The 136,673-nt window shown below is 40.0% G+C and overlaps 7 protein-coding genes and 1 long non-coding RNA gene across 12 annotated transcripts; 4 read left to right on the top strand and 4 right to left on the bottom strand.

Moving 5' to 3' along the window:
* Nucleotides 1–31,413: 31,413 nt before the first annotated feature.
* On the bottom strand, nt 31,414–43,032 carry scn3b (sodium channel, voltage-gated, type III, beta). 2 transcript variants are annotated; one of them, XM_085380875.1, is made up of 7 exons: nt 42,863–43,032; nt 42,277–42,505; nt 40,073–40,248; nt 39,742–39,970; nt 37,061–37,199; nt 34,345–34,428; nt 31,414–32,424 (listed from the first exon to the last, which is right to left on the bottom strand). In XM_085380875.1, the coding sequence occupies exons 2-6, from the start codon at nt 42,329–42,331 to the stop codon at nt 34,365–34,367; spliced, it is 663 nt and encodes a 220-aa protein (XP_085237001.1). In that variant the 5' UTR covers nt 42,332–42,505; nt 42,863–43,032; the 3' UTR covers nt 31,414–32,424; nt 34,345–34,364. The 2 variants fall into 2 exon arrangements, with proteins under 2 accessions (XP_085237001.1, XP_085237002.1); XM_085380876.1 differs by lacking the exon at nt 34,345–34,428 and having other exon boundaries at nt 42,277–43,032.
* Nucleotides 43,033–47,500: 4,468 nt separating this feature from the next.
* LOC146654051 (uncharacterized) lies at nt 47,501–63,410 on the bottom strand. Its single transcript, XM_085429434.1, has 25 exons — nt 63,097–63,410; nt 62,840–62,966; nt 62,471–62,670; nt 62,165–62,377; nt 61,906–62,051; nt 61,143–61,270; nt 60,826–60,970; nt 58,312–58,444; nt 58,021–58,152; nt 57,791–57,917; nt 57,481–57,692; nt 57,229–57,391; nt 57,039–57,127; nt 56,124–56,284; nt 54,265–54,379; nt 53,707–53,903; nt 53,579–53,627; nt 52,592–52,738; nt 52,156–52,491; nt 51,883–51,980; nt 51,691–51,797; nt 51,507–51,586; nt 48,943–48,971; nt 48,744–48,875; nt 47,501–48,325 (listed from the first exon to the last, which is right to left on the bottom strand). The coding sequence occupies exons 1-25, from the start codon at nt 63,335–63,337 to the stop codon at nt 47,843–47,845; spliced, it is 3,990 nt and encodes a 1,329-aa protein (XP_085285560.1). The 5' UTR covers nt 63,338–63,410; the 3' UTR covers nt 47,501–47,842.
* LOC146654052 (uncharacterized) lies at nt 49,957–51,399 on the top strand. The gene is made up of 3 exons (XM_085429436.1): nt 49,957–50,144; nt 50,231–50,348; nt 50,480–51,399. Exons 1-3 carry the CDS (start codon nt 49,995–49,997, stop codon nt 50,650–50,652), a joined length of 441 nt encoding a protein of 146 aa, XP_085285562.1. The 5' UTR covers nt 49,957–49,994; the 3' UTR covers nt 50,653–51,399.
* Nucleotides 63,411–66,508: 3,098 nt separating the features above from the next.
* LOC146654050 (uncharacterized) lies at nt 66,509–102,205 on the bottom strand. The gene is made up of 67 exons (XM_085429282.1): nt 102,193–102,205; nt 101,910–102,102; nt 101,543–101,679; nt 100,830–101,054; nt 100,479–100,620; nt 100,236–100,359; nt 99,663–99,854; nt 99,408–99,545; nt 98,992–99,174; nt 98,666–98,860; nt 98,348–98,496; nt 98,097–98,265; nt 97,852–97,986; nt 97,537–97,689; nt 96,415–96,616; nt 96,119–96,259; nt 95,841–96,026; nt 95,497–95,568; nt 95,275–95,401; nt 95,098–95,186; nt 94,555–94,752; nt 94,196–94,345; nt 92,920–93,099; nt 92,250–92,366; nt 91,551–91,700; nt 91,314–91,466; nt 90,887–91,102; nt 88,847–88,951; nt 88,133–88,277; nt 87,787–87,998; nt 87,374–87,592; nt 87,146–87,252; nt 85,374–85,527; nt 84,914–85,013; nt 84,552–84,724; nt 82,973–83,263; nt 82,717–82,892; nt 82,302–82,422; nt 81,870–82,020; nt 81,516–81,655; nt 81,179–81,331; nt 80,687–80,815; nt 80,074–80,229; nt 79,216–79,332; nt 78,942–79,103; nt 78,531–78,749; nt 78,163–78,321; nt 77,694–77,828; nt 76,719–76,934; nt 75,760–75,938; nt 75,400–75,502; nt 75,124–75,282; nt 74,830–74,992; nt 74,533–74,636; nt 74,267–74,446; nt 73,972–74,196; nt 73,203–73,382; nt 72,160–72,351; nt 71,275–71,424; nt 71,073–71,176; nt 70,375–70,577; nt 69,688–69,908; nt 69,415–69,561; nt 69,126–69,290; nt 68,820–68,971; nt 66,873–67,041; nt 66,509–66,672 (listed from the first exon to the last, which is right to left on the bottom strand). The coding sequence occupies exons 1-67, from the start codon at nt 102,203–102,205 to the stop codon at nt 66,509–66,511; spliced, it is 10,629 nt and encodes a 3,542-aa protein (XP_085285408.1).
* Nucleotides 102,206–102,836: 631 nt separating this feature from the next.
* LOC146654049 (uncharacterized) lies at nt 102,837–103,615 on the bottom strand. The gene is made up of 3 exons (XR_014914772.1): nt 103,441–103,615; nt 103,247–103,348; nt 102,837–103,017 (listed from the first exon to the last, which is right to left on the bottom strand). It is a non-coding gene; the product is annotated as an uncharacterized LOC146654049 (long non-coding RNA).
* Nucleotides 103,616–105,576: 1,961 nt separating this feature from the next.
* On the top strand, nt 105,577–108,749 carry LOC146654048 (uncharacterized). The gene is made up of 10 exons (XM_085379946.1): nt 105,577–105,729; nt 105,842–106,147; nt 106,238–106,288; nt 106,391–106,423; nt 106,575–106,691; nt 106,813–106,837; nt 106,949–106,989; nt 107,080–107,124; nt 107,228–107,340; nt 108,196–108,749. The coding sequence occupies exons 1-10, from the start codon at nt 105,681–105,683 to the stop codon at nt 108,325–108,327; spliced, it is 912 nt and encodes a 303-aa protein (XP_085236072.1). The 5' UTR covers nt 105,577–105,680; the 3' UTR covers nt 108,328–108,749.
* On the top strand, nt 108,722–122,571 carry nrgnb (neurogranin (protein kinase C substrate, RC3) b). 3 transcript variants are annotated; one of them, XM_085379943.1, is made up of 9 exons: nt 108,722–108,881; nt 109,095–109,177; nt 110,165–110,326; nt 112,061–112,213; nt 113,251–113,415; nt 113,930–113,973; nt 114,702–116,343; nt 119,812–119,967; nt 121,565–122,571. In XM_085379943.1, exons 1-9 carry the CDS (start codon nt 108,728–108,730, stop codon nt 121,586–121,588), a joined length of 2,583 nt encoding a protein of 860 aa, XP_085236069.1. In that variant the 5' UTR covers nt 108,722–108,727; the 3' UTR covers nt 121,589–122,571. The 3 variants fall into 3 exon arrangements, with proteins under 3 accessions (XP_085236069.1, XP_085236070.1, XP_085236071.1); XM_085379944.1 differs by having other exon boundaries at nt 109,095–109,174; nt 121,565–122,570; XM_085379945.1 differs by lacking the exons at nt 119,812–119,967; nt 121,565–122,571 and adding an exon at nt 116,614–118,507.
* Nucleotides 122,572–123,731: 1,160 nt separating this feature from the next.
* Nucleotides 123,732–135,612, top strand: hepacama (hepatic and glial cell adhesion molecule a). Of its 2 annotated transcripts, XM_085380823.1 has the most exons (7): nt 123,732–125,617; nt 128,338–128,685; nt 128,880–129,161; nt 133,968–134,058; nt 134,336–134,403; nt 134,579–134,649; nt 134,854–135,612. In XM_085380823.1, the coding sequence occupies exons 1-7, from the start codon at nt 125,521–125,523 to the stop codon at nt 135,214–135,216; spliced, it is 1,320 nt and encodes a 439-aa protein (XP_085236949.1). In that variant the 5' UTR covers nt 123,732–125,520; the 3' UTR covers nt 135,217–135,612. The 2 variants fall into 2 exon arrangements, with proteins under 2 accessions (XP_085236949.1, XP_085236948.1); XM_085380822.1 differs by lacking the exon at nt 123,732–125,617 and having other exon boundaries at nt 126,657–128,685.
* The last annotated feature ends 1,061 nt before the right edge of the window (nt 135,613–136,673 follow it).

The following is a 136,673-nucleotide window of genomic DNA, read 5'->3' as shown; positions in this document are numbered from 1 at the left end:
GGACATCTTTTGATCACTAAATAAACAGTTGGTTAATAAGTGGGCACATGCTAGGATGTGAGTTGGTGGATCAGCACAAGCAGTGAAAAATGGTAATGAAAGAAATGAGCGAACACATGGACTTACAAATCCATCCCACGCATTCCTCATTATCATTTTCTTAGATAATGATCTTTATTATTTATATATGTATTTTTTTTTTTTCATCTATTGCCAAACTTTGTCATTATTGTTAATTGCTGGCATTTCTTAGGACTCTGTTGGCTTTCATCCCAGCAATATTACACAGTGAATTCTACCAAGTAAAAGGACAGGAAGCAAACTGTTTTGTTTGTCCTTGGGACAAGTAATAAGGAAAGAATGTACAATTTCATATTACACCACTGAGATTTATTTGCACCTGCTGGTTCCATTCAGTACAAATGACACAAACCACCTTCCATCAGTGTGTGCATATATAGGGAAGTCCAAACCAGAAATATAAATGTTACATTGTTAAATTCTCCCAATTCTTTTTGATCTTTGGGCTGAAGGAAGGACAATACTCGGTGTATAAATGCTCAATCAACAATCTTTTATTCCATACAATTCAACACTTTATGAGCATAAACCATCCGGAGGGGAGATTAGCGCGGGAGGGTGTCCGCCTGATCTCGAAGTGTCTGAGCATTCCACACATTCTTATAGCTTAAGCTCCCCCTCCACTTAGTCATAAAACCTAAACATCCACATTCTTTCTCTCTCTCAGTGAGCCTAAGTTATGACCTTGGCTTCTGTGCAGTATGTTCTGTTCTTTGCTAATCAGACAAATAAGGCCATGACTCTCTGAAAACAGTATTTCTTATAACTCAGCAGCATAATGCATCATAAAACAATATCATTCATTCACAATGAATCAGCAGTCTAATGTAATAGAAATCAGTTTAACAAATGTAATAGTTATCACCTTCTAATTCAGGAGAATAATCCAAACTAAAACTACATAATAATTTCACAATCTTTAATTAGGGGTCTAACATGACATAAGATAATTAAAATAATCTCACAACATCAGGATCAATTTTTGACTCTTTGTAAGTGGCATTGGACTGTCGCTCTCTTTTAATGACTGCGTGTGTGTGTTAGACAAAACCTCCTAGAAAGAAACATAGTTGTTGATGATCCATTGATGATCCATTTATTCATTATTTTACAACTAGAAATGCAATGTTTTGGCACTTTAGGAAGTACATGAATAGTTATATTAAGTGCAGTCGTGCCCAACTGCAGCACTTAAAATCTAGCTTTTATATCATCTTGCTCTCCTTTACACATGTGACTTAAATAAGAACTTCCATTTAAGCCAGACCTGGATAATATATTCATATCACATTTGACATCGAAATAAAATATTAATTACAGCCGGTAGGCACAGAAATACATTAAAAAAGGAGGAAGTAGAATAAGTCCAACAGTATGTTATACTTGGTGGCAGACGAATCACCTACAGTTTTTAAATATGTTTTTCTAAATGAATTCCTCATTATGCATGCTTTGACTTGGGAATTCTCACGTGCAGTGGCCTTCTTCACTATTAACACTGTTTGAATGCACAAATTTTATCTTTAATGAAGCTTGCCTCGTTTTTTCACAGGGTGACATTTCTTTGCATTGATTAGCAAACCTGACATTTTGCAAATATATTTCAAGTGCACCAAGAAGATACATTTAATGTTTAACATCAAGCTTTATGAATGCTTTCACATGGTTCCAAAAGTAATCACTTTGCAAGTGTGTGCATATTTCACACACATTCAAGAGAAAAAGGAAATGGCAAACCACTACCAGATAGATGTTTTCCCTTTACTGCGAATGTAATTAAAATAATGTTTTGGTTGTATTGCTTCTGTGGGCAGTTAAGCTGAGTGAAAAGTTTAGAAACGTCATCTACATACTCAGTTATAAGAAATAAGTAAATGAAGTGTGACTAAAACATGGCAACATGGCTGAAAGAACACAGACAAAGCAACAAAAAAAGCTAGATTACAACACCCCAAATCTTCACAGCGGATGAAATGTCACATATTAGTGACACAACCAGAGCATTAAAATTCTCCTCTGTTGGAGGCAGCTCTCACAAGGAGCAGCTTTTTTTTTGCTTTTGCACTCTTGTGGGGACGTCTGTACCGAGGCAGATAGCCATTTTTGGATTTATGTCTGAATCACACATAAACACAGACACAAACAGGCACATAAACTCATACTGTGCACACAAAATATGCACACCCCCCAGGCTATCTGTGGGAGGCGCAAACACATCTAACTGCTAACTGCCATAAGGTAACGCTGGAGCCTGATGGTGCCTGATACGGTCTCTATTAATTTGTGACGATGAGTGGATGTCAGCAGATCGCAAAAATAAATGACAACAACTTTGACGCCCCCCAAATCAGAGTAATTTACAAACCAGTTTCACCCACATGTTACGCTAATGAACATCTCACAACCCACAAAAGGATTTCTTCCAGATAAGAGAACCACAAAGCACAATCTTAATGTCATGGGGCTAAGTTCTCGTCTCCAACTAGCACGCATTTTCAGCCTTGAATGGAGCTTGGAGAAATATTGTACATTCTAGACACATGCACGCCTTTCTAAGCCTGGCCAAGCACAGAGCCACCGCCAGTGAGCAGATGCTGGCTTTAGGTGAGCTGTGGAAAAAAATGCATTGACCTGGCATGAAGGAGGGCCCTACTGTGACAGAAAAGACGTTCAGTCCCTATTTAACTCACATGAGCACAAAAAGTATGCACATATTTCCCATTCACTAGTCCTTAAAATGAATCATATTTTACACACCGGCAGTCAATGCTTTAAACTTGAACTCATCCTATAAAGAATTTATATGGTGTGACACTGGTGTGACATTGTGTGCTTGTTTCTGAGCTCTTTCCCTGGTTTAACACTTGCACTATACCCTGTCACACTGTATGCTGAGTGAGACAGAGTGACAAAGAGGGAGACAGTGTTGGCATGACTATCTGTTTGGGAGATAATAGCGACAGCAATTGCTCTGCAGAAAGGACTTAAGGCATGATGAGGAAGCATGAGATTAGAGATATCCAGATATAGGAAATGTGCTCGCAGCAGTAGGGTTGAGGCATGTAAATTACAGAAGTTAATATTCTGTTTTCAACATATCCCACAGTATGACTGAAAGCAATAATACCTTCATGCAATCCACTGCCAGACATAACTGAAAACACAAACTTTGGATTTGCATTGTGTATTTCTTTATGATGATGAAGACCGATAATGCAATTATGTTCATTAACAAGCGCATCAAATATGCATTAACTTGCAGCCGTAATGAATCCAAAACATGGACATTGCCACTTCCGTCTAGGTAACATTTGCTCAGCAGAGTCAAGTTGTTGAAGATTTAATCTTTTTAGTCATGCAAGTAGTCTAACACCAGAAATGAGGATGTTACATGGTGCACATCTTTGCCCCAGACTAAAATGTATAACAACAAGCATCACTTAAAGATGATTTCTTTTGATGATCACTTCATCTTCAGTATTGCAACATGTCAAAATGCAAAATTCATAAACTCTGATATTTTTGTTTTAGAGCCTAATAGTGTTGTAGAAAAGTCCAGGGCACCCCTCATGTGGAAACATAAATGGAAACACATTTAATTTTAACTAGCTTGAAAGTCAGTGTGATCCCAAACTGCTTCAGTAATGTTGAGGTCCAAGCTCTGGGGAGGCCAATCCATGAGTGATGATGTTCAACTGCGTGTTTTTTTTTCCAGGTATAGTGCATGACTGTCTGTTTGTGGTTATTCTCATGTTGAAAAATGAAGCGGTTGTCAATGTAATGCTTTCCAGATTGTATTGCATGGTGGATCAAAATCTGATAGCACTTTATTTTGCTCATAATTCCATCAGTTTTGACAAAATCCACAGCATCACTGGTGGAAATGCAGCCCCAAACCACGACAACCATGTTTTACAGATGGCTGCAGACACTCGCTGTTGTACCACTCTCCTGACCTCATTCATATCACTCAATAGGACCACTGATTCTCGGTGCAGTTCTTGTTTTATCTGGCATAACTCAACTTCTTTCTCCTGGTTTATTGACAGCAAGCTTTCCAATGAGATCATTTCTGGTGATCTTCAGTGAACAGTAAGATGAATCGACTGAAGGGCCAGATGCAAAGCCAACATTTTGTCTCCTGTTTCTCAAGGGCAAAACTTTCAGATGTTATTCATCTGTTGTAGACATTTTTTTAGGCCCAGATATTCATCTTTTGTCCTCCCACTTGTCCAGTTTCTTTAAAACTCTTAAGTACACTCTTCACAAGAAACTGAGTTATGCAATTTTTTTTTTTTTTTGGCTAATAGCTCTTTGAAAACCACCATGCTGCTGCAGAAAATATTATAATATGCCTGTTACACCATGTTATCTTTGGCATTTTTTATGAATGCAGCTAAAGAATTGTGTGTTTTTGTCACAGGCTGCTGGTAATAAAGTCCCTAATAATACAATGTAAAACTAATACTTTGCTTAATCGCACAAAACCAGTTCATTCCTTGAGTTGGGTGTTTTTTTTTCATGCTTGAATGATTAATAGGTCAGTGGTGGTTTAATAAAACATTCCTTTGAAAATGGTCAGGTACAAAACTGAAAGGTGGCTCCATAGTGTAGCTTAATGCATTCACCTAACAAATGAAGGGTTGCTGGTTCAACACCAGCTGAAGGCACAAATCCTATTTGGGGTACTTTAGCAAGTACATACATGTGGTGCTACCTGCTGCAGCAACCCCTTGTGACAAGGGAGCAAAGTAGCTTTAAAGGCAGTAGACTGAAAGTGAGTGTGGAAGCAGCCAGTGTGTCAACATGCTAAGTTTGTACGTATACATTTCACTTTCAGAAGCTTCATGGGCAGTACAATCATGCCACCAAATTCATTTTCAAAATCAGCTAAAACAATGTGGGCCTCACAAAGTCAGATTTGCTTGAGTCCTGTTTAAAAAAAAAAGAATCTGTAAAAAATAAATTAAACGCTTATAGTCTAATTATAAAGGCTCACTCAGGAAGTGAGCAAATAAACTCGGGATCCTGTCTGAAGTTCTTATGTAAAAGGATGTAGTCAGTGTCTGTCGCATTCTCTTCACTAGAAATGCTCAGTTTAGTTTACATGAGGTTGCTGCCTGGGCAGAGAAGGCAGGAGGCAGGACACAACACAACCACTCGCTAACTGTGACTTCTATTTCCTGCACTACTCTTAGATTGACACGCATCAGCAGCAGCAGCAGCAGCAGCAACCGTTTAATGTCTCATCCAACAGCATCAAACACTTGCACTCATCCATGCACTTCCAGTGCTACTAATCAACGCATTGTTGGTTATGGGTTTTTTTAATTCCTTGACAACTATCAAAATATTGATAATAAATCCCTGTAAAAGATAAACTAAGCCAATAGTTAGATGGCTCACTAATTCCTTGTAATACAGTGTTAGAACTGCATAATGTACCACAATCTGGTGGTCGAAAGAAATAAAAACATAAAGGGGTGAAAGAATTAAAAAAGGAGAACAAAATAATAGTGAATGAAATGATGGAATGGTAATAGTCAGTTAAATGCATTAATGAGGAAAGCACTGTTAACTTCTGAAAACTGAATGCAAAGCTGTTTAGCAACATGAAACCCAGAAGTATTCATAAGACACAAAAACAATGTAGAAAAAGGCTTTAAGTGAATTTAAATAAGAAAAAAATTAAATTAATGTGAAGGCAAGCCATAGCTTGCCCTAGAAACGAACTGCAGAGCTGCTTAAGTTTGTCTCCTCCTCACTGATACTGATTCAACTTGTACTCTCAGGCAAAGTAATTATGCATTTTAGAGGACAATATGGGGAAGGATGTAGCCATAAACGAAAACAAGAAGCCACTTTCTGCACGCAGGATTTGTGTTTATTTCACATCCATGTTCAATTGCACCATTTCCTGTGGAATGTGGAATTGAACTTTCCTCGCTACATTGGAATTGCGCTATACAGCAAACACGGCATCATTGTTACATTTTATTGGACGGTACGCTAGAGCGTACAGGAAACTACGGATGAGAGAGGAAGTGATGTGCTGAAGGTAGTGGGAGAAACAGCAATGTTAATGATTATTTCCAGAAATCTAAAAAACATCTAATGAACCATACTTTGCTTTATGATGACTGAGTTATACATGTTTCCCCAAAGTAAACGCAGATTCACACTGTGATTGGTAGAACAGAGAGAGAGACAGGGGCAGGGTGAACAGAAAACAGTCTGGTAATTTAAAGCTCAAGGTCAATAGCCGCTGTAGCTGCCAAGCCAAGCAGCATGTGGACAGTCTGATGGGGCACAGTGGAGTTGCCTCTGCATTCACAAACAAGTTTGTTAGCCTTATGTCCAACTATGAGTAAGTGCAAGGAAGTGACTTGAGTGTTTGCCTGCAAAGAACTTGATGAGATGCTTTTATTTATCCCGTTCCAGCTGCTGGGAACTGATTGCACAGTGATTTCAAATTGAAAGGGCTTTTGCTTCAAAGTAGCTGTTACAGTTTTTCTCAGTCGCTTTGGTGCGTTTCTCAGAACACCATTAACATTTGCACAGCAGTTAGTGCATTTCCCAAAACAATTAGTGCAAACTGCAAAACCTAGTGGATAGCCTGCAAAAGCACGTCACATGCACAGAATTGATTATCCATACCTCAAAAGCAAGTATCCATGTCAATGAAACTGTCAGTGCCATCAAAATGAAAAGTCTTGACACCATCTTTATGAACAAGATAGTCAAATGGCATTGTCATGTTTCCACTATGACAGTTTATAATTTCAGTGTTTCCCATTGCAAAAACAATTGGTGACACCTGAAAATGCTGACGACAGCACTATGGCCTACCTGTACAGCCATCTGAAATGTGCAGTAAAGTCACTGTAGATGTTATGGGAGTCTTGGGAGTAACTGAGACACTGAATACGTACGTTTCACATTTCCATTGTGTAGAAGTGTTTGTAATCCTACAGAATTGTGCAAAAGAAAAATATGCTACAGTCACTTGTTCACTGTAGAATACATGTAAACATAAAATCACCAATTTGGTAGAGCCTCCTCATGAGTGACAGCTGTAATTCACCTGAGATCAATCGTTCAATTTCGGAGACATTTCCAGGAAAAATGATACAGAAAGGTATAGGATTTGCTTGACAGATGGCCAATATTTGGCATGTGATAACTAGTTCAACAATTTTGTGTGTGATGACTTAAGCAATGGATGTATGACTATTAGTTTTATTGGGAATGACTATTCAGCATCCATAGGTATGATTACTTTTGACTGACATGACATAAGCAAATGGAAATGTCAGAAAGCAGCAGGGAAATGTATGGAAGCAACTGATTCATGTCCAAAATCATTTGCAGTTTGTTCAGAGAGAGGAGAAATTGCTACTATGATGTGCACAAATGACTGAGTGTTGTGGAGGTTGAACTAATAGTTATGGGAATTTCAATTCTGATCTGAGAAACGCACCAAAGCGACTGAGAAAAACTGTAACAGTTTGATTCAATCCAAAATCGATTTACATTTTTGTCTTTGTTTTTCACTTTCCTGTAGCTCGTACACATTCAGCATTGCTTATTTTGTTTCTGTACTATTATATATTTCTGTATTTTTGTATAGATTTATTTCACTTCCAGTATAGTTTGGTATTTTTTAAATGATGGGACACAGTAAGAAAGTAAGATAGATAGATAGATAGATAGATAGATAGATAGATAGATAGATAGATAGATAGATAGATAGATAGATAGATAGATAGATAGATAGATAGATAGATAGATAGATAGATAGATAGATAGATAGATAGATAGATAGATAGATAGATAGATAGATAGATAGATAGATAGATAGATAGATAGATGACCAGGAGGTATAATTCAATCTGGATTAAACCTGCAGCAGACAGCTGCTAAATAAACAGCAGATAAAAAGAAAAGCATAAAAAGGCTTTAGAAAATAAACAAGCCAATGCTGCGCACCATATCAGCATTAATGGCAGCTGTGCTGTGGCATGTGACTGCATGTATTGGCTCTTTTGTGTGCCTCAGAGTTGAGCACTGATTCCTCCAGTGGCTTTACTGCTAGTTTAATCAGCTCTATGTGGGCTCAGAGCCACAGAGGGATGCATGTGATGTTTCTTAGCTCTGTCATTAACAGCTTCTTCTACATAACCGGGAGGGAGGGTAAGATGAATTACCTGATTAAATGTTGTGAATATTAATTACATTTGTAAGTAAATTATCCCCATTTGGAAATATTCCTGTTGCAAGTATTGAAAAACCTTCCTGCATCAATGGTCAAAGGAGCTTGCAAAGAAAAGCGTCTGGACTTCTTTAAGTTACTTGAAGACGTTTCACCTCTCATCCGAGAAGCTTCTTCAGTTCTAAGGTCAACCTGGATGACTGAGAACCTTCACAGACCTTCCTGCATCAATAAATCTCACTCATGTGTTCCTGATGTTTTCTTCAGCATGGCCTGAGATTAATAACGAATCCAACATTTCAGTTAAATGGTCAAGTTTACTAACTCCTTCACCAGTAAAGCAAAGGACAACTGGCCAGAACCCTGTGTTCACTAAACAGCTTAATCATTCCGAGAAACTCTCTGAACACTACTATAGCTATATTGCATAGTCACATGATTTTTTTCTGTCTATTATTGAGCATTATTTTAACCCTAATGAGTATGTATCTATGTGCAATGAGCCAAAAGTATGGATGCTAACACGATTTCAATAAGGAAAGATTATTTTGATAAATCACGATTTATTGAAATAGAGAAATGATTCAGTGTATTTGGAGATTACCCATCCGATGGCAGATTGAAATCACAGTGGTGATAGGATTTAGGACAGGATCCCCTGGAGTCTGCATGCTGGTGGTGGTGAAGGTGAAGACTGTGGCTTGGATGGAGCTCTGAGTGACTTGGGTGATGTGGAGATGGTTCGGAAGTTGGTTGCAAGAGTGAGCGTCTGAAAGGTTGAGTGACCGAGAGTATAGATTTAAACCATGCACTGATTGGTCACTGATTGGCATTAGTATAGAGATTGACAGCATGGGAAAGTGGTAGTGATGGTAGTGGTAGGGTAATGAATAGAATAGCAGCCTAACACCCATGAAAGCAGGCCAATGAGTGATTACAGATCTTCCTTATTGAACTTCCACATGAGTTTCATTACTTAGCACTCCACACTTTGGTACAAATATGGGCACTACCCACTATGAGTCGGCATCAATTTTAGCCTTGACGCTAAAACCCAGGGAACAACAGAGGATTTCCAATAGCTGCATTAATCTTTCATGCAAAGTCTGAGATTTTAATGTCTTTAAAACTTCACAAAATGAGAAGAAACAAACAAAACCAATGTCAGTTTACAATATTTAATGGTAAAAAACACACATATAGAATGGATCCCTATATTTCTGTGACTTCTCCTTTTCTATAAGAAGCCTAATCAAGCTAATCTGTTGTTACAAAGAATAAGACTGCACCTGAGAAATAGTTTGATGACGGAGCCACTGCCCAACCCTCTAAAAAAGCACAAGCCAATTCTTTTCACTAAGATTTAAGTGCAGCACATTAAGCAGGCTCAACTCATCGCATCCAAAACATGTTTTTCTACCAAAACATGTTTTGCACCATTCGGTTTTTAAAAGGCGTTCATTGTTGAAAAAAGTTTGAGAAACGCTGCTATAAATTGCCAGTGTGGGCTTGTGTTTGAGCATGTGTTTTACAGCCTGTGTACTACCAGTATAGCTGCTGATGCTTCTGCTATTACCAAGATAAGGCGAATCGCATTCAGTCACCATCTATGGTCTCACCTTCCCGCTGAGACCAACTGTCATTTGTTAAGATGAGAAAACAACCAGCAGTTTTGTTTTCCCAGAATCCCAGAGATTGGCCTACGGCCTTTATAGACTGCCGCAACTAAAAACCCAGCGTCTGCACGACTGGAGAGGACAGATGAAAGGACGTAAAGCAACACAATGTGAGAGGAAGATTTTTCAAATTCCGTTTTGCCTCTGTTTTTCTTCAACCTTCATTCCACCACTTTTTTTTGTTGCAGAAACACCGCTTCTGCATTCATTTTTCACTAACGTCAAGTCAAATCTTGAACACTTGCGCTTTACTTTAAAATCTGAAATGCACCTTGTGCTACTTCTGTAGTCTTTTGGAGCCTAATGGCCAGGGTGAGTTGGAGCAGCATTTGGAATGTAGCTCGCCGTGTGTCTTCGTTTAGTTTGAGAAAACCTTGTCATTTTTTAAAAACAAATAAATAAATAATGTATGCATACATCGTTTCTCCTGAATATTTAATTTGAACATTTTAACCCCAGTAGTGCAAAGCTTGCGACTGCCCTCTATTTCCATGCTAATGCCCAGATTGGCTCATTATATTCAAAGTTTGCCTGAAAGACACTCATTTTCTTTTATAGCTGCAGGGCCTGGCGGGAATATTCCGGAGGCTCTTTCGCACAGTCTACACAATATAATGCAGTTAAATAGATTGTGCCGAAAGAAATTATTAAATTGAAAAGTTTGTCAATTCTTTCTGATTTCCACAGCTCCCAGCTGTGAGCCTGCTTATTCCCATTTGCATTCTGTACATCATTTCAAAGGACTGTGTGATGAAATCCTTTTCTATTAGGTGAACTATCAATCTTGCTGGTAAAAATTACAGCTATGTACAAAAGAAGACATTTTTCTTCTGTTCGGAATGAAGCATTATTTCCATTACAGCTGACTACATCGACAAAAGCCGGGTATTTTCTTTGCTCAGCATCGCTCGATGAAAAGGGCAAAGTTTTGAACAAGACTTTTTGAGTTCTTAGGAAAACTTTGGCTCATTATAAGGAAACAGATAAACAAACAGTAGAAGATTGGGAGGGGGGAGAAAAAAATCACAAACAGAAGGGCAGATGGATGAGAGATGGCAGGGCTGCAAAGATTGCCGGACAAGTAGAGAAACACAAAGCCTCAGGTAATAAAGGCGTAAAGAGTTCAAATGCCCTCAGTAGCAGGAGGATAAGGATCTTCATTTTAAAGAACCCAACTCTTGACTATAATTGGAAGCTAGTGAGTGCTGAGAAGTGAATCTATGATGTGATCATTAGGCTAAGTGTGGAGGGCTCCTGTGTAGTGAGTGAGGGGAGAGGAAGGACGATGAACAGAGATAGAGAGACTAGTAAAGCCAAAGGGGGGGAAGGTTTCTTTTGGGTTTTTTGTTGTTTTTTTAGAACAGAAAACATGCACCAAAGTGCAAAACCACAAGTGTCTTGATGGAGAGATGGAGGAGGAAGGACCTGACAGAGGTTGAAAATACCCAAGAATAATCACACTCATTCAGGACATCCGCTGACACTTCATCCACCAACCTGCGAGGACTGAACACAGAGTAAAACAATACATCTGTGTCAGAAAAAGGCAGCAGGGAGCAGCTTCTTGTGCTTAGACTGTGTGGCAACAAGAAAAATGGGAACTTTGGTGCTCCTTTGTAATACCTGGCATTGGTTTGGTAAAGGTAACGGAGAGCGTGCGGATTAAGGCATTCGCTTTTGCAGTGTGACAACACTGGTATTAGCGTTAAGGCCACTACACCAATGATTGTAGTAAATGAGTCATTATCACCTGTTTTAAATGGACATGTAAAACCTTAGGTACTAACCTTGCAGTTATGGGCCTGAGAAAGGATGCTTTAGCTGCTATTATATTTTATGGCATGAAACATCTTGATTTGTTTTGATCTTTGTAATCATTAATATATTGTGCCTAAATACAGCTGACCACAGAATTACTGTATAAGAAATGCCCTTTCTATTTAGCTTGATTCATTGCTATCTGTCACTCACTTAAAGTGCATCTCCCATCCTTTAACGCTGCACCGAGCTATAGATTGTCCTGCTCTTGCCGACTGACTCAAGCTCCCTCCTCTAATTAGCTTCAAGTAGAACCACCGCTCAAGCTAAATATTTTATCTTGCAGTGAAGGTCACGTTGAAGCCCCGTATAGGATGTGATTTAAGAAAACGCCTTAATTTATGCAATTATCAAAGCCAGGCAGCGTGACCAAAACAGGAATCATTTTGCATTACTCTAAGAAAAATAATGAAGAGAATGGTCCAGGAGCACAGACCTCTGTAGATGTGTCAGCAAACAACAAATGCATTAAAGATGGACAAATGAACCATGTCTAAAGGATGGTGCCTTGGAGACGTGGGGTTTGCAAGTGAGGCATGCAGTCTGAGTCAAAGGCCACACATGAATTTTCATGATTTTCATGTAATATCTGCACACACTGGTTTAGCCTCACCTGTTTCCATTGGAGCATTGCTCTTTTCAGACTCTCTCTTTTCATGTCCAGGAAGGGACAGTGTTATTCATCACCTTACAGCAGCGAAGATGGGGGGAGGGGGGGGGGGGGATTACAGTGCAAAAACTGTCCTCATCTGCATCTTTACAATTATTCATGAGCCCCAAACACTGAGAAGCTGTGATCTGTATTTACATAAGGAGTCTGGACCAGGCAAGAGGTCTCCTTGCCCTGGGTGTGTTGTGTGCCCGAGTGCCGTCTCCTCTGACTCTAGACATGCATCCTCAGGCAACCTATGTACTTCCTGTGTTGATCCATGGAGTGTGTCAACTTCAAAACTGTCATGCTGTCTCTCTCTTCCTCACTCTTTTGTTTTAATCTCTCTTTCCGTCTTCTCTCACTTCACTGAGTGCACTTTACACTGTCGCTGTCATCTCGGAGCTGGAAGTCAATGTTTTGTGTCTGCCTTTTCTGTTCTCTCTCTTCCTCCTGCTTGCATTTTGTGTTGGACTGAATTCACAGCATCTGTTGGGGGAACTTACAGAGGAGCTATTCTGCTCATTGATTGCTTGTCTCAGAAAATTCCTCTTTGCCATAAACCTGTATGCATATGGCAGCAGGTTGTCTATTAATTATCCTTTAGTGTTCTGATTGATTGGGGTACAGAAGCCATTGCTTTGCTGCTGCTGCCGTGCTGTGAGGCAGGAGAGGATAGGACAAGGATGCAGAAAGAGGATTCAGAGAGATAGGAGGAGAAGCAAAAGAGAAAGATAAGAAGATGGGATGGGCAAGGAACCAATAGAGGCTGGGGGGAGTCCATGAATAATATGAAATGACATCACAAAGGAAAGATCAGAAGTACCCTGCTGTTTCGAAAGCCACGAGGCATGTGGTTTCAAAAATTTCAACATAAACATTTAAACATCATTTTGATTCAGGCATTTATTCAGTTGTATTCAAGTACCACGATAGTCCACAGGTATTTCATCCTGTAAGCATTGCAGCACAAACTCTACTGGTTATGGGCATTAACAAACTTTCTTTTCCTTTTTTTAGCAGCAGGTTTGAATGAATGGCTCTGGGCAACGAGAACCTTTGAAATATTTAGTGATGCAGTCTTAAAAGGGAGACTTACTGTACAGGATACTGCAGCCTCAAAGGTCTACAGGGAACGACATGATTTGGAGCGTTTGTGGCATTGCCTGTTCACGCTGTCCCTCTGTGATAGTGCCACTTGATTGGCATGGGTGCGTGTGAGTGACTGTGTTTGTATATGTTTGTGTGTTTGAGAGTGGCCTTTATCTGGTGGAATGACTGCTGACAGAAGTCCTCGCTACGCAATGTGTTATTGACTGTCACTCACCGGGACCTTCATGACCATCACAATCAATTAACGTCTTATCATATAGCCAAGAAGTGAGTAGAAATGTCTCTATGGTGGGTTGATTTCAAGGGCAACAGATGAGCTGAGTAATCCACTCGCGCGGTTTGTCAAGGAGGCCGGCCAAAGACAGAAAGTCCATTTAAAACAAAATAAGACTTGGAGAAAAACAAGGGAGTAACGGGGATCAATTTCACGTACAGAAGAAAAAGAAGTATTTAACGATATTCAATCTGCTGCTTATGCTGTATGTGTCCACTTTCAGCAGTCAATGCTCATTAGTAATCTGTCTTTCCTTCCTCATCCTTAATCACCAGGTAGTACAAAGAAAAGGCTATATGGCTAAAACAAAAAGAGCAGCTGAGATGTGTAGGTGCATTTTGGAGCGGTAGTTTTCTTTTGAAACCGCTCAGTTAGATAAACTTTGTCAGCCTGTTGTTTTGCTTTTGCTGCTTTGTTAGTAACACCATGCCTATGGACTGTGGGAGGAAGCCTGGATTCAAACTCAGAACCTTCTGGATGTGAGGCAATGATGCTAACTACCACACCGGTGCTGGTGTTAGAACCAAGCTCCAGCTCTGTAATGCACAATATTTTTTCAAAACCTATGTATAGTTATTGGGTTTTTTTCTTAAAAAGATTAAAACAAACAAAAATGACAAAGGGCCAGTCCAGTATTGTGTGCTATAGTCCTTTTCCACAAGTACCTACTTGGTTTGACTCAACTCACTTTCCATTACAGTTGAGGACTCTCTAAAGTGTGCAGGGCCATTAACGCAATGTGGCTGAAAGTCCTGTGACATCATTTGATTGCGACACAAGCACAACAGTGGAAGAAGTCAAGGGGATGACATACCTGCAGCTCGGTGTGTGGCTTTTGTCAGACTCAGGCACCACAGTGTTGTTTTTAGAGCTGCGGTTTCCAAAGATGCCAGGTTTCAAATATGGCACTTTTGATTTTCGTGAAGGAGTCACTCTCATAACTCTTACATTTTTAGATCGCCTCAGATCACTTGGAATCCCAGCCTGAGCACAAAAAAATTACATGGTACCTAATGGATAACCCTAAAAACTGAAGGAGTCATTTTTTATCATGAGCATATGTAATTGTATTTATTTTAACACCTGCATTAAGTTTAGTTTGCATGGATTTCATTTGGGAAATATTGACACAGAAGGGGAGACAATTTCAAAGACGAACAGATTAAAAGTGCAAGCTTGATTTAAAATGTGGTAAAATGATGGTCTGAGGTCATTAGTTTGCCAGTCATGAGACTACAGTTTGTATCCTGTTTAGGAGTTTTGTCGTTTGTTATTTGTTATGCTTTCATTTCAGTCATCCACTTGCTCCTTCATGGTCTCTTTTTTTAAAACTTTCACTCATACATCATTTTTCTTGGTTTCGTGGGAGTATGAAGTATAAAACAGACCCTTTAACAACATGAATCCTGCACTTTGAAAACTGGGCCAATAACAATCACCCACCTGTGACAAGTTGGTGAGAGACTGTTGATAACTTTAGCCAAAGTGAGTCTTAGAACAGATGCCAAAGGCCACCTTGTCTATACTTTTGACATGCCCAGGGAGCACAAATAGAACTGGCTGATCTATCAGGACACATAAAAATGAAGTTCAAAAAACACTGTGGAAGTGACATATACTAAGACATATTGTAAAGTCAGCATTTGATGTTGCCTCTCGGCTGCTTGGTTAACACATAATATGAATAAGTTGACCACATGTTGAGGTTTCTGTTAAATTTCACTCTTTTGTTTTGTTTTCTAGTAGATTTCTCAATTTCAACACACAATTATAATTGTGAGTGTTATTAGTTGTGTGTGTTATTTCCTCTTTTATGGATGTTCGTACAGAGGCTATATTAATATTGTTTTACTGCAACTACTTCAGGTTTACGTCTCACAGCCAGCAGTACAAACATCACCTTCTGAACGAGCTGCTCATGAGTTGCTATGTGTACACAGACAGGCATGTGGCAAGTGGAAATAGATACTGTACAAACACTGTTATGTGTGTGGCACTCGAGCATCGCAGTGCTGTGCAGGTAAGATCTGTCTATAAATCAAAAGAAAGAGACACAGATAGGAAAATAAGTGATAGGCATGTTTTTGTTTATGCTCTTTTTAGCACAAATTCAGCATGAGCGGCTCCATTAGTAGCTGGAGATAGATGCTTTGCTCATAGGCACATGGATATTTGTTGCTTGGCGACAGGAGAATGATAAGAATCACCCCTTCACATTAATTTCTCTTGTGCATCAGTGATTTTGAACCCATGCGCAGCTCCCCTGCTGCTCAGTCTTGTTTTCCAGCAATGAAAGCCTCCACCAACCCCCACTGTTGGTTCTGCAGAGCCGTTACCAATCAAGTAGATCTATTAGGAGCACGGTCAAAAAGCTTTGCACTTTCTCACCAAGCTTTACCCGCTTTATTTCCAGCAGTTCCTGTTGGAAAACCTGGATACCTCAAGGCTGTAGATTGGAATATTTTGTGCATAAATCTATATATGCACTCTGGCGTTAGTTTATTTCAAGCTACGCAGAATGTCCACGATCATGTATTTGCACAAACTATTAGAAGACAAATAACCATGGACACTGGCTATTTTCTATATTGGAAAACCAAATATTAAAAAAAGTGTTTAAGGAATGTAAAAAGCATGTTTACCTGTGTCATCAATAACACATGTCAGGAGTTATGGCGAGAGCTTTTGTAAGGACGAAAACTTCACAGAGCGCCGATGAACGTTGACATCACTGCATAAATATGAAGAGGAGTAAAAAGCCAAGAGATAAACTTGATGTTTTGTCTAATCCCAAACAGCGAAAAAGTGGCGGCACGTCGTTTTATTGTTGTCCCCCCCCCCCCCCCCCCCCCCCCCCCCCATTCTTTTAAATGTATTCGGTTCAGTGACACATACTGCATCAAAGCCTAGTCATTTTTACTTTGAAATATTTCGTTTATCCTCTGGCTTTTGCGGTGAACAGGAAAGGTACACAGTATAATTCATTGTGTGACTGTGGAGACTAATATATTCAGTCTAGCTTTTACAACAAGATTGAAACAAGAAAAGCGCTTGCATAACTCATTTTTTCCCCCAGGAAACAAATTTACTGCAGGACAAATATGTGCCGTGAAATGTCTGTTTGTGTGTGTGTGTGTGTGTGTGTGTGTGTGTGTGTGTGTGTGTGTGTGTGTGTGTGTGTGTGTGTTTCTGCATGATCCCTGCACACTCAGTTAAGGTGGCTTTTTACAGGGAAGCAGTTCTGCTTCAAGAAAAATGAATAAGACACCAGAAATGCACTTCTAGGAAACTCAATTGTTTTAAGTCCCCTGTTCAGACTGATACACTCTGTGTGGAACCGTCAGTTTTCTGTCCGGATATTGTGACATAAGAGAACTTTTAGGACATGACTTACCATTTTAAAATAAAAGCAAATCTTACACACTCTGTTTCTGTAGTGCTTTTGTACCTAGTCAAGCTCAGGAGGCATTAAACCATTTTACAATTCCACTCATGATTCAAGTTTGAGTTTTTACTTATTTAGCTTACTTGCATACATACATTACATCTGCTGAGTCAGTGTTTTTCCTCCAATTGATTCTAAATTGCTGTTTTTTTAGCAATAATGAGCAGAACAATGTGAAAAGGCTCTCTTCTAATGGTTTATGGCAGCATAGCTAGCCAGCACTCATGATTATGTGATGTAAATAAAGATTGTTTTCACACTTGGAGATCTGGATGGTGTTCGAATATGTTTAAGCCAAAAGTCCAGCAAATTTGGTAAGTGTGAACACTGCGTACTGCCAGCCAATTGTCAGCGTCTGCTTTTGCTCCAGTGTTCTTCTATCCTTCTCATAAGTGTTCTCGCTGTGCCTGCCATCACCGTCCTCAGCCATGGTTCCAGAAATCTGGGCACTTGTACAACAGAAAGATGAATAATTAAACTATGCTTTGGTGGATGAGGACAATATATTAATGGAGGGCTAATTTATATTTCCTGTAGTAATTGGACTTCTATCTTGCTATAACTACAAAACAATGTTTAAAAGAAAGCCTCAGAGAGTTACTGGGTTTCAAGTCACAACATATTCATACTTTTATGAATATGTTTTATGAATATGTTTACAAGAGCAGATTATAAATTAATGAAAAGTATTGATATTTATATTTATATAAGAATGCATCAATCCATGCATTTTCTCAACTAATTATCCAATTCAGGTCCACAGCAGGGCTGGAGCCAATCATAGCTTACTTTGGGGTAGATGCAAGGTGCACCCCGGTCCAGTTACACGTCTATCACAGGGCCAGTACAATGCAATTATTTATAAAATAATTTTTTGTGCTTTTATTGACATTTCACATGTTTTCGCAGCTTTTTCGGACAAGGTTTGAGTAATCAAATGAAAGTTAATGTTCTTCCACAGGGTAGTTAAAATGAGAAAACTGAGAGGGCCAATTTCCTCGGTAAATACTGTAAAAGATTATCTACTAGGCGCTCTTTAAAACTTCACTGCTTCTGTATTTACTTCACTCTCCCTTTGAAGGGCAGAGCTTCTAAAAAAGATCACTGGGGTCAGATTGGTTACGAGCACACAACAGCAGCACTACAATTTCTTCGTATTATTACTCGGACTACATTATTAAATAGATTCATGGTTCTGTAGGAAATTACAGCCCACAAAAAAAAGACTGAAGCTGAAAATAAATAAATAAACACACAAAATATAATGTGACTTTTGTAAACAGCTGCCTTCCCTGTATAACACCAAAATACTTTAATCATTCATCCTATTTTATTCGAAGTGGCTTGTTTTGTTTTTGAGGTTTTGCCTACAAAACTGCTTCAGCATCTGCTTTTTTCCTCTCCTTCCTGCATCTCACAATTTTTCCTGATTTCGGGCCTTTGACCTAAGTCGAGGCAGATAACGTCAGCTGTTTTCACTGGCAGTAAACCTCTGCAGGGATTTAAGAGCATGGATACCTCAGTAACCGGCTATGCTATGTGGTTTCCTATTGATCCAAAGCGTTCATTAGTTGCTGTCCCAAAATTATTAGTTGAGTCACAGAGGATGCACACATTCATCTCTGCCAGGGAAGCTTGAAGGCTCAATTAAAGTACAGAGGGCATATTGCAAATTATGTAAAAACAAAAACAACTGAAATATGATTAAAGATGTGGAGGAAATTTCCTGTTTACGTGCACCCTGTGTTAAGTAATCCCAGAGGATGGTCTCCCACATCGCATGAAATAGCAGTAAAAAAAGAGCAACTGTTATTTCTCGCTGCTGTATAACGTTATCCCCACAGATTAAACCTGTACTGGTGAGAAGCAAGCGAGTTTAATTATCTGGATTTTATCTGTGGAATAGTGAGTCAAGTCTTGGGTTGTGAGATGTATATATATATATATATATATATATATATGTATATATATGTAGACTGAGTGTGAGGTTTCTCGCGTGTGTTTGCACTCATAGCCATGGGGCCAAAATACCATTTATCAGACATATTGGGGCTCTCTCTAACTAGTAGTGGTGGGAAGGATATCAGTCAGCTGCTTCTTTGGCTGCACCACATAAGTAGTAAATCAGCGGGTTTGTCAGATGCTCGGTTGTGTTTTAAAACCTTCTTTTTTTCTCTCCCCATATTAACTTTAGTCCTCGTAGCATAATTCCAAATCTTTACAAATCCAGTGGATTAATTACCCTGCCAACTGTGTGTTTATAATCAGGTTTGGTTCAGTGCTAAATCTAATTGACAGACCAGCAGATGATTGATTAAATAATAAAATACACTCTGCATCTCGTGCTCATTACCTTTGAATTCAACCATCCTGCAATGTAATGTTCTGCTTTGTGCCCCTCTGTGCAGCAAACCTCAGGTGTGGCTAAACACAGCAGTGATTTAGCACTTCTCTGGCAGCCAGGTGTTCATTTCACTAACAATGGCGCTGCAACGTCATTGTACTATGGGCCAGCTCCATCCTCTCATCACGAATGAAAGAGCAGGGCCCAGTCACTGCCTCGCTTCCCAGTCTGACTTGTAAATGGTCTTTTTATTTAAGGCATCCCCTTTGTTTTGCTAATCAAAGATGCCACTTGTTTAAAAAGCGGGTGAATGAAATGAAGAATGGGATGATGGATAGGAGCGATGGATGGGAGAGAGGAAAGGTTAAGGTACACGGTGAAAGGCCTTCTGTTTAATTCATGGATTCAGGTCTGTTTAGAAGTTTTAAACAGCTGGGGTTTTTGATATGTTTTCTCTTTTTTCCCCCCTACCCAGTATCAGCCCGCTGTGACAATCGTGTAATGACTAACAAAGACAATGGAAAGGCTTGAGCTCAGTGATTTATTTGGGAACATGCACTAAAGACAAAGAAAACAACCAATATCGGCTACTCCATAAGATTAATGCCACTGAGAAAGTAAACACAGCACCTGCTTCCTCTAATACACACAACAGATGAGAGGGTGACAATGTGTCTCTCAAGAATAATTTTCCATGTGGTTTATTGCTGATTTTGCATCTGCTTTTTTCCCTGTGTGTTGGATTTAAGGAAACAAATAATCCACAAGCTCTTTGTGGTTATATAATATACTTTATTTATACCAAAGCTGAAAAAGTTCCTTAACTCCTATATTAAAAAAGGCATGCAGGGCTGAGGAATATTGCCATAGAAATATCATGCATCTGTGTGAAATTGCAAGGAGATCAAAGTGATATATGCATGACAGAAATCTGCTACTAAAGCCAGATTTCAGGAAAATAACATACCCAGTGGGGGACTTCTGCTAAAAAGCAGCTTTGATGAATTGCATGACAGTAAATGAATATTCCTGAGAAGACCGGCTGCTCATTGAGTAGTCCAGAGCAGCCTTCTGTTTGTTAAAAACCTCCACCTCCATGCTCCCCTTTATGCCAATGACACCTCAAGGTGATGATAAGAACCCTGTAACTGCAAGAAAGATATAATTATACGGGCACTCAGGTTTCATTCATGGGCACTGTGTACATTGTCCAAAGTTAGATTATGCTAAACTTAAGTGAAAAGATTCGCCAAAGGTGCTTCAAAGTTGTTCAGGTAATATAATTGCTGTCAAAGAGGCGATAAACTGTTGAATGATGTGTTGTGCCAGCAGCTTTCTGTTTCCATAATGGGCATTAACTTTGAAGAATATATGAGTCAGGGGACAAAGTTAAACCTCTAATCACATGTTGACCAAATAATAGTGTGCCTATATAGCCCATTAACACAGCCAGGTAGTGTGACTGATGACAAAGCATCACATTTAGAAGCAAAAATTGAGTTTTGTTTGTTTATTTTTGTAATTATTCCTCTGGCTTACAACAAAATGTGTATCAGCAAAATCAGCGAAAATAACTAAGTGAGCAGCTGTTGAGCTTTTCCTCTCAAGAACAGAAGTCTATAATCAATTACTCTTATAAGAGTAATTGATTTTTTTTTCATTTTATTTAAATTTTTAATATTTTCAGATTGATTTTTAATTTCAGTCATTAATAATTGGGGATTTGCTAATTTTTATTATTCTGAGCATGGGTTCGATTAGAAGTTTGCAAGCTGAGAGCACTAATCTCTCTCAGGATCACGGAGAGCCATATGTTCCCGTATGTGTCGCTTTGCATTCGTTTTGCTGTAATGCACATTTTGTACACTAGGGTGCAGTCACAGGTAGTGTGAATGTGTGCAAGGGTTAATACATGAGATAAATAATTTTATTGACCAAGATGCGAACAGTTATGATAGCAACAGTGGTTAAGTCTGTGTAATGAATTAATTTATAAGAACCAGCAAAGTGATGTCTAATGGTAGGGAAAGGAATGAAAACAGCGACACGCAACAAGGACTAAAACATTGTGCAGAGTTGCCCATCTGATCACCTTTGAAATGCTCGCTTTGAAGACAGAGACCAGGCCTGCGGCAACTCGCAGTCTGTTGCAATTTTGAAGTGACTTTGGTGCCTCAAGAAGATGGAGTTAGTCCTGCTATCAGTTTGTCACTGAATGGCAATAACGTGCAAGCCATTTGTGAATAACTGTAATAAATCAGTGAACATCGCAAATCTATTTCTGTCTTTTGCAAATCTGTTGTAATCTACATTTGCAGAAATTCCACTTAACAAATTGTGTTCGGAGTCCAGCCAGAACACAGTAAAAAAGAGAAATTCCTCAAAAAATAGTAATTTTTTTGCTGCAGCACAGTAGTTTAAGAAATAGCATGGCACATGGCAGCCTTGCTTTTATATAGGAATGCAACCAGAAATTTGATTCCCCTATTGCAAAGACAGACGTCAAAGACGACTCCCCATTTCCACCTTAGACTCCCCAGCCAGAGCTCTATTCAAGCCTTAGTCTTCATCTTCACCACCACCATCATCATCACCATCTAGACATGTTCAACTCTTAAAAGTGATCTCTCCTTATATAACTACAGTAAGCTATGGTACCAGCAGCTGCCAATATTTTATTTCAAGCCAAGAGGAAAACAAAGGTTTAAATAGATACTACTACATGCAACTTAAGCAAATCAAAGCGTGAGAATCACACAGTGGACCAGTGTGTCTATTGCATGCTTTGCCATGAAACCAGGGTGGACTACAATATGTCTGCAAGTGGCTGCACTCAGTCCAAGCTGGACTGCAATTGTTGGGAGAAGGGTTGCACCCCTGCACCAGGCAATTTGTGCAATTACCTTGTCACTGAAAGTCATCATCCAAAAGTTGAAGGAACACTCAGTTCCAGGCAACAAAAAACTTTAAAACAATCACTGGGTAACCCCTTATTTTTCAAAGTTGCAGAGTAGTTGCCTCCTATTTTCACTCTTGTGACTAAGCCTTACAACATACATCATACGTTAGTCAAAATGACCAAGTGACATACTGGTAAGCCATTACAACCACTAAATCACAAATGAACATGTTAGAGCTTGATTTTTGATTGGTTGGTTGAATATTACTTTTACAAAGAGCTAAGTTTCTTCTTCTTTTTATATTAGGCTCATCAAAATGACTGTGGCCTCTCCATGTTCTCACAATAAATATGGGCATTTTTTGAAAATGTCTGGCTTTTACTCCATATTTGGTTTAAAGCTGTACATTCCAGTTTTTTACTTTATGTCTGCTAAAATAGACCAACAAATTATGTTCTTTGGCTAGAAGTCAATCAAGCTGTACACTCTAGAAATGGCTTAATAACTGTGCACTTTTTATGTGTGGAAAAGTCAACACTAGTGCCTTGTCTGACTATACAGCATGAAATGTGTGAAGATTTAATTATAAGTGGATTGCTGGTGATAATCTTTGGAAAGCTTCTTTGGGAAAAATTCAATTTCTTTCCCTCCATTTGAAATGTTTGCATTCCTCTTCGACAGCTACAAGAAATCAGTAGGCTGTGGAATTAGTGGTAACACCTTTCTTACTTTAGCCTGTGACACAATGGTTTGAAATCCTTTTAGATGATTCTGCAGTGTGGACTTTTCAGGAGAGGAGGAGAACTTGACCTTTAACTGTTATGGAGCAGCACACATTACCATATAATTCAGAACAATCTCTCTTAGCATTTAAAACTGTGGTCCTTCAACAGACGGGTAGAGAGGTGTGGTCTTGAATGTGTCCAAACCAGTCAGCTCCAGCATAAACAGATGTTTTTCACAGCCTAGATTGTGACTTTATGCATGAACACAGAAGCTGTTTCAGTCTAGATCTGCATTTATTAACAAAACAAATGCTCATCAGAAAATATAGGTTCAGGTGTTTTTGCTCTCCAACTTCAGATGCTGGGCAGGGCAATGAGCCAGCTATTATTCACAAACACCCCCTCCAATAGGAAAAAGGTCCATCTGGCCCAGTGCACCATTTCGAAAGCTCATGGCCAACATGCTGTATTTTCTAATGAATCAAAGACACCATTCCAGTTAAAGTTTGTGCACAAGTGAATTAGCTTGTGTTTTCCTTTTTTTCCTCAACAAAAATCATATTCATTCATTTTAATTTCACTCCATGTTTTCCCTCGGTCATCCACACCTCACTCTCAGCTGATATATGAGCACTGAGTTTACCAACTGTCGCATTCCCAGTTTTTCCCAGTTAATCGTCCCTATAAAAAGACAGTCAATGATAATAAAATGGCTCACAAAATACAACTCCTGTGCATGGCCTGCTTAATTTGTGTGCACATTCTGATTAATTTGTGTCCACGTAATGATTTTTTTCTGGGTATTAGATAAACGTATATACATGGATGCATCATGGGGGACCAGCTGCATCCATGTATTTTGCACCAAATGCCATGGTGCAAAATACCAGTGAAAACCTCACAAATTTATTTAAAACCTGTGACAATATTAATCCAAACACAAACACCATTAATTTATTCATTTATGTATGCTTAATTTAGTAAAGATGTGCTTCAAAATGTTTCTTTTTTATAGTTTTTTTTTTCTTACTGATATCGTTCACTAGAAACACTCATCCCTCTCTGCTCCATTGCAGCACAGCTGGAACTTTTGCCTGCTGTTTTATTTTTACAGCCTACTAACAGTATGTCCTTACACTTTATCCAACACTTGCAGAGGATACATGCTTTCATATTTTTCCATTTATTGCTCGGGTCTGTTAATATCAGTTTTGGCTGGTAACAAACGCTGTAACATTAGCAGCATAAGCAGACGAGCTGGTATCTGCTGCAAAGTTCACCTCATGAGATCCTTTCTAGGTATCTTTAGTTTATAATTAGAAGTATCTTTCTCTTATAGCCTGCTGGGTGAAAGCTCGAAAATTGGTGCTCTTGTAGTAGGTGTGTGCTCAGACTTTTGCAGACAGCCTTTCTTGCTCCTCCTGATGAGGACATTTGCGCAACTTAGACTGTCTCCCTCGCTTACTTACAAATGCATAAAGTGGAGTTAACTACACCTTCCTCATGTCGTCAAAGCGATTCCGGTGTTTTTAGCAAAACAAATTAACCCATGAACTGACCTTATTTTACATAGTCAAATGCTTCAAGTCTCCTAAACAAAAACACACGATCAACCCGACTGAAATCTTTCATTTGAGCTACTGACAAGTGTCACATCCAGACAGCTCTTTTGACAAAGCCACTGATGTCACAAAATCACAATATGCAATACATAAGTTTTCCATACTTGTGTGTACAGGAATTCGATGTGAAAATGAGCTGAAATGTACTCAAATTTTAAATAGTTCTTTTCCTTTTTTTCTTTTTTTTTGAAACAGCATGAGAAGAGCAGCTTTCTTTACAGCACAATGTCATCGTCCCAGAGTCTAAAAAGTCTTTGAAAACTCTGTACAGGTTGTCTCCCAGCTCAATCTTCTTTAGAGATCTGCAGGAAGTCCTTAGGTTTTTGAAACACAGTCACAGATGAGCTGCAGAAAGAAGACAGGGGGGCGAGAGAACCCCATAAGAGAGCTGCCACACTCAACTTAGACAGACCCTTCAGTATCGTATCTACTGTATAGTTAGCAGTTTCTTTTAGAACTGCTCAGGCAGCATAATTATTTCCACTACATTAGCTCTTGATGATCCTGTTCTTTAGCAGATAATCTGTCATTTTAGCTCCATAAAACAGTTTCGCTCTGTCGCTGACATTCATTTGTAATGTATTGGAAGCCTCCAAGCAGAGGCCAAGTCACACACGCACACATTCCTCCAGTTAAAAGAGACTGAGTGTGCTACAATCAGGACTTAATCGCCAAGAAAACCAATTTCTGAAACAGGATTGTTTTCAGTGAACTCATTTAGAATAAATGTCAGTGATACAAACACATGGAGGACAAACAGGCCTTATCTTCTCTCACGAAAGCTACTTTGGGCTTGTTTATTCGAGAGCCCCGAGTAATATTTTTACCTTTTCTTTTATCTGTTCCCAAAGTAATATTTTTATCTTTTCTTCGATAGCCAAAATGCATCAAACCATGTCTAAAAGAGAGGGTAACTGAGGACCCAAAAGAAGCTCTATAATGAGTTTATAAACAGCAGTTAAAGGGGGAAAGGTTAAATCTCTCCCAGAAACAAGCAGCATGCTGTTCAGAGAAGAAATGAGAAATTGGGGGGGAATTGTATCCTGTTTAAAAACCAGAATATCAAAGCATAATAATTGCTCACTTTACTCACTCAGCATGTTCCCATCTATCATGACAATGTAATGCTAAAACAGATAGGAGCTCACATCCACCAAAGTGACTATTGATCGGCAATCAATAGGCTTTGTTTCTGGGTGACTGTAATGTCTGGTAGCCTACAGCCTGCTGCTGTATCAATAGAGAGTCCACAGCCAAGCCTTTCTGATCAGCCTTCCAAATTAGAAAGTGTGAATAAATTAATTAAATGTCTGAATTCATTGTGAAATATTACAATATTCTTGAGGTGTCCAACAAATGTTGCTTTAGGTGTTGTAATCTTTCTTGACAGAGGAACAGAAAGCTCTAAATTCATTACGCTGATTTTTTTTACTACATAATATGCTTCACACTAGAGGGAGACAAAGACCCTTCACAAATGACAGGCACTCAGCTACTTGCATGATTAATGATTTATGGTCACATTGTATGATGGTTGTTTAGATGAAAAAAAGTCTTTGAATCCACTGACATCCACTTTATATGTTTAAAATGCCATGTGTTTCATCCGTGGACTTTTAAGTTTCAAGATCCCTCTCCACTATTAGCGATGCTTTATGTGATTTTAAAGGAAATTACCTCCAAATTAAGAGTGTTTGTTGCCACAGCTTGTCCTGCCTACCTATGCAACTTGAAATGCTTACTGGAGCACTGAGGCAGTCGGGGCATGGCAGTTTAATTGAAACATATTTTAGTAGAATGTGGGCCGTATTACTGGGTTGTATCCTCAGGGAGGCACATTGTAACAAAAGAGCAGGCGAAGGTAGAGACACGGTGAGGCGAGGAGAGAGGGAGACAGAGTGAGGAGGGGTGGTGCGAGGAGGAGGCAGAATTGCACTTTCACAATGTATCTCAAATCCATAATGGCACATTGTTACAGAGTTTATGGGATGTGTCCCACAATCAATAACCAATTTATGTGAACTTGATGGATGGATAAAGGCCACACTGGTTACGTTACCTGTTTCCCATTCGGACAGTATAGCTGACCTTGGTTTGTGTTCACTTATATTCTGGGATAATCTGCCAAGGCTTTTTACTTCCACCTGGAGCAGATGTTATGTGACCGGTGGCGTCTTTATACTTTGCCTATAACAAGCACTCCAGATTTTCTCTAGTGCAAAATTTAATGTGTCTCAACTATCACTTGGTAATATCTTTTCCAGGCAATCTGCCTTGCTTCAGGCATGCCTGGGTTGCTATAACAACAGCTGCTGCTATATCTGTCACTGCTGTGGGTCACGGCTAGCTAAAAGAGCAACATACATCACATCCCTCTTAAGTGCTGGTTTTCATCTATTTCTCCCTGCCAGTACCTTCGCCTTTTGCTGTCTTTTTGTCTTCATCAGCCCCTCTGACTTTGCATATCTGAAGGAGCTCTCTTCCCACGGAATAAAACCCCTCTGTACGTATGTGTTTAAGCTCTGTGAAGACAGACAATTAAAATACACCGAGTTTACTTAAAGTCGAAACTAATCGAAAGGCGTTTTGTTAGCTGCTTTTCTGCTGAGTTAATAAGAGCTGTGAATGCCAGTGGGGCTTATTGTGGTTGATTTAAAGTCAACTTCTTTCTTTTCATCACCATTGCAGTCACAGATAATAAGGAGAACATGAGTTAAGAGTTGCTGAGGGTCAATATTGCATTTTCTTCTCAGTGTCCTGGTAGAGTTAAAGTAACAGAGGACTCATTATACAGTTTGCATGGCACCGAAAGACGGATGTAGCCACATGAACTCCTGCTTTACAGCCTCCTTTTTACATTGCAACCCCAACACTACTTTTATAGGAGTCAGAAGTTAACAAATTTAGGCGAGCAGTGGGAGTGCTACGTTATCAGCTAATACTAGCTAGCTTGGCAAACAGGCCATTCTATATAAAGATACCTGTGAATTAGTGCTGAGTAACATACTTCTTTCAGCTGCTTTCTTTAGAGGTCACCATAGCGGATCATCTTCCCCCAATTTCACTCTATCCCTTCTTCTGTCACACTAACCATGCTCTCTGAGGTTTTCCTCTTTTTCTCCTGCCTGGCAGCTCAATCTTCTATATCCTTTGTCCAATATATCCACTATCCCTCTTCTCAACATGTCCAAACCATTTCAGCCTTGCCTCTATAAGTTTGTCTCCAAACCACTCAACTCGAGCTGTCCCTCCAGTATACGAATTTCTAATCCTGTCCATTCTGGTCACTCCCAGTGAAAATTTTTCACTCTGCCACGTTCAGGTTGACAGGAGGAGGCAGAGGTAGCAGGAATCACTACCATCTTATAAACCTTTCCTTTAACTCTTTTAGATAAGGATGAGAGTCACATTGGTGGTTTAGCTTCTTATTGTTACCTAATGGCAAGGAACCTTGGTGTGATTTTTTTTGACTGTGCTTTAAAATTAGATAAACAGATTAACTCTGTTAAGATGAGTTTTGTTTTTAAACTAAGGCTCCTCAAGTCAAGGCCTGCTTCCTGTAACATAACTTTGAGAGATCAGTTCACTCTTTTATTACCTCTCACTTAGACTGTTGCAGTCATTTCTATTTTGGCTCTGTTAGTCGTTACTTTGTCGCCTGCTTGCTTTTTGGCGAGAAAGAAATGGTGTGATCACAGTACTTTTTTAGGCTCCTTACCCTGGCTTCCAGTGCATTTCTGGATCCAGGTTAAAATTTTATTACTTGGTTTTAAGAGTCTCAGTAGTTTGCTGCCACCATAGTTAACTGAACTTTTGTAACCTTACACTCCTGCCAGAGCACTGGGGTTTAGAACCAAATGAAGCTTATGCACGAGTTCCCTTTCCTTGGGCCAATCAGCTGCCACTTCAGAGCCCCAGCCAAGACTCACTCTTCATCTTCACCACCACCATTGTCTAGGTCAGGGGTCGGCAACCCGCGGCTCCGGAGCCGCATGCGGCTCTTTAGTCTTTATTTTGCGGCTCCGGGTGGTTTGGGAAAATACATTAGAAGTAATTAGCTAAAGTGTATTTTATTTGTGTTTAGTTCTTTTTTTTTTAACATGTAGTTCTAAATTGGAAGATTATTGTGATTTTGAAATATAAAAATAAAATTATATCTTATTATTTTTTCATCGCTCAAAATAAGCGTCACACTCGCGGAAGCCAGTGTACCCGCTGAAACGCTGTGCATTTATCGAGACTTTCGACCCCAGGTAGGCCAATTATGGATCTTCGGATCCACATTATGTCGGCAGCTGTTGTCCACCGTGAACTAAGTTAAAAACAAACACAGCTCACGCCCCACAGATGACAGCTTACAGTCCTGCGTAAAGATGAAAGCCCCGATTTGCAGACGCTGTGCGCAGAGGTTCGGGACCATATTGTAAACATATCACGACAGACCCGACGATGTTTGCATGAACATGCTTTTCAGCATCTCTTTATTGATCGCGTTTCACACACGGTTGCTGTACGCAGCCCGACACATACCAACACAACAGCAGAGAGAGCACAGACTTTAAGGCGGCAAGGCGTGATTGCGGGTGCCGCTCAGGTGCGTCCGACTCCCATACAGCGGCACTGCAGACCACGCCCCGCCACACACATTAACCAGGTAAAATACATATTTAGGCAGAATTTTGCAAATATCTTTTTTTTGTTAGCAGTATAGTGCTTTTTTTCCAATTACTTTTTAGAAGTCAGGTCAAGCGTCCAAAAGCCCAAAGGCGATATAAGGGTGGCGGCTCACAACAATTTTTGTTTGCTACATGGATCATTTTAGTTCAGCTGGGCGTCTTTCCTTTTGTTGTATTTCTTTAAGAGTTCAAAACATAAATAAAATGTAATTTTCTCGGTAGAACTTCATGGATTTCATAAGCAACACACCTTAGTTGCTCTATGGATTCTTTTAAAAAGCAGTTAAAACTTTTCTGTTCAAACAAGCCTTTTGTTGATCTACGTATTTTATATTCTTTACATTATTTACATTTAATCTTTTACATTGTGTATAATGTCTATTGATTGTATTGTTTATTTTAATATTTGTGTACAGCGCTTTGTGACTGCCTGTCTGTGAAAAGCGCTTAATAAATAAACTTTACTTACTTACTTTAGTTGTTCACACAAAGCATAAAGGTAAAAAAAAAAAAAAAAAACACAATATATACAGTGTTATCTTCATTTTAGATTTCAAAAAGTATTTGCGGCTCCCAGTGTTTTCTTTTGCGTGGAAACCGGGTCCAAGTGTGAAAGGTTGCAGACCCCTGGCCTAGACTCTGGGGGTTCCTGTCCTATATCCTATCTCCGTTGGTATTTTGTTCAGCCACAATGGTTCATCGGAGTCTAATCGCCAAATGCATTAATTTCACCATTCCATGCATCATTTTCACGCAAGAGTCTCTCAATCATTTTAAAACAGATTTAAATAATACTTATTCTCAGGTGCTTTCCATTCTAGTTGAACAAACACAGTATTATTTAGGGTTGTTGTTTGTTTAGTGTTTTTGTTTTTTATGTGCTTTAGAAATAAACTTTGACTTATCTCTAGCTGCTATCTTTCTGTCACAAATAACCCCTAACACGTGTCTCCACCCACTCTACCACTCTTCCTTTTTCTTGTGCTCCGTTTGTTCTTTGAATGGTTGACCCCAGGTATTTAAACTCATCTACCCTCACTGCGGCTGCACTACGCACCTTCAGCTTTCCAGCCTTCTCCCTCTCATTTACACACATATATTCTGTCTTGCTTGAACTGGCTATCTTTCCTCTTCTCTCCAGAGCACACCTCCACCTCTATAGGCTCTCTTGCACCTGCACCAGATCAGGTTTGCCAGAGGTGGCCCACACATGGGCCAGTTGCAGACACACTGGTGGTCCTATGCTGGCCCATGTAATAATCAAGCCATGTAAAAACAACATGTGCCGGAACATAATAGTGCAAAAGTAACATGACTGGACTGAGTCTTATATAGCGCTTCTTTATTCTCTACATTTGCCTAATCACACATTTTCTCTAAACTGAGTGGTTCCTAATTACATTCATAGTCTTGACATGGAAACTGGGGGAGCCAGGGATCGAACCACTAACCTTCCAATCAGTAGGTGATCTGCTCTAATGCCTGAGCTACAGCCACTCAGTGGTAAACATGAGTAAACCCTCACTAGGTTTTGGATAAAGTGGACACTCACAAACCTGTTAATTTGAAACGTTGGCCATAGCAGTATAGTATTGCAACATCGTATTTGGGTCTTCTAACTAAAATAGGAAAATAGGAACATAAATAGTGCCATCATTGCCAGACCTGGCAGTCAGAAGTGTCAGCTTGATGCCGGATCCGGGCCAGACCTGTTTTCTGTACTTACTACAGCCCTGCACATCCCCCTTATTCTGGAAATTGGGTACCAGTCAAAGTAGTCCGGCCCCTGAATATGAATAACTTTAAATGTCACAGTATTAGTAAAGGTTTTCAGTCAGCAACAACAGAAAAGCTTTAACACAGATTGTGGAATCCATTGTATTTGATATTTAAAAGCAGCTCACTGAAACATGGCATATTTTATATGTGTAACAGACAAAACCAACATGGTGGAATGAATCACAAAGTATATAAAGTTCTACAGTGCTGTATTATAGAAAGAGGCACACATTTAGTCTCAATAGCAATGCTACTGTAGAACAGCAACAGTCAAAGCATTGAGTACAAACTTCAGATTAACTGTATGAAGCAAGACTTGACCTATAGAATGTACTTCAAGACCAGAGCTCAGTGTGGCTATGAGATTTTTACAGAGGAGAGTATAAGAAATTTATCAGTTCAGACCAGCTAAAAGTGTGTGATTTGAAACAGTATTTTATGCATATTTACACTCCATTTTTGTATTACACTTCATTTTGTTACAGCAAAAAAAAAAAAAAAAAAAAAAAAGACAAATGCAGGCCCCATACAATATAAAAGCTGCACATTTTAGTTTCCTTAAAAAGACTTTTGGCCAATACAAATAAAACTGTGACCCAAAAATCTCAGCATGGTATAAAATTGTAAGAAAACTTAAAAAAAAAGAACTGAAAAAGTAGTATATATTCAGTATACAAGATGTACATAACAGACTAGGACATTTTCTGGGATCATATCTGTTTATAGGTCATATAAATCACAGACGCACTACTAACTACCAAGAAATTCTTTAGTTAGTCCGCTCACTGCTCTGTCCAAATGAAGAATGGCTTGTAATTCTCTGATAAAAAGTGCAGTACAATGACATTTGTGTTCTTTAACCTGATGTAACTGTGAAAGCACTTGATTTTTAGAGACGCCTTGCACAAAGGTTAAAAAAAAACACTGGAGAGGAAAGGCAGGAGAAAAACTGAGCACTTGGACATTTTTGACTGGCTCCTCACAAGACACAGTCGATACACAGGGGCAGTCAGTTGGCAGGATTCCCATCGCTGCCTGGGAGTAATCATATCTTCATAGTGACACAGATAGGGTTGATGAAACCGATGTCCCACTGTTATTGGTCAATACCTAAGGAGAACAGAAAACATGCTTATCCTTATCCAGTTTTACAACACCACACATTACTGTGCAAAAGCTTTGAGCTTCCCCTCATTTCTTTATATTTTTTTCCTCCAAGGTGCCAGACTTTCCTTGGTAAAGAAGGCTCGGCAGCGCCTGCACTTTTTCCATGTCCTGAACCAGAAGCTGCTGCTGTCCTTCTACCGCTCCTCAGTGGACAGCGTGCCCTCTTCCTGGTGTTTGGAACGCAGGGGCTACTAAGAACAGGAAGGCTGCACAGAGGGTAATTAACACCACTCAAAAATAATTGGCTGCCCTCCGCCACCTCTGGAGGTCAGGTCTTTTGCACTACTTCCAAGCACTTTGTTCTCTTCTATCATTTTGTATATTGTACATTCCTCTTGATTGTATAAATTTCTCCTGTTTGTAATTTATTCCTGCTGTCTTACTTATAATATTATTCCTTCTCAGTTGGCGTGGAGCACCCATAATTTTGTTGTACATGTACAATGACAATAAAGGGGTATTCTATTCTATTCTATTTTTAATTCGGTCCTTGAACATCAACATTTTCAGAGGAATGTTTTCTTAAGCCACTTAACAATGACATTTGAATCATTCATAAAAAAGACCCCTAGTTCAAGGGATGGACCAGTCTGTGTTTTGTCTACATATAACATGACACGAAGAAATCCAGCAAAGACCTGACACAGGAAGTGAGATCAGAATTCAGTTGATCCATCTACTGTTCACTGAAACCTCATCAGAAGAGGTCTCAGTGGAAGGGTTGTTGTCAAGGATGGGGAGAAAAGGTTGAGGTCTGCCAAATTACAAAAGAACTGTACTGAACTGGCAACAAGGCAATGTCAGTAGGCATGGAGGAGGTCAAGAGAAACAATGAGTGATTGCAGCTAAAGCACAGTGGAGGCTCTGTCATTGTTTGGGGAGGCATTTTAGCAAGCGGTATCTTGTCAAACTTGATGGTATTACAAATGCAAAAAAATACCATCAGAGTTTGATCCAACATGCAATACTATCAAGAAATTGTCATGAAAATGATACCAGACATGCTACTAAAAAAAGCATACGTGAATAGGAAAACACACAATGACACACTTTTAGTCATGAATTCGCCTCCCCAGAGCCTGGACCTCCAAATTATTAAAGTGTGTGTGTGTGTGTGTGTGTGTGTGTGTGTGTGTGTGTGTGTGTGTGTGTGTGTGTGTGTGTGTGTGTGTGAGGGGGGGAGGATCATCTTGACAACAAACAGAACAAAAGGCACCCAATGTCCAAAGAACAGCTTTGAAAGTCCTTCAAGAAGCCTGGAGAACTATTCCTAAAGTTGCTTAAATAAATGACAAGAAAGCTTGTTTAAGAGTTCAGGCTGTTAAAGAGTAAAGATCAAGTTGGTCAAGTAAAGGTAAAGTAAATACCTGCATCCATTTTCCAATTTCCTTGCAAAATGCAAATAAATGGTTCAAGACTTTTGCACAGTACTGTGACACCTACATCCTAAACATGCAACTGTGCATAACATTCAATGTGCTAGAAATCAATATATCTAAAATGAACATGCTTACATTCCCCACACTTTCAGATACTTCATTCAACACTGCTTGCATTAATTATGTGCAATCGTTCCTAATGGAAAATCATTGAAAGTGGGACAGATTGGACACTGAATGGTGACTGAATAAAAATGGAGGATTCGTGATTAAGTGAGGCCGTTTTTTTGTTGTTTTTTTTAAATGTCAGAAATGAAAGCCCCTTTGAAGGGGATGAGAAAGAAGGGCACAAGGGGTGTTGAAGCAGCAGACTCCTCCACAGAGCTGCACAATTATGAGTGATAAAGGTACAAACACATGAATTGAAAGACAAGGGATGATTTCAGTGATTAGAATTGGGATGAGAGAATCACATATAAAATACCGTGTCATTGAAAACCACTGTTATTCTGTAACAGGAGCGGCTGGATTGTCTTTCTGCTCAGAGGGAATGGCTAGGTAGTTTGTCCTGTGGGCAGATTGGCAGAAAAACAGAGGAGTGTCTAAGACCTGGTGCTATGGGCCTCTCTAGCACCACACACCACAGCTACTTAGTGCTCATGACAGTGCAACAATTCTGAATTTCCGTTTTGTTTATTGAAGCGTGAAAATGTGACTCTATTTCACAGAAATTAAGGAATGAGTTTTACCAGATAAAAAATATCTAATCCGAGCAGTGCCCTAGGGACTGCGTGGAAGGCACATCAAGATGTGCAAGATGTGACATCCTAATTCAGCATTTTACAGCCAACCATCAGCATGTTTAAAAAAACAAAACACAGTACTTGCACTGAATATGCTCCCAATTCAAAAGAGCTGCACTGAAAGTGTGTAGATGAAGAACACTTTATACAAGTGAAACGAGTTTTGTGACTGTAAGCACATTTCAGAAATAGCCTAATTTAACTCTTTGACAGATCACATCGTTGCCTCCTATCTTCTCCTTTAGGGACATGACTAATACGTTCTCAACCACTAATGCATCACAAAAGGTAATCTCAAAATGTCCTACTTGTGCTACATATGGCATTCTTTGAGTGGGTAGACCTTCTGTGTTGTCATAAGGGTCACTAATGGCTAATGGCCAAAGCCTATGCAGTCTTTCAGCTACAGGTAGTGACAAGGCTACAGTATTACAGCTGAGAAAACTCAGATCTAATAGTTTTTTGAGATTTCTGAGCTTTTTGACTGTTGCGGTTGACTTTAAATTAAAAAGCTTCTTTCTTTTGCTTTACAACTTTTCGTTTTTGGGGGTGTGGCACTGTTACTTGATAATGAGAAGGTCCTTTCTGTGTCTATGTGTTTCCTCCCACAGTCCAGCGACTTGTAGTTCATGGCATTAGGTTAACTGGTTATTTTAAATTGCCCAGTGTGCGAATGGTTGTATGTCTTTCTTTGGTTCAGCGTGTCCCATTTCCTCTCGCCCTACGACACCTGGGCCGGAAGGAAATGGTTGGATGGAACTTTTGGTTTCTCCTATATTTCCGATGGTTCACCAGAATCAGTGGAGCCACTTGTATTTAATTCATGGGGGCAATTCATTTTCCAAACAAAATTAAAAAAGTAAAATTGTTTAAATTGGAAATTAAAAGTGTGATTGAGACACAAAAGGTCCCCAATTCACAACTAGGAGAAAACACAATGCACACCGCAAAAGAAGAAGAAAATTCAAGCTGCTGAGGACATCGAAATGCATAAATCTTAGAATATCAACAGATAAGAAAACTCAGAAAGCCTTTGAATCAGGTTGCCTTGATATTTTGAATTTTTGGAGCATTTTATTTTTTGATAATTGGACTATTAATTTATCTGTCAATTTGTCTACTGTTCATAAAATTGAACCTAAATGCTTCAGGAAAACACAGATTGTAATACCTACTTTGTAAAACTCAGCGACCAAGAAGTGTCAGAGTGATTTACTGCTATTTAAATTAAACCATATTAAAAAACAATACTGATTACAAAATAGCCCCAAAGTCCGTCTATCTGTCTGTGTGTCTGTCTATCTGACAACACTGAAACATTGGCCTCACTGGCCAATAATGCTGTAATTTTTAATTTTGTGCTTGATTACATTTGTCACTACACAAATATGAGATAGTACATGACTGTTTTCTAAAGTTTGAAAACTGTGAGAAAAGTTCTGCATTTTAATTCTGCCACTTCCAATAACTCTTAATTACCTGTTAGTGCTAATAGTAAAATAGAAAGCCAATGAATAACCGAATATTTTTAGAGAAGTTTAGTTTCAAATTTAGTTGAAAATATAGTTCTTTGAAATATATTAGCTCACAGAAACACTTCACTATTTATTATGTTGTAATATGTCTAAACCCTGGATATTGGGTCTTGTGAATATTCAGCAATGTTGTGCATATTGTGCAGTACGTGGACTTAATCTGTCACTGAAGGAAGCAGATATGTAGTGTAGCAGATTCAGTAAGTGTTTGCAAAATAAAAATAACCGGATCAGCACATGCATGATTGCTCTCTTCAGGACATAAGGTCCCTGTACAAAAGTTGTAACTGTGGGTTGTGAAGCACCACTAAAATTCAGTGGGAGCTGACTATAAAGGTGCATTTGGGTCTTTGACATTACTGACAAGGCGATGCAAAATGCCCGTCACTGATGGAGCTGAAAATCCATCACGGATGTTAAAAGGTTGTTTAGAAAAAAAGAGCAGTCAGCAGTTTAGGTAAAAGACAGATTAGTGTTGCAGGAGGGTTACAAACTGATGGACTGAATTACTTCTCTGTCTGTGTGTTTGCCCCCCTGCCTCATTCCTTCACTCTCAGTCCCTTTCTTCCCCGATTGACTCTTAAATCTCATTTCCCTACCCACCATATTTTTTAGATTTTAAATTACAATTATGTAACCAGAAGTCCTAAGCAAATACACACTTACAGCTATTTGTGCACTTCCTTGGTGACTTCAGACTTTCAAATTAATGTAAACCCACTGCTGAGTTTTGACTCATAACGCATAAATATCTGAAAATGTGACGTCATGGTTGTGTTCAGGACACACGCTGTTTAAATTCGCTGTTCAGTCACATCCCTGCTAACATTTATCTGTCTGTGCATCTGTACATGAGACTCACGCTGTGTCCTGGGCCTGCTCATCAGACTTGGAGATCTTCCTGTAGCAGTAGACCATTTCTACCAACAGCCAGAAGGTCAAGAACACCAGCAACACATACATCATGATCTCAGAGTAGATTGCAGTGGTGTCGTCACTGGCTGCAGAGTTAAAACAGTGGCAAAGCACATGTATTATTCATTATGCATGCTTCCTTGGAATACCGCGAGCAGAAAAAAGCAGAAGAGACCTGATCTTGTACAACACTGCTGATCCACAATCATTTGTCATACATAATTTTTTAATGCATTGTCTTATGTCTTTCACTGAAGAACAAATCCAATTAAACAAATAATAAATATGGTTATGCAGCTACAACAATAAAGCAAACAAAGGTGTTTTATTCAGGAGCATCCTGACTGTAGATACTCTTAAAAAGTGATGCAGAAACTACTTCATGTTGCATTCATAATATTATGGCCATACCTGTAATATAATGAAAAAGACCCTACAGAGTTAAAGGTGCCCAGTGGAGATTTTGCAAGGCTGCTTTTATACCAAACATTTCCTAACAGTGTTCACTGTTTTGTTGCAGAGCTTATCTTGTTGTTACATATGTGTATGCAAACATCTCTATCGAACATTCGACCTAAATCTGCATATAAAAACACTAAATCTCCACAGGGTATCTTTAAGTATGAAAATAGGATGAATATGCAATGTCACAGAGGTTCTCAGAGCGTGAAACATACTCTAACTTTAGAATCTGTCATAAAAATAATTGCATGCTGTTTTTGACACCAGAACGGCTTTTGTTCCTTGTAAACAATCCTCTTCTGCTCATTAGCCATTCTGAGATGCTTCTGGAATAAGTAATAGCACATAAATCATCCAGTCCTATTCTAAATATTACATACTTAATATACACTGAGATTAGCTGCAACATTAAAACCATTCACAATGCCTGCTGGGATTAAATTCTGCGAGTCTTGTATACAACTATGACGCTCTTCACCAGCATAGACATTATAGAACATATGGCTACACAATAAAACTAATTAAGAACGAGCCCAAGGCACTGCCTCCAAACTCCCTCCAGATTAACCATGCAGGTGAAGAATGAGAACAAGCCCCACCTATGGAGGCACCATCCTGCAGGTACTAAGGAATCTGCTGCTTATTTATTATCGTGAGACAAAGGCACCCCCAGAGCAGGCATACAAAGTACTCGACAGGTGGTTTTAATGTCACTGCGGTTCAACAGATAGTTTATTTTACTGATAATTCAATATCCAGTCAGTGAAATCAAACAAATATCTTGTTTGATATCTTGTCAACATCCTATTGAAAATGCTTTCTCATTTATTGCTTTCTGTCCATTGTTTACAATGGAAGACCATTAGAACAGCATCCCATTAACAACCCATTAAGAGCAAGAAGAGGGATTACAAGCAAGCGGAAGCTGTTTCAAAGTGCACATGGGCACCTTCGGCTGTTAAAGAAAGTTTTCCTTTTATTGTCCTTCATTTGTTTTCATAACGAGTGACTGTGAACCACTGTGTCACTTAGTGTATAACAAATTCCAGAAAGCCTGCTGACCAGACAGCTGACAGCTTTTTCTGATTTGATTCAGCAGCCCCAGCAAAAGGAGAATATTAGTGAAATATAATCCCTTTGATGGGAAAGCATGGATATGTCAGCCACGAAGTAATCCATTCTACCACTATGGATGCCATTACTGCAACATTAATGTAACCATGGTCTAGTGTACAGTGCACTAGCTGCAGGCTTTTTGAAATCTGAAACAACTGTTCTGTGAAATATGGAGGACAGGCTGTGAATATAATAAAAACAATCTAACTGTACTCTATTCTTCAGTCTTCTTTTTATGGGTGCAAACTCTTTAAATCAAACTAGCCTATCGCCTGATAGCTCACAATATGTTATGTGCAAGCATATATAGAAAATGTAAGGTTAGAGAAATGGGGAGAGTTGAGTAATTTCAAATATACGTAGGGTATATTCGATTAAGGTGGAACATGACACATTCAGCAAGCCAAGCATTCAGGAAGCAGAATACATTACCCCTTATTATAGATAGCAAAGTAGCTGGTTTGAATTAACACCTTCACTGACAACAGAAGAAAGCTTTGATGGACAATAAAGGCAGACAAAACAACACACAGTTATTCCTTTTAAACCAGTGCAGTCACAAGAAAGGGGGAAAGGGGGAAAGGGGGAAAGAAGGAAAGCGGTGCAGTTAGTGGCAGACTGCGTTCACACACACAATATTAGATGTACTATTTTTTTATCTACTGTTGGTGATTTGTGCAACATAAATAAACATAAAACACAGACTAGTCTTTCTCTCATCTCAGTGTTAAATGTGCAGGTCTACAGTGGAATCGTCACTTAAGGTGTACTGCATTTGCAAACTCTTTTCATTAAGTGAGTTTGGAGAATACTCGTTAACAAAAACAAATCTGCCCTGTTAATATTAGAGCATGTGGGGAAAATGGAACATACACAAACTAATGCTGGGAAGATATTTGAGAGAGAGATTTTTCATCATATCAGTCATTACTAGCTTTTTAGTTTCCATTTATATTTGACTTATTTCGTGTTACTGATGTGGAAAAAAGAGCTAAAGTTGAGCACAGGACACAGGTGGATAGCGTGCAAGAATTTTACATTTAGGCATACCTTTCTCCTTCACAGTCAGGTTGATGGTCTTGTTTACTTCGAAGACTGGAGTGTATAGTTCAAAGTCAAACAAACGACGAATTTCACAGGTATACAAACCACTGTCATTATGGGTGACATTACGGATTTCAATGGAGACCTCTTGTAAGTCCTTGCTTCCGTTCCAGTTTAGACGGTCCTTAAATGGATTATCGTCCACATTGGAATTGTTAGTGTTATATTCGTATATCTAGGAGAAAGGAAAAGTGTGCAGGCATTAATTAAATACACATACAGTGTGAGCAAAATCACAATGTGCTAGATCATTTACAATAACGTAGAAACAACTTACAAGATATGAAATATTTTTGCCTTTTGTTGGACTTGGGGTGTAAAGCCATTTTACAAATGTCTTTACGGTGACCTCCTCCCTCTTCAAACAGGAGATGCAGGTCAACTTCATGGCTTTTCCCACAATTGCTTCTGTGTCTGACTGGACATCGACACATACCGGCATGCACAGGTGGACTTGAGAAGCATGGAAAGGTTACATATATTTAGTTTACCGCAATGTAATTGTAAAAAAAAAAAAAGAAGAGAGAAAAAGAGTAGAAAAAAAGAAAGCACACCCTCTTTGGTTTCACACATAAGAATATAATTAAAAATAATCTCATCCTTAGCAGGTCTTTAAATTCAACAAATACAACCAAGATAAACTAGAAAACATGACATCCTACACTGTGTCATTATTTCCTTACAAAAACTAATCCAAAATGCAGAAGCTACGTGTGAAAAACAACATACACTCTTACTGCCTCCATATGAGTTAAAAGGCCAGGTGCTGCAAATCAAACATACTCGATTAATTGATCATCTGGAGCATTCAGGCGTGAGTTAACACAAAGCCAAGGAAGAAAGACATCGGCAATGGAGAAGCAACTGTTACTGTCCATCAATCTGGGCAGGGTTATTAGGTCTTTTCTTAACAGTCTGAAGTCAATCATTAAATGTTAAGATTATTTTAAGACTACAATGGCACAGAGTTTCTTTCCCACTGTCAGGTGCATGCTCAAAGGGGGGTTGTCTGATTGTTGGGGATTTCTCTGTATTATTGTAAGGTCTTTACCTTACAATATAAAGCACCCCGAGGCAGCTGAAGTTATGATTTGCTGCTATATAAATAAAAGTGAACTGAAAGGAAAGTGAATTAATTGGTTCTATAAGCTACCGACTGCTTCTTTTAGCTTAGTTTTTGGCAAATCAATAACAGTCTAACATGTACTGCTGTACATGTTAGGTTCTATTTACCTAATTTTAAGACCTGGTAAAGACTAGATACACTTTTGCTATATTCTGTTATCTAAAACCTTAGAATTGGGTTCATTTTCAGAGGGTTCACCTTCTTTTTACCATGACCATATTTTTTTATACATGAATGATGTGACAAGCTGAACCCACTAAACATTAAGAATGTGCTTTCCAAAGGTTTAAAATAAAACAAATACTTATGTATTCGATTTTGTAAAAATGTACTTTCTTAAAACTGACCAACACAATGGAAAGAGGAAACAAAATATATAGTGTATTTGTTTTTAGGTGTCAAATGTCCCTTTAAAGATGCACTTATTACTGATCAAATTCCAAGCATTCTGTAGAATCTGCCGCGATGCATCATTTTTTAGTTATTCATAAACACATGCTAGAACAGTTTTAATGCTTTGTAATAACTTAATGACCCACTGATGTGTGGTGGTCATCGGGTCTCACACTGAACCCAATGTTGAACCAGATGCAAAGTCAGTGAGCATTAAAAAGATAAACTGGTTTATAAAGCTCTGTGGGCCATTGGAGACACTTAAGTCACAATATTGATAGCAAATTCAAGCCCTAATGATGGCCTCTGCCCATTAGTATTTACTAGCAGTGGGAGGAATAAATGGATAGAGGGAGTGCAGAAACTGTGGGTAGTGTAGGAAGAGGGAAATAATACAAAAGGGAGGAGCTAATTGAAATATAAATGCATTAGTGGTAGAAGAATATTGGGAGAGGCGTAGGAAGTGAGTAAACATATGCAAGAAAAAAAATTCAGTGGATTATAATCACAAAGACACATTACTTGTGTTTATGTGACTGGGCCCAGTGCTCTTATATAACCCAAAGCCCGCTGGGCTGACAGTGACAAACATTGATTCTATCCTCTCTCTCTTTTTTTTTAAGCTGAGGGCTCACACAAACACATGGAAACAGAGCAGAGAAATAGAGAGGAAGGCATGAAGGGGACAGAGGAAATGGGGAAAGTGAAGAAACTTAACCCCAGTGGCCTCTCTTCAATGATTCTATTCATTTCCCTTAAATGCTGACAACATTAAGCAGTGAAGGGCTCTGCAGACCAATGGGACTGCTCTGAAACTGGGTTTTGAGTTCACAGCTTCCTGTGTGGTTCGCAAGCCACTGCCAAGGCCCCTGATTACTCATTGTTGTATAAAAACGTACGATAGAAAATGATAAGTCCACAGTCAAACAGGATATTTTGACATCTTGCAGAATTATACTTACCAAGATAAATCAAAAGTACCAAAGTTTGCCGATGAAGCTTATATTGCGTTACCATATTCAGCTCTTTGTGGAGCTGCTGGAGGACAGTATCGCTTTAACTTGGTCTTTTTCTCAAGTAGTCTTCACACGAGGTCTGGTGTGAGACAGAGGAGTTGTTGAAAAGACTTCAGGACCACGGACAGCGCCTCTTCTCGGCCGATAAGAGCGCAGGTAACTTTCCTCTTCGTGTCTGAAAATCCACGCCAAGAACTCTTAGAAAAGACGCGTTTCTGATTTACACATTCAAAAAGGGTTCTTCTTGGATTTTAATCGTTATTTTGAGGCGCTCATCTAATAACCGAAGCGTTCATATAGCCCTTAATGCGCAATTCTCATTTACACAGTAAGAACTAAGTTCATCATTTCCTCGACTCGGGGAAATAAACAAGTCCGTGATGTGAGACGACTACATGAGTGATCCCACAGTTTCTTCGCGCATAACTGCTGTCACTGAGTACGGACCCATCCAGAAACACCGCGGAAATCTTTCTAGAAACGGGCGGATAGCATCTGGAACCTGTGGATTCTCAAAAGCCGGCGTACTCACTTATTGTTGCGAGATCTGAAGTCCTGATTACACACATGCAGAAAAAAGCATCGAGGCCAGTTCTCTCATTTCACCCCTCAAAGAATAAGCCTACTGACTGTCAGAAATCTGTTTCCTCCATTAGAGATGACTGATGACATTTCCCAGCCGCGGCTCAATGTCTTTGTTTTTCAGCAGTCACTTAGCGCTGGCAGGGGCAGAGGGTTTGATACGCATGCGTGAGTCACTCCCTCCTACGCTACAGTGTGCAGGACCACATTATTGTCACTTGGGTAGGCCTAACCAACTCAGCCGGTAAGCTTGTTTGCATTTGCTTAAATATTGACTAAACAAAGCTCAGCGTGCAGAAACACCGCGTGCACACGTAGAAACCAAAAAATGCAAATCAGTCCTAAGAATGAACATTATATGAAGGAATAAGATGACACAAGGCTGTCTTTGTCATGTGTTACATAAGCTTGTTTAGAAGCTGGAAGTAGAGTTTCTTCTTAAGACATTTAATTAGTTACACATCAGTACCTGCATTTCCTGCCCCCGCCCAACCAGTGAAGAAGTCTCACAAAGATTTTTATATGTCCTGATACTGTGTCATTGTTTTTTTGTTTTTTGTCTTTTAAAGTGAAAGATCTTGGATCAAAACAATGCTGATTTCTTGGTCAGTGTTCCAGAGTGAAAGATTTTGTTCCAAAGTGTACAGAAGCACCTAACAAACAGCTTAACCAACGTCAAGGTGATAAATGTGTACCTATTATATAAATATAAGTCTATGTAGGTCTGTCACCACATCAAACTTTATTTTCATGGCTTTTTATTCTAAAGAAAATGTAGTGATTTTCAAGACTGACAATGCTAAAAAATGAAGTTTAAAACCGAGTCAGTAGGATGCAGTGATTCACTCGATTCAGGCAGGGAAAAAACAGTCCATCACACCACCTGCACCAGAGAGAGTACGCAAGTACCTGCTTAAAAATTGTACTTTTTTCTATCAATAAAAACCAGCAGGGATTTGACTCAACTGTAAAAACTAAAAGAGGTGACAAGGAGACAAGGATAAATATGTTTTCCCGCTCTGCAGACCTGAATAACATCTAATATTAATACCAACAGACTTGCCTGATGGATGTATAAAGTGCTTTCTGTTGGGCAACCTATTGCAAACTTTAATATACTGCACATGTATTATCTTAAGCATAAAAGTGCCAACAGCTGGTTAATACTTACCAAAAAAACCTCTTACAAATCGCATTACTAATCCAGCCATTGTAATTAGAATTAGAAAAAGATTTATACATCTTGTTTATTCTTTATTTCTTTCAGGGACTATGTAAAAAAATACATTAACATATTTGCATAAAGGGAAAACATTTTTGTACCAGATTTAGATTAGTAGCTAATTTCCATCTGCAGTCCCTGGGCAGTAAAAAAAAAAAACCTGTAAGATACAATTAAAAATCAATCAGCAAAGATGCACACAAACACACTCAGTTACTCACATATATGGACACACACACACACACACACACACACACCATAACAAATGGTAAACAAGTATCAAAATTGGCAGTCACTGAAATCACCAGACATGCTTCCTCTGTGCTTTGGTACACACGAAGGAAACCAAATCCTCTGAAGCACTGACCGAGACAACGGGGTTGCTATGACGTTAAAAGAAAAGCACTGAGATAAATCTATGATACAGCACAGTCTGAAAGAGCCATAATAATCTCACTGTGACATCACAGTATTTAATTTTGCAGCCACTGCATCTGGAACAATAAGAAGATTACCGCCAAAGGAAAATAGAAATCAAGGGCTTGAGAATGTTGACGCCATTATAATGTTGTACTTTATTCTTTTTTAGATTTATGTTAACAGCCACGGTATTAAATAACTACACCTTTAGTCGAACTCTGAAACAGTCAGGGAGTGAATCAGCCGCTGTGGGGCTGTGATTCTCACTGGTAAAGATTTTAATGTAGAAAGCAGAGAGGCAGCTGAGTGTACTCCTGTGTTGCTGTCAGCATTAACAGTAGGCTGGCTCATTGAGGAGCAGACTTAATATGGCAGGCCCGGTTGAACCATATCCTGCAGACAGGGAAACCATAGCAACAGTAATGCACTGCCATGGCGACTACAGGAGGTTCGCTTAGACAGCCTCAGAGTCAGGATGACAATAGAAAGCCTAAAAGGGAACTCTCTTTTATTTAATTATTTTCTTACAAAAAGCATTTGAAAGATGGGGGCAAATAAGGCAAGTGAGTATGTTTAGGCAGGGGCTTGATGTGGAATCAACAAAAAGATTTAAGGAAATTCTCCCACATTGTTCCCTACAATGGCACAGAGTTAGGAGGAAATAATTGCAGCGTTAATAGCCCTAATTGAAACGCCAGGTCTGTAAAAGTCACTTTGTTTCGCTGCTCTGAAAACCTTCTGATAATTTGCCCACGACTTGTTTAACAATTCAAAGCATGCCTGATTGTTTTTTCCTCTTTTTGCTGGGGCCTTCTGAGAGCTTTCATCATTTAAAGGCTGAGCTTCAGGTGTGAGGTGCTAAGCTTATAAGAGTAGTTACAGAATTGGAAAAAAGCAGGTGGAGTTGTGCAGAGTGAGTAAGTGGTCGGGAGTCAAGTGCGGAGGAGGTCTGTCCAGAGACTGAGCAAAAGCAGAAGAAAAATGTCCAGCAGTAGCCCAGGTAACCGTGTGCAGCCACATGAGGTATGACAGACTGACAGAGGAGAAATCTTGATTATAACAATGGATTTTGCAATCAGAAGGGTTTTGCAGAAAAATGTCAGCCATAGAGAGGAAACATGTTTTCATAATGAAAGAATACATAATGAGTCTTTTTTTCTCTATGTTCAGACCAAAGACGAGGCAGTACCAGCTCCAAATCAATAACTCAAAAAGACAGTCATGTACGTGCACTGACATCATTAACCAACAGCCTGCACAAGGGAATGAACGTGCAAATGAGTGGGTTTGAGAGTACATGTGCATGCTCATGTTTGTACGATAATTATGCCTCTTTGTGCATGTGTGTGCGTGCAGGCATCCTCGACGATTCACTGTACAGAGCAGATTTCTAGGGATTTGGAAGGATTTCAAGATTATACCGTGATTACAGCAGACAGCCATGGATCACACATGCCAGAAATTCTGATGTATATCTAATGTGCTCCTTGCTAGAAAAGCCTCTTAATACTGCAGTTTGAAATCACTCATGTGTCATTTCTATTCATTCTCAGTGTGTGACTATATCTTTATATTTCACATGCTATCACTGTGTTGAAAATTACCTTTAGTTTATTCTGACAATTATTCTGGCCAGTGAAACGAAGAAAGGTGTAACAATCCTCACAGTACACTCAGTATGAAGTAATCTAAACACTTAGCATTTGGTTTTTAAACAGACATGCAAAGTTATGTACTTCTCTTCATCTACACAATGTATTCCACACATTTACTCCTGACACTGTAAGCCTGTGATATTTTACATCATTCCTCACTGCTGGCTTGCTAAACATTAGGCTTCCTCTCAGGTCATGATGATTTGGTCTTATTTGGAACAAGTTTTGAATGTTGTTTGTTTGCTGCTTTATACATTATTTGTGGACGTTTGAAGTCAACCTATTTCAATTTGAATTTTATGGTTCTTTTGAAGTGGGCGCATGTATGATCCTTGTTGTTCTTTTTTGCAGAATGTATTGGATTTTCTAGAAAAATACAAAACTAAAAGGAAAAAAATCCAAGTTGCATAAATTTGTGTGCATTTTGGTAGTTTTTTACCAAATCGTTGTGGGAAGATGGGATAAAATAACAATTTTGAGATCAGACACATTACTCTATGCATATGGGCACACAGATACTTACACAATCATCACACAAAGCCATTCATCCTAAAAATAACCCATGTTTTCATCTAACCAACTAGAGCAAGCCTAATGTAGTAAATAACCACAAAGATTTACACACTCAGAGCTGCCCAGTAAGTTGTTTTATGTTGCCATGTCCCACTGCGAGGTACTCTAGACACAAATGCAAAATCAGTGGCACCAGAGCCAATCTAATTGATAAGGCATGAAATGTCATTGAGTCACTGAACTACACCTCACATGTGTACACACACATACACAGAGCCACAGGGCAATGCCAGATTCAACCAGGGGGACTTGGCACAGACCTCTAAGCTAACACTGATAGTAAGTGAAGACTTGTTCCATCTGACCTTCTGATTTGGCTCACAGCCCCCTGTAGGAATACTGACTTTCTATTATAAGACCCAGAACGCTATGCGTCAAATAAATCATTGAACCAGAAGAAGACAGCAGTTGTGCAACATAGACTTCTCTTTTTGGAGCAAAATCAAATCGGTGCCTTTCGAATTGTGCAGCTACGTTTAGTTCCACTCGGTTAATCTGCTGGTTACAGAGAAATCTCACTAGAACGACAGCTCGGGGCATAAAGTTCAGAACCTGTAAGTGTGCAAGAGAGAGAAGAGTTATTGTAGTTTAATATTACATATTCATGAAAAACACGCGGGTTGTCACCTCGACACGGCGGAGAAGCTGCTGTGATCAGGAAGTAGAACAGAAGCACCGGTGTCACCTTGTGTTAAATCAGCTGAGCTTTATTGTCTTAACTAGAATATGATAATGAGCACAATCTGTCTTAGAGACCAGTATTAACTCCTGACTAAGAAATTCTTTGGACAAGCTGACAGACTGTGTCATGCCACTCCTTGCAGCTGCAAATTACTTTTGTCTGGATCCACACATAATTGAAAGGAACTACGATGAATTGTTTTTACGAAGTGCACCAAAATGAAGACAGAGGTCACTTGTATCGTTACTCGAATAAAACAACAATATTGTACAGAAATAGCCACTCGAGGTCTAACATGAAGGAGCACAAAAAAGGAAAAAACCTTGATCATTTGTCCACATTCAGATTGTTGTGCACTCAAATGTCATCAGTATCTGTTTAGCTTGTTGTATTTTCTATTGCAGGCTGCCTTTTTAGCTCTTGCTCTCCTGGAACATTAAGATCTTGAGTGCCTGGCATCTGGCAGCCCAATAATGTGTCAGGGTTGTTGCTTTGGACAGTGTTACTCTTCTGGTCAGAAATATGACTCTCCAGTTTATAGCTATCAAGACCTCTGCTCTCTTCGGCTTGTTGGCTGTGACTGTGGCTAGCTGAAATACTGTCCCGCCGCTGGCCATCGTTGGGGCTCAAGCCATCTGTACTTCCATAATTCTCACTTTCTCCCTGCTGTGTAGTGCTGCTGTCTGTTTGTGTGCAGCCTCTTGTCCCATCTTTCGACTTGCTGTCATGCTGCTGGCATCGTGTGATCTGGCCTAATGTGATTTGGAGCTCATTGAGGCGCTGTAATACATAGCGTCTCTTCAGTTCCAGCAGGATTGTTCCATTACGACTCAGGCTTGGCATGTCTGTTGGAGTTGCCCTCTGCAGAAGAATAGATCACAGAGCATGTATTGTAAATGATGTGCCGTAAAGATATGACTGAGTTCATGCACATAGTCTCGAGCAATAATGCAAATTCAGACACAGATCACGTTCATGCATACTGATTTACGCATTTCTCTTTTAAGTCAAGGCTGAACATCATCATGAATATCGTAGATTAAAACGAGTTATCACCATTCAATCACTGCAATGTGCCATTTATATGTATGAAATGCAGTAATAGCAGATACTGCAAAATCAAACGAGATCATTTCACAACGCTGAAGTGAAACTTGGATGAAATCAAAACACAAAGACATCATTTAAAAGCCCTTCACAACACAATTAAATTAACACAGAGATTCATGTTTTGGATTATGTAATTATATGTGCAGTGTATAATGTTCCAGCTAATTACTGCAGAATGGTTTCCAGCGCTGTTCTCTCTTTCCTTTAGCCATGTGCTCACATTAGCTCTCTTCTGTAGTTGCGTGCTCAGCAGCAAGAACGACTCATTCATGCGATCAATTTCTTCCTCTATACATGACATCTGGAAGAGAAATAATGGTTGACGGTTCACTTAAATTAAAATTCTGTTTCATTTTTTATATTTTTACCTGCACTGGTGTCCCCTTTGGTGGTAAACCTGAAAAAAAAGAATAAAAGTTTGTGTCTGGGATTTGTAGAATGGAAAATACAACAAAAGAAACACCAAACAATATGTGAATATATGAAGCACAAAAACCACCCAATGCACTTCAGCCCTCAATATCATGGTTTTATGGAAACCTTGAACTCTGTGCACCAGGACACTGAAACAAAAGTCTTTTAGGTGCTTAACAGCGTAAAAACAAAACAAAAACAAAACAGAAAATCTCTCCAAGACTTCATATGATACTTTAATGATGTTTTATGTTTTAAGTGGCAAAAATGAAATGAACAACATCTGCATGAAATCACAGATGGGCTTGTTCATCAACTTTTAGGGCTGGAATATTATTATGGTCATTGTTTCGCAAGACCGCTTGCTGATGTCACTGAGGCTTCATGGTCAAAAGCAGAAGTTTAAATCATCAAATCAGTCCATGCATAAGAAAATAGTACAAGACTGCAACAAATGTCCACAGAATTTCAGCTGATCAACACATGATGATGTTTTGTTCGCAGCTCCTTATACATTTTCCTATACTGACAACAAATGCCACAACTGTTTTTTTAAATAAATTAATTTTGCAACCTTTAGCATATGAACTATTTTATTTATGAAGCTGGTGAAGGTCTATTTTCCCTTTACTTTTAGATAGTAGCTTTGCAAAGACCCCTTAATGTGATATTTATTGTTTTACAGTGTGATGGCCAAACCCGTGGCCACACTCTAAAGTCGGTAACTTTAGTATTTTCATTCTTCATTTGAACATAGTAATACATTTTAGTTGCCGATAACTAGTGATGTGACGTTCTGTATCGAGGCTTCGAAGCGTGTGTCGAGTAATGGAGGGGGCGTTTCCGCGATGCGCTTATCGAGGCTTGCTTCATTTATGGGAGGAGCTGAAAATGATGACGTCCGAAGCCTCGCTGCCCGGCTGTACCACGTGACTGGTTCAGGAAGTGGTTCGAACTTTGCCGCGAGCTATGACAGCGATATAAACCCCTCAGACTTCATTCAAAAATGTGGGTGTTTGATGGAGAGTTGCGGTTAGTGAGAGTTTGGAGGTTTATGAGAGTGAGGAGAGAAAGTCAGGAGAGAATGGAGCCAGCTAAGAAGAGGAGGATGCCCTCCCCTGTGTGGGAACATTTTGATTTTATTCCTCCCAACAAGGTATGTAAATTTCTACAGAAGATGTATTTTCATAACACTGATGGTGCAATACAATTTATGTTAAGCTGTCTTTACTTTTGTACAAGGTGAAGTGTTTGCTGTGTGCCAGGGAGCTGGGATATAACAACAACACCTCATCCATGCTTAGGCACTACAGAGCTTTGCATGAGAATAAGGGGGACACCGATTGTGGAGCAAGACCAGGTGAGCCATCAAATGCCATCATAATACAGCATGCAGTAATGTTACTAAATGATATAACAATATTATACAGCTGTAATAAGTTACGTGTGTGATATTTATATTTGTGCTTTGTCTTTATTGTCTTTCCTCAGGAGAACAATCTCAAATAGATGAAGACCTGGTTAGCATGGTGATTGAGGACTCCCAGCCATTTAGCATTGTGGAGGACAAAGGATTCAAAAGATTTGTTAAATCATTAAATCCTAGCTATGTTCTCCCCACTAAAGGTTATAAAAGCAGTGAATATTTAGTTTTTACTGAATAAAATATGGGCAGGACTGAGGCCTCAGTGTGTAGCTGTCCATACCTCAACGTTAAAGAGCACAACCACTGTCCACACCCAACCACACCTCACCTCACAGTATATGATCATTTCCATTTTAAGATACATTTGTTCTATTTGTAAGCGCGCACATTTAGTTTACTTATGTATTCATACTTCTTCATTTCTTTGCTTTCTGACTAACTTTTGTCTTTTTATTTCTTACCTGCCATCATCCCTGGGAGTTGCTGGACAAAAGATGGTAGCCAGGGTTTGAAACCATTAAATATGAAGGAAGATAATTGGACCACACCACCACTTCCTGCTGAAGGGGGGAATGTGTGTTTTCTTTACTTTAAAAACAAAGTATTTGTATTTAATTAAATATTTGAGTTTAGGGTTTAATGGGGTTTTTGATTTTCTTCTTTGGTGTTTAGTTTATTAACAAACTAGATTGTACTGCATCGTTTGTGATTTATGATTGTGTTTGTTTGTTACCCCTCATGTGTCACAATGGTCTGATCAGCCATTATATATACCCTTGTATGTCATTTCATGTTTAGGTCAATTATGTATGTTTGGGCAGTCATTTGGTTTGTTAAGTTTGCAGTCTTTGCCTGAGTTCAGTTTTGTTTCTTTGACCTCTTTTATGAGCTCAACATTTATTAGTCTTGTAAATATAATTTTTGGGGGTTAAATAAATGGAAACTATATTTTTCTAATAATTCCTGGGACTCCTCCTGTTTTTTCAACTCGGTCCATCACATACAGCAATAAATGCACCGTGAAAATCCTTTGAGTATTTTATGTAATAGTAATTCTTTTTGAATTACTATTACAATCAATAGTTGTCATACCTTTGTCTGTGGTCTGAGCTGGAGTATGTTTGAGTTCAGAAATGAGCTGCTCCAGCTGGAAAAATTTGTATTTCGTGAGTCTGAATTGGCAAAAAGGGAGAAATATTACATATTGTAATATAAATATTTTGCTGAAATGACAAACCTCATTTATTCTGCTGTAATCGTTATCTGTCTCACCAACCTGCTAGCTAATAGGTGCTCAGTGAAGCGGGCTTCAGTGGGAACTCTAATGTTGAGAAATTCCTCAACTAATGTGTTATTCCGCCCCTTCAAAGCATCAAAATTGGACTGTTAAAAGAAGGCATAAAATGTTATCTGCCTCCATTTTTATACTATGAGAATGATGAGTGAGGTTTAAAGAGCACTTACACACCTCTGCTGTGCTCCATTTGAAAGAAACATTGAACAACTGAAGGCTTAGAGCTGAAATGGCCTCATGGAGTGCTTGCATAAAGCTCTGGGCTTTGGATCCTGGATTAAAAAATACATATACAAATCTATATATCAGTGTTTTTAAAGAAGATTACATACTTTGTGCTTTCAAAGTTAATTGCCAGGGATATTACTCTGTACTATATGACAGTTGCCAAACGAGGACACGAGACTGTCCTTCAGAACTGTCTTCTATTGGTTTTTCTCTGATTACCAGATGCTATGTGGGCCATTGACTGCAGGATGACAGAGATGAAATGTCCCACGTGCTGAAGCTTTGCCTCTGACAGATACAGGATTTGATTGGTCGCATCAAAATAAAAGTCCCTGGAGCAGTGTGACAGTAGACCCCCATTAGAGGAAGATGGAGCGAATGGAATCGACTTGGCCAGCAGGAGAAGAGCACTGGGGAACATGGGGCAGTTTTCAAGCAATTGCATCACCTGACAACCAAACAAAAAAATGGCAGAGTCCTGTGGGGAGAGGTTGTCCAGTGCAGTCGGGATGAGCTGCCCATCATAATTCCCCTTTGCAGAATTATCTGCAACTCCTAAAAAGGGGGAAAAAAGAGATAATTTTAGAACTTGGTATATGTTACATTGATCAAATATTATGTGTGTTTTAGAGATCTCGTTATAATGTTTCTGTACCATTGCTAAAATATTGTTTTGACTCATCCATGGTGAGATTTTGTAAAGATTGTTGGATCTCCTGCAGGGTCTTGAATAGAGGTGATATCATGATAAGCTTGGACAGGTCATGATCACTTAAAGAAGGAGCTGTGCTCTGTATATGGTCTAGGACACAGAGAAATAACATTAGCAGAACACACTATAAACTGACCAGGCATAGGATTATGGACACCTGGTATCTGGATCAGATGTTAGTAACACATCTGTTATGTCCTGTAAGTTGTTTGTCCAACACAACCCAAAGATGCTTGATGCCGCTGTTGACTTGCCTCCCATAGTGCATCCTGCTGCCAGGTGTTCCCCTGGTAAGTGATGCACATATACGCGGCCATCATGTTAAAGAAAATATGATTAATCAGACCAGGCCACCTTCTTCCATTGATCGTGGTCCAGTTCTGATACTCGCGTGCCCATCGTTGGAGCTTTCAGTAGTGACAGAGGCATGGGTACCCTGACTGGTCTGCAACTGTGCAGCCCCACACAAAACAAACTGCGACGCCTGTGTAGTCTGACACCCTTCTGTCAGCATAAACTATCTTGACAATCTGAGCTACAGTAGCTAATCTCTTTTGTGATAACATGGGCCAGCCTTCCCTCCCCTTGTGCATCAGCGAGCCTTGGCTGCCCATGACCTTGTCACTGGTTCACCACAGTTCCTTCCTTCCCCCACAAGATCTGCAGTTTTGGAGATGCTCCAGAGAACGCATTCGTCTAGCCATCACAATCTGACACTTGACAGACTTGCTCAAATCCTTTTGCCTGCCCATTTTCCTGCTTCAAACACATCAACAAAATGTTCATTTGCTCCCATATCCCACCCACTAACAGGTGACATGATAAAGAGAAATAATCCCTTCACCTCTTGGTGTTCATAATATTATGCCTGATCAGTGTAATATTCTGATATTATTGTACATGCATACAAAGTAGTGATTTATTCCTTACCGGGCTCGTGTGGAAGAGCTCCTGCTTTGGTCACATTCACTGAGGAAAACTGTGGATCATTGAGTGAGGAATTTACTCTCTACTTTATATCATAAATACACAATACAGAGAGAATGCCACTGCAGTACCTGCATCAAACACATGTTAGTGTCATTGGGTTGCATGTATCCAGCTTGCGCCTCACACTCTCTGGTATCGTGATGACCTGTGTGACAGTACAGGGGACCAGACAAATCCTGGTTCTGCCAAGCGTCTCCTGTCAGCCTGCATAAGAGAGTTTCCACTGACCTGACCAGAGCTCCCAGCAATGACATGCAGGCCTCAACTTGAATGATGGAGATGTTCAGTTACATACAAAAAAAAAATTAAATTGTGACATAAATTTCCATTTCTCTTAATGCACAACAAGAAACAGCCAGCATGCTTCTGTGTGATGGTCCACAAAACACAACACAAACCACATATTATCATCTTTACACTTTGGTGTTTTATGCTAAGCTAAAGTAATTGTCTGTAACTTTACAGCTATGATGCGTGCATGTGGTTCTCAACAAGAAATGAAGAATTCACATTTCCCAGACTGACTAAATATCCCTTTAATGATCTATCTTATTATAAGAGACGGTCATTCATCTTCAGTAGAAGACATTACTCTCATCCTCATGATCATCATCATTTATTTTTACCTTGTGTATGTCTCTCCCCCACACTGCTGCCTGATGGTTCATCCTTCATTGTTTTATGAACTAATATCTCTTTAAGGAGGCTCATTTTTTTATGATCCATATTCTCCAAGGCATTCTGAAAGAAGGATAAAGAATTTTTATTCTGTTTCCTTGAGGGGAACAAGATTGCATTATTATGTATGTGTTATGTATGGACAAGCAAGTCCATAAGTTGTTCTTATTAATGGTTCATAACTGACCTATAAAGTGTGGTAAGTGATTTACTCATCATTAATAAACAAAACAAAACAACAACAAAAAACATTAACTGAAACTTTAAATAAATGACTTCAACTGTTTATGAGAAGGAGCACTTCTTGGATTCAAACCGCTTCTCTTTGAGGTGCTGGTTTGATGGTAAACAAATAATAAAAAGTAGTTGGGGTATCAGTGAGAGCAGCAATGCAATGAGGCACCATTAATCAGTGTAAGGGGGTCTCACATGCTAGAGGATAAAATGGGACACAGCCAGACTCCCAGCAAACATGGTTGCCTAGAGCATGGGTATGAAGTGTAAGGGCCAGAATATAAAATTAGTTTGACATTCCAGGTGTAAAGGATCCTATAAGAGTAGTCATTGTAAACATTGCTCAAATGTACTGCAGATGTTAATTTGATTTCACCTCTTAAAAGGAGTTTGCTATTAATCATTTTATTAATAAAAAACGTATTTGCCATCTGCAGGCTGTAGTGTCCCAGCTGCAAAGTTGTTTTTTTTATTTTATTTTATTAATGGTAGAACGAAAAGACTATTTAACTACTCTCTGAACTGTGTGAGGAGACAACCACACAGATATGGAGAGAACATGGAAAATATGGAAACTCCAGATGTCATGAGTCGCTGTGTGGCAGGCAGGAGTTGGACCCAAAATGCAGGCACTCAGGCATGAGGTTTAAACACAAAAAACTCAGCTTTATTTGCTGGCAGGGGAAAGTCATTAAAAAAGCAAACTAAACTGGAAACTCATAAACAAAACTCACAGTGAGACAAAGGGAGATCCACACAGCATGAGGGACGACGCGACAGTGACCAAGAGAAACACAGGGTTTAAATACACTGGGAAGTAACGAGGGGAATGAGACACAGAAGGAGAGCACAGCTGGGAGAAATCAGAACTGACGAGACAAGGAAGCGTAAACTGAACACACTGAGATAAGACAGAGACTTTCAAAGTAAAACAGGAAACACATAGCACAGACTGAACAAAAGACACAGACTCACATGCAGGCACTACAACAGAGGGAACAGAGACGTGGGACCAGGGCAGACACAGACGCTGACTGGACACGGGGATATAGCGGACAGGGGAGACAGCAACTAAGGATTACACAGAGTCAAACCATAAGACATGACTCTAACAAAGAAACCAAAGCATAGAAATGATAAATAATATATAAACTCAAAACCCTGGCTCAACGACCCAGGCATCCTAACACCGGATGGTGGATTTAAACCCAGTACTTTCTCCCTGTGAGCCAACAGTGCTAACCACTACATCGCCCCTTTGTCCTGTTTCTAAGCGCTTCCTATCGAACATTCACTGTTCGATGAATGAATTGGCAATGACTTGGGGTCAGTTATTTGTCCAAGGATGCTTTGGCATGCAGACTGAAGCAACCAGAGACCAATCCACCAGTAAAGCAATACATCAATCAACCGATCAATATATGACCTGCCCTACCCTCAGGGCAACAGGCATCCCCACCTGATGGATGTCTTTTAGGTTTTGTACTAAACATGAACTGTGGTGGCAAGATAATTTATCCAACAGCTTTACTGGATTATTCCATGCATTATTTATTACAATATTAAAACTCACCTTGAATGATTCAGTGTGTTGACAGATGTTTCTATAAAACTCCTGTATGTCTTTGCGGTGCCGGGCCAGCTGTGAGGCTATATGGAGGTTCTGATCCTCCAGCTTGTCGTAAAGAGTCTTCACATTAAACTCCTCCAAATCACAGCACCCTGGCACTCCTCCTAAACAAGGCCAGTAAATGTCAACAATGGGAAAGATTGAAATGGCTTGAAAAAATAACAGAAGGGCCTCATCATGACATCTTTAAGATCTGAGGAGATGATCTTGTGAAGCATGAACGCACATTGAAATTATAAGCTCAGTTTGACTCCATAGTAATTTAGTGGAGTCGGTCTAGCTTTCTTTAGTGGTAACAGCACAAGCCATTACAGTATGATATAAGCCATTATTTTCTTTATCGTCAATCAGATGTGGAATAGGCTGTTAACTGCTAGCTGGTCATGCGTGATGGTTTCATAATGGCTAGGCCAATTGGCATTTAAACGCCCATGAATAATGTAATAAGCGTCAACTGAGAAACATTACCGTCACCTCCACTATCAGAGATTAGAAAGAAACAAGGCAAATGTAGTGAAAAGTCGACGAAAGGGAGCTGCCAAAGTTTGTTTTAGTGAAAGTTTTCTGGAAAACTTTTAGTCTTTGGTTATTGGCCAAGTCGTCCAAGAGGTACAGAAAATTTCTTTAGTGAATTTGATAAAACATAGTTGCAGTAAGTCATAAAAGTAAACTTTAAATGCATTTCAGACTTAAGTTTCATATACTGTGATACCATATTTAATTGAATACAAATTAGAGCATGTTTAGGCCAAAAAATTACTCTCCATCACAGTTACACATTTATTGCAATTGCTTGAAAACCCATAGATAGATAAAAAAAACAAAAAGCACTGGCACAGTATTAAACAAGGGGCTTACCTCCTTTTGAAATAGCAGGCTCCTCAGCTTCTGCTCCTTCTCCAACACCTCTACTACCAAGGAAATCACCTTGGTTTGGGACCACTAAGCTGAAAAACAAAGACTCGAATTTTGTTTATTTTCACTTGTTTAAAAGTGTTTTATGTATTTTTTAGAACACAACGTCAGCACTGCTGTCACACCAGTATACCTTTCTCTGCTGCATGCACACTCCACCGGACAGAAAGGCTCCCCGAGGCTGCGCCACTTTGGCTTTATCCTCCACTGGGAGACAAGCTTTGCTTTGCTAGGTCGCAAAACTAGTACTGTAGTGGTCAGAATTACGACCACAACCAAGAGCAGACTAAGGATCCCTGCACACAGTCAGCATTGTGTCATGGTGAAAGCTAATTCATTACAATAATACCCCTGTAAACAGTTAGTCAGCAATACAAATACCCACCAGCAATCACTCCCCAGTCGGGCAGAAGGTTTAGTTTGTGTTTCTTGACAATCCCGTGCTTGACCAATTGTGCTGGGGTCATGGGTTGAAACACAGCAGCCCTGGGGCCACACTCTGTCCCCTCCTCACTGACTACCACTACCAGACTCCACTGTGGGACAACACTGTCAACAAACACGTACTTCCCCGTTTCAGAAAAAACATGGGCAAACCTGGCAATGGAAAGATGACGAAGAGGAATACAAATTAGAACATGAGATGACGATACTGTGTGACCACAGTTATGTGAGGATTGTTACCTATATGTTACCTTGAGGAGTTAAAGTTTGTTTGCTTCATGAGTATCTGTAGATGCCTAAAGGCACCAAAGTCCCAGCTGGGGTTGCTGTTAAACAGGTGGTCTTTTTGATAAACTGGAAAGTGGCTGAGATGGCGGTCTAAGAGAATTCAAAGTTAGAAGTAAGAGGACAGTGGTTTAAAAAAAAAGAAAAAAAATCACACACTGTGATAAAACCATGGTAAAAGTAAAAACAGCTGTACCTGTGTGGTTGATGGTGAGATGAAAAATAAGCATGTCACCAGAGGAAAGACAGGCAATGGGGTTGGGGATTCGAGGTAAGACAGCCAGATCTGCTGTGTCTCTTCTATTTCTGGGTCTTGTTTTTAGGACTTCTATTGGCTCAGTGAAGAGATAGCATTGTGTCACAGATTGCACAGTTTTGTCAACCAATTAAAGCCAAAATGTTTACAGTTAATTGGTGGTAGATACAGAAAACAAACGGATTGCATGGCAAAAGAAAATATATCAATCAACATGTCAGCTCTAATCACCTGACAGAAACTGATTGATGACATCTTTTTGTGTGGGAATCCAACCAAACACTCCTTCAGAGTCAAACTGGACCAAGTGTGTTTTCCCAATATTCTTTAAATGGATATCTGGTCCTAAAATATTTGTTATTCTCTGAAAATAAAAGGAAATAACACAAACTACAACACTAGAAAAGCGCATGTTATTTTGTATCTATTATGTTGGAGAGAAAACATAATGTAAGGAACAATTGTGCCATACTGTGTTTCTATTTTAACTATAGTTTTTCCAGTTGCTGATATTTGTCAGTTTTTATTTATATGTAGTGTTAAGTATGTGTTCCAATACACATTCACAGTAATGCCATGCTACACCTTGGTCACAATAATAAAAAAAATATCCTTAACTTGAGAAAAAGATATTTTTGTTGTTAGACAAATAACATGCACACTTACAGTACTGTGCAAAAGTCTTGAGACACCTTATTTCTTTATGTTTTATTAGGAAAATAGGTGCAGAGATTCAATTAAATTTTCAATTCAACTCAATTTTATATGCATGGCACCAAATCATAACATCAGTCACCTCAGTGGTAAGAAAGTTAAAGACCCTACAATAACAGTGTGAAAAACCTCAACAATCAAACAACACCCTATGAGCAATCATTCAGGAAGGAAAAACTCCCTTTTAACAGGAGGAAACCTCCAGTTCAGGCAGGAGCATCCATCTGCTGCGATTGGTTGGGGGTGAAACATGTACAAACATTAATGGAAATACAGTATAAAGCTGCTTTTGGCTGCACCCTTGTTGCAAGTGGGGTAGCTCTGCAAATTGCTTGATTTGGCACAGTTTTATGCTTTTCCTGACCCAACCACAAAGCCAGCTACCTTTCACTTGCCACTACACTACACTACATTACAGTAGATGGAACTTATATATACATTATTTAAGGCAAAAACGCAGTTTGTAGAATTCTAATGAACTTAAGTTAATGTTTGGCATGGCCACCTTTATTATTTTAGAACCTGAACTCTCTTCGGCAAGATTTCCTCTTATTAAGAGTTGTTCTCCAGGCTTCTTGAAGGACATTCAAAGCGTGTCTTTGAATGTCTTTTGTTCTTTTCTCTGTCAAAATTGTCCCACACTGCCTCAGTAATGTTGAGGTCCAAGCTCTGGGAAGGAACGACACTGTGCCATTGTGTGGTTTTCCATCCGCTTTACCTGTTATGCTTTTACTGCATTGGCAGTGTGTTTGGGATCATTGTCATGCTGAAAAGTGAAGCCGCTGCCAAACACACACTTTCCAGGTGGTACTGCATGGTGGATCAAAATGTGACAGTACTTTTCTGCATGGTTCCATCAATTTTGACAAGATTCCAAGAGCACAGGCTGTAATGCAGTCCCAAACCATGACACAGCCTCCAACATATGGGACCTGCTTTATACAGTTTGACAAATATTTGACGACAGCTCCAGTTCTTGTACAGTTTGGCATGTGCTTTTTCTTGCCGTTCCCTTCTTTGACTATGGTTTCTTGACAGACACCCTTCTGCTGAGACCATGTCTCATGAGACTTCGGTGAACAGCACATGGATCAACTGAAGTGCCACATGCATTTCTCGGGTCCTGTGTCAGAACTTTGTTGGATTTTTTCCTATTTCTAAAGGAAATGACTTGAAGATACTTCATATATGCTACAGAAAGTTGTTAGGCTTAGCCCTTCTTTGTTGGTCATCCACTTGGTTCAGTTTCCTCATTTTTAAGGACACAGTGCATACCCTGCTGTCATATGTCATGTTTTCAGCCAATAACTCCTTGGGAATTGGCATGTGGGTGCAAAAATTACTGTTTTATGCCTGTTAAACTGTTATCGTTGGGATCTTTCATAGTTTCAACCAAAGAAATAGGAAAACAATATATGTGATTTTGTGACAGCCTGCGAATAACAAAGTGCCTAAAGATACAAATAAAAAGGCAATGTTAAAATAAAACCCTGGAAAAACAGAAAACCTGGAGAACTCAAGCCAACTTTTAAAAATCACAAATCTGGCAAAATATAAAGAAACGAGGGGTGGCTCAAGACTTTTGCACAACACTGTATATATGATGAAACTCACAGAAAATGAAAAAACCTCTTGCTGGAATAACTTGGAATAACGAAATACTTTTTCTTTGATGGTGAGCAGACTTCACTATTTATCACTGTCACTTCATCATATGCAATGATATCACAAAATCTGCAGTTGCAACATTTTTTCACATCATGCTGAAACCTTGTCAAATGCTGTGCCAAGCTTTCTGCCTACTAATTGATGTAGTTAAACCCTACAGTGTGAGGAGTCGCTTGGCTGCGTCAGTACAGTTCTAATGTTGTATTTGTACTTGTTTTTCAAGTATCCCTCCTCTCATTCCCGCACACATTTAGAGTAACTGATCACTAATTATAAGAGAAATAATTGAATTGGATAGCTGGATATCCTTGCAAGGTGTAGCTGATCAACAGTTGTCAGTGGCCCATGTTAACCTTCCATCACCTTTGCCCAGACCATGCTATGGCTTTCTTTGATGCTGAGCAGCAGGTGTCCATCTGGTGAAAGCTGAGCAGAGAGCTGAGGCAGTCTGGAAAGGCAGGATGTATTGCAAAGCTCCTCAGCAGACACGTATCGCTCACACTGGCAGCTGGGGTGCAGATAAGGCAAGAGACAGAAAGGCAACATATCAGGCTGTATACCAGCTAGAATCCTAATTCACTTCTTTATTAGATGTAGCTTTAGTAGTTTTTACAGAGCAACAGTAAATCGGACTCGGCTTACATGATTTGGTAAAGGAAAAAGGTGATAAGGTGACTCACATGCCCATCTCCGCATCCAGAGTTCCTCCATGTGGTCCACAGGTGATACTGCAGGAGTGGAGGGACGGTGACACACACTCTCTGGATGCTGCCAAGCGCACCTCTCCTGTGGCACATCGTCTGTTCACCTGAAACAAACAAAAACTCAGACTTCCGAAAGGGCATACAAGGTTTTTGCAATATGTTGCATCATGTGTGACTGAACCTTCATTTACACCATAGTATAGTCTTCTATAGTCTTCTAGGCAAAACGTATTGCAAAGGGAGTGAGTCAAACTTCAAATCTTGACTGGGTTTTTTTTTTTTTTTTTTTGGTTTAAAAAGTGGAAAGCTTTTCATGTGATTCATGAAAAGCTCTTTTTAACGTTAGACACATGAATGGTGTTTTGCAGGTGAGTCTACAGAGTTGCGCAGGAACAAAAAGAAAATTAGAAAATTTCACACTGTCAATATGTCTTTGAAGGTTCTCAGTCATCCAGGTCATCGTAGTCTAAGGAGCTTGGAAAGAAAAGCGTCTGGACTTCTTTGAGTTGCTTGAAGACGTTTCACCTCTCATCTGAGAACATTCAGAACTGAAGAAGAAGCTTCTCGGATGAGAGGTGAAACGTCTTCAAGCAACTCAAAGAAGTCCAGACGCTTTTCTTTCCAAGCTCCTTAGACTTCACACTGTCAAGTTGAAGTGTAAGTTTTTTGAGTCAACAAACGCATTATTGAGGAAAAAAATGCATAGATTAAACCAAATACCTTAATGGTTTTAACTGACCTCAGGCTGACAGTCCAATTCACTATCGGCAGTAGATATTTTAAAATCCAGCTCGTTATAGAAGATAAAGCCAGTTCTGCACAAACATGAACCATCTGAATACTGGAAAGCACGGTTCTTGCCAATGCAGGTACAGGAAAAAGAACCTGAGAAAGCAAGCGACACACGGCATGGCAGTTTGTGGTCCTGATTTCCAACTCCTCGCAACAAAGTTTACTATAAAAACTTTTTAAATCAGTCTGTTATTTACTGCTCTAACCAGCTTGTGAGGTGGAGGAGCTACCACAGGGGAAGCAGGCCTTCTGGGCAGGCAGGTGGTTGAAGGTGTTTTCCAGACACAGGCGACAGTCATCCATTTTCTCAGCACGAGTGAGGTTGCCGAATGAGCCAGGTGGGCAGGATATCGGCTGAGTGGATCCCAAAGGGCAAACATAGCCAAGAGGGCAAGGGTTTTTCTTGTAGTTGTCTGCACCTGTTGCATTAAATGTGTATGAAATGAGAAATACTGTACAATTGAGATCATTTAGGATGATGAAAAATTCCTGCCAAAACGTATATAAAGTACCTGGGGGGCAGAAGTATCCTGGTGGACAAGGAAGGCATTGCAGAATGGAGGCTAGAGATGGACGATAGGTGCCCCCCTCACACACAATACAGCAGCTGTTTTTGGACCCTCTGAGCCCACTAGTGTTGGCAGGCATAGAGCCGCCTTCGCAGGACTTCATGGAAGAGCTGTTGGCTGGGCAATAGTATGGAAATGGACAGCTGTGGAGCATGGTAACAGGGTTATTTATAAAGCTTTAAACCACATGAAGTAGAATCAGTCAAAACCTATCAAGCTTTCATCATTTAAAGCCTCTCATTTTTTATATCACACAGAGTGGACACTTGCCTTTGTGCCAGATTTAGCTTGTTAGAGCTGTCGTGTACTCACAGTTGTTTGGGGCTGTTGTAGGAATGAGATCCTTCAGGGCAAAAATAACCTTCTGGACAGGCTTCAGGCTCAGCAGTTTGGGGTCCACAGTACGATCCAGCTCTGCATGGCCTCTCTGAAACCGCACCTAGATTATGATCAAACACTTGTTACAACACTCACTGCTATGTTTGGAAAGGAAGGAATTTAAAATGGTTCAGACATCGCATCCAGAGGCTAAAATGAGCTTTCACATAAAACTATTCTGAGAAACCCACCAACAGGACACTGATAGGAAGCCCGACAGGGTATCCCTTCAACGTTGGGTTTTCCTGTATCCTGGGGGTGTGGGCAGAAGGTTCCCCCTGCACAGAGTTCACACTGGCTGGGTGCAGCAGCTCCCGGAAGCTGCCTCATGGTGCCTGCGGGGCAGAGGATGGGAGGCCCAGTCCCACTACACCAGAAGCCAGGTGGGCAGGGATGTTTGGAGTAGTCTGTCAGCCCTACAACAACAACCATTTTCTAAAAACAACAAATCACTATATAGTGTGACAGATATATGAACCACAAAGCTTGCTAAAATTATTAAAGTTTTTTTAATAAGCCTTCCCACAAAGGCAGCAAAGGCAGCAAAAGAAAGGACCGTAACAACCTGCTGCACATTATCCACTAGCTAAGGCAACAATATGATTTAGTGTCAACCATAAACTTTTGTGAGAGGACCAGAAACAAGGTTGTTGTTTTTTTATTTGAAAATTCAGTGCACGTGGCCTCATGTGAAGAGTTAAAATTCAATGCCTTCCCTCACATCATATTTCTTTCATTCATAGTTTAGGCACAACTATGATAATGTGCACCATATACTGTATACGGACATTAATGCAGTCTTGAAAGGAGCTGGCTTTGAATTGCCCTTGCAGATGTGCATTAAAACCCAACAGAGAAAAAAAGATTACAGATGTATTTTAAAATGTATTACAGTGCACCATACTGTAGGCACGGGGTATAATCAGAACTGAATAACAGAATGGAATAATGTGTAGCTTTTACAGGGAAGGAAAAGGAATCTGTTACATTTATAGATTAAATTTGAGTTCATCTTTTAAAACATGAGGATATGGCGTATCAGACCTGTGCTGTTACAGTGTGAACCAGGTGGGCATGGCAGGCAGTCACCCTTGCTGTGTGCTCCAGGAGAAGCTCGATAAGTGTAGAGAGGGCATGGCCTGGCACCAGTCCCTCCAACAAAGTCGCCACCAGGCAGACCATCACAGTAATGACCAGCAGGACACAGATGAGCAACTGGGTCTCCTGCAAGCAAACATCACAAAAAGTTGTTTAGGAGGAAAACAGGTTTCTGATACTTGGTATATACACGAACAATTTTTATGCTACAAGAAGAGATCAGCCTCTCCTATTCTCTTTCATCAGATCAGAAAATTTAAGTATCTTGATTAAAATTTTGTATTTTTACCCTTAATACTTGATTAAAATGGCTACAAAACTTCACTCAGTTCATACCAGATTTGCACCAATACTGGGGTGGGCAAGGTAAGCAATCCTGTAGGCTGGCACCACCTGGGGAGCTTCTGATGGTATTTGCAGGACACAACCGAGCCTGTTTTGTGCCTTCGGGGCAATAGAAACCTAGAATAAAGGAAACATTTGGTATTTAACAATTTATTTAGCTAAACTACAGAGAATAAAAGCATTAACATTGATTTGTTGGTAGTTTCTTCTACATTGTTAGTTTTTAAAATTATATATCTTTCTCTCTATATATGCATATTGCACCTGGTGGACACGGTCCAGCACACTGCACACCCCACTGGCACTGGGTTAAGTTAAACACTGGTCCCTGAGGGGTGAAATCTGTGCTTCCAGAAACGCAGATATACCCTGCAGCACAAACACCTTGGATCTTGCCACCCCTAAGGAAACATACAGTTAGTTAGTCAGTACATAAAACCACAAGATTCACTCCATGCAGCCAGAAATATATGCCTATGCACACATAATTAATTTAGAAGAATCTGAAACGTATGCTCCATTTAACAAATACAAAGATAATAACATCATCTCTTCTTGTTTAATGTTTACTCTGAGTTGATTATGATCATGCACATGAAGGCAGTCATTTAGTTTTGGCAGTGAACCGTGGCTACTGATCATGACATACTTGTGCATTCTGATGTGATAACAGTGAGTGTTTGTCTTTGAGCACTGTAACTGATGATTACAGTGTTCAAAGAGTTGATCATGACAGGAAGGGCAGTGGAGATACAATGTATGTTAAATGTTAAACGCATCATCCGCTGTAATTTGTGATGCTTTGCAAAATCTTAATTACTTGGAAGTAATTAAAAATGGCTAAGAGAACAATTTATGAATAATTTATAAGTTATTAAAATTAAATCTGTAAATTTATGTTACTAGGTCTCATTCTTTGAAAATCTTAAGAACCAGCAATTTTATATGAGCTATGCATTGGTCATATAGAGTTAATATAATGCATGATGTTTAGCCTGCATGCCAACATTTTTGACATAATGACAATTAACATAATGGACGCTATTATAAAGCAATATAGGATTTCTAGGAGAGATGATCGATGAACAAGTTTTAAGAAAGAAATGTCCAACTCCGATCTGAAAATCCAAATCACAGCACTACATAAGATCCATTTAAAACCGCAATAACCTTTCTGAATTATTGAAAGAGATAAAGTTGCTGTCGTGCTCCATGTTTTAATAAACTCAGTTAAAATTATCAGTAAAGCTGATATTGCTGGGTATCTTAATGAACATTTTCTATCAGCTAGTTCTGTTTTTAATGAAAATGTGGTCTCAGAGTTCTAATTTGAATCCCATGTCTTTTTCATCTATTACCTCCATATCAAAAGAACCCATTTGTCTTTAGATCAATTTCTTCAAAAGGTTTGAAATCCATTCATCCAAAAAAGTCATCTGGACCTGCCAATCTGATTCCCCGTCATCTAAAGCTAACAGCTGATGCAACTGCTGAGCCTGTTCCTCATATTATTATTTCTCCAGATTTTAGGGTGATTTAGTGTCCAGACTAATATTGCTCTAAAATCTGTAAAGCAGCCTATGTTCTCCCCTTCTAAAAAGTTTCATTTTAAAGAATTATAGCTAAACTTTCCACTCTTGTTAAAACTCTGGTATTTGCAATAAGCTCTTTGATGGCTTTAGATCAGTTCATAGTACCATAATATGTGTGGGTTACAAATTATGTTGTTAATGCATTTTTCTGCCTTGTTTGTTGATCTATCCAAGGCATTATATTCTCTTAGTCAGACTCGGTTCTCTGGGCCAAATCTTATTTAGAAGCTGAACTGGGGCAAAATGGAAAGGTACTGAAGGCATATACAACTTTTAGAGCAACATATGGTACCATCCAGATTTTGCTTTTTGTTTTTGGAACTGGGGTTTAGGGTATCTGGTTCGATAGTGTATGTATGCTGTTATGTTCCTTTATTTATTTATCAATAAATATTTTTAATTTGTAAATTTATAATTTTGTATTGGTGTGTCTTCTTGGCGTGGTCTCCCTTAAAAAGAGATTTTATTCTCAAGGGACTTACTGTTAAATAAAGCATAAATAAATAAAATAAATAAATATGTCTGTATACACAAGTTGTGCATGGGCCTAGCTGTATGTTTATCTAAGTCAGTGCACGGTTTCTGAATATTTGAGGGTGCAAGATGTGCATGGGACTGTGTACCTGCAGAACTTTCCTGGAGGGCAGGGTGAACACTCTCTCTCTTCCTGTAAACCTCCCAGATCTGAAAGGGTGTATGTCCCATTAGGACAGGGCTGAGGTACCATTGTTCCTAGAAGAAAAACAAAAGGTGGGATAAAACAAAAGCCTTTATTGGTCATCTCATCTTGATTTTGAAATAAACCAAGTGGATTAACATTCTTGTCAAAAGAAAGACATGAGACTAATATTGGTCTCATGTCAATGAATATGTCAGTGAGCTATAAATAAAAGTTTAAATCTTTTATTGTCCAGAGCTTCTTTTCAGCATACCTGCAGGGCAGAATGAATGTGGTGGGCAGGGTAGTGGATCTCCCACTATGGCCTCCTCACAGTAGAAACCAGGTCTGCAGGGAATGCAGCTGTCTGATCCCTGGTTAGGCTGGTACTCTCCTGTGGGACAAGGCAAGGCCATGGAAGAACCTTGCAGACAGTGGTGGCCCTTAGTTGGAATGAAAAAGGTGAAGGAACATCAGAGAAGTGGCACCCAATTTAGCAGAAAATTGATATTAAACTACGTGGCACAACCATTTACAGTGGGGCAAAAAAGTATTTAGTCAGCCACCGATTGTGCAAGTTCCCCCACTTAAAATGATGACAGAGGTCAGTAATTTGCACCAGAGGTACACTTCAACTGTGAGAGACAGAATGTGAAAAAAAAATCCATGAATTCACATGGTAGGATTTGTAAAGAATTTATTCGTAAATTAGGGTGGAAAATAAGTATTTGGTCACCTCAAACAAGGAAAATCTCTGGCTCTCACAGACCTGTAACGTCTTCTGTAAGAAGCTTTTCTGTCCCCCACTCGTTACCTGTATGAATGGCACCTGTTTGAACTCATCATCTGTATAAAAGACACCTGTCCACAGCCTCAAACAGTCAGACTCCAAACTCCGCCATGGCCAAGACCAAAGAGCTTTCGAAGGACACCAGGAAAAGTATTGTAGACCTGCACCAGACTGGGAAGAGTGAATCTACAATAGGCAAGCAGCTTGGTGTGAAAAAATCAACTGTGGGAGCAATCATCAGAAAATGGAAGACATACAAGACCACTGATAATCTCCCTCGATCTGGGGCTCCACGCAAGATCTCATCCCGTGGGGTCAAAATGATCATGAGAACGGTGAGCAAAGCTCCCAGAACCACACGGGGGGACCTGGTGAATGACCTGCAGAGAGCTGGGACCAAAGTAACAAAGGTCACCATCAGTAACACACTACAACGGCAGGGAATCAAATCCCGCAGTGCCAGACGTGTTCCGCTGCTGAAGCCAGTGCATGTCCAGGCCCGTCTGAAGTTTGCCAGAGAGCACATGGATGATACAGCAGAGGATTGGGAGAATGTCATGTGGTCAGATGAAACCAAAGTAGAACTTTTTGGTATAAACTCAACTCGTCGTGTTTGGAGGAAGAAGAATACTGAGTTGCATCCCAAGAACACCATACCTACTGTGAAGCATGGGGGTGGAAACATCATGCTATGGGGCTGTTTTTCTGCCAAGGGGACAGGACGACTGATCCGTGTTAAGGACAGAATGAATGGGGCCATGTATGGTGAGATTTTGAGCCAAAACCTCCTTCCATCAGTGAGAACTTTGAAGATGAAACGAGGCTGGGTCTTCCAACATGACAATGATCCAAAACACACCGCCCGGGCAACAAAGGAGTGGCTCCGTAAGAAGCATTTGAAAGTCCTGGAGTGGCCTAGCCAGTCTCCAGACCTCAACCCCATAGAAAATCTGTGGCGGGAGTTGAAAGTCCGTGTTGCTCGGCGACAGCCCCAAAACATCACTGCTCTCGAGAAGATCTGCATGGAGGAATGGGCCAAAATACCAGCTACTGTGTGTGCAAACCTGGTAAAGACCTATAGTAAATGTTTGACCTCTGTTATTGCCAACAAAGGTTATGTTACAAAGTATTGAGTTGTATTTTTGTTATTGACCAAATACTTATTTTCCACCCTGATTTACGAATAAATTCTTTACAAATCCTACCATGTGGATTCATGGATTTTTTTTTCACATTCTGTCTCTCACAGTTGAAGTGTACCTCTGGTGCAAATTACTGACCTCTGTCATCATTTTAGGTGGGGGACCTTGCACAATCGGTGGCTGACTAAATACTTTTTTGCCCCACTGTATTACACATATGTCTGGAAAATAATAGAGAAGACATGGGGAAGTAATTCAGTTGGAGAGAAGTCTATATGTTCAACCTTACCTTGGGACAGAGGAATGCATATGGGGTAGTTGAAGAGAAGTCAAAAGGGCAGTAGAAACCAGCAGCGCAAGGACCACTGGGGCTAGCCAGACCGTCTGTAGAGCAGTAGTGGCCAGCAGGACAGGAAGAACAACTCTCCATGGACACACCTCCTATGATGGGTGCACAATAGATAACAGTCAGAGAATATTGTGAAGGAGATAATGGGAAGCAGACAGCATGAGATCAGAAGTGGATCTCTTTTAAATTCAAATCCAGCAGCATGGAAATGCCTTTTCATGACATGTGCAAACATTACTGAAGTACCCGTGGAGTTGCGAATGCTGCCAAGAGGGCATGGAATTGGAGAGAGGCACCCTGCTGGACAGTAGTGGCCCACAGGGCAAGGGCCATTCCTGGGGAAGTTTTCAGAGCTGTGAGGGGCTGGTTCCATAGCTCCACCATGACAGAAATAACCCTGCAAACATAAACCTGGATGGAAAAAAAGAAAAGAAAAAGGTGACACTACCAGTTTGATGCCATGTGAGGATGCAGATGTGAGTATTTTGCTAAAAAGCCAAAGTTTTGTTAAATCAAAATTTTAATCTCTGTTCACCTTGTGGTATGGAGGCTCCATATGCGGCACAGTACAGTCCAGAGGGGCAGGGTGTGCAGGCAGAGAGTGTGTGGGCACCTGTCTGATTGTTGAAAGTACCTGAAGGGCAGGGCTGAGGCAGGGCTGTCCCAGCAGGACAGAAATGACCTAAAGAGAAAGCAGTTACTTTATGTTACTGCAGAAATACAAATTTGGACAATACTGTTGCTATACCTAAAAGTTTAAAAATATTTAATTTGTGACTGACTTAACGTTTATTTTTACCATCCTCACCAGAGGGGCAGGCGGAGGGCTCTTTAGTGGCTGACGATGGACACGTGGTTCCTTTGGGGCATAATAAGCAACGGGCTGCTCCCGGGGCAGGACTGTAAGTGCCAGGCTCACAGGGCTCCTCATGTGCTGAGCCAATAGGACAGCTGTGGCCAGCAGGACAGAGGTAGCCATGGGGACCATTGGATGGAGTGGGACTGGAGCTGCCGCCCAAGCACACATACCTGTAGGCACAAACAGAGGAAAACAAACTGCGTATAGATTTTGGCACAAGCTGCCACTAGCAAAACTGTAAGTGAGGGGAAATCATTCAGCCACAATTTCAAATTATGTTTTGTGTGTGTGTGTTTCTTGTTTTGCAGTACGGCAGAGTGCAGCTCATGGCACAAAGTCTGGCTTTATTAATTCACTCAGGTTAAACTGAATGAAACAACAGAAGCCCTTAATAGCTAGCAGCAGCCAAGAAAAACGTATCTGAATTGTTCTGTGTTTTAATTTTCCTCCACAATATGCCTAAATGTTCCAGTCTTCTTATTTACAGTCTAATACCAGAAGAGAAAGAAACCAAACTATTGGCAGACACTGAAGTGATTGGAAGACATTAAAAGGCCTTTAAAAAAAAAGTCACTATCCACTCTGAGAAAGAGTGGATTTGAAATTGAAAAGTAGAAGAGTAATAGTAGTGTTTACCCAGCCTGACACGGGAGCGCTTGTGAAAGCTCTGCTATTGCAGGACTGTCACAAAACAGTCCAGGGGGGCAGGGTGTGCATTCATCAACTCCCTTTAGTCCTTGAGCGATGGAGAAAGAACCAACAGGGCAGGGGAGTGGATAGCCAGTGCCTGCAGGGCAGTACAGGCCAGGTGGACAAAGATGACTTCCAGACGAATTTCCCTGAAAAAAGTAAGAAAAAGTTTTAATTATCTAAATAAAAGAAATTTAAAAAAAAAAGTGTATCATATGTGATACATGACTTTTTTACACCTGTACATCATCTGTGTGATTTTTGTTTTTCCATACATACAATCAGACACATGCCGTCCTACTGTGAGCAATAAATTGCACATTGTTGCATTATTTAATTTGTCACTAGATTAAAAAACACTTCAGTTTCCAAAAAAAATGAATTTTATGACAATTTATTGTGGTTTAGGCTTTACAGGGTTAGAGTAGAAGAATGTATTTCACTGCAGAAGGTATCCTGGAAATGTGGCTCTTTTTCTTATAGTGTCTATCACACCTGATGGTACCACTGGAAGACCATTTATGACGTGCCAAAAAAGAGTTTTTTCTTCACAAATAAGACTGTAATACTAAGTTAAAGGTTGAAGGTCCCCTAAAATCATTAGGTAAATTTTACTGGCCAGCATCACAGAGGACAAGCATCACCTGATACTCAGTAGAGTTTGGACTGGTTGATCCAGCAGGACAGTAGTATCCTGCTTCACAGAGACCTGTCGGCTGGGATTGCCCAGACTGAGAGCAAAACATTCCTGCAGGCAACATAAATAAAATAAAGTCATCATAACAATAATTAGAAATAAAATAAGCTGTCATACTGGTTATGGTGAAGCAAAATGTTTTTATGTACCAGCAGGGCAGGAGAGACAGGTTTCAGGACTGGATGCTCCGAGGTGGTTCTGCACAGTCCCAGGTGGGCAAGGGAACTCCAGTCCTAGAGTCAGACCTGCAGGGCAGTAGTGACCAATAGGACACAGCACAGGCTGGACAGTAGCTTCACCTGAGCCACATTAAGAAAAAGAATAAGTACACACATTATAGTTTCTTTTTCTTCTTCTTCTTCATTTTGCTGCTAACATATTTCCTCTATTCCTCCTTTGCACAACCCAAACCAACTCTCAGCCTTGCCTCTCTAACCTCGTCTCCAAACTACTGCACCTGAGCTGACTCTCTGATGTACTAATTTCTAATCCTGTCCTCCCTCCCAGTAAAATCTTAGCATCTCTAGCTCTGCCACCTCTGCCTCCTGACTTTTTGTCAGTGCCACCATCTCCACATCATACATCATGGCAGGTTTCACTACCATCTTGTAAATCTTCCCTTTTACTCTTGCCTCTGTCACAAATCCCCTGACATGCATTTCCACCCACTCGACCCTGTCTCTTCTCTCCTTCACTTCTCTCGGGCACAGAGATGCAATTAACAAAGAAATTTAGCAACTTTGGAAAGTCCGTGTTGTGTAGTTTTAAATGTCTTAAGACATCAATAATTAAAACAATTTTGTGATACTGTGAAACAATGTCTCAGTTAGTTTGGCTGAGACAAAGAGACTTTGGATAAGCTCCTCATAATTATAAAGCTTGCTCTGATTATTATAATCATCCAAGAAGGACTTTAAAGAATCACCAGTGAACACAAGTGAATTTGATCTTGCAAATATTTTGGTAGCAAAGTATGGTAATGGATTCCTCTCTGGATTACTGCTGATCCCTGCAGGTAAATCCATGTTTCCCACCTTGACAGTAGTATCCAGGGGTACAGATGGTGCAGTTGTATTGATGCGTGTTGCCCGTTTGAGAGCTAAATGTTCCTGCAGGACAAGGCACCGGTGCTGGTGTTCCACTGGGGCAGAAGAAACCAGCTGGACACACAGCCTGATCTGCTTTGCTGGAGCCCCAGTCACAATAAAAGCCCACCCAGCAATCACCTAGAAGACAAGAGAGTAAAAGAAAAACAAACTTCTATACAGAAATTTACAAGTTACAATGTGTTGTTCAAAGATTTATGCACATAAAAGTTAAATTATTACAGCTGACATTTTGGGGGGCCTTTTTACAGCTTTATTTGAAAGGATAGAGTGAAGAGTGACAGGAAAATAGAGGGAGACAGAAAGGGGAAGACATGCAGCATATGGTCACCTGCTCATCCCAGTTAGCTAAACCGGCGCCCTGACAGTGCCATTCTGGGATTTTCCTACAGCATGATATGTGCTACCATAGAATATTAATATTTTAATAAAGATTAAATAGAGTTCAAATGAATAGATTGAAGTAGCAGAGATATTGCTGATCTTTCTCTCTGACTCTAACAGACCACTAGAGGTACTGCAAAGGAAAAAGGCTGTGATCCACAGTTGAAGTGAATAGTCCCAGTAACATGTGAATATGTGCTGTTGTCTCAGTTTAAGTACAGTGCCACTGGGGGTGTGGTTCCCCTATAGGAACATGTAAAGTGTCATTACAGGATATTAAACAGATCCTTTGCACATCAAAGTAGCCATCTGGCCATTTAGAAGATTTAGCTGTACAGACAGAGACTCTTAGTAAGATCACTTCATTGCTTGTGACGATAAGAATAGAAGAATAGAATAGAATCATCTTTAATTGTCCCACAAGGGGAAATTTGGTTGTAACAGCAAGAAGAAAAACACATATACAAACAAACAGGATACAGAAACATACACAATTTTCTTACATATTTACATCAAGGACAATAGTTATCAACTAATTTAGTCAAAACACTCTCACTGTATCTAATTCTATTATCCAATAAATCTACCTGCTCTGAGACCTTGCTGGCAGAAAATCCCAGGTGGACAGAGAGATCCAGTTCTGTTGTCAGTGGGGTTTGGCACTTTGGCACCCGTCAGACAAAGAAACCCAGCAGCACACGATCCTGAAGGCTCAACCAGACCTTCAGAGCCACAAAACTGCCCTGCCGGGCATACTAAGCACTGACCTGCAAACACAGACAATGACAGATTTCACTTCACTTCTAACAGCAAAACAAGCTCAAGATCAATCAGCACAGCTCTGAGGGTGCTGCATGTGGCTAAAGGTATCAATGTGTGAAGTAAACTATATTAGAGGGCACTAGAATAACACAGCAGAAAGACCGAAGTAACAAAATGCATGTAAACATTCACTCAATGACTCAATATAGTCTTTGATTTTTGTTTTTAAACTATGAAAGGAAGAACAGCAATACTATTGTGCATCAACACAACTCAGACCTGTTTTTGTATTTTTCATATGATAAATAAGCTAAAACTAGAATATCCTATTTGTTTCTGTATATTTTTGTATCTAATATATAATAATTCCTTTCATATTAATTTCTTTAACAAATGCATTTCCAGATATGCAAATTATCAAAAGAACCTCAGGTCTGAATAATAGTTGATTAAATTACCATAAATCATGTGTCTGAATCAAGCATTCATTGCCATATTTAGACTTCAATCTAAATTAAATAAATACAACAACTAGCCATGAATGCAACATAACTGCACTTGTCTCTATTTCCTATAAAAGTTCTGTTATTTTACCTGCACTAGTGAGACCCTGCAAGGGGCTGTAGCTGCCTTTGGGGCACGGGAGTGGCTGATTGTGTGGACTCTCCTCCTTTGGACAGAAATAACCAGCTGGGCAGGGCAGAGGGCTGGAGACTCCGGCAGAGCTCCCTCTGGTGGGGCTGGGATTCAGAGGCTGGCAGTGGAACCCAGGGGGACAGGGATTACACTCGTTCTGCCCTGGCAAATCCTGGAACCAGCCTGGCAAAGACATTCAGACAGTGAGGATATCGTCAGAAATGTCAGTTTTGTGTATTAACATTTTGATTACCAAGAGGGCATGGTTTGCAGTCATGTTTGCTTTTTCCTCCAGTCTTATTTTGGTAAAAACCAGGCGGGCAAGGTGAGGGGGCACTGCTGCCCTCTGCACAGTAGTGGCCTGCCGGACAAACACCTCCCGATACACTTGACATTGGAGTAGCAGACTGGGATCCCTCTAAGCAGTAAAAACCTAGCAGTAGAAACATTTAAATGTGTTCAAGTCAAGCAGGATAATAAATCATTTGACATAACATAATAATGAGCATCACTTTTTACCTGGCGAGCAGGGTCCAGACACTTCAGAAAGGCCAGGCTGTGAACAGTAAAAGCCAGGTGTGCAGCCTCGACACAAAGAATGATCAACAATGCCGATCTGCTCACTGAAAGCAGAGGTGGAATTTGAATTGATCATAGGTCATCTTGACTGTAAATGGATTTGATTACATATGAAATAATTCAAATAATACTAAAAGGCACACAATGGGCACTATTTAGCCACCAATATTGGACTATTTGTGTTGTTTTACATCTTCAGATCATTCGATGTTAATTGAGGTACTGAAAGATGTCCACCTGAATGTTCCTTTTGGGCATGGTTGTGGTACAGATGTGCCTGCAGGGCAAAAGAACCCAGGCGGGCAAGGGAATCCTGTCACATTGTCTAACGGTGAAGGTTCACTGGCTCCCTCGGCACAAACAAACCCTGCAGCACATTGCCCAGTGGGGGTAGTCCTCCCTTCAAGCAAATATAAATTAACAGAGTAGAAAAGTACATATATTTTTCCAACAATACATCAATACATTTAAACAGCAGTTGTCTGCAAGAAAGATCTGTTGAACGAAACAAACATGGCCAGAGAAATGTACCTGTTCCTCTGCAGTACATCCCGGGGTCACACTGTAAACACTGCCATTCCTCAACCAGTCCTGATATGTTTCCATAGGTCCCGGATGGACAGGGATGCTGATATGCTGATCCACTGGGGCAATAAAACCCTCTCTCACATGGAAGTGGAAGAGTCGTTCCTGACAAGCACATTTCAAATAGGAACATTTGCAATCATTTCTTAGAAAACTCGCCCCAGTTAAAAGGTTACATCTGGGCTCCAGCAGCTAAATGCTTTGTCGTTCCATCAGCTTTACCTTGCTCTTTACAATAGAAACCAGCAGGACACGTCTCGCAGCCGGCTTGACCTCGTCTGAACTGGTAGGTGCCAGGAAGGCAGGCTGTCTGTCTGGCGCTACCCTGAGGAAACCATCAGAATCATTTTATTAGATGTTATATGCGGAGAACAACATGTATCATCAGTTGTAATCGTAGTGCAACAATATCAGTGGACAGAGTCACAGCACAGGGACTCGGATGAAACACCAACCTGCTATATTAATGCACTAGTCATGAAAAAATAACAGAGCTGAGGAGGGGGGGGTTATGTAAAGACATCACATGCAATATTTATTGATGACTGACAGTAGCTTGAAGCCTGACACTACACGGCTGACCTTCTCACAGTAATGACCAACTGAGCAGGCATGTTGCTGTGGTCTTTCAGAGATCTGTCCCTCAGGACAGTAGTAGCCTTCTGCACAGGGGCCACTTGGCTCAGCCATTCCTTGCTGGTGACAGTATTGACCTGGAGGACACAGCTGGCAAGCCTCAACAGTGGATCCACCAAGGGAACCTGGTGGATAATGTGCACATTGTAGTTAAACTGTTTATCTAGGAGTGATGGTGACGCATTCGTGCGCGTAAGGGTGTGATAAATTAAGAAATCTGAATTTTAATGAAATGAGCAACATAAATTGATTAAGAAGACAAAACTGTTGTTTTGCACACCCACGTGCACAGGGCATTTGCTCACTCAAAAGAAAAAGACTTTAAAAAAAATCACCATATCACTTTGTAATTAAAGCCTTAAATAGATTACAATGTTATTTCAATGCAAAGTGCATCCCAAGTCCCTCATCAGTTTCTAATTCATAACTGTACAAAGGAGCTACAACATATAATAATAGGATTCTAGTTGTCTGCCGCAAGACAAGAATACAATTACACAATTAAGCCACTTTGTGACTGCAATTATTCATAGGCGCCCAAGGGGGAAAAAATGCTTCAGTGGAAGTTTTCATATTTTTCCACATGACTGAGCTGCAAAGGTATACACCAGTTCAAACAAGGACGTCAGTGGGAAAACTGATGATGTTCGGAGCAAAGGGGATTAGGTTTTGTTTTTCTCAGTTTTACTATTTTGATTGCGTACTCATTCATCATCAATTCATGGCCTGGGTACAAGCCAGGGATTACTGATTTGTCCTCAGTTGCTTCTCCTTTTTGATGGAAGAGAAATCACAATGCACAAGCTTCTCTTTTGTTAATGAAATCAATAAATGTACTCAAAGAACAATGTATTTGTTATATTACTCACAGATTACAGCTACATAACAAAAGTGCAACAGCTCACTTTTTACAGTTCCCAGAGGGCAGGGCAGAGGAAGCTGGATTCCAAGGGGGCAATAGTGTCCTGTGGGACAAGGGTTGGCGTGGGGTTCAGAAGAGCCTCTAGGGCAGTAATATCCAGCTGCACAGGGTCCTGCTGGAGCCTCTAGGCCAGTCTGGTTGCAGTAAGAACCAGCCTCACAGGAGTGAGGGTAAGCAGAGCCCATAAGACAATAGAAACCTGAAAAAAAATCAGCCAGACATTGTCCCTGAAATGATAACACTTCAACAAGAGAAAGTTTCCAATTAACTAAGTGATCCCTCCAGGGACAGAGGGTTTTCTCACTCTCAAACTTTTATTCTCTGCTTCTTCTGTTTCACACAACTACCCTCACAGCTTTTCCTTTACGTTTGAAGGAATGTTATTACTTGCAAATCTGTTCTTTTAGGCTCGTATATCAACAGTGTTACTTTTATGTGCCTCACCACCCAGCCATCTGCAGCTCTTTATCGCCCATTCGCTCTACTGTATTGTAAAGTCACCTTGTTATGTAAAGTGACGGGAGATGGAAATGAAGTCTATTTAAATAAAATCGAATGCCCTTGCCATTGGTTTAAGGTGGGGAATTTGAACCTTTCAGAGTGAGATTTATTTGGGGGGTTTTGTGCTGCCACTAATGTTTTTTTTAGTGCGCTTATTTGACAAACTATATTTCTCTCCTTATTTATAGAGCAAGCCATTAAACACTAAAACTAAGCATTCATCATTCAAACCACTTTAATGTGATTTAACATTTCAGCCATAATTTTCTGACCGAATCGCTAAATAAACCGAGACTAAGCGGGAATCAAACCAAATTACATCACACAACCTGCACCAATCAGATGAAGTAAGTTGTGTGTCTTACCATTTTCAAAAAATTAGGCTATCATGTCTGAGCAATGAAGATAACTAAAGTATCACATTAAGTGCATAAGTTCACTGCCAGGATTTACCCACCCCTAGGGCATATATCTCCTCTGTAGGTGGAACACGCATACTGTGGCGTCTTGAGACTCGGCGGTGAATCAGTCACAGTCTGATCTAAATCTTCCCGTGACACTGCTGCTGCTTTGATCCCACTAGCATCTCTCCCTGTAACACAACATGGCAGATAAAGCATGAAAAATAGTTGAGTTATAATCTTTGTCTACCAGACAGGACGCCAAAGAGGAGCCTCATTTTTTTTCTCTACAATGCCTAATAAACCATTTTGTCAGGGGCGGACAATGTAACATTGTATGGCAATGATTAATTGCAGAATACTTAAGGTCAACCATGAAAAGCCACTGTCTTGTGGGATATTTATCACTACTTCTAAAGCTCTGCACTGTGGTAGACCAGTTTGAGCAAAGTGATGTACTGCCCTTATAAACGACGCATATGGTGTCTTTACAAACAGGAGAACACTATATTTTATCAGAATTACCTGAGTTATTAAAGCAGGGCAGGTTTTGCATCCAGGTGGCGTTCGTCCTTATGGTGGAACCCTCTAGTATTTTCAGAAGACAGCTGGACAAAGATGAGTTAGCTCGAGGTGTGGGACTATCTGCACCTCCAGAACAGAAGAACCCCGCAAAACACAGACCTAACACAGAGAGGAATTAGAAAAGACTCTAAAGCAGCTGCTTATGAGACCCCAAAAAGTTGTTATGGGCAGAAATTCAGCAGACATGACTAATGGGAGCTGTGCAACTCCTGAATCTGCACTTAGGGTACTTGAGGTAAAGCTGAATAATAAAATATTGTATTCAATAGACAATTTATAACAGTCTCATGACTGGTCTAATTCTCCACCTGTGGGCTGTGAGGCTCCAGGATTCAGGCAGTATTTCCCTGGGGGACAAGGACGGCATTGGGAGAGAGAGAGTGCGCCGAGCTCGGGAAAGAAGCTGCCAACAGGACAGGGTGTGGGAGACCCACTTCCCTGAGGGCAGAAATGTCCCATGGGACAAACATCTCCATAAGTCTGGGAGACAGGAGAAGGCTCAGTGGATCCCGGGGAACAAAAATGTCCTGTAGTAAACAATGTGGTTAGACAACTCACAGAGGACGCTGAAACATTTACAGTTTAAAACATTGTAGGAAAACTGAGTTATTCAGTGGAAGCCACAGCTTAACATAGCACAGGCATACAGCAAAGATATAGAAAATCCAATCTTTCAGTTGTCTGACAAGAATTCCCAAGGTGATTATGGGCTGTCAGACCTGGGCTGCAGGGTCCAGACGGCTCTGTCAGAGCGCTGCTGTTACAAAAAGAGCCAGAGGGGCAGGGGGAGCAGTCACTTAGGGACGTCCTGCCAGCTGATGGACTGACGTGGCCGATTGGACATGGAGATGGCACGGAGGAACCTTTCAGACAGTAAAAACCTAGACAAGGTAGCATGTCTCATTTAATAATTAACATCAGTTTAAACATCATCTGTTTGTCTCTTTATAAAAAAATGATATAAAAATAACATATGTGTCATTTTTGCATTACCCGCTGGACAGCTGTTACAAGCCGGATGTCCAGACAAGGACTGAAATGTGCCAGGAGTACAGCCAGTCGGCTCCGCGCTACCACGCGGGCACGCATAGCCAGGTGGGCACTGGTGACCTGCCAAGCACATAATGAAAAATCCAAACTGTCATTGTTTACAATGAAAACAAAATTTGAAAAAAAAAACAAAACAGAAAATGATAGTGCTGCCATGACACATCCTCTTAATTTCTTTTATGTACCAATTATGCATGAAATAAGCACATCTCGTGTATTTTCCCAGGCTCAGTGTCCATGGAAACAAAGCAATGAAAAGGACAGTGGCTCTTATCAGTATTACCGCTGTACAACAATCCTGTGGGAGGAAAGGAGAGCAGAAAGCGGGCTCAGCAGCAGGTGCTTTGTCTTGACAGACATGAGCTTGTGGCTATTTATAGGTTCTGCCCCATTTCATGCTCAAATTAGCAAAACATCTTTATAATAAAAGGTAAAAAGGCAACAAAGAATCTCTAGGTGCACGTGTAATATAACAGGAGAAGGATAGTTTATGGGCGGGATAAAAACCGAGCATCTTTTACTATGTAGATTATTACAGAAGCAAGCCTCAAAGTAGAACGTTATAGTTAAAATGACAGACAAAAGAGCTGATTCTAGTTAAATGGCAAATTTAAACGTGTAAAATGAAAACAATCTGGTTATTCTAGTTAAGACAACATATGTTGTCTCAAAAAATGAAGGGATAAGTTGAAAGTGAGCAAAAGAGATAAAGTTGGCCTATACTGTATGTGATCACATGCTACATGAAAGTGCAAAGACCACTGTTAAGCCTGAGTTGACCCGCAGTGATGTGTACTCCACCTGGCTGATGTCCAGACGCTGATCCTGCTGGACAGAACCACCCAGGGGGACAGAGGAGGTCAGCAGAAGTCTGAGCCCATGAAGGGCAGTAAGAGCCTGGGTAACAAGCTTCACAGTCCGCCTCGGACTCAGCCGCAGACCTCGCAGAGAAGGTGCCTGAATGGAGAAAACAAATGATCATGGAAGTACATAGACACAGACAAAGAAAGACAAAAATACAAAAGACACAGCTTGGAATAACTGTCATTTTTCACACTGAAGTAGAAAAAATGACAGTAGTAAAAATGCCAGTAGCAGGCTCCATTAATTCACCTGGTTAAGTAGCTAGCTGCTCATCATGACCGCTTTATTGGACTGCTGTTGAGTTTTATGACCTTCTCTAAAGTTCTGGATAAATAAGCCATTATACTTTACCTCTGAGAGCTTTATGTCATTGTATACCACCTTTGGAGACAGTGTAATAAAAACCAAGCGTATTTGTAAAACGCTATAGCTGATGCTGTTGATGAACATATTCATCATACAGCTTTATCACAAAACTTTCAGAGTAATCGAAATAATTTTGTCCTTATTTTTTCCAAGGTCTTTCTTGACTGTCTCTTGTTTTCTTTACCTGGAGGACATGGGCTGGGCTTTGCACTCCCTCTAGGACAATAGTAGCCTTCAGGACACACATCTCCATGGAACTGACCCAGGGTTGATTCACCAGGAAGTGGGGATGGAGTTAGGATATCTCCTGTAACTGAGACAATAGACCTTTATTGGATGTCATTACTCATTAGGTAGGTGAATGACCTAAAAGGCCAGAGCCATTTTCTGCAATCACAGAAAGAAAAATAATAAGTGATGTAGTGGGGACTGGTAAATGTTTCGTGAAGACCTTCTCAGCTGTGCTGAGTCAAAGGGCATGAAAATGTTAAATAAAACCTGGAGTGCACCGAAAGAAAATTCTGCACAGAAAGATATTTTTCAAGCTGTGTCAGATGACCTTAACTTTTTTGTTGTTGTTGTTGTTGTTGTATTTCAAATACCATTACTAAAAAAAACTAGTTTTGCATGTTTTATGCATTTATTAACACTATGTAAAGGGCAAGAAGAAGAAAACTGTCACCTGTGGTATTACCCCAAGGCATGGCAGATCTGGATCCTTCTCTGCAGTAGAAGCCGGGGTTGCAAAGCCCAGATGGGAAGGAGAGACCATCCTTGGCACAGAAGTGGCCTGGCAAACAAGGCTGACATGCTTCCAAGGAAACCGCTCCTGGCAAACCAAGTTCATACATTTATTATAAAATGGAAAACTAAAAATAAAAGTTAAACATTTCAACTCCACATGGTAGTTATCTTAGGAGACACTTAACAGTTTGTAACTTAAGCTACTGTAAGTCTGGGTATAATGTTCCAGTGTCAAAAACACTGAGTAATTAGTCAGTATTACATGTCACCTTCTATGGAGCTGAAAGTGCCTGCAGGGCAGGGAATCATGTAGCTGGTACCCTGTGGGCAATAGGACCCAGCAGAGCAGCGGCCTCCTGTTGGGTGATCCTCTGGTTGGGGAGAAACAGAACCCTGGATACAAAGGTAACTAAGTGCAGAGAGATGATGAGGATAGAGGTGATTGCAAGGGGTATGTGGGATTAAGGAAGTAATAGATAACAGAAGGACAGACAGGACGAGATGGAACATATAAGGAGATTTAATTACAGAAGGGGACGGTATAAAAATATAGGGAACGAAAATTTCTTTCTTAATCTGGCTGACCGCTTAATGAAGTGTGCGTTTAGTTAGCCTGTGTTTACCCAGCAGAGCAGACCCCAGTAGGAGCAGCCAATCCAGAGGAACTGCAGTATCTCCCTGGAGGGCAGAGCTCACAGTCTGACTTATTGGACAACCCCATCTGCCTGCTGAGGGTGCCAGCTGGGCACGGGAATGCTACACCATCCTGCGTTCCTGTAGATAAATACGTATAATAACTACAGATTGCCCCTGAATACACATCACTGAACAGTTTGTAAAGACCCCTCTTATCTTGATTATGCTCTATAATGGTCATTTACATAATTAAAAAGCCATTTTGTGTTAGTCTTCTATTAGTGTGCGCACAAAACAAGAGCAACACTATATTTAGTATTTGGCACTCATGTCACACATATCTTTATTTTATTATGCAAATGATAACCTTGTACATTTCTCATGAATGTATTACAGCAGTGATACTAATCTTCACCTACCTGATGGGCAGTAATGTCCTTTAGGACACAGCATGGGAGTGTGAGTCCCTGACACATGCCCAGTGTCAACATCCACTAAGCCAACACAGAAAAATCCTGCAGGACACTTAACACAGTCTGGCTGTAAAGAAACAAATGATGCAGAGTTTTCTACACATTACATACAAAATGATAACTACACTAATATCAGCAGATGTTAGAATTGGATGCCAGCCTCACAATAAATAAAAACCCACCTTCTGTTGCTCATATATAGTTAGTTATTAACCTTATTCCAGATTTACTTTTTTAAATATTTTTCAAAACAGCATATCAGCCTATATATGGCTTGTACACGATCACAGTCATGACAGCTGTATAGTATGTGCACTTTGCCTATTAAAAATAAGCAACCATTCATCTTCATGTTTCTCACCTGTCCTGGTAAATTTTGGTAGGTCCCTGGCAAGCAGGGTACCTGTCTATCAGAACCAGGTGGGCATCTGCTTCCAGGTGAGCAGGTTTTTGAATTTTTTTTTCCGCCTGGACAATAAGAGCCAGCTGGGCACATATGAGAAGGGAAAGAGAGCCCTCTGGTGTCACACATGAAACCTAAAAACATAAGCAACACTGTTAAGCAGATACAGATGTAATATGAAGGTATTATTACCCTATAATTACCCTTCACTTACATTCAAAGAATGTAAGTGAAGCTTTATCTTCTTGAAAATGCAACCATTTCCAACCTGGAGGACAATGCAGGCAGTCACTAAGATGACTGTTTCTGGTTTGGTTGCTGTAATGACCTGGTGGACAGGGAACTGGTGCTGATGAGCCCTGGGCACAGTAATGACCTTTAGGACATCTGTCACCTGTGACCCCACCATCCTCCGGTGTGCGTGACCAGGCCCCAGAGACACAGTAATACCCTGCGCCACACTGACCTGATGGAGCACCTTTCCCATGATGTGCACAGAAAAAGCCTGGTTTGAGAAGAAATAATGTTGATATCAACTCGAAGGGAATATTACCACCAACAACACCAGGAAATGAAAATGAATAAAAAGTACTGTATATGGTATCAGTTTTAATGGAGAGAGACAGAATATCAACCAAAAATCCAGAAAAAAAACCCTGCATTGCATAAAAGCTATAACATTACGTGCATGATATTGAGTGAAATGGGCATTTCATCCTCAAGCAAAACATGGCTATTTTTGGTAAGAGGTTTCCTCTTTAGGTTTCTTGGCTGCTTTTACCTTGGTGGTATATTTTGTGTCACTGCTGGATGACCCATCCACAAATCATCTTAAATGTTATGGCTGAGAAAAGGAGGTTCCTGTGCAAAATGTTGTGGTACATGTCCCTGCTAAGTTGCCCTGTACCCTTAGAAGAACATGAACCCAAAGCATAATGTTTCTACTTCCATGCTTCACTATGGGGATGATGTTCTTTGTGTCATAGTCAGCATTTCTCTTCCTCCAAACACAGCAGTTTGAGTTGAGGCGAAGAGCTCAATTTCGGTTTCTTCTGACCTCAGCACTTTCTCCCTAAGCCTTCTCTGAAACATTTAGATGCGCACTGGCAAACTTAAGATGGGTCTGTAAATGTGCCTTCTTGAGCAGGAGACACCGTAATATATTACCAGTGTTGTTCTTGGTGATTGTGGTCCCAACTATCTTCTGATCATTAATACACTCCTCTCATGCAGTTTTGGTCTGATCCACCATCTTTCTCATGATCATCCTCACCCCATGAGGCAGGATCTTGCATGGACTCCATCTGACATGCATTTTATATTTTTTTTTTCATTTCTGAAACAGTTATCACCTCCTCACGAAGCTTCTTGATGATGATCTTGTACATCTTGTCCCTGACCTCCTTTGAAACCCTCTTTGGCTGAGATCAAGAGTTTCTGTTTCTGATTGATTGATTGATTGATTGATTGATTGATTGATTGATTGATTGATTGATTGATTGATTGATTGATTGATTGATTGATCTGTGACAGCCAGAATTCTGGCTGTGTTGTATGGGATCTAATATCTATTTCCCTCAATAACATGCAATTCATATGTGTTTTATACAGTTTTATACAAATACTTTTTTATAATGTATTGTGTCTCTCTCCATTTAAATGAAACTACCATAACAATTATACACTGTTCATCTTATTTTAAGTGAGCAAAATATACAATGTTAAATTACACCCTGGGCCAACTACTTAACCTTTAATACAGTGACATTTAATTGCCATAAATGATGTGTGACCTGGAGGGCAGGGAAGACAGTCCTGGGGTTTTGCCATCTGAGTGTGGGGATTGATAGTTCCAACTGGACAGGGGTACTGGTGTTCGGCCCAGGTCCCAGATGGACAGTAATGACCCACTGGACACTCATAACTCTCTGTCAGAGAGCCATTAATTGTGCCAGGACAATAAAAGCTATGCAGACAAAAACAGGATTGAATAATTTATCTTGTAGCAACAAAACTTGAATGTAATTGTGTATACATGTATATACAGTATAAAAATCACTCATGCACTACTCTATGTACAGTTACAGGTCTTGGTTATTTTTCTGTATCTGTTTACAGTCTCAAGTGACTGTGCAAGGCTGATAAGTGAGTTTACCCCTGAGGACAGGCACTGCAGCTGGCTTGGCCATCTTCTGTGCTGATGGTTCCCAAGGGGCAGTGCTGAGGAGCCACAGAGCCCTCAGAGCAGTAATAACCTGGTTGTGTGAAGACAAGAGTCATGAAATAGATGCACACTGAAGCACAAACTAAGACATGCACAATCCACAGGAGAGAGGCTTTGATTTCCAGTGTGAGTCGAGTAGCTGCTTATGTGTAGCTCTATTATAATGAAAGAGTTTTGCTTACCTTTTCATTAAACTTGCTTATGTGAACTTTAAACCTCCCAATCCATTCGCACTTCCAACAGTGTTAACGCTGCCTGATTAAATCATCCAGACATTTCTTTTTGTTTTGTTTTTTATATTTGTTTTTAATCTGTCCTGGTATATTTTATTTTGACCAGGTTCTGCTGGGTTTTTGAATAGTAAGCTACAGATGCAAGGGGATCTGATCACCTTTTGGGCACGGCCCTCCGTGGCTGTCTCTCAAAGGAGGTTCAGGACGCTCTGCACCCCCAGAGCAGAAGAAACCTTGCCAGCATTTTCCTGAAGGTGCCGAGAGCCCCGCAGCATCACAGTAGTAACCTGGGAAACATGGCTGACAGTCCTCCTGAGAGGAATAATGATAAAAACAAAGAGGGAGAGGGATTAGGGAAAGAGAAAGACAGCCGATAAGAAAAAGAAAAACGTGCTTTGTTGCAATATTAATATTGAACTACACATCTACTTGCTATTACAGTGAATGACAGAAATAATCATGTAAGTTACTGTGTAAACAGTTTTTCACAATTGCTAAGATCCATTCCTTAAACCCTTAACGACGTATCTCAAAATTGTAAACAAAAAACCGCAATGAAACAATCAAATCATCCACACAATCATCAAAACAAAAACACTGCTCAGTATTCATTATGCACCAGAGCAAAACACATTGTTCAGGACACGGAGTTCTCATGTCTCATGTTGTTTTTAAGTCTTGCAAACTTTATGCGGCTAATTTATAAATGCATAAAAATGATTCAAATATTAAATAAAAGCCATAATGAACAAAATGTTGAGCTTCCTTTAAGATAACACGGTAAAGAATCAAGACGACAGATTATGGTGGCAGAGAGGATGTGCTAAGATTAGGTTGTTCACTTTGTTCTACATCCAGTAATCACACAATGTATTCTATATGAAGTGTTACATATTGTGCTATTTGTCTTCTACTTTTAATTGCTCATATCAACCTTCAACTTACCTTTGCTTGCTGTATATTCTGAACAGGCTTACATCAGTTTCATCACATCTGTGCTGTAGTTGTCTTTTCAACTTCAGTGTGAATCACTGTGGACCATCTAGTTTGGTAATGTTTTTAGGTTTTACAAAATGAGATCAAAGTGTGTCTAAAAAAGTGAAAACTGTTCAAATTTTGATTGACTCAATAAACTGGATTTGGATATTGAGAATTTACTTCAGAGAATAGGAGTCAGTGTGGAGGATTGAGTGAACCGATGTATCTCTCAGGTCCTGTCTCGGGGCTTTGCTGGATTTTTCCCTTATTTTTAGGACATGATTTTCATCTGCTTTACTTTTTTAGGTCTGACACTTATTCCTTTGTCCTGCACCTGTTTTTCATGGACACACGGCACACCATGTCAAGATATGCCAGGTTTTCAGCTAATAGCACTTTGGAAATCACCTTGTTGGTTCAAAAACACTATTTTATGCCTGCCATACTGTGTTATCTTTGGCATTTTTCATAGATTTCCTAAAGCAATGGGAAAAAATGATGTGTTTCGTGACAGGCTGCTAATAACAAAGTGCCTAAAGATAGAATTTAAAATGGGCTCTTTGCTAAGGTCACTATTATGTATAAATACAGCACTGTTAAGTGCCTTTTTATGCTTGAATGATTCCAAAGTCTGTGAATTAACAAAAAGAAAAACATTCATCTGAAAATGGTCTGGATAGAAAATGAGTGGGGGGGAAAAGTAGACAATGTCTAAACAAAAACTTTGAAAGGCCTTCAGAAATTTAGGAAAACTAGTGTCATTCCTTCAAAGCAAAACATACAGAAATGAGGGGTGATGTCAGATTTTAATTCTAAACTAAATAAATTAGCAACTTTTCAAAACATCAAGTAAAGAATTATGAGAATATTTCCACTTTTTCATCTTAGTTTTGATAGGAAAGCCAGGACAGCCTTTGAGTGTAATAATTTGAGTATGTTGAGTTAAAGCTACCTCTGAGACTAATTTGGTCTGGTTAGAAAATGTTCCTCGTGGACACGGCAGAGGCTTAACCGTGGCCTGGGGACAGTAATGACCAGCAGGACATGGCCCTCCTTCTTCTGGTGAGAGACACAGCATCAGCAATCAAATGTTGCCACATATAAGTAAGACAACACATAGTATTACCAGAATGTAATTTGCTTTATTGCAGTTCTTGCAGTTCTAAAGAAGCATGTTCACCTGCAGCCACTGAGAAAGGCTGTGGAGAGATGTTTCCATATGAGCAGTAATATCCTTTCTGACACGGCCCAGTGACAGCTGTGCCATTTCTGGAAGAGCAGTAATGGCCGGCGTCACACTGCCTGCACTGCAAGACAGACTCATAGCCGGGGTCAGGACCATAAGTTCCCTCTGGACAGCTTCTCAAGTCAAATCCAGTTCCTTGGGGGCAGTAAAAGCCTGCAGGTCATAAAACAAACAAAGGGAAATTTGGAAATAAAGGATTAAGGATAAAAAAAATATCAAATTTCTTTGTTGTTGTTTTTTTTGGGGGGGGGGGGGGGGATTTAGCAGAATTTCTCTTGATAATTTAATTAAAATAGCTTACAAATGCCACTGTATTATAAGGACATCCAAAACAGCAAATCACAAACCTGCAGGACAAAGGTACAACGAGCCAGACACACAATACCAGCCTGGCAGACAAGGTTCACACTGAGTAGCATGTGTAACAGCCACATATGTCCCTGGTTCACAGGGCACAGGTTGAACAGTTCCCTCAGGGCAGTAGTAACCCTCAGGACAGGGTCCCCCTGTATTTCCATCAGTGGGAGTAGATCTGACAGCTCCCTCTATGCAGTAGTATCTGCATAAGGAAAAGACAGCATGAAAATTCTGGGGATAAAAATGATATTTACATTATTTGCTATATGGATATATATATAACAAAGACGATGATGATGTGATGGTTATTTCTTTAATCATCACAATCTGGTGTACCCTGCACGACAGGACCCACTGGGTTTTGTAAGGCCAGCAGAGTTGCAATAAAAACCCCCAGGACAGGGTTTGCAATCCTCCTGGCTATGCAGTCCTGAGCTGTTTGACCAGCTCCCTTCAGGGCACGCTTCAGGACCTGTGGTGCCTGCAAAGATGGCACAAGCACAAAAACACATCTTGATTCCAAGAAGCAGAATGACTGCCACACTACAATAAAGACAGCAGTTATTAAACGTAGCAAAAAATTTAATTTAAGACACTGTACTCAAAATTCAGCTACAACTAAATAACTGACATGCACCCACTGTTGGGTCCAGGGTTGAGGAATTTAGGGCAAGATGTAGCTGCAGGCTAAACAAGAAGTTTACCTTACAGCTGCATTTTTAAGATATGTGTCAATGACTTAAGTTGAAGAGAACAAGCACACAAATTAATTTAATGAGAACTATATCAAAAGTTGCAAGAAAACATGTTTTTGAACTTCCTTTAGCGCTCTAAATGCTAATTAGTGTGACTAAAACTTGGCAGCCACAGACTATAAAAGAGCAGAATGTTAATATCCTCACACAGTATAAATTTGGTTACATTAGCTTAAAAAGCAAGCTGCATCAGCACTGTGTTACAAAAAAAAGTGATGTGTATCTCTGAAACTTGCATCATCAGTACAGCAGCAACTGTGGGCGACTGCTTGTTCGGGGAAGACGGATGAGGTACCTGAGGGGCAGTAGTGACCAGGTGGACACAGGGAACCTGAGAGTCCATCCAGTGGCCTGGGAGAGGAGGCACCCTTTCTGCACCAATATCCAGCATGGCATGGTCCTGTGGGTAAAAGAATGTCACAACACATTTCATCGTACAGTCACATAAATATATCTGCAGTCCTGCAGTACACACTAGACGCTGCACCTTCTGGGTTTTACAACTGGATCACCAAACTAGGTCACCAAGATTAGCTTTTGATATATGATTTTGACTTACATACCCCAGGCCAAATACAGTAAATCCAAAGCTATTTTCACTAAAGTTGAGAAAACAATGTTTATTTTTGCATTTTGGGTGAAGAGACACGTGGGATCATTGTTTTGAACTTTGCAAAAGCACTTCAAATAGCTTATCTAACAAGACATAATGAACAGCATGAGTTTTGTGGGATTTACTGTGAAGTATTTTCAGTAAGACATAGTAGAGAAGAGAAGAGAAGAGAAGAGAAGAGAAGAGAAGAGAAGAGAAGAGAAGAGAAGAGAAGAGAAGAGAAGAGAAGAGAAGAGAAGATGAAACAATTCCAACAGTTACATAAAGAAAAACAGAAACATATACTCACAAACACACCCCACAAAAACAGAAAAATGTACAATTTTCAAAAACTAAGAACAAGCAAATCATTGTTCACTGTACACAAGACATTGAAATGAAAATATCAAAATCTGCCATCATTTTATAATGAGTCAATTCTATCTTGATATGTGCAGACACCACACCTTGAAGATAAGGTCAACATCTGTAGACCCTGTTCCTTTCATTTTGTTTCTCCTGGTTAGCCAGATTCCCATTTTTGCCTGACTTATGAGAAAGTTGGAAAGACAAATCTGCTTCCTCTGTGCTGATCTGTATTTGGGACCACAAATGAACATTGTATTGTCCGGCACCTGTCCATATCCAGCCAATCACTCTTCCAGCAATTTAAAGAGGGAAACTAGGACATTCAACCCACAAATGTTGCAGGTTCTTCTTAGATTGAAAAAAAAACAAAAAACACAGTTACCCTCTACTCTTTGATCTGTATGTGTTAAATGTCTGTCTGCGGCCACTGCCCCATACACCACCCTTCACTGGAGAGCCACGCTACGTTTCATTGGATCGGTTTGTACATAGACCTCCAGCTGTCTCTAGGATAAGAACCTCTTACACTTCAAAAACTCCAAATCTAACCAAGTATATTTGTCTTATTGCTAGTCGAAATATCTCATTACACTTAAAATAAGACACATTCAGCTACAGAGTAACATTTCAGTGAGATTTAGGAACTCGTTTTTAGACAGTACATCTTGAAACTGGAGAATTTTCACTTGTTCCACTGGCATTTTTCACTTATTTCAAGCAAAAATATATTGTATTAAGTGAGAAAACTGAATGAGAAGCCACTTCCAATACAAAGACACCCTTTGCGTATCACCCTGTCAATATCTTTTCTTCAACCAAAATCTTTTCTGTTTACTGAGTTGCTTATACCCTACCATCCTAATTATTTTCAATACTGAGTTTATGAACATCAGACACGGTAATCCACGTTGATGGCACAAATAAAGGTGAACTGATGCTCCTTTCAACCAACAGGTGAACTAACTGTTCCTCATGGAGAAAGACAACCACAGCCTTGTTCATCCAAGAGCCGTAACTAATGTTCTTGTGATCTACCGGTTCACCAGCAGCTAGGAGAACCTGCTCCACAGTATACTGCTGGGGAGCCACAACACTGGCCCCTTTTATAACTGACAGAAGAGGTGAGCCCTTATTAGGGAACAGCCAGTTAACTTAACCTTGTTCACTCTACATCAAACAATGAAAAAAAAACAACGTATCTTTCCTGTTAAACAACCAAAGGGCGTGAAGAAAATGTATCTGAAATGTCAGTCTAAACTTCCAAAATCCATTTAGCAGCTCCACCCTCTCACCAACCACCTTCACACTCAGTCAGTCACACTCCCAGCATGCAGTGCAAGGAGAGGAGAAGAGAGAAGACTTTCAGATTCTCACCTGCTGGCTCTGACAGTCCAAGAGAAGGACAGTAACGTCCAGATGCACAAGGCATGCAGCCAGCTGAGCTGTCTATATGCTCTCTTGGGTTAAAGGAGCCTATGGGGCAAGGGTGTTGGTTGGGCAGAGCTGTACCTGGAGGACAGTAATGTCCCTTAGGGCAGGGCCTCAGCAAGGACACATTAGCTGCACCCAATCTTGAATCACAGTAGTAACCTTAAAAGAGAGATTTTTTTAAATTAACAATATCAATGTGGGAAAAGGGTAAAAAAAATTACACATTTATATTGGTGGCATTGGGGAAAGTCAACAATCTTGCAAGGATTTAAAAAAAAAAAAGCAATCAACTTCAATAAACACTTCTTCAACCACTTATGAAAAGGCTAAATAACAGTGTTGAAAAAGTCAAAGGATTTAGGTGTCCTACCTGCCCCACAGATGGCACAGGATGCCTGTTTGTCTCTATCCTGATAGGTTCCTGATGGGCACGGCTCTGGGGATGAACTACCCTCTAAGCAGAAGTGACCAGGAGGACATGGCAGAGCCATAGCCACAGTCTGACCAGGAGGACACCAGTATCCTATGGAGTTTTACAGAAATACAGTAGTGTAAAAAGACAGGACACAGGTGTTCATCGAACATGTGATCAAATTTATGAACTAACCATCGCTGCAGAGTCCAGTTGGAGCCCTGAGGCCTGTTGTTCTGCAGAAGAAGCCTGATGTACAAGGCTGACAGCCCTTCACACTGGTCAGGCCTGACACTGGGGAAAAAGTACCAGCAGGACAAAACTCTGGCTCCCCAGACCCCTCAACTGCAGAGAAAAATAAATGTAGTTTAGGCCACCATTCATTCCTTCTATTCATTCATCCTTTCTGAGTTCCAGTGCCTACACAGGGTTGAGGGGTGTTGGAAATTATAGCCATCCACCACGCAGAATGTATAAGGGAACACTCTACACAGGTCAACAAAAAAACAGAAACATGCTGAGTCATACGTAAACCTGTGGGTAATTCAGGGTGTCCAATCCACCTGACTCATAGTTATAGCTACTTTGGCATCTCCAGTGTACTTAATATGCATGCCAAGGAAGAATGCAGACATAGTGCCACTTTAGAAACTTGGCATTTCAGCCATAGAAACAATTCAAAACTGTTTCTAACACATATCGAGTGTATACTGGGTGTTGGCAAATGTACGTAAACATAGTTTTCCCCATTAAACTTGTGTCTACAGTGTTAACACTGCTGTTGACTCCGTGTATCGTACTTTCCTTTTCACCAAGCCTTTTACTTTGCACTTTGGCTTAAAAAGTTGGCAAGATGTCGATACAATCCTTCCAAGGAAGTAAAGCTGGGCTTACCACAGTATGTCCCAGGTGGACAGATGTTGCCTGTTTCTCCATCTGTTGGTCTGGCCTCAGTGGCTCCTCCTACACAATAATACCCAGGAGAGCAGGGGCCCATTGGCAGAGCTAAACCTTTTGAGCAAAATGACTAAATTGGTTATTTTGATTGTGCACAGCCAAAAAAATATTATCTATAAGTTGGCTAGAGATTGGCATCCCCTCAAGTGGAACAACAAGAATATTTCAGAAACCTCCTGGAACTGAACTGTCCAATTTACTTATTTACTTTTTTAAATACATTATACAGCAATGAAATCACATGCCACAGATTTGTCATAACTGTAACATCGATATACATAGAGGCAGAACACACAACACACAATCTATAGCTGCATAGGCCAAATGGAGAGCCAAACCCATTCTGCACATTGTGTTTATGTGCTGAAAGAAAAATGATTTCCTTGCTACTAAAATTGATCCTTAAGTATGATTTCACTGATTCATCTACACAAGGCATTTTGTAGAAGGTATAGCAGCAACTTTCAACTTCATTCTCAAAGTATTATTTTGATGATATTATTTTATATAATATACATATAATTTTATTTCTTTTTCACAAATTTAGCTGAGAACCTATATGTAACAATATGCCTATTGTAGCCTAGAAAACAGTGTGTTTGTGCACCTGAGACATTACAGAAGGTTCCGGGTGGGCAAGGTAGGGGCTCTGAGCTGCCTAAGGGGCAATAAAATCCTGCCTGGCAGCGCCCCCCTGTGGATGTAGCTGGACAAAGACAGTTGGCATTTGTATAATTGTCAAGGTCAAAGGGCTGGGAGTTCCACGCTGCAGAGACACAGAACCAACCTGAGAGGAACAAACAGCAAGAAACAAAGCAAGATATCACAAACTCTGTGTGATATAGAAAAGATCCTGCAGCTGACACGTCTAAGCATTAGTGAAACATGATTTTCTCAACATATAAAGATATATATATATATATATATATATATATACACACACATATATATATATATATATATATATATATATATATATATATATATATACATATACATATACATATATACATATATATATGTATATGTATATGTATATATGTATATATATGTATGTATATATGTGTATATATATATATATATATATATATATACATATACATATATATATACATATATATATGTGTGTATATATATATATATATATATATATATATATATATATATACATATACATATATACATATATATATGTGTGTATATATATATATATATATATATATATATATATATATATATATATATATATATATATATATATATATATATACACACATATATATATGTATATATATATGTATATGTATATATATATATATATATATATACACATATATACATACATATATATACATATATACATATACATATATATATATATACACATATACATATATACATATACATATACATATATACATATACATATATACATATACATATACATATATACATATATACATATACATATACATATATATATGTATACTCAACAGATGGCGATACAGAGCAAGGTGGCAGAGATGAGACATTGTTAAGAAAAGTCTTAATAAACCAGTTACTCAGGCTTCCACATCAGTCTATCACGTGTGCATTATGTGTCTGATGTGTTGAAGTTCATTTGCATCTTTGCACATAAATAAATAATACACAGAGAATTATTTAAAAGCCGTTGTTGTTGCTGAAGTGTGACTGGTGTTGAGCTGTGATGTTTCGTGTTTCATGTGCACTCTTTGTTCCCTACTCTAAAATCTTCCAGACTGTTTTGCTGGGCCCCGGAGACACGTACGCTGGCACAGAGGACAAAGTCCTGACACTGAGAAACTAGGCTGCAAGCTGTGATTGTATCTTTGGAACAAATGAACAAAGACAATGTTACTGACCAGCTTTGCATTTTCCAGACACTTTGGTCAGCCTTTCCTTCTCACAGTAGTGTCCTGGAGGACAAGGCAGGCAGCTGTCCAGACTCTGCGTCATGGGCTCTGGGTTGTAGTATCCACGTGGACAGGGAAACTGGGTGGCATGCTTAGTTCCTACACATGTAATGCAATTAGATATAAACAAGTGTGCAACTTCTTTTCTATTATTAAAGCTGGGGACAATAGCTTACTGAAGCTGAAACCAGCTTTCAGTTCAATACGAAGCTCACACTCTGCTTCTTTTCAGACTAAGCTGAACTTTTACTAATCATTCATTCTAATAAAGAATCATAACCATGACCACAGTTTTGGGGTGATTGTACCATCAGGGCAGTAGAATCCAGGTGGACAGGGAAACTTGGAAAAATTGGCGGTCCTTTCTGGACAGTAGTACCCAGCAGGGCAGCGGGAACACACTGACTGGCCTGTGAGGTTGTTGTATGTTCCAGCAGGGCAGGGCAATGGGCTAGCACTACCCTCAGGGCAGTAATGAGCAGTTGGGCAAAGCCCTCCTTTTGCGCCTGGAGAAGAAAAACCAATTAGATGTGGAAATGTACTGAAATTAATGTGATAAATCTCGTGATAACGCATGATTAATTCAGTAATCGCTCATTCAACAAAACACCCTCACACATTCTAGTTTCCTGTATTTATCAGCATCTGTTTCTCTTCTCTCTAAAGCCTATTCATAACATTTATATTCACACATTATACATTAGCTCTGCTTTACAGGAGTTTTAATTCATGTAAAGCATGAATTAACAACATTGATTAATTATAGCTGTGCTGACATGGAATTGCATAAGCTGAATCAAGAAAACCTGCGCTTGTTGTGTCTCCCCCTGGACAGTAGAATCCAGTCTGACATGGACCAGATGGACGAGTAAGACCTGCAGTGCCACAGAAGTGACCCGCTGGACATGGACTACAGCCAGAGGTGTCCACCAGATGAAGACTGCAACCATACAAATGTAAACACAAATGCGCATAAACATTTACAGGTCCATGGTATAATAGTGTGTGTAATATTTTGACCAACACACCTAGTAGAGAAGGTCCCTGGCGGACAAGGCATAGGCAGACTGGTGCCCTCAGGACAGTAACTTCCCTTCGGGCATGCTCCTCCTACTCCTGTGCTGAAGTTGCCATCGGGGTTCTGAAAGTTCACGCCTGGAAATGTTGCACATTTTGGTCACATTTTAGCTGTGAAAGTCGGTTTAACAGCACAAAGGCACTGAACACGCTGTATAATAGATTTGGTGTACCAGCTATGCAGTAGTAACCGGCCTGACAAGGCCCAGAGGGTTCAAACAGACCCCAATCCTCACAATAGAAGCCTGTAATTGAAGCAGAGAAAAGAAAACTTCACTGCAGTGGTAATAATTAGAAGCATTTATTGAATCACGTCATAAATTACTCCTTGTTTAGGTAATTAAATGTGGTAAGTCATTCTGCCATTATCTCTTAATTATAGCAATTAGCTTTAAAAACCCCAGTTCATAAATGACAAGTTAATATATTAAAATCTAATTCAGCTAACCACTGTATCCACAGATTCCCAGTATCATTCAGGCAGTTTAAAAAAAAAAGCATGTTACAATACTCTCACCTGCTGGACAAAGGAGGCACTGCTCCACTTGACTGAGACCAAACTGAGGACTGTATGTACCAGGTGGGCAGGGTAGTATACCTTCAACGCCACCACCAAGACAATAGTGTCCCACCGGACACGGCTGGACACCTTCTCCAGATAGGCAATATGTTCCTATGGGGCAGTCATCGCACATTTCTGCCCCTTTAAACAAAAGAGAATAATTTAATAGTGAAGTAACATCTGCATTTAAAATCACAAATATGATTTATTTGTGTTTAATTATATTTTTATACCTGTTGTGTTTGAGTAAGTCCCATCAGGGCAGAGAAGAGGAGATGCTGAGCCCATTGGACAATAATATCCAAGTGGACAAATGTCACCTGTCACACCATCAGAGGGCGCTGAAACCACTGCCCCTCCAGAACAATAATATCCTATAAATCAGAAGATGCAAAGGTTTAGTGACTTCTTAAACACTGGAGAGCGTTTCATCCAACCAGTTTCTGTTTTTCTGCTTATTTTAGTGATAGACACTATGGCAATGACAGATATACACAGATCACATCAGGCACTGCTGGCACTTCATTACCTATATCACAAATTTCAGAAGGCTGGCTGAGTCCAGTACTGTTACAGTAGAGTCCTGGGGGGCAGGATAAACAAGAGGACCAGGTTTGGGCTCCCACTGTGTTACTCCAGGTTCCCACAGGACATGGGTGCTGCTGTGGGTACTTGGTTCCTTGTGGACAGATGTAGCCTGCAGGACAGACACCGCCAGACGCCACAGCAACCTGTGAGAGTGATGGGGTAATTATAAGGTGACTGAGAGCAATTAATTGGCAACAATTTTCTAAATAGTCCTTAATAATAGTAAATATCTTTGGGGTGTTTTAGTGTTGAACCAAAGAAGCAGTTTGAAGAAATTAGCTTTGGAATACAAAGAAGTTTGATCATCTGACTGTTCTAGTCAGAAGTTTAAAAGTTAAAGCTGTGGGCTGTTCGAGTTGGAAGCTGTCATTAATTTCCTACGCACTATCAGCAGCCTATCCAAAAAGCACTTGGGTTATTTATTTAACTAATGCAATTCAAACTAAACAGGCCTTTAGATTCATGCTCATATCAAATGAAATTAGCAGTCAAAGTGTGTGGAAAATGAATAGCTGCCATCAAATCAACTGCACGACACTAAAGCAGACACGTTCAACTTAAAAACCAGGACATTTCCACCTCTTTAATTGCCTTCAGTTTTTCCTTTTCTGTGCTCCTTCCCCCGCTCATATACTGCACCATGCTGACAAATTGCTTCACTTGAGCAAAAGTGAATTATAAGCATAACTCAACAACAAGCCCGTAGAAGAAGAAAAAAGTCAAATATTTCGCCATTTGAAACTCTTCGGAAATCGATATGGTAAATATAAAGACATTTGAGACCAGTGTCTGAAAAGACCGTAAACCAATAAAAGCATGACAATAAATATATGATATAATATTTCAGTACCTGTAAAATAAGGAAACTGTAATTCTTAATGAGTCTGCAAATACAGCTACTGTCCCAAAAACAAATAACTCATTCTGAGATGAGCTACTACTTAAAATGCCTTTATAGAATTACAGTTTTCTGTTAATCTCCAACAAAAAAAATCATCTGATCCTTTTCAAATAAGATAATATTACCACATAGTAAATAAAGTTATTATTCATTAAATCTTACTGGTGAGGCAGTGGAAGCTCCAGAGGTGCAGTAGTGTCCTGGGTCACAGAGACCCTGAGGTTCAGAAAGACCACTTCTGCTACAGAACAAGCCTGCGTCACATGGCCGGCAATGCTGCACAGCATCACCACCAGGCTGGTCAGAGTAAGAGCCCTGAATAATAATCACATGGAATCATTTTAATAGGGTGGGATTTATGGGAGGAAATTCAAAATCATGAAGACAGAGTGATGAAGTAAAACGTGCAGCGAACACTGACACTCTACAATGACACATCCACAATTTCACACCACATGAGAACATAAAGGTACTCACTGAAGGACATGGGTGAGCAACAGTGGATCTTAGAGGACAGTAGTGTCCTGTGGGACACAGAGGTGGCTGGGACAAGCCTGTGTGGTTACACAATCTGCCTCCCTGACACTCCAAACATGACTGTGCACCTCGACGCTGCCGAGCACAGACAAAAGAAATAACCCTTAATATACCATTAGCCTATCATCCAATCATAAAGAAATACAGGCTCAGTGTAGCAGCACTTGGCATGTAGTATATCCTACCGGCTGAAAATAACCAAGAGGACATGGCTCTGCCCTGGCTGCCCCTTTTGAAGTGTAATGCCCTTCCTCTGCTTCATTCTGAACAGGTGACGCTGAGCCACCAGTGCAGTAGAAACCAGGAAAACAAGGGGCTGATGGTGACGTGTTGTTAGAACCTGCACAATAAAAACTGACAGGGAGAGAAACACACTGACTCATGGAGTAGAGGTTTCAGCTGTACATAGTCCTCCAAAACAAATCGATAGGATTACCCTGGCGGACAGCTAGTACACTCCTCAGGTCTGCTGAGGCCAGTGCTGTTGCTGAAAGTGCCAGAAGGACAGGGGAGAGGAGAGGGCGAGGCTAAAGGACAGTAACTTCCTGCCGGACACAGACCTCCAGTTGGTCCATCGACAGGAGTCTGGCAATAAGAGTGAAGAGAGGCCAAAAACTTACTGCCGCGTAATGAAATCCTACAACATAAAGTTGTTATGTGTTGTATTTGTATTTGTTGATCCCAACAAGTAAAGAAAATTATTGGTATACCCTGAATAAATACAGAATAAATGACTGTAATAACATTAGCATACAGCAGACTTGGCTCCCTCTCTGCAGTAAAAACGATCTCTGCAGCTTCCAGAGGGCTCTGAAAGTCCCACTCCAGTGCAATACTGGCCTCCGCCACAAGGGGTGCATTCAGACCTATCACTAAGAGCAGAGCGAGAACTGTAGGTTCCTTCAGGACAAGGTTCAGGAACAGAAGTGCCGTCTGGACAGTAAAACCCCTGAACGGAGGCACAGAAGGGGAAAAGGAGCCATTTGTGCCTCTGGTGTATTTTACATAAACAGATGCAAGCACACTTAAAAACTGTCTCACCCATACAGCAAAACAGTTTTTTAAAAGTCTTATTCTTACTTGTGGACATACTGAAGGAGTGTGAGTTCCTGGGCTGCTACAGTAATGCCTGGATGGACACAAAATACATGCCTCTCCACTTTGACCAAGTGTGTTGTTTCTGTATTTGCCAGCTTGGCAGGGGTATGTGAAGGGGTAACCGGTCCCAGCGGGGCAATAGTGGCCATCGGGACACTCCTCTGTCTTAATATAGGACAACATAATAGTCATAATAGGGAAAAAAAAAAAAAAAAGAAAAAGAAAAAGAAAAAAGAAAAAAAAGGACAACATAATAGTGGTTATGGTACTTGCTTTGAACATGCAGTCTTCATCTAAAATCACTATTAGGTAGAAACTTGTGAACAGTATTAACAAACTGACTATAATTGGTAATGGTAATGCTGTCTTTCTGATCATAAAAAAATCTATGGTCTTACAGGCCTGGTAATAGGCTGCTCCTTAGGTTGTTGGGAGTAACAATACTTCCCCTCAGGACACTGGATACACTCACTGGCATCACGCAAGCCAGGAAATTCACTGTAGGTGCCATTGGGGCAAGGAATGGGATTGGGATCCTGTGAGTAAAGACTAAATGTAGTTTAAGAGGTCAAATGTGTCCAAATATGAAAACATAAGTACATAACTTTAATTTTTTTTTAAGTCTCTCCTGAATTTATCAGTCTGTGACTCACAATGCCTCCTCCGGGGCAGAAGAAACCTCGAGGACAGAGGGTGGCTGATCGCTGGGGGTCTCTGGCCAAACCCTGAGAGCAGAGAAAACCTGGAGGGCACACCATGACACTTAGCATGGCTTCCTCACTAGTGGTCTCATTACTGCAGAAGTGGCCCTGCAGGCATGGAGAACACTCTGCAGATCCCTCATCCTACACACAAGAGAACGTGAAGAAAGAAAGCTGAAGTTAAAGATATCAACCAGTATGGGGGAGGGATACAGCAAAATAGACGTTGAAAACGCAAAGGAGAGGGGGATCTAATTTGGAAGATGCTGGAAAAACACTGACACTGCTTCAATATTGCGAGCAAAATATTGATTTATGAAAGAAATTGACTTCAAAAACTCCTCTACCTGACATTTACTGATATACGTTACTAAGTGAGCAATGCAAGACGATATCATGTGGGTGGGAAATCTAAAAATAGGACAATCAAAACAGCTACTGAAGGATGAGAATACAAAGGCTTTAGTTTCCAGAGGTTCTGTCAGGGGTCCAGTCACATTGGATGTTTTATAGTTAAGATCTTACAGAGTAGCTGCCAGCTCCACACACTCTGGGGCTGACAGTGGCTGAGTGGGGACAAAAATAGCCAGCAGGGCAAGAAGAGCAGTCCTCGAGCCTCCGACCTCCTTTCAGACGGCGAAATGTAGAGCTGGAGATGCAGGGCAATACACTAAATCACACTCATTAAACCAGCTTAATGCTAACAAAAATCCATATCGTCATCATTCTCACATTTTTCTTTATGACTGACACACAATCACTGCTTACGGTGGGCAAGGTGAAGGTTTGGAGGTGCCCTGCTGACAGAACGAGCCCTCGGGACATATCAAGCAGTCATCTCTGCGTCTGTTACCCATTTGGATGCTGTAGGTGCCCTCAGGGCAAGGAAACTGCGTGCCATATGCAGTCCCTGGTGATGCAATATCGACATGATTATATCAACACGAATGACTCATGAATACAGCTCGGGTAGAGAAAACAAATCTCATTCTACGAAATTAATTTCACATGGAAACCTGTATTTATCTCTAAGAGCATGCAATGCTCATAAAGGATAAAGAATGTTAGCTTTTTTAACACACACACACATATATACATATATAACATATTCATGTTTACCTTCAGGACAGTAGTGTCCAGAGCTGCATCGACCTGATGGCGCTCCTGAACCAGCCAAACAGTACCAGCCATGTGGACATGGCTGGCACTCACTTTCAGCCTCCAATCCACTGTGACCGCTCCATGTACCCACAGGACATTTGTACTGGGTGGGGAACATAGTTCCAGCAGGACAATAATGTCCAGGAAAGCAGAGAAGTGGGGGTCTCTGGATATCTCCAGTTCCTGACAAATAAGAATTAACACAGACAAGTAGATTAAGGTGACACTAATATATGACAACGTTATTAAACAAATATCAACATGTGACAAAACTTGCATTTTCTTTTGCATCATCTTCTTTTTTCTTTTTTTTAATAATGACTTTTGTGGATTTTAGTTGTTTAAATGCGACATCTTTTAAAAAGAAGCAGTGATGATCAGTTCTTAGTTAAAATATTTACTGTAATGTGAATGTCATTTATTCCGGCTGATTAGCAAACTATAACAGTTGTGTAGTCGTAATCATAATGCATTTGAAGTCTAGAAAAACAGAAACCAAATATAATGTCTCATATCACAAATATATACACTCAGTTCACACAGTATAGTAATACAGTTGTATACATAATTGAGCTTTGTATGAAAACCTGACCTGAATTCATATCTTCAGATACTATGAAATATCAAAGAGTACTTTTAAAGGTTATCTGAACATCTATATGAAATGTCACCTCGAAGACAGGCATATCGTGCTGGACACTGCTGACACTGTGAGCGGTCAGTTAGGTCAGTGCGATTGCTCAGTGTCCCCGGTGGGCACGCATTGGATGGCGCGTTTGGTTTTGAAGACCCAGGAGGACACACAAACCTGTCAAGATACGGACAAATTGATCAAAGTCATAGAGTAACAATGTCAAGGTGGGTTGAAAAGGAGCAACATAAAAATCAATGTCTCAGTGGCTAAATGCAAAAGTTACAGGGCTCCCTTATGTCAGATTTACAGTACTCTAAACATAAGAATACAATAGCACTAAAGCATGCTTGATTAAAAAAAGAATAAAACAACAACATTTTTTTAATCTTGAGATTGCAACTTACCCTTGCATGCAGTCTACATCAGGGGCTCTCAGGGCTACCTGTGTGCAGGCCTTTCCTGCATAGCACTCTCTGCAATCAGCCACCTCATCCTGACCCTCTAAAGGGTTGAAGGAGCCCGGTGGACAGGGCACTGGGTCACTTGTCCCCACAGGACAGTAGAAGGCAGCAGGGCATTTGAGACAGTCTTTCACACCTGGGGGGGAAATCCTACTGTCATGGCAAAGATACTACAGGATTAAGGCAAACAGTAAATCTGCTCCATAAATTCCTATGCTGTACTCACTGCTTGTGCACATAGTTAGGTTTCTCTTTACAGTCACCCATCATTTTTCTATACTGGGCTTACTGCTACAGCTTGCCATCGGCAGTTGTTTTTATATTGCTAAATTAGATGTTTTTCTATTTGCCCTCTCAGTGTCCATCTGTTGCAATAAACAACACCTATATTTTTATATAATCACTGGGATTTGCTGTGATAGAGCGCTATAATATCATATTAGGCTGGGGCTTTTGTGAAGGAGTATAAATTCATTTCAAAAGAAAATATTTAGTTTGACTTACTAAATATAAAACAGAGCTTTGTGTCTACTATAGTGTATATATAAATCAGTAATAATAATAATAATACTTATAATTAGTATTAATAATAATAATAGCATACTTAAACTCACTTATCGCCCCTTGATGAGGGGTGAAGGTGCCTGGAGGACATATAACTTCTTCCAAAGTACCAGCAGGGCAGTATCTACCCCGAGCACAGGGCAAACCAGGACTTGATGACCCTGTTTACAGATACGCACACACACTCTAAAATCTATATTTCATCTTATTTCTTCAACTATGAAAATAGTTACTTTCTGGGACACATCTTAATATTTTTGTCAAGTGAAGTCAGTTTGTTAATGCTGAGACTTACCTGCAGGACAGAAGCGTCCTTCCCTACATCTCTTGCATCCTGCCCTACTTGTCTGACCCAGTTGTTCCCCCGCTGTGCCAGTGGGGCAAGGTGACCCCTGCGGGGTGGCAGTGCCCTCTTCACAGTAATAGCCTTGTGGGCACAGGAACTGGGAGGTGGGTCTCTGTGAGGTACCTTCCAGACAGTAAAACCCTAGAGAAAAAGTATTTTTTATACAATGCTATGTATAACACTCTTCATAGAAGAACATTTTAAGAGGATATTATACAGTCATACAGTCCAGATAAACTATTACATTTGCTTTCCAAGGGTTAGGTATGTTATAGATATGATGAGACATACTCTTCTGCACATATATAGTTTTTGCACATGGACAAACAATTTTACCACTTGTCCAGATGCTTTGCCACCATTCCTTTACCTGCAGGACAGATTGTGCAGTCTCTCAGTCTCTGCAGGCCTTCTTTAGGGCCGTAAGTACCTGCAGGACAGGGTATAGCTACCCCTCCCACACAGTAATGACCTGCGGGGGTAAAACACAGGTACATTTGACATTTCTTTGGTAAGTAAAGGAAATTATAAGATGAATGATAACATGCAGCACTTAACACCAACCTAATGGACAGACCATACAACCAAACTCTTCTGTCACATCTTTGTATGTTCCTGGTCGACAGGTGATGGACTGACTGGCTCTGTGGACTGGCTGGCTCCAGCGGGGGGTTATAGCTCCACCACACAGTATGGATGTGTTATTACAGCTGCTGCAGTAACCCTGTCCAGGTGTAGAAGACCAACCAGGAGGACAGGGAAGTGGCTGAGACATTCCACTATCTGGACAGTAACTTCCTAAGAAACAAAGAAAAAAAGTGTTTTTTACATTTTTATGAGAACTTTTTAGTTGTAAATAAAGCTATTTATATCAAACTTCTTTAAATGTTTGGGAGCAGAAGATTTGTTTTGTTTGTCTTTTATACCTGCTGGACACTGCAGACACTGGATCGTACACATAGTAGAATAAAAGCCCAGAGGACAGTCGTTACACACGGTGTGATCTGGATTGGGCTCCTTGCCAGGTCCACACTATAAGACATGTTGACAAAAGAGAAGAAAAAAAAAGAATGCCTCAAATGCACAGAATGTTGGAGGATTTAACTTCTTATCCACTATTATTAGGTCTGACCCTATAAGGGAAACCCGAGGTGCAGACAGAATCCACAGGACAGCTCAGACACTGCAGGACCCCCTCTGGCGAATGCTGTCCTGGGGGGCATAAATAAAGAATCCCAATGGTTGGATCACATGAGAAGCCTGCAGGACACAGCTTACAATCCACTCGTTCCTCTGAACTGATGAGATCTGGAAAACAAGGCTGCGACATAAAGAAATGAGCAATAAGAGCACACATGATGACAACAAAACAGCTTTGTAACTAATTATTAATTCCTGCATCGCTCTACAGTCACTTGTCTTCACTTTGGCTCTTCTATGGGCTCTGCTATGACAAGTCATCATACTGTAGTTGAAACATGCATTTTCTCTTAATTTGAAAACAAAGCATGAAGCCAGAAGTGTTTTTGTTGTTTTGTTTTGCATTAACATGTCTTACCTTGCAGTCAGTGATACTGCTCTTCCCTGTGTACATGTTGAATGTTCCTGCTGGGCATCTTTGCGGTGCAGACGAATTGCCAGAGCAGCTATAAAACAAAAATAATTTATAATTTGTATAATTTATTATCCATTTTATAGAAAACTCTCTTATTAGTGAAAGAATACAGATCTAACAGTTCAAAAATAGTTGATGACTCACAAATGACCAGAGGGACACTCTAAGCAAAGCTGGTTGAAGAAGTATTTTCCTCCTGGACACTGATCCACATCTGTTTCCTCACTGAGGGGGTAGTCTGCACTCCCTTCAGGCGTTACATAAATTATTGTTAGAACAATAGATAGAACATTCTCGTGTAGTCAGTGTGGTTTTGGTAGTTACTTAGTTTAATTTGTCAATATTTAAAAAGGAGTTGCTTACCTGAAGAAACTCCAGACTCCGTCCGCAGTAAAAAGATAGCAAAAGCTAAAGAGCAGCGCAGGTGTATTATTTCCCATGAACACATTATTGCTGAATCACTTAGAAGTTGGTAACAACTAAGTTAACGTTAAAGACTTAATGGAGTTAGTCTCCCAGAGTGATCGTTTAAAGACTTGAAAGTGAGAGGCCCCCAGCCACTAAAAGTGAAACGTGCATGAAATCTGATTCCCAGGTGGTTGCTTCAGCTGACAATAGTGTGCAGTAATGTTCGGTAACTATATCTGCTTCTTTCAATAATGCATGACGCGTTGAAGTTCACCTAGATGGTGTCTCTGCTGGTGGATCATTTAAATTATTTATGTTGCTCTTGTAAGTCATTAAGATGCAATAAAGAAGAAACTGTTTTTTTTTAAGGTATTAAAAATGAAATTAAATCAATTCCATTGCCAAACATTAAATGTTTAATCACATAAGACCAATTATATTTTCACGAGGTAAAAATTTTAGGATAAATTATTTAATTACGGTGTAAAAGGAAATTCAAATGCAGCCTCTGTGGGTGCAGTGAGGACTAGTGGATCAGCAGACATTTTTGCGCCTGCACTTTGCAGGATGTCAGGTGCAATAAATGGAAAGTTATGAATATTTTTAAACAGCAACGTAATCTTTGGGTTACCACTTCCTGTACCCTCACTCAAGCGTTGGAACATGTGTGTGGGTACTTAAGTGTGCTTGTGCAGGTGCATGCATCACCAGCCTACAGGAGCACAACAGATCCAGTTTCATCTTTTGAGGCAGGAGAAAATTAGAAAAACAGAGAACAGCAATGAACAGCTCAATCTATCTCACTTTACTCTTTTTTTGGATGACACGAGGTAAAGTTTATATGATGTTTGTTATTGCCCTGGGCTTTAGATATTTCAAACACATTTATTTAGACAAATGCGCGCTATTTGAGGTAAAAATTTTTATTACCTTTCTTCACAGATTGTGTAAACTGTATTTACACGAAGACACCCATTGATTTAGTGACTGTGGAGTTGGGGGACTCCGTTACATTAAATTGCACTTACAATTGCTCCAGTGGATTCGTTCAAGGCTACTGGAGTAAAGCGCTCGACATCTTTGGCTGCCACATGATGTTTAGAGAAGGCAGCTTTTGCACAGTGTTTCTTTGTCTCACCAATGTGTCCGCGGGACATCTGAAAAACAACTACACTTGCTACACAGTAGATAAAGAGGATCCTCAGCTTCAACAAAAAACAGAGCGTCTCTTTTTGCTTCAGCTTCGAGGTAGATAAACTTTAGTTTATGCAAATATGTGCAGCTGCTCAATAAAGAGGTAAGCAAATTGGATTTCACTTTAACTTTTCCTTTTTTCAGCTCAGAGAAGTCTTCCAAACACAGATGCTCCAAAAAATTACAACAAAAATGGTAAGAAGCTGTGATTTGAAGAGATGCAAAATTTTTCATAGCTGTAGCTGAACATTTTTGAGCATGACTTTCATTTAATATATTGCATTCTTCATTCTTCAGCATCTTTTCCTGCCAAGCCAAATTCCCCTGGAGGTGAGATGGGACTCTGAAACAGTGGATATTATGAAAACTTTTAAAGAGAATCATTGTTACTTATTAACATCTGTATGGAGAAGGGAGAAGTAAATGTTTGCCTTTCGATCCAGTTCAGTCTAAGTTAATACTGTTGTTTCCATGTTAACAGGAGAATTTACTGGAATTAAGGTTTTGGCAACAGTTTCCGTAGCTGTAGCCCTGGTTCTTGCAGCATTGGCTGTATACTTGTGTTTTAATCGGAACAGACAGAACTGGAACGGTAAAGGTGATCACAAGATACTACACTGTGAACATACACCAGCTTTAAAAAGTTCTGAATGATAAAATATACACAACTGTGTCCGTATAACTATTTAACATTATATTGATAATATCTCATATTCCAGAGGAGCCTACTGTGTCCAAATTGGAGTGAGTACAATTTCAGAACTTCTCTTTATTTAAATCTGACTTCAATTACCTTTAAATGTTAGACTTGCAATATTCTTTATTGGGCCTTTTGCTATATGTTTTCCTTTTCAGCTTACCACAATCACCACATGTAGCCCAGCTACAGATAAAAGGTAAACAGTTTTAAATATCAAATGTAAAAGCGACAAATACGAGCTTCAATTTTTGTTCCTTCTATTATTCATACCTGTCCTATTTCTCAGGGTCAACACAAAGTGAAAGGGTGACTTTGAGGATTCCTCCACCAGGTAAGACAATCTCAACACTTTTCATTTGAATGACACCTTATCATCATCTACCCTATAGAAACAAAGACAATAACTAATGAAACAAATGCTTTCTCTGACCCAGATAATGAGAGTGATACTGAAGTTCCTTACGCTGACATTATGATCACCGTCCGTGGTGTCAGCACACCAGAACTCACTCAGGTCGGCTACCTGATAGCCGGAGACCAAAAAGAGGTGAGAGACAAAGTAGTAAACATGTTTGTTACTTGTGTTTCACTGAGCTCGAAATGTTATTTCCCATGCTCTATTACCAGCTACTTGCAGTGTGCTGCAGCTCACATACCTGTGCATGATTCTGAATTGCTAATTGCAGAATATATAAGCAATGAGATTCATTTTATATCAGAAACGTTCATGTGTTCATCTTACTTGTTCAAAAAGTTTCTTTTACTCATTTCATATGTGAGGAATGCTATAAATAAAGCTAAAGCAAAAATAGAATATTTTTTAAGGTTTTAAACAAATTGTGGCTTTTTTTTTATTTACGTGTAATTGTAAGGCATGTGTGCAAAGCAATTTTTTGAGTGGTTACCTTCTTTTAAGTGGTTACCTTGTATAGATGTGCTTTGATAATTTAGAAGAAGAAAAAAACAGAAAAGCCTACAACCAGTATTTCTATTACCAGGGTTATTTTATCTAACTAAAGGTTAACTAAAAACTAAAAGTGGATGTGAAAACAAACAAACAAACTTTAATTAACTCAAAAACACAAACTTGAAAAACTAAATAACTAAAATTAAAAAAAATAAAGGAAGTTTTAGTATTTGTTAGTTTGGTAAAAAAGAAAATGTTATCACAGCTTATCTGATGAGGTTTTGATTACTAAGACTTTGAATGTCTACAAGACTGAGTCAAGTTTTTTCAAAACGTTCTGTGTTTTTATTATAATACCTGTGCTGATTTCCATTAATCTTGCCCATATATACGTATATTTTAAAAAGTCTAAAACTGTAAAAAGTGCGAAAGTATAAAAACTCTGTTTATAGCACAAACACATTAGGGGTCTTTTTTATCCTTCTTCCCCTCCAGCGGTGGGGAGATAAACCGAGGTGTCACCTGCAGGCCTCTCGTTCAGCTGACAGACTGCATGTTCCCCAGGTCAGAGAGGTCAGCCGCAAGATGAGCACCAACTCTGAGTATGCAGTGATCACCTACGCCTGACTTCGACTGCTGCTGCAGAGGAATGTGAAGAAAAAATAGAGATATGTTTTTTATGTATATATGGTTTTGAAGGATGTATTTGTTTTCCATTTATGCTTTTTTTTATTCTATTGTTCGCGTGGTGTATCTGTATTGAGGTTTATATTCAATAAAGCTGTCATTTCTTGACTTTCATGTCATTTGACCCTTCCTGATGGCCGTAGTAGCGCTAATCGTTGCTTAGAAACAACTATCAACAAAACACTCCGGGGTGAACAGTTGGTTTGGGGTTGCTGCCAGTTTTTAGGTATCCACTGTGACTAATTCATAAAAAATTTTGTTAAGGTTTCTGGTATTCTGAAGTCAGTTAATGAGAGTCGTTTAGAGCTAGTTGTCACAGACGTTTGTGCCCCCTTAAAAAATGGCAGTGCCTTTCTCAAACACTCACCTGCGGGTCCCGCGAGGATTTGGTACCATACTAGAGGGACTGACCCGTGAAGTCCTACGAGACCAGCCTGAAGACATCCCCAAATATGCCGCGCAGTACTTCGAAGCTCTTCTAAAAGAAAGACAAGGTAACTATAACTTTCTAACTTTTAACGTGATGAAGTAACAGTATGTCCCGTTCAAAGATTTGTGTATGTTTCTTTTCTTCGCTAAATACTTGTAATAGTTTGCCTATCATATTTCCCATAAGCTCCTCGAAATTACTAGCATGTCCTTGTGACTTTGCATAATGTAAATGAAACTGAATTGACCTGAAAAGTACGGCTTTTCTGTCATTGCAGAGAGTGGCATGGACCCTGCCGAGTGGGCTGCTAAACTGGAAGATAGATTCTACAACAACCATGCGTTCAAGAGCCCTGAGGTAGTTGTATAAGTTTAGGTAATGGTCGCACCATACTTGTGCAACCTCATTCCCCAAAGAGTTGGACTGCTGTGTAAACTGTAACACGAAACAACATGCAGTGATATACAAGATACTCAATAAGAAAAAAGAAAAACCAACTCTGTGTTTACCTGAAAATGGTACCAACAGATATTAAAGGCTGAAAATAACTTTAAATTTAATTAGAATTTTATATAAATGTAATATCTGCTCATGTTTAATTGGACAAAACATTTAAAAAAAAATCACCAAGAAAACTGCGGGCTAATGTTCCAAAGACTGGTTTTGAAAGCATATGTTGCCTTTAGTTGCTCGGCATATTATTTCAACAGTTGTTGTTCTTTTTTGTCATATATTGTGGTTCCAATGGGCCAGAAGTTTTTATTGGATGACAGGTTTTAACTGCAAACAGGCCAGTTTAGTTCTCTGACCTATACTGCAAATGTGTGCTGTTGTAAATACAGTGCCTTCTCATTTTTATTTATTTTTTTAGTTTGTCGCACTTAAATGTTTCCAAGAAAAGATTTCATTTATTATGAGAAAAACCTACCTGGTGTCATGACATGGTCTAAAGAAACACAAGAACAGATAAGAAATAAGGTCTGCAAGTAAAAGACAAATAAAAGTCCACCTCAAAATGGCTCAGAAAAACAAAATCAAGGCTTTGGTGTTACCTAGTCAAAGTCTGGACTTAAATTAGATTGATTCCATTTGCTATGACTAATTTCCTTCGGGATTAATAAAGTATTCTGATTCTGAAAAACAGGCTGTTCATGCTGCAAAAACCCTAGTCCTCCAATGCGAAATAAAACAAAGACAAACAAGGTTAACTTTTTACAAAATGTGGTCCTGCAATCTGTGAAGCTTGAGATCCTGCCACCAGTGTTTGATAGAGAAAAGAAATCTCATGTGACCATTAAATCTGCTCCTCTACCATCATAAACTAGTACTTGTTGGTCTTCTAAACAGGAGGAGTGCAGCCAGTCCCAGAAGAAGGAGGACATTGTGGACATCATGGACATCCCCCTGGATGATCCCGAGGCCAACAGGGCTGCTGCCAAAATTCAGGCTGGCTTTCGTGGCCACATGATTCGTAAGCAGCTGAAGCCAGAGGTCAAAGAAGGAGATAAGGTGAGCAACATTGTGTTCAACAGCAGCCAGTTGGACTGAGCTTGGGTATGAGAGATATAAGGCAGTTAATGAGTTGTTTAAGCATAAACCAATTAAACATTTTAGGGAAAATTTTCAGAGTTTAAAAAAATTAATTTGCTAAATAAAAAGTTTGATATTGTCTTTGATGCAAGAGGAAATTTTAAGGGAAAAACTCAGTTTTACAAAAGATAAAGGAGTGTTCTGAGAATTAAAGCAAAAAAAAATTATAAGTGAAACTAATTATTTTTTTCTTCCTCATTCTTCAAACTTGGATCAAGCTCATTGCACCACAGACTTAAGCACAGTCATAGTAAGGACATTTGAAGAGACATTTCCATGAATTGGACAGCCTGTTCAACAGCAAGACGGCAAAGATCCAACTTTAGTACTACTCCTACATTGCAATAGAGAGACCAATATGACCATTGCTTCTTACAGTCTTGCTGCTGTGTTTTATCGAGAGCACTTTTTGAGTCTTGGGTCTGTCTGATGAAATAATGAGGTTTAAGGACAAAAACACAATTTTTCTCTCATTTCTGGAAATATTCATGACTATTCGAGGATTAATTGCACTAATGTGCCATCTTAATAAAACATCTCTTGAGTCCTACCATTAAAGCAACTGAATAATCAGTACATGATAAGCAAACAAATTTTATGCATGGTCTTAGGCAATTTAACATAGTTTGATGTTTTAGGTATGCTCCAAAAACAGTTTTCCATTTACACAGTAGAGAAAAAAAAATCAGTTTAAATGGTATATTCGTCTTCTTCTTCTGGCTATTCTTGTTAGAGCTCACCACAGTGGATCTGTTTCCATCTCACCCCATGGTCAGCATCCTCCTTTATCACAGACCCCCGGCATGTCCTCCTTCACTACATCCATAAATCTTATCTGTGGTCTTCCTCTTTTCCTCCTGTTGGATAGCTCCATAATTAACTTCTTTTGTCCAGTACATCTTGCCTCTGTTCATGTCCTAACCACTCTAACGAGCCTTGCCTCTCTAACTTTGTCTCCAAGCTGCTTTACCTAAGTTGACCTTCTGATATACTCGATTTTATGCTCTCCTTCTGTCACAAATCATCTCTGACACTCATCCCCTCCCACTCCACCCTGCCTGCACTCTTTTCTTCTTAAACTCATATACCTTCGCTACCTCTACTCCTTGCAGCTTCACTTACACCTGTCTCCCTCGTATTCACACATATGTAATCTGTTTTGCTTTCCTTCTCTCTCACTGCCTCCTAACATGCCTTCCGCCTTTACTCTTCATTTGTCTTTGGCTAACAGTAGCACAGTTTCCACCGGCACCCTGTTGGCAAACAGCACCAGAGGCGGTCATTGTTAACCTGGGCCCCAGCTGATCCGGTATGGAAATCTCATTCTTGATGTTTGTTCGATTTGGCAAAGATTTTAAACTGGATGCCCTTTCAGCAACCATCCCCATTAATCTGGGCTTGTGACTAGAAGTACACTGGTTTGAGGTGACAGTGAGCCCAACTGCAGTTATCTAAAGCCGATGAGAAGCTCTGCAAGCACAGTTCACTCGAGTCAAAAAAAGACTGTACAGCATCTATGGTTAACTTTAGAAAATATGGTCCTGCGGTCTGTTAAGCATGAGGTTCTCCCACCAGTGTTTCACACAGCAAAACTTTCTCATATAAGCATGAAATCTGCTCCTCTACCATCATACTTTGTGGTTCTCTTCACAGGAGGAGTGCAGCCGGCCCCAGGAGGAGGACATCATGGACATCCCCTTGGATGATCCTGAGGCCAACAGAGCTGCTGCCAAAATTCAGGCTGGCTTTCGTGACCGCATGAATCGTAAGAAGCTGAAACCAGAGGGCAAAATAGAAGAGGAAAAGGTAAGTAAAATTGAAGATAGCAGCCAGGGGGCCTCAGGTCAGTGGTGTTCAACTTTGGGATAAGACATGTAAGGCGGTTAAAGAGGGCTAATCCTATCAGGTACAACAACTACACTTAGTGAAATAGGTAAGTTATAAGCAAACTGCCACTTACATTCATCCTGTTGTATTTTACACAGAGCACTTTTGAGTTTTCCCAGTTTGCATTTGAGGTTTTATGAAGTAATGAGGTTTATGGACAAAAACACAATCTTTTTTTCTCATAAATTCAAGACTTTAAACCTCATATAAATATTCAAGACTATCTAAGGAGGCTGAAAGTTTGTAACATAAAAATAGCCATGATGTGCCATCTTAGGAAACAGTCTCTTGGGTCTTGCAGCTAAAGCAATTCAATATTCTATATAAGATAAGAAAACAACTTTTGGCATGCTCTTCAATAATTATTAGCGTAGTTTGATGTTTCAAGGTGGTTCCATTTACTCCATAATGGAGGAACACAGGCCATTTTTTCCCATTTACACTCCAGGAAAATATTTCCTCTAAATGGTATACATAATTAAATACACCTTTTAGAGCCTTTTTGAGGCTAAGTGAGATTAATGAAAGACGTAGCTGACTAATTTAACCACAGGTGATTTAATCTTTCAGGGGGTTTTTCTGGTATATCTGCTTCCAGATATACTTTAAAACTGCTAGTGATAAAACATTTTCATCAGAGCTTTTTCACAGATGTTTGTAAAGGCAGATTGAGTGGCTGCTGTTTTATTTTCTACACCTGTGGAAATGGTGTTGGCTTTTGAAGTGACAAAGAGCCCCATTGCACTTACTTAATAACAAGAATAACCACAATTTGTTTGCTGTCAAAAAAAGCAAAACAAATGTGCAGCTATATGGTTAACTTCACAAAATATGGTGCTGCAATCTGTTAAGCATGAGAATTCTTCCTCCAGTGTTTGATGAAGAAACTCGTTCCCATATGAGCATGAAATCTGCTCCTCTAGCATCATAAATTCATACTTGGTGGCTCTACACAGGAGGAGGGCATCCAGCCCCAGAAAGAGGAGGACATTGTGGACATAATGAACATCCCCCTGGATGACCCTGAGGCCAACAGGGCTGCTGCTAAAATTCAGGCTGGCTTTCGTGGCCACATGGATCGTAAGAAGCTGAAACCGGAGGGCAAAATAGAAGAGGAAAAGGTGAGCAACACAGGAAATGTGTTTAACAGCAGCCAAGGGGACTCAAGTCAGTGTTGTTGAACTTTAGGATAAGAGATATAAGACAGTTAAAGAGGGCTAATCCCATCAGGTGCAACTATACTTAGGGATCTAAGGTAAGTCATGGAGAAAATGGCTATTTAAGCATAAACAGTTTTATTCCTTTTTGGAAAAAACTTTCTGAGATTAAAGTAATAGATTTGAACTGAAAGGTTTGGGGTGATGTTTAAGGGTTACATTTTAGGTGATTTATTGTCCCTTTCTTAAATTAAAAAAATATATATCGCCACACGGCTGCCAATCAATATACAAATCAGCACGGCATTTTTCAGAAGATATTAACAATTCTCAATTTCAGCACTCGACGTGATGTCTTTCTTCCAACTAATTATAGGGTTTAAATCATTTGCAAATCAAAGCAGATTGTTTCTGTTCAGCAGCTACTTTCAGTTCACTGTTGCAGACTTTTCTTTGTGTCTGTTTGTTTGTTTTTCAGACTAACACTTCAAAAGAAACAGCAACAGAGGTGACCGTTTCCAAGTGAGTCTCATGTGATGTGCAGTCAGGAGGCGCGAGTGGAAAGGGAGAGGAGGAACGAGAGGGAAAGGACAGAGAGGAGGGATGATGATGAAATACAGCATCGTTTTTTTGCTGCTGAAGTGCTTCTGGAGTCATTTGGTTTAAGGTTTTTTATTGTTTTTTTTGTAGGCACAGTTGTGGTTTTGTGTCGCTGTGGAAAACTAGAAAAGAAAAGTCACGTGACTGCAGTTATCCTCGCAATAAAACTGATATTTTTTTGACATGCACTATAACAGTCTCATGGAAGCTGAACGTTTTTAAAACCAGAAATAATCAGTATTTTAAAATCAATGCTGTAGTGTAAGAAGGTTTGCAATTAATTAATGTTGCTAATGCAGTATTAAGCTTACATTTAGTTCATTCTCTTTATTTAATAGCCACACATCCTATAGAAATTTGGCATTTTCAGGGGATGTTATCAAGAAAAGGGAAAATACATTGTGGAACAAAAGCTTAGAATACCAGAAACTCATCAGCTTAGTAATGGAATCACTGTTAGATTTGCAGTGCCAAGGTTGAGGAGAAAGGGAAGAACTCATCAAAAAAAGACCACCAGCTGCAGGAAGATAAGCATAATTTCCAGATGAGTTTTACAGAGGCATCATTACATGTTCTCTTTTGAAAAGCATTGTTTTGCTCTGTCATTTCATGAGCATTTTAATTACATAAGTTCTATTTTTACTTTTTAGAGAAAAATCATTTGAGTCCCGAATTGAAGACAAATCAAGTCGTTCAGATGAAATCTCGCACCCTAATGTCTCAAAAAAGACTGAAAACACAGACAATGAAGAGTCAGTCTACAGGTTCCGAACAGCAGCTGCACAGTCAGAGGAACCGAGTGGCACAGACAACCAAAGCGATCCAGCAGTAACTGTATTTGATCAAGTTGACAGGGCGGCTAATAAAACTGTTCCAGACCAAAATATACCTCACTTTGAGTTAGAGCCCACTGACTTGTCATCATTCAGAGGGCTGTCAAATGTGGATGTGTGTGCTCTGGAGTTAATAGCATCAGAAGATGAGGAAGTTAACAAACAAGGACCAGCAGTTGCACACGAGGAGCTTGTCGATTCAGGAGAAGAGGAAAATACTGAAGTTGTAGAGCCAGTGGAAGTCATTCAGTATTCTGGCCTAGCTGATGTGGATGTGTGCGCTGCAGAGCTTGAAGGAACAGAGGGAACAATGAAAGGAGCAACTGCTGAGAATGTTACACGTGTTAGTGAAGAAAATCTGAAACACCAGCCGGAGGACATTCTTGTAAAATCGTCAGTGGCTCGAGCTGAAATCACTGAGAACAACCGAGAACAAGCAGAGGATCAGCCAGACAAAGGAAACGAGGAAAGAACAGAGACTGAAGCTTATTCTGGGGAGACTCATGAAAGTGTAGCTCATAGCAGGGGTAGCTTAGATGGTAATGTTATTCCAAAGGGGGATTCTTTGGTTGAAATTAGCTTTGAAGATGTTCCAGAAGCTCAGCAGATTAGTAAGGCTGCGGAGAAACAGCCAGAGGAACAGAGTTCAACAAATGCCTTACAGATGGATGTATTAGAAATGCGAGAGAAGGAAGAGTCAGAGGACACTACTGCAATTCCAACTGGCCACTGTGTTGCTGATACACAAGGCAGCCATAAACATGAAGCTGAAAAGGGAGTTAACAGGGCCAAATGGACAGATGACCTCAATTTAAGTGAAGATGATGATGATGAAAAGGAAAAAGGTGAGGACACCAGCTCATTAAATCAGCATAGCACAGAGGCAGAAAAAGAGAACCAAGAGTATGAAACCAATCCTGCAATTGAAAATAATGAGCAGCTAAGTGAGGCCATATTTCTCAAGAGTGAAGATTCAGAAAAAGAGACAGGCTCAGATGACCCTGATTTCAAAGAAGGCCACATGACAGATGTGGTTGGAGGAGATATCGAAGAAACTCACAAGAAGGTTTACAGCAAGACAAGGGATCAGGAAATTAATGATGGTGGGGCGGAAAATAATTCATCACAAGCAACCCAGTCAAATACATCAATGGCTAGAATGGGGGCAGAGAGAGAAGTCTTTGAGGAGAGAGCGCAACATCCACCGGAGAACGAGGAGAGTCGGATAACACTTGTATGGTCGCAGCCAGAGGACACAGTGGAGGAAAAAGAGGTCACATCAAAGGAAGGAGAGGAACTTGGAGAGGGGATGACTGACTCTGAAATACAAGAGAAAAGTGCCATGATGCATGAGGAGGAGAAAATCACGCTCCCTCACAGTGCAGATTGGGCTGCTGATGTCCACCAAGGAGAAGAAAGGCTACCTGAGGACACCACAGTGCAAGAGAGTACCAACAAGGTAATCTTGATTCTTTTTAACACTGGGTGTTCACTCCTCCCTTTATCGTTAAAATGTGAAAGCTACTTTGCATCTTAAAGGTATTAATTAATAATTGTACACAGTAAAGACATGACCCTATTAAAAAATTAGCAATAAACTGAGTTTAACACGCGCCCTGGCAGCTAACTTCATGGCCTCCACTTTCTGTTAGCCAGCTGAGGATGAATGTTTGACACAGAGATGGCTTTAGCTAGGCTACAGTTTGTTCTGTTTCTATTCCTGTCTCAGGTAGCCTATATAAATAACCTCTGTGAGGACAAGCCTGATCAACAGAGGCCTTCATTTTCTTCTCCCTCGGTGGATCTGGGGGTGGGTGATTGAAAATACCTTCGAAATAGTTCCTTTTCTGGATGACTTATGGTAGTTTGCACTTATACTTTGAATGTCATTATCTCAGCTGAAATCTACAGGAATTTCACATTCAAAGTTAAGCGCAATCAGTCTTTTTTTCACATTTGGGCACGCGGAAGAGGCCGTCGGAGGCCTTCACTCCTGCCGCGCTCCTCCTGGGAGCCTCCACTGCCTCCACAGATTGAAGCTTGATTCTCTAATCTGTCATCATAAAAGACCAACTAAACAATTTGTCTTGTGAATTAAGCCTGTAATTTTTTTTATTGCTGTCACAGTTAGCCCCGTCTGATTTGTCTGGACCAACAGGACTCCAAACACACACGCGCGCACACACACACGCACACAAAGTAGGAGTGTAGGAAGGGGTACTGACTATGTTACTATGGTAACCCCTCACCATCCTGCTCTCTTCATGTCGTCATGGAATTAATAGGAGATGGTGATGCTGATAGTTGCTAGGCACCCTCTGTATCAGTAATCTACCTTTAATAACAGTTTTAACCGAGTGATTAAACATCAGTTTCTGTATTTGCCTACCTAGCGATGGATTTGACTTTAGCTGAAACACAGCAAAACTGTGGAGTGTATAAATGTAAATCCAGCTGCTCAAGCAGTAACCTAGCAGCTCTCCCCTGTAATGTTGGACTGTTATGCTTTTAACTGTCTATTTACAACTGCCCACAACGAAATTCCTATACATTAATCATCTCAATACTGTGTTAGATGCACTCATGAAAGCAGGATCGACTTCTTAATTCATTCCAGTGAGTATAAATATAAATACCCAGTTTGAGAAAGTTAGCTGATCGATAAAGCAGGTCAGCCCAGTGAAATTAGGCGTTTGCATAACTTAGCATATTGTCTGAATGTGAATGGCAAGCAAACCAGCAGGAGTGAGTTAATGTCAGAGATATAACTCAGATAAATGGATGTTTTCTGTTTCTCCCTCTCTCTCCGTCTTGTCTCTGAGGCTGGCAGAGGAGTGTGGGCGGCTATACCAGCTGGGATCAGAGGGATGGAGAGGGCTGTTAGCTCACTCTGCCTCTAATAAATTTATAACACCTCCTAGTGTAAAATAGCCCAAGATGCTTACACAGTTTTATTTTCACACTATTTGTAGAATTTTCAAAGTCAGCATTTATTGTTTTATGGCCATCTGGTTTACATAGTAATTCCAAGTTTGTCACTTGTTTTTATTTGGGGAGTTTGTTATTGTAACACTGCAACTTGTGTGAATTTTAATGGTGCTTGGTGCATGTGGTAGTCTTTCCTAGTTTGCATCCAGGATGAATTAAGTTGTGGGAAAAACTGTCAAGCTATAAATTGCTGAGAGAGAAATAGAGCCTGTTTCGTTTACTTCAGTCATCAGGTTGTTCTTAGTGAATGTTAAGCTCTGTTACATGTTTGTAACTGTAAAATGAACACAGTAGGTCAGAAACCCTAATGAGACTGAAAAGATGAACACATGCTGTTATGTTTGTAGGAGGTCTCTCTTTCTCTCCCTCCCTTCCTCTTCCTCTCTCAATCGTTCCCTTGCTGCCGCTCTCCCTCTCTCTCCCTCTCACTGTATGTCTCTCCCTCTCACTCTGTGCGTGAGCGGGTGTTACTGAACATACAGTGATTGTTAGTAAGAGCCAGTGAGACATCTGTATTATACCGGAGACTCGTTTAAAGAGAGCTTTTGCTTGGTCCACATAGAAATTCGGGCACAGAAGTCATAGCAGGTCATCTCACCTGAAGACTGAAATCATCTCTGAGAGTAAGAAATGGACTGTCATAACGTAAGTACGAGCTTCAGATGAACTTTTTCAAAAATATTTTTCGATCTATTTTTAGGCACTGATCAGTTTTCCAGGTGGATGCATGTACAGTTATAGTTTGTTAGTTGCCAAATGTGGTTGTCCTCGGATGCACACCGCTGTGTGTGTTTTTCTTTTTGCCTTGAGTGCAGTATATGGTAACCACTGTGGTTTCATGGTCCTCAAATAATGATATTTTTTTTCCACATAAAGGCTTGTTATAAAACTATTTCGAGCTATTTTCATCACATTAAAAGAGAATTTTCACCAGAATATTTCAAATCAATCTGAGTCAGAATAAATCAAAGAGCCCTCGAGGAACTCAATAACAGTAAGACTGAGAAGGTGTGTTGCCAGAAAAATCCAGTGCAGCAGCAACCCTGCACCTCTGCTGCTGTGAAAGATCTGGATTCGGGCTGCTCAGTGAGCAGTCAGACAGAGAGGCTAATGAATGCTGGCTGAACAGGTGGGTGGTCACACTCCTACACTGGAGGGGTTTCACTGGAGACATGATGCACTGCTTCACTGAGGTAGTGGGATGACAGTGGGATCATTCTGTGGGCTGCCTTTGTGTGAAATGTCAGTCTGTTACCATAAGCGAAGCACGGGGTGTAGCTGATATGCGTTTGCCACACGATTTGAATTGGTGTTTACATAACTCGTCGACAGCTTTGGCACTCTTCCACTGACAGTTTGTGACAAGCCAGAATTTCCACCCACCCTATGTTTCCTTTGGGACAGTGGATTCTGTACTTTTAGTGTCTGAACGAGAAGCTGCTGTGACTGCGACGCTTTCGCTGGGTCATCCTTTTTTTTTTTTTTTACGCTGAATGCGGCAGAATTACAAGTTTATCTTTTCTTTGAAAGGTGACTTCTAACTTCACTTAAGCTTTGCTTGATGAAACTACAGTTATCCACAAACATTAAACTACCACGCAGTCTTTTTCATCAATTTTGTGCATTGCTTTATGTTTTGTGATATGAGAGATAATGGCTTTTCCAGGCTAAACGATGAAATCAGCAGTATTATATGCTGTATGTGACAAGAGGGGAAAGAGTGAGGAAAAAGCGGGCCATTGACCTCCTAAGAGCCCCAGTGAAGTTGTGTAACAAGAATGAACAAGTTGCTTGCTGTCAAAAAAGACAGTGCAACCTATATGGTTAACTTTACAAAATATGGTCCTGCAATCTGTTATGAACATGAGATTATCCCACCAGTGTTTCATGAAGAAAAACATGAAATCTGTTCACTCATACTTTGTGGTCCTCTACACAGGAGGAGTGCAGCCGGCCCCAGGAGGAGGAGGACATAATGGACATCCCCCTGGATGATCCCGAAGCCAACAGGGCTGCTGCTAAGATTCAGGCTGGCTTTCGTGGCCACATGACTCGCAAGAAGCTGAAGCCAGAGGACAAAACAGAAGGGGAGGAGGTGAGCATCACTGGGGATGTGTTCAACAGGTCAGTGGTGTAGAATCTAGGGATAAGACTTTAAAGGTAGCCAGCCCCAAAAGGAGTGAAATAAGGTAAGAGAACAGGTAAATTTATGAGGAAAAAAATTACAGTACTCGGAAAAACAAGACTTTTTCTTTATCACTTTGCAGATTCGTGTCAAACTTGTCACACCACACACTGCTGTAAATGACCTGATTATGTTATAGCCTAATTTGTAATCGAAATAACGAAATTTTACATTTTTGCTGTGAATTGCACAGCTTGTTCAACGGCAAATCTAATCCAGTTTTTTTAATCGATTTTTTTTTTTCTTTAATTCAAAACTTTGTCCTCCTCTTTTTTTAGAAGGTATAATCTTGGAAATATTCAATATTATCCAAGGGGAATAAGACCTTGTAACATAACAGTGACACTAAAGTGCCATTTTAGTAAACTGTCTCTTGAGTCTTGCAGTTAAAGCAATTTAATATTCTCCAAATGATAAGCAAGCAAATTTTAGGCTTACTGTTAAATAATTTAGCACAGTTTGATGTTTTAGGGATGTTCCAAATGCTGCATAATGCAGGAACACGAGCCATTTTTTTCCCCATTTACACAGCAGGAAAAGAATCCATTTAAATTGTATACATAATTAAATACAACTATTAGAGCCCTTTGAGGCTCAAACCAAGTGTGATTAATGAAATACATATCTGACTCATTTAGCAACAGATGATTGACTCTTTGAATTATTTTTTTCTGCTACATGAATCTCTTTCCAGATTTACCGTGAACGCGCCAGTGATAAAAGACTTTAATCCGAGTTCAGTTTAGTTTCAAAAATGTCAAGCTACATTGTCACAACAGATGCTTTTTTTTTCTTTCTTTTTTTTGTAAGCAACTGGAGAAGTGTGAAGACTTGTTCTGTTTCAGCTCGAGCACACGCTGCATTTAGATGGATTTTCTGCCTTCTGCAAACCAAGATCAAAGATAAAAACAGTAAAAGTTAAACTCCCGAATCTGCACATCTGCGTTCCTTCAAATCATAGTTTGTCTTTTTAAATCTGGACCACTGGAAACTTTTTGAAGATATAAAACTTTTGAATCCTAGCTCTCAAAATGCCACTTTTTTCCCCCTGTGAGACAAAAGAGCTTTTTCTTTGGGGATGAGGTTGACACAAGGTGTCTACGTCAGTGATTCTTCCTAACCCAGTTGCTGGCTGCCTTGTATCCTTATGTAGGAGAAGTATTTATAGCTTCAGGTGCATTAGGTACACTATATGCTTTAAAGGGCCAAGCAGAATTAATGGGCCTGTCGTACTGGAACCAAGCGTCACAAGCACCTCCCACAGGGGCAGACCCCCTTTTTTACAGCTGAAGTGCTCATCAGTTTTATCGGCCATGATAAGGAATCAAGTTCTAAGCGTTGCATTATCTCTTTAAAATTAAACATATATTTTTATCATATTTGTTATATATATTCATCGTAAGAGTCATATTTCTTGGAAATGAACCGCCCTTAAATAGAAACTCAGTTTAAAGTTTCCTTCAAGTCCTATACGGTGCATAACTGCCATGCCGGTTTCTGTTTTTAGAGACAGGAAGATCGGGGACAGTAGAGAGAGACGACACATCTGTGCCAGAGCAGTGACACCCCTGTCCCGACCTGGATGAAGAGAAAGAGGCAAAGCAAGGTAGTGAGAGACAGCCGGCATACGCTGGCTAGGCTGGCTTTCAGGCAGACCTTTTTACCCCAGGAGTCTTTTTTCAACACAAATTAGCAGTAGAAAATGAACAGTTTTGAGGGTGTGTTATGTGAATCTTTTTTCCCCTTCTCTTTTTTTTTTTTGTGAACTTTAACACTCCTTCTCTGCTTCTTCAGCAGCCTCATCAGTACGGATGTCTTTGACCCAGAATTTGCAACTCACTGCATGTACTTGTGAAACTTCTGGTAGTGTGCTAGTTTTTAGACGATGATCTGTGAAAGTGAAAATGAATGTCCTCTAAATGCTAAACAGAGCTTTTTTTTTCCTTTCTTTCTTTTTTTTATGGATGGATCACTTCATATGCTCTGTGTGTAAACCTCGTACGCATCACGTTGGGTGATTAGTGGCTTAAAAAGACTTCTTATTTTGCATTGTTTCCTGATGTGCTTGTATCTTGACAGTTATTGACCTATTTGACTTGCTTACAAGACTGATTAAAACATCAAAAGAAAAGTAGCTATGTATGTTCTATTTGTTTATCCTTTTGGTCACATGGTTAGTGAAATCGTTCTTTCCACATTTCCAAGCATTTTCTATAAATCTGATCTTCCAGAACAGTACGCATGCAGTAATTTACACTCCTCTTTATTTGTTTCTCCAGATGCATTTGGTACAGCTTTAAATAATAACACACTGGTTCAGTATGCTCTGTTGTTGTGTTGGTGGGATTTACTTGTTTGACTTCTGTTAAATCGGGTGTGTAGAAATCCTTTGTCCCTGTATGCAGAGGCTTCATGCTTAAAAAAAAAAAAAAAAAACACAAAAAAACTGAATAGTACCTTGCTGAACTTCGGTGTAGAGACGTGGCATTACACTAATAAATCCACCTTAAATATTCAGTGAGATGTCTGCTTTAAAGTGTCTGTCACCTCAGTCTTTGTCCGTGAATTAAATCCTTGATATTTTTGGTGTTTTTTGTAAACATTACAGGAGCCAAAGCAGCTCATTTTTCTGTGGAACATAAGCAAGGCTGGCAATTAAAAGCAGTTTCAGTGAAGCTGAAATAGTGTTCTAACAACAACTCTAATGAATGATTAACACAAAACTCTTTTGTACTAAAAATGTTTTTTTAGATGTTCAGATCATGTAAATCCACCAGCAGTTGCCTTGTCATAAACACTCTCTGTGTATATCCGTTTTACATTACATGCCAAAATCACAAAAGAATAACACAATTTTGCTTCATCTGCCGAGGCAGTCTTGTTCACTTTATGAGAAACAGGATAGAGCATCTTCAGTCTCCCAGTGCACCCACTCAGAACACCCACACACATCTGAGCCACACAGCGAACTGCACAAACTCAAACGGCACACACGCATTCTCAAACAGGAAAAACACGAGCCGTACTTCATCACGCAGATCCCGTTAAAGTCACTTATTGTCGCTCGCACGTCGCCAGCTGCAGAGGTGGAACAGCCAGCGCCTTTGCTTGCGGCGGTTTTTCGCAAAGGCAGAGCGCAAACACTTCCTTCTCAAGCTGACTTTCCTCCTCTCAGCCGCAAATCTCATGAACATCCTCTACGGGTTTTATATGGACCTGTTCTTTCTTTTCTCCTACTCAGTCCCAGAGGTGCCATGGCCACGTTCTCCTGTCTCTTTAATGACTGTGGGTGAACAATCAATATCCTGCACACCTCCAAACATAGCACAACACCCACTTCGTGCTGTAGATTGAATTCTGAAGGTGATGGAAAAGACAGTTTTACAAAAAAAAAAAAAAGAGAGAGACATGAGCTGGAAAATCGTGTGAGGATATTAATACATCATCATGTGAGAGCCAGATTTAAACACACTAAAGAATAATATTTTCTTCTCTTCGCAGCTTGCACTTAACTAAAGCTGACCCGGACCATTTTAAGAGTAAATCACGAGAAAGATTTGCTTGGTTAGTTCATTTTCTTCCTCAGTCTGTCAGTGTGCAAAGATTTCTGGTCTCCTGGGTGATAATTAGAGAAGAATAAGCCAGGACAAACAGCAGGGGGCGTAATTATCCTCTTTCCAGTGGTTATGACTGCCCTCGCCATCTTAGGAGAGACCATGTTTTCTGAGTAGGATACACAAGTGGGCAGTGTGCAGAAAATATGAGCTTTATTTCTACATCTGCACAAATATCAGCTAATAGGAGATGTTGTTAAATGCAAGAATCCCAGATTTCAAAAGATATGAGTATCATTTGTATCATGTATGCACTGTGTTGCATCTGCATGTGTGGGGATGACATCAGTCTTAATGGGGTCTAAAAGTGACAATAGCTTCTGTTATGACACATTCAGCCAAACTAACTGAGACACACAGGCTCGGTCTGTTTCTAGTCCCCTCTTCGCTCAGCTGACTGGAAATTGTCCCCCTTGATTTAGAGCCTGTAAGAAGATGAGAGGAAATGGGAGGTGTTTCTTTTAGAGAGGGCAGAGGTGGAGGGGAGAGGTTCGACTTTGATGGCTCACTACACAGGAGTACCAGCCCTGTGAGAGTGGTAGTCAACAGCAGCTGTTCCCACAGTCCTGGAAGGTTTTTTTGTTTTTTTGTTTTTTTCTTCTTCCTATCAACGCAGGCTTCCTCCTCTGCATAAAACATCCCTTTGTTGTCAAACAAAATGCTCCAAAAAAAACTCCTGACAAAAGACTTTTAGAAGGTGGGAGAGATGATTTATAATGCAACTGACTCATCAGTGCACACAAACAAATAAAGAAAAAAAAAAAACAGAAAACAGACTGATCAAACATACGGGGATTTCACACATGGCAGCGTGTCTGCTGTAATAAAAAGTGACTGCCAAACTTCCCAACTGATATTAGAGCTCCATGCAAACTGGCAGTCAGAGGAAGGATCTAAAGCAACAGAACTATTGAATTTTGACTTTTGTTGCATTGTCACATGTACTTTTTACCTCACATGTAAGATTCCCATTTTGATTTTCACATGCATTTGGATTTATGAAAAGTTTAGCATCACTTCCAATAATTTAGTTATCTTCTCTCTAAGCTTTGCCTCCGGCTCCTGACTTCTTCTCATATGTCACTTTGCTACTCTGGTGCAGTTTTGACTCCACCTAGAGGACAAAGCAGGTACAAAACCTCTCTATACTTGCTCTTCGTTTGCTGCTATTACTATGAATGTCTTGTACATAGCATCGTGCACCTGACACAGTAGTGCGTAAAAACCAGAAGCAAAATACCTAAAAGGCTCCGTGTGATTGGTTTGGTGGTCAAGCAGCAAATTGTGTGTTTACTGTGAGGCTCCAGTCCAGAGAGGAGTTTGAACAATGCCACAAAAATAGGCCAAAGAGGGGGGGAAATGAGTTGTTTTTCAAACTCAGACATTTCCGAGCTTTAAGTAGATTCCAGAAGCTCTAAGGAACCTACTTAAAGCTCAGAAATGCTTCTGGCTGAATTAAGTAGTCCTTTCCAGCGTGAATTTCTTTCCAAAGTAGCTGAACTCGACATTGAATTGCTTTTTGTGTAGTTAAAAGAATATAAAAACTTTTAGAAAATAGCAGACGATCTACTAAAAGCAGAGAGTTTCTGTTAACTACTTTTTGAAAGGGAAGAGGGGAGCTCGTCTAAACTATGTGTCATGAACACACACATGCAAACACACACATACACACAGTTGGCTGTTGTTGGCAGTGAGTGGGGTGCTGTGTGGAGAGTGGGGCTCAGTGTGACCAGGCAGAGGCCAGTGTTGCAGGCAGGCAGGCGGTGGATAGTGTTGAGCGGCAGAGACGTGCCCAGGGTGGATAAACCATGCTCACTAAGTGGGAGAAAGACTCTGCCCAGGACACAAGATGAAGGTGGAGAGGAAACCCTCCTCTAGAGACGGCAGTTTCGCTGACATTCCTCCTCTGCTGAAGCTCCTTGGCCTCCTCGTCTTTGTCCTTTCAGGTAAGTCCAAGTCTTTGTTTGACTATTAACAGAAAAAAGAGGGTAATGATCTGCAGGCTGCTTTGCTGAAGGAATGTAAATAGTAAAATGAATGCAAATAACAGCCTGAGTGTGCCAATTCACAATAATTATCATTTAGTTCACATCTTTATTTCAGATTTCTATTATTTGATAGCCTTTAAAACCAAGATCCAAGTCTTTCACACCGACTCTTTTTGAAGCAAAGTTAATCCCAGTTAATTTAGACGCTGATGCTTTTATTTTTGTCCTTGCACTTTGTGAGGTTGGCAGCACAATGGATTTGTTCTAGGGTGGTGCTCGTTATTGGGCTCCCATTTAAAGCTCAAAGGAGCATGGAGAGGCCATTGAAGGCGTGCGAGGAGGGGATGTCTAGGTTAAGTGTGATGATAAAGAGTTTTGTGGAGAGCTGTTGAACTGGGCAGGGCCTTCTCCTGAGTGTGTGGGTAGTTTCAGATGAGGAAATGATGACCAAGTGTCAAAAGTTTACAGTACGGTGAGTTTGGTTTTAAAAGGTTTGGATTGATTTCTCAGCTGTACCAGTTTACCCAAAGCAGGCGAGTTTGGTGGAATCACTGAATCCTGTGTCCATCTCCAACTTCACCACTGACAAAGAATTTCTCTCTCTAACCCTCCCTCACTCTTTTCAAGGGAGGAAACTAGTCTCAACAATCATGCCCTTTGTCTTATTGCCTTGGCAACCCCTGTCAGGCAGACCAAATGGTTACCACGGCAATGAGGCGATGCCTTGCTAACTGCCTTTCTGCAAGAATGGTCGCTCTCTCTCTCTCCCTCTTTTCCCCTCTCTCTTCTCTGTCGCTCTCATAGGTTGATCTCTCCATCACTGAGCCAGAACAGTAGGATGCCCCTCATGGGCCCGAAGCCACTGTTCAGACCTGCATGTGTCCAGCTACAGCTGATTTACAGGAACTCCACTGTGGACATAATGGCTTTGCTATGTTTGGTTTCCAAGACAGGGTTTCTTAAAAAAGCTGAAATGTGGCTCACGCTATATTTCCTTATTCCAATGTCCCTGTGGGGGTGGAGGATAGCTGGGGTGCACAAATCAAAATTAGTGTATTACTTGTTCACTCCAGGAGATTATGAGGAATTCTTGAGAAGGAGGGTGGGGTTCACAGAAACAGGGTAGTAATCAAGACATGAACACTGAAGTAAAACCAGCATGTGTGTATTCAGTAAAACTAAAATGTGCCAACCTTTTGATCGTTAAGAGAGAGAAGAAAAAAGTGAAAGTTAAAAAAAAACGTCAGAAATGTTATTAAAGGATTTATTGCCCACATTTAAGTCATCGGTCATGTAAAAGCGATTCTTTTTCACATAAAAGAGCAAAAAGGGTTTCGACACTCGAGAGAAAAGCACTTGCTATCTCTATTTCAAGGCGGCCTCTGCACATTTAGGTCAAATGCATTTAAATCCTTACAATCTCCTCTTGTATTCTAGCGGCGTAACACGACTGCAGTGATCACAAAAGTTCCCAGTACAAATAGATGCTCTTAGACACTTTAAACTACTTCACTTTAAGAACTGCAGGTTTTACAGTATTTGGCAGATTTGCATTTGCAGGTAAAATTTTAACTCAAATACATATGTATAAAATATCAGGGTGATCCAGTAGGAGAGCAGCTTTGGAGTATACCACATAGGTGCAAATGCCAACAGCTGTGAGTTCTTGGTTTGATTTCTGGCAAAGTGGACATTGCTACATGGCACTCCCTGTAATTTAATAGGTTTTACAGCTTTAGGTACTGATAAAGAGCTTTTCCAAGGTAAATACGTAACATAGTGTGCAAAAACATTTTTACACAGGATTTTTTACAATACGAAAAAAAGGAAAAAGCAGAAATCTTTTATATGACTTAACAAAATCTTTCTGTTTTATACTTCCAGGGTAGTCTGGGGCTCTGGGCAATGAGCTGCCATTACTGTTTCTGTCATTTTGAACATTTATGACTTACTTCAAGCCTCAAATGTGACAGATATCTTTCTTTTACTACAAAAGCATTTCTACATAATGTGGAAAAAGAGCTGTGCTGGTTAAACTGCACTTGTTTTTATTATATTAAAATATTTTATGGATTAAATGTGTAGTTAAATCTTCTTTACACTGACAGAATGAGGAGTTTTGCTGGTCCAGCTGACTTGAGAATAAAGTGATGGTGTATGTGGCCCACAGTGGAGAATAAGTTTCACATCCCTGCTCTAGAGAGGAAGAGGAAGCATTCATCTGTAGCTACATTTGTGATGAATGGTCTAAATTTTCTTTCTTGTTCTTCTTTTGTCGGAAATAATTCCTTGCATCATAATTTATATAAAAGCTGTGGCTTCAGCCTACACCTTTTTGGTTTGTCATTTTTTTTCATCATGTATTTCTAGCAATATAAATGAACTGAACAGGGATAAAGATAAAGATTCAAAATGAATCAAAGGAAAACATTTGAGTAAAATACCTGTGTTGCACTGTAACTGTGTATTGCATGTGACTATTTGCGTTTGCCTAGTAGTATCATTTAGTGCATTTTTTTTTTTCATTTGTTAGCTTGTTTTGCATAATTTCCACATGTATTTCCAATCACTGGCAGAGCATCATTGCCTCACACTGTCTTTACACACCTCTATATTTGCTCATCAGTTTAAGACCTCACCATTGTGTCTTTCCCCCCCTTTTTTTTTTTTTATAACAGGTGAGGTGTCAGGAGTGAATGTCACAAGCCAAACCCAGGTGGTGAGAGGAACGGTGGGCAAAGAAGCCCTTTTGTCAGTCAGCTACTCGAGCAGCAGCACAGACAAGCCTGTTGTTAAGTGGCAGCTAAAGAAGGACAAAGTGAAACCGATCACTGTCGTGCAGTCCATAGGGACGGACATCATTGGAAACCTGAGGCCCGAGTATCGCAACCGCATCCTGGTGTTTGAGAATGGCTCGCTGCTGCTTCACAACCTGCAGCTGTCGGATGAAGGGGTGTACGAAGTGGAAATCTCCATCACAGATGACACCTTCACTGGAGAGCGCTACATTCAGCTCACAGTGGACGGTAAGCAGAGTTACTCTCGTTTCTATAGCCAAGTTTACTCGTGTTTCAAAACATCTGAGCAACAAGAGCAGAGCACTGGAAGATGAGTTAGGACCTATAAAATTTAATACAGGTTGAAAATGAAATTTCCTGTCCAGAGAACGTCATTTCAATCTCATTCACCTCTGTATCTTCTGCCCTGTCCTTCTTCCCAGTTCCTATATCCAAGCCTTACATCCAGATGATGGCGTCTTCTGTCCTGGAGTACAGCGAGCACTTCAACCTCCACTGTTCCCACGATAATGGCACAAAGCCTGTCTACAGTTGGCTGAAGGGAGGCAAAGTGCTGACGAATGACTCGCGTCTGCTGCTTTCGCATGACCAAAAGGTGCTGACCATCTCACGGGTTCTGATGTCAGACGATGACATTTACGCCTGCACAGTGGAGAACCCCATCAGCAACACGAAGAGCAGTCCTGTCAGGCTCACTGTCTACAGTAGGTGGCAAGTTACGCTGGTAGGAACTCAAAAGACACGTGTTTACATAAAAGAGAGGGGGGTGGGGGGTATGGGTGATAACATTTAATAATAGTTGAACAGAGCTGGAAGAAGCATTAAGAAGTATTATCTATGCAGCAGTATGGCAGTGTAAAGATTTTGCATTAAGACACAAGTATATACCGGTACATGCAGTAATGTGCAAAAGTACCATTTCTCTATATTTTGCTAATAGAAGGAGAAATCAACGATTTCTTAAAATATGTCCAAACACAAAAGTGCAGAATATAAGGCAAAAACAGTACATTTCTAATTCTACTGCAACCATCTGCACCACCGTCATACAGGCTGTTGTTGATCATTTGCAGTGCTGTCCTAGTCACAAGCGGATATATTTATTTTATTTATATCACGCACTACTGCACTACACATAGGTTTAAATTTCTCTGTTCCCTAGAGCGTCCTTCATCTTTCTTAAATCTTCTCTACAGTAAATTGAGAGAGAGAGACAGTATTTTGATTCTCCTGTATGTTGTGTACATGTCAAAAATTATTAATAAAAATCTTTGAATCTTGAATGTTTTAATCTTGAAAAAGCTTGGCAGTCAAAATTTGGTATCTTGTCATTTCTTTAATTAGTCTTCAGGAATAGTTCTCCAGGCTTCTTCGTGGACATTCAAAGCTCTTGAATGTTGGCGACCTTCTGTTGAGTTCCCTGTCAAGATGATCCCACAATAACAATAATAACCTCAATAAGATTACTCTAGAAACTCACAGTTGTACCTCTCTGCTGACTCCTTCTGTAGATACTGAGCCAAAGATGTGAAATTTGGCTTCATGACAGCCACCCTTTCCCTGCGACTCATTTCTGATGAGACTTCAGTGAACAGTAGATGGATCAGCTGAAGGGTTAGATGCATCTGTTAGGTCCTGTGTCAGGACTTTTCTGGATGTTTTCTAATTTCTTAAAGATGTGACTTTCAGATACTGTTCATCTGCTGTAGATTGTTTGTTTGTTCAGCTCATAGCTCTAGGAATTACCTTATTGGTGCAAAAATTTTATTTAATGGCAGTCGGACTGCGTAATCTTTGGTATTTTCATAAATTTGGCAAAAAATATAGGAACAAATGATGTGTTTTTGTGACCGGCTAGTAACCTAAAGTTAGTACCTAAATACCTAAAGATGCACTTTAAAATTGGTTCCTTGCTATGTCGTCTGTTATGTGTATATACAACTGTGGTTGATTGATTGATCGATTGATTCAGAGATCAGTGTTAAGTGGCTTAAAAGAAAAAGAAGAAGAAAATAACATTCAGGCCAGGTCAGAGAATTGGACTAACAGTGAAAAAGCCTGTAAACGTAAATGTAGCCTGTAAAACAAATAGCCTGTAAACTGCATTTATGTTGTAGCTGGTTAAACTGGAATCAGTGTAAATTCTACTTACTGCAGGGCAGCATAATCTTTAAAAATCCTTTAAATTAATTTGAATGATAGCTTTATATGTTAAGGTAACTATGCACAGTAAATTTCTTCTCATTATTCACAAACCCTCCATCTGTAGGAGCTAGCAGGAGCAATTATCATCTCATGCTGACCCATACACAAACATGCTGGCCTCTCAAACAATGTTGTTTACAACAAGTGCAAATCCAGGCTGTGATTGTAACAGAGTTGGCTCAGAGTGCCTGTTACTGGGCGCCAGTGAAGAGCCGCATGTCAGGCTGAGAGGGAGCAAGAGAGGGAGAGGCAGTCTAATCCAATGAATGGACGGTTATTTATGAGGAGGGAGAAGGAAAAAACACAGGCAGGTGGGAGGACGCTGTGCTTCAGTGGACCTCAGTAATCCTGACTTCATTATTGCTGTACTGTGATGTTCTGCACGAGGAGACAGCTTTAGGCTTTCAAACTACTCTGTTTCCTCTGCTTGCATAGTTTCATAGTACAGAGTTTGAAAGGGATAACCGTAATGAGCTACTTCAATGCAACTATTCATGCCAGCACACTCAATCTACACTTTTTGCCATATTCATATTCTTTTTTGTGGTTATATTCGTAAACAATTGTTTTCATTTTGTGGCTTTTTTAGTTGTGACTTCTCTTTGGACGCTGTCGCTTTTTGAGAGAGTGAGAGCGGTGCCACAGCCCAGCATCACAGTGGAGCAGTTGCTGTTGGCAGTTTGAGACGAAGTGGGGCATGGAAATATTGCATACGCTTCCTGTATAAATAAGGGAGTTGTTTTTGTTAAGCAACCTGAGTTGGTTAATCAACTCACTCATTTCAATAAATCATGAGCTCATGATTGCTATACCATCCACCTGGATTACATCGTCAGAAGTTCCACCCCTTCTATCTAATGAAGCACTGGCACAGGAGCTTAAGTGCCTCAGATTCAAAACTGTGAGTTTAGGGTGTAGGGACTCCAAACTTAAACGCCTTTAGAATAATTTCAAGATAGTTAGACTTCACTAATGTTTCTTATTTTCAGTTTTTTCGTGTCTGCTTTTCTTCCTTTTCTCAATTGCTAAATTTAAAGGTGACCTCTTTAAATGTAAATTTGGGGGAGGGATGCACAGAATAGAGCTTTGATTACAGAACTTGAAGACAAAAGATGCTAGATTTATTTTTTCTACAAGAAACCCACAGTGATAATTTTATGGAAATAGAGTGGAGTGGAGTTTCTGCTGGGCACAGCAATGTATTTTTAACTATGGAACAAATTTCTGCGAAGGGGTCGGTATTTTATTTTTGGCCCACTTTGGACATACAGCTTTTTGGCAAGTACAGAACATATTAATGGTAGAATTTTACAAGTAAAAGCAGAAATTCAAGGTGTTATCATCATGATCTCTGGAGATCAAAGAAAAATGGGTTTCAATCTCCAATTACACGGTGGGAGGAAGGGAGAGCTCAAATCAAAGATATCTGTCAGCGATACACTTATAGATCTACTGATAACATTAGGAGGGTAATTCAGAAACAGCAACAGGAAGAACAGTGTTTCCAATCAGTCAGTCAGAATAGTCAGCAGGATTTATTGTATCATAAAAAGATGGAATTAAGTTATTTTCTTCAGGAGAGCACTAAAGGGGCTCTAATTCAAGCTTGCTTTACCAAGCTTAAGGACATGGATGTACCAACAACATTCTTTTTCACTTGGAGAGGTCAGCAAGTCACAATGAATCCAGCAGATTCAGTAGAGACTACCGTTGCTGTTTTGTGGAGAACACTGACTCTTTTATGCATCGAATATAAAAAAAATTTCAAAGGTGTTATCTAACAGACTTTTAAGTTCCGGAAGATAAGTCATATTGTGTCCCAGCCAGATCTATGTTAGAAAATGTATTTATTATGAGAGATATATTTAATGTCTGCAAGACATATGACCTAAATGTGGGGATTGTGAAAGCTAGAGTAAATGGTTTTACTTTATTGGTGGGTAAATGGTGTACAGTTGACATTCCAACCCTGCCAGGAAATTTATGCTTGGGAAGGAATGTAATAGGAATGGTGGGGCAGGGATAACTCGGTAGGTAGAGTGGTCCCCCCCATGCTTGGAAGGTCGGTGGTTCGAATCCACTAAATGGCTACCTGAGGTACCCCTGAGCAAGGCACCGTCCCTGTACACTGCTCCCCGGGCGCTGGATTGGTGGCTGCCCACTGCTTCACTGAGTGAATGGGTTTAATGCAGAGATCAATAAAGTTTACATCTTTATTCTTATTAAAGCATTTATAGGTAATGAACATTTTCAGAAACAGAACTGGAACGGGGTGCAGGAGAAAGGTTGTCTAAATGGAAATGACTGCTACTCCGGCTGTCCGACACAGAAAGAGCTCTGGTTGCCAACAATCTGGTTGCCTCATCCTTGTGGCACAGGCTTCGTGATGGCCTCACCTGCTGGGCTCACTGAAGATGTCCAGCATCTTATTGCGAATTTCTTCTGTTCTAGGCGGCACTGGCTAAAGGCACCTCTTTACTCTTTCTGTGTCAAAGGAAGGACAAGGACCCCCTTTGACACAAGACTGGCCAAGACTGCTGCATTCAGATTGCAAACTGCTCAGAAGCTGCTTTATGGATGCATTGGAAAGGATGTGCAACGTTACCAACATCAAGTCCGTTAGAATCTTAAAAAGGATTCTGGAAGAAGTCAGGGAGTCCCTTACCTGTGCCGCTGAGAGTGTTTGCTGAAAACCGTGCTCTAGCTGACCAGTGGAATTATGAGTACATATTTCCAAGACTTTCAGTCACCCCAGCTTTTGATAGTTGGTGTGAGGAGTGTGAACCGCTTCTTTCTTTGAGAACACCTGCATCAGGTGTTCTCACTCCATGTGGGAAGAAGTATCTGTATCAAAGTTGTGTAAAGGTGCTGAATATGTGCTCTCTGGCTGGTGTTAGAGAGTCGAGGAAAATGCAGGTTTTTGCTTCAGACCTTACCCCTAAAGGCAGATGGAGGGTCCTGTATAAGCCACCTGTAGAAAAACACGTTGGTGACCTTCGGTGGAGGATGGATCGATAGCTACAAACAGGCTCAGAGCTGCATGACGAGTGAAAGTGGAGCATGCCTTATAGTGTTACTTGTAATTTACAGATGTTTACAGATTTGTGACGTGTTAGAAATGTTTTATGTTCACTGGGGGAAGATCAGGAACTAATGTAGCATTTTTAGATTATATTACTACTCTTTGTATAGTTTTACAAGTGCACAAGGATTTAAGTGTGTGCATGTGTGTTTTAAGCTCTTTCCTTCTTTCCTCTTATTTTCTTTCTGGCTTTCTTCTCTGCCTCTGTATTACCTTGGTTTAGGACGGAGCTCGCTATACATCATCCTGTCCACTGGGGGCATATTCCTCCTGATCACCCTGGTGACAGTGTGTGCCTGCTGGAAACCTTCCAAGTGAGACCTTTTCTTTTTGTTCCCCCCCTCCCAGTCTTTTTTCTTTCCCCTGCTGCTCTGTTTCTTCCTCTCCTTCTTTCTTCCCCCCCCCCCCCTCTTTCTCTCATTGGCTTTGATAGTGCACTTGAACATGTGGCTAGAATCTCAAGCAGCTCCACAGTCTCTAGACATTTGGTGGGAAAATAGTACAAAACTGTGATCTGCAGTATATATAAAGGCGTCTTTTAAATCAGTTGATTGTTTTCTTGTTTTGTTTTGTTGATTTATTTTGCTTTAGGAAGAAGCACAGACCTGTCCCCCAAAGAGCTCCCGTGTATGTGGAGCAAAGTGAAAATGGCCATGATGGTGAGCAGCAGTTATAGTTCGCAGTCTATTAATTGTGTACAGCACTTTCATGATGTTTGCATCACACTGTAGGCTAATATTTAAATTGTAACAGTCAGGATTAACATTGCATATTACGAAGTTAAAGCTAAAAAAAAACTGGGACTGCATAATAATACTCATACATCTTTTACAGTTGATGTTGTACCCAAACCATCTACACTTGGTCGAAGGAGTCCTATGCCTCTTTACGTTCTCAATGAAGATGTAAGTCCTTCTTTCATCTGGGGAAAAACCTTTCCAGCAGCTCTGCTACTAAACTGTCAGTTGGTTAATAATAATTACAACCTCGTACAGTCACGACTATGAACATAGTCCAGCTGATGTTCTGCTACAAACTATGTCTTGATTACATGAGAATCACCGATGAAAGCCCACAGCTGTCACACATGTGTCATCATCTTATTTCAGGAGAGCCTGGAGCGACTGGAAGAATGCTCTGGCAATGCTATGAGCCAATCAGAAACGAGTCTCCCCGCTACCTACGCTTCAGTCCTGCCTCCTTCCTCCCACAGAACTGATCGACCAATCTGGTCCACCCCACGCAGATACCCTCGCAGCTCCTCTCCACTCGCACAACCACTTCCACAACCCCTTCCAGGTTCCTCCCTACGCCCTGTCCGCTCCCCTGCTCACTCCCCGGGCTCATCTCCACGCAGTTTCAGTCCTGTGAGAAAGGTCCGTCCTCCTGTAGGCATCCCAACCGGCCACCTGCCTGTGGAGGTGGAATGTGCAGACACCAGCGATCAGACTCACACCCCACCACAGCACTGACAGCTACTCATGTTATGTGATGTACATGTATAGTTTGTTGGTTGTGTTCGGCCATGAGAATAATGGATCTGATGCACTAGGGTAATAGATGAGTTCACTTTCAGCTAACTTTCTGTCTTCCATTATTTATCATCTATTTCTCTGTGGCTATGCACAGTGTTTCTCTGGTCCTTTCAAAATATATCCTCTCACAGGAAAAGTTATATCCTGTCCACCAGCATGTAGTATATAATGTATATGATGCTGAGACATTAAAGAGTTTCTGGGTCTGATATATATTTTGCTCCTTGTTGAGTTATTATTGGGAAGTTTAAGATGTGACTGTACAGTTTTTGTTTGTTGTTATTTTTCTTTAGTCAGTTAAAAGCACACCCTGTATCCTTATGCCACATTAGGTCACTGTGTAACTAAGGTAATAAAAATTATTTAAATAATTTGTAGTTTGTCATCAAGCGATCCTTTTATTTCTATCAAAATCATAACTGCTACAGATGTTCACTCTTCTTTTATGTCTTGCCTGATATCTACATAAACACTTTATTGTTATGCTGGCTACACACGGCACAGAAGAAATAAAGACACACCTTCCTCTTTGTCTTTGTAAGGTAGCTGAACTCGATGTACCGTTCTGAATATTAAGTGCAATACTTGTCTGCTCCATTAGGTGTCACTCAAACATTTCCTTGAATACTTGAGTTTTATGCACTCTGGCAGGAAACAATTTAAATAGTACAGATTTACATCTAACTGTATTTTATATGATCTGTTTTTCATGATAGTTTGCTTTTTTTTAATCTTTGTGGGTTTTTTGTTTGTTTGTTTGTTTGTTTGTTTGACAAACTCATGAAGACTATTTTGCCCCTTTGTTTTGCCTAATATTGGCAAGTGCAGGTGGTACAGTGACAGCGGCCTTTGTTTAACCCATAACTATATCTGCTTCAGGTATGAATAATATGAGCTAACTGACTTTAAAATGAGCTATTTCAAAAAGGAACTTTTAATTTATGTAACATAAATCATATTTTCCTTGAACCATTTGTATCATATTTACCCTTTGACTCTCACTTTGAATAGGTGAAGGCTGCATTACAGACAGGCATGCAACATACATGTACAGAATAGCCACGGGAAGCTTCACCAACGCTGTGAGTTCAACAGATGTGATGATGCTTTTAGTTAGATGCACTTTGCAAGATTTACTTATAAAGGTAAAAAGGTCTGAAAGGAGAAAATGAATTTTTGATCCTGGTGATGAGACTCGCACACACAGAATAAGCGGATGTGAGCTTGTGAAAGTGTCTACAAACACATGCAAACAAAGTATCCCGGTTTATCACTATTATTAAGATAATGTGTTCCCTTCAGAGGTCCAGCTGGACATCTTTTGTCATGAAAATCTGCATGATTTTACTGATTGCTTTTGAACTGTACCTTCCCTCACTGAAGGTGTGAGTATT

This window comes from Rhamphochromis longiceps, linkage group LG14 (assembly GCF_057381845.1).
Source record: "Rhamphochromis longiceps isolate RC_006_pf linkage group LG14, R_longiceps_female_GT1.1, whole genome shotgun sequence".
NCBI classification, from domain to species: domain Eukaryota; kingdom Metazoa; phylum Chordata; class Actinopteri; order Cichliformes; family Cichlidae; genus Rhamphochromis; species Rhamphochromis longiceps.
The sequence above is the reverse complement of the archived record's forward strand: the minus strand, read 5'-3'. Positions and strand labels throughout refer to the sequence as shown.

What these genes read in the sequence shown, in the direction of transcription:
- scn3b (XM_085380875.1), bottom strand. Translation starts at nt 42,331, where the DNA reads ATGGTAACGCAATATAAGCTTCATCGGCAAACTTTGGTACTTTTGATT. An exon ending in GGTACTTTTGATTTATCTTG is followed by an intron (nt 40,249 to 42,276) that starts GTAAGTATAATT and finishes ATGCTTCTCAAG; the next exon opens with TCCACCTGTGCATGCCGGTA. An exon ending in CCTGACTGTGAAGGAGAAAG is followed by an intron (nt 37,200 to 39,741) that starts GTATGCCTAAAT and finishes TTAACTCTGCAG; the next exon opens with CCAGTGACGACACCACTGCA.
- LOC146654052 (XM_085429436.1), top strand. Translation starts at nt 49,995, where the DNA reads ATGTGGGTGTTTGATGGAGAGTTGCGGTTAGTGAGAGTTTGGAGGTTT. An exon ending in ATTTTATTCCTCCCAACAAG is followed by an intron (nt 50,145 to 50,230) that starts GTATGTAAATTT and finishes CTTTTGTACAAG; the next exon opens with GTGAAGTGTTTGCTGTGTGC. An exon ending in CGATTGTGGAGCAAGACCAG is followed by an intron (nt 50,349 to 50,479) that starts GTGAGCCATCAA and finishes GTCTTTCCTCAG; the next exon opens with GAGAACAATCTCAAATAGAT.
- LOC146654051 (XM_085429434.1), bottom strand. Translation starts at nt 63,337, where the DNA reads ATGGTTGTTGTTGTAGGGCTGACAGACTACTCCAAACATCCCTGCCCA. An exon ending in ACAAACTTTAACTCCTCAAG is followed by an intron (nt 57,693 to 57,790) that starts GTAACATATAGG and finishes TTCCATTGCCAG; the next exon opens with GTTTGCCCATGTTTTTTCTG. An exon ending in AACACACTGAATCATTCAAG is followed by an intron (nt 54,380 to 56,123) that starts GTGAGTTTTAAT and finishes TCCTTCTTTCAG; the next exon opens with AATGCCTTGGAGAATATGGA.
- LOC146654050 (XM_085429282.1), bottom strand. An exon ending in GTGGAGCTGGCAGCTACTCT is followed by an intron (nt 99,855 to 100,235) that starts GTAAGATCTTAA and finishes TCTTGTGTGTAG; the next exon opens with GATGAGGGATCTGCAGAGTG. An exon ending in TGCAGTGCCTGTCCTCAGGG is followed by an intron (nt 84,725 to 84,913) that starts GTAAACTCACTT and finishes TTGTCTGCATAG; the next exon opens with CTTTTATTGTCCTGGCACAA.
- LOC146654048 (XM_085379946.1), top strand. Translation starts at nt 105,681, where the DNA reads ATGAACAGCTCAATCTATCTCACTTTACTCTTTTTTTGGATGACACGA. An exon ending in TTTGAGGATTCCTCCACCAG is followed by an intron (nt 107,125 to 107,227) that starts GTAAGACAATCT and finishes TCTCTGACCCAG; the next exon opens with ATAATGAGAGTGATACTGAA. An exon ending in TAGCCGGAGACCAAAAAGAG is followed by an intron (nt 107,341 to 108,195) that starts GTGAGAGACAAA and finishes CTTCCCCTCCAG; the next exon opens with CGGTGGGGAGATAAACCGAG.
- nrgnb (XM_085379943.1), top strand. Translation starts at nt 108,728, where the DNA reads ATGGCAGTGCCTTTCTCAAACACTCACCTGCGGGTCCCGCGAGGATTT. An exon ending in AGGTCAAAGAAGGAGATAAG is followed by an intron (nt 110,327 to 112,060) that starts GTGAGCAACATT and finishes TTCTCTTCACAG; the next exon opens with GAGGAGTGCAGCCGGCCCCA. An exon ending in GCAAAATAGAAGAGGAAAAG is followed by an intron (nt 113,416 to 113,929) that starts GTGAGCAACACA and finishes TTTGTTTTTCAG; the next exon opens with ACTAACACTTCAAAAGAAAC.
- hepacama (XM_085380822.1), top strand. Translation starts at nt 128,214, where the DNA reads ATGTATTTCCAATCACTGGCAGAGCATCATTGCCTCACACTGTCTTTA. An exon ending in CATTCAGCTCACAGTGGACG is followed by an intron (nt 128,686 to 128,879) that starts GTAAGCAGAGTT and finishes CCTTCTTCCCAG; the next exon opens with TTCCTATATCCAAGCCTTAC. An exon ending in TTTACGTTCTCAATGAAGAT is followed by an intron (nt 134,650 to 134,853) that starts GTAAGTCCTTCT and finishes ATCTTATTTCAG; the next exon opens with GAGAGCCTGGAGCGACTGGA.